The sequence below is a fragment of the Oryctolagus cuniculus genome, chromosome X (assembly GCF_051225735.1).
Source record: "Oryctolagus cuniculus isolate XC-2025 breed Fujian yellow rabbit chromosome X, ASM5122573v1, whole genome shotgun sequence".
NCBI lineage: Eukaryota > Metazoa > Chordata > Mammalia > Lagomorpha > Leporidae > Oryctolagus > Oryctolagus cuniculus.
In genome coordinates this window covers 91,536,646-91,680,824 of record NC_142888.1, presented here as the reverse complement: position 1 = coordinate 91,680,824, position 144,179 = coordinate 91,536,646, and the positions used below count along the sequence as shown (strand labels likewise).

Sequence of the window (144,179 nt, the reverse complement as noted above, 5' to 3'; positions counted from 1 at the left end):
GTTTTCTAAGAATATTCCCAACAAGTGACATGGAGCAGACCTGTCTCACTTAGATGACAAGAACAGAAGTTTATACTTCATCATCAGGTTTGGGAGTAGGAAAATGCAAAGCATAATGATTTTCAAATCTTATAGTTTACTCTGCTGTACAGAGAAAATAGAAATAAGTAGCTGATGATAAAATGTTCCCATAACTGGTGCATAAAAAGCATATCATTCTATGCAGAGCTTCAATGTTTAATTATCTGAAAGACATATTGCGAACTTGCTTAAGGATCTACTAAGCCACTGGACAGGAGGTGAGTCACAGCAGGCCACCACTGAAATATTCCAAGTACATACACTCAGCAAAAGAGGAAGCTAACTTAGCAAAAAGGGTCCTGGGCTCTCCTTCTGTGAACAGAAACTCAACTTTGGACAAATTTAACATTTTATAACCTTCACGTTTGACTTCTCTTTAAATCATTGTCTGGTTATATAATGTTCCAAGGCAAAAACAGGAATAATAAATATTCACAGAACAGGCTTCATAGGAAATGACTGAGGAGAGGAATCAAATGGGATTTTCCTTTCCAAACCACAGGGAACTAGCAGTATGCCACTTTCTCAAAGGAAGGTTAAGGCCAAGTTCCTAGTCACCCCAGACTTTGCTTAAGAAAGGGGAAAGAGAAGAGGAAGGGAGCAGAGGGGAAAGGAAAACACATGGTTAGAGAGTAATGGTCATCTTGATGTTCCAGCCAGTTCCAGTTTCAAAATTCATACTCTACTAATCCGTCACCCCTTCTAGTTTCATTTGAACATATCATCCTTCATTCATTGCTTGACTTCAAAATTATTGTGTCATAAAAATATCTGTCTGGAACCTTCTGTCAGAAAAGTATTTTCAAATAAAATCTTGACCAAAATGCCTGTAGGTCAGAAGTCATTTCCCCCTACATAACAGTTGAGAAAATAATAGACAGGATTATACCTAAGACTGAGTTAAGCTTAGCCAGCCATTAATTAATAATTAGTATACATGCCACACTTGGGTTATCAATTTTCACAGAATGAGAGAAGAAAATATATCTAATAATGCACATCACTGAAAATATTTTCTTTTTTATTGATAACTTAGAAAACATCTTATCATTTTGGAGTGCTTTGCTTATCACAGCAGGCATTAATTTACAGCTGAATAGAAAGTTATTAAATTAATTTAAGGTTATATGGACTTTGTGATAGTCTATCATTTTTAAAGATAAATTATTCATTTTAACAGCTTTTTTTAAAAAAAGACCAGATAATAACTTTAAATTCTTGAAACATTCAAATCCTTGTAGTCTTTGGTATATCATATATGCAACACTCTGGGGGTGGGAGGGCCGCTAATAAAGGAAAAGCTATTTCCAATGAAAAGATAATGCTCCCTAAATATATAAGCCCAAATATAGGCACTTTTACATATCTAACTACAGTTGTATGTGCTATATCCATATGCATGAACCCCCTACATACATACATACATACACACACACACACACAGGTACAGATGATTTCCTAATACATTTTCAGGCTCAGAGTTCCTAATCATATTCTTTTTTTTATTTGACAGGCAGAGCTAGACAGTGAGAGGGAGAGAGAGAAAGGCCTTCCTTCACTGGTTCACCCCCCAAATGGCCGCTAAGGCCGGCATGCTGCACAGATCTGAAGCCAGGAGCCAGGTGCTTCCTCCTGGTCTCCCGTGCAGGTGCAGGGCCCAAGCACTTGGGCCATCCTCCACTGCCCTCCCAGGCCACAGCAAAGAGCTAGACTGGAAGAGGAGCAACCGGGACTAGAACCCGGTGCTCATATGGGATGCCAGCGCTGCAGGCGGAGGATTAACCAAGTGAGCCACGGCGCCGGCCCCCATAATCATATTCTTTTAATTCAGGAAACGTTTTTTTCAAATGAAATACTTTAATCTCAAATGCTTTCACAAAGTGTGATCTTATTAATAATGAGGCAGACCTTGAATTCAAACAAAAATACAAAGACGTGCTTAAAGAATCATTCAAACCATCCCATGGTAGGGGAAACAATAACACAAATCAACAAATCCGAACATACTCATCTGTCACTTCAACTTAGGCCCAGGCCAGGTTGGAAAGGAGAAAAGTATCTCTCTCCTGCCATAACTTTTTTGCCCTAGGTTTGAGTCCTGTGTGGAGACTCTGTAGCAAGCCTCATACTCCCCTCAGCTCAACCTCAGTGATCCTAGAACAGCCTCTCTTCCTTCTGCCCTCCCAAGGAACTACATCAAAGTAACTCTGACCTCCTAAGCCAGAAACCTTGAAGTAATTTTCATATATCCTTGCCCTCCACTTCAGTCTCTTGCCAAATACTCACAACTCTCCCTCCTAAACCATCCCTCAATCGTGCTTATGGTCCAAGCCACAGGTTATTTCTTAGCTCAGCTGTTGCAATTTCCTCCCTGCTTAAGTTCCCAGATTTTAGACTGAAGCTAACATAAATGCTTTTACACAAAGTTTATTTTTCACTTATAGATGTTATTGTTGTCATTTCCTTTCCTGAGAGTCTGTAATAGCTATATACTGCAATAAGAATCAGTCCTCACTTGCATTCATTCAAAATATCCTCACTCAGAACCACTCTAAACTTCCACGTCACATCCCTTTTCTCTTCCTACTGCCTTACCCACCCCCTGGGTTTTTTCTTGAGCACTTTAACTTATAGCTCCATTTCCCTAGTCATCCCATCTCCTTTGTGGAGTTGTGTTTTGCTAATTTGAGCATATTCTTAAAGCCCATTTCCCTCTTACTTAAGTATGAAACTTTCAATCCTCTTCGCTTCATCCTTTGTCCATATAAGTTAACATATTGCTCAATGCACAGACCCTTTATGTATGATTTTAACGTGCAAGTTAATAAGGCAGAGTGCCCATATTCTCTATTTTGCCCCTTATAGGAGCCAGTACAATAGCTAATATATATTGGTAGCCTTTAAACGTTTTTAATAACTATTTTGTTTTCCATGTTATTTATTTATAATAAATAAAGGAAGGTGGAGAGACAGAGATCTTACATCTGTTGACTTACTGCCCAAATGCCCACAGCAGCCAGGGCTGGACCAGGCTGAAGCCAGGAGCTTAGAACTATATCCAAGTCTCCTAATTGGGTGACAGGAGCCCAAGGGCTTGAGCCATCACCTGCTACCTCCCAAAATGCACATAAGCAGGAAGCTGGAATAGGAAGCAAAGCTGGGATTCGAACCCAAGCACTCCGATATGGAGAGTGAGCATCACAAGCGGCATCTTACCTGCTGCACAAAACACCCACCCCTAAATCTTTTCTTGATCAAAAGCAGTGAGAAAGAAACAGGGAACGAAGCTAGAAGAAAACGAGGAAGCTATAAAAGAGCACAGCTACAAAGTTCTTCAGACTATTATTACAAAAAGTTGGCTTTGAGAGGAAAAATCTTACTTAAGTCCATTTTTGTATTCCTCATCTTTTAACAATTTCTACAAGAATGAGGAATTCCTGTAATACCAGAATAATGAGAAGTATCCATGGTTGCCCACAGCTTAATGATCTATTTCGATTATACAATGCAAGCTTTTTGCATTTTCATCTCAATTTTCAATGATTCTTTGTATAAAAGAGAAAAAAAAGGCAAAAAGCACATTTGCTGTGAAATCACAAGAAATATCATATTACCTTTCAGATTCTTTGGGGATCTAAATTCCAAGCAAGGTATGTTAGGTGTGGCAAAGGCATCCATTGCTCCTACTCAGCATAAGAACACTATGCATTAGTGTGCTCAGAGCCTTCCTGCACACCTAAAATGGATCTCTGGCAGGACCAGGGGCAAAGGAAATCTATTTTGAATCTTTATATATAAGGCTCACTGTCTGGCTGAGTCCAAAACTGTCACTTTGGCTCCTAAAGTCTAACGCTGAAAGCTTACTGAGATAAATATGGACCTTCTCATTCAGGCTGTCAGGAAACGCGTGGATCTATTTTATTTATACCCTTAAAAATGATTTCATTTTGGCTTTCCTTTTATGAAGAAGTTTCATTCTGGGGCTTAATTTTGCTGACAGCATGCTGTTCTCTAACAAGAAAGAAAAGTGGTTCCATATTAAAAATCAGGTATGAATGTACACACAAAATATATTATCCCTGGCATTCCAAAGGCCTGCTCCTAAGTCTCTTTGAGTATGTTAAATCAATTTGCATGAAAGCTACTTACCCAATAACTGCCTTGACAATTTATTTATATCAATATTCAATTCTGGCATTTGTAGCCCAGTAAGTGAATAGTCACTTTTCTACTTGCTGCTTTGAGATTTGGATTCCATTTGCCTATCTTTCTGTTCTTTCTTTTACTTCACATTCAGTCCTATTATCCTTACTAAAGTGGCTCACAGAGACAGATTGAACAAGGGCCCAAGCCTCAATAAATTCTTCAAGCAACAACAACAACAAAAAACACCCAGCACCTCCACAGTGTTGAAATGATCTCTGACAATGATATTAACATATTGTTTATATTTTATCATTCCCTGCTAATGCTACCATTTGCCATGCTGACTTCTCCATAAACAGCAGTATTTCTGCTAGACTTAGAGAGATGTTGGCTACTAAAACATATTTCAAGCTCACACCCTTGTCGTCATCAGTGAGCCAAGAGCAAGACACCTACCAATGGCAGGAGATTTTGGATGTAGGCCCTAGGCACAGCTGAGCACTGCAGTGGAAAAGCAGTAGTGTGGCTCTCTAGAAACAGAACACAGGGATTTGAGCTTGTTTGTTTTGCAAAGGGGCTCAGGTGGCCTGCCTACTCACAAATTCACTGTATCCACAGGTATCCTTTCTTGAGGGTGGGGGAGTGCCTGTTCAAAGAGCAATGGTGCTCTAGCCTTGTGTATCTGGCAAACCACTGTGATGTAAATTCCTCATGCTCCCAATAATAGCTTTTGCTGTTTGGTTATGCTAAATCATATCATGCTGAAATCAGAATGGTTTGTGGTTGACCTTTTACATTTCCTGTTCCTCCAAATTACTTTTCTCTTTGAGAGTTTCTTCCTACCAGGGCATGTCAATCTAAGGTAACTGTTACACACTAATATAATCAACAAGATAAGCACCCTGGTAGACACTGTGGCAAGGCAGATAGGACATGGGCTATGTTCTTTGTTGCCTAGTCATTCACAACATATTTGACATGATAGCATCTATGCCTTATAAACAATTAAGCGGCCGGCGCCGCGGCTCAATAGGCTAATCCTCCACCTAGCGGCGCTGGCACACCGGGTTCTAGTCCCGGTCGGGGCGCCGGATTCTGTCCCGGTTGCCCCTCTTCCAGTCCAGCTCTCTGCTGTGGCCAGGGAGTGCAGTGGAGGATGGCCCAAGTGCTTGGGCCCTGCACCCCATGGGAGACGAGGAGAAGCACCTGGCTCCTGCCTTCGGATCAGCGCCATGCGCCGGTTGCAGCACGCCAGCCACGGCGGCCATTGGAGGGTGAACCAACGGCAAAGGAAGACCTTTCTCTCTGTCTCTCTCTCTCTCACTGTCCACTCTGCCTGTCAAAAAAAATTAAGCATAAGACAGAACCTTTTAAGAAGGATTCAAGAGAACAAGAACTTCCCAAACTTCTTTCTCGCAAAAACAAACTGTGACGGTTTTTTCAGAATCAGCCTACCAATTATGCTGAGAGATCTGCAAAGCCATGATTTCCCAAAGATATGTGTCTTACTCTGTCTTTAGGATCAAGTTCAGCTGTATATACAAGAAAAATCCCAAAATATGTAATTTAAACAAAGTAGAAGTGTAGGTAGTCCAGGTTGTCCAATCAACTGACCCAAGCACCATCTGTTTTCCATCCTCAGTATGTGTTTTCCATCTTCAAGGTCACAGTATAACCTACAATACCTCTAGTTTAGCCATTACATGCAGGTAGCACAGAAGGCCATGCCCTATCCTTCAAGGAGACGCCCACTTACATGTCATAAGCCTGAACTGAGTCACGTGGTTAAATGCAGATTGAGAGGAGACTAGTAATAGTCTTGTTTCTGGGTGCAGCATCACCACAAATGAAATAAAAATTCTGTTACTAAGGAAAAAGGTGAGAAGACTTACTGAAGAGGCTAACTGGAAATCTTGGCAACATTCAGTAATTTGTCAGAGGATCTAGAGTCCCTGTTTAACAGTTACCTTCATGTGGCTGACACTATGGTGCAGTGGGTTAAGCCACTGCCTATAGCACTGGTATCCCATACGGGTACCGGTTCAAGTCCTGGATGCTCTACTTATGATCCAACTCCTTGATAATGTGCCTAGGAAAGCAGCACAAGATGGCCCAAGTAAGAAGTTCCTGGCTTCTGGTTCCTGGATTTGGCCTGGCTCAGCCCAGACAATTGTAGCCATCTGGGGAGTGAACCAGTGGATGGAAGATATCTCCATTTCTCTTTCTCTCTTCTCTCTCTCTTTCTCTAATTCTGCCTTTAAATAAATTAATCTTTTTAAAAAGTCACACTGTATACTATAAATATGTACATTTTTAATGTGTCAGTTAAAATATAAACAAATAAATGAAAAGCTACCCTTTTGTACTAAGTTGCCATCTCTCCAAATTCCTGTTAAATGCAAATATGTCACTCAGAAAGTGGTAAAACAGTAACAATTAAACAAACATATTAAGTGCTCATATGACAACAAATCAGTTTATGACAATTTTTTTCTGTGAAGAATGAGGTCATAAGTAAAGAGAATCAAAAATTCTCTCTTTAGGGAAAGTATCTACGGAACCCCATGAATTCAAGGCACTCCTGTTCAAAAACTGAGGACAGAGAAGGAAACAAAACTAACTTTGCTTACTTCACAATTTTGCAGCATATTGACTTCTTATATATAGGTTGATACAATCGTATGAACTTGCTGTAGTCTATATATCATATCAAAGGTAGTATCTCACAAGTCAAACAATTCCATTTACTATCACCTTTTTTTTTTTTTTTTGACAGGCAGAGTGGGCAGTGAGAGAGAGAGAGACAGAGAGAAAGGTCTTCCTTTTGCCGTTGGTTCACCCTCCAATGGCCACCGCGGCCGGCGCACTGCGCTGATCCGATGGCAGGAGCCAGGTACTTATCCTGGTCTCCCATGGGGTGCAGGGCCCAAGCACTTGGGCCATCCTCCACTGCACTCCCTGGCCACAGCAGAGAGCTGGCCTGGAAGAGGGGCAACCGGGACAGAATCTGGAGCCCCGACCGGGACTAGAACCCGGTGTGCCGGCGCCGCAAGGCGGAGGATTAGCTTAGTGAGCCGCGGCGCAGGCCTATCACCTTTTTCAAGGCATTCATTTGTTTTTCAGTTTTACCAGCAAAGGGAGAAAATGCTGCTAAGGTATTGAGAACTGCATAGAAAAAGGAGAGAGAAAGTTTTTTTTTTTTTTTTTTCAAATAACCACAGCTCTTGCTCTTGAATCAAAATAGAGCACCATTTTGAAGAAAAGCACAGAGACAGGTTTTTCTTTCCAAAAATCTCCATTAGTTTTTGGAGTAAGACCTTTATCAAATTAATGTTATTCATTAAAGAGGTTTTGTTTTGACAGATTCAAATGGACTAGAGAAAGTTCATCTTCTACATTATGGGTAATCAAAATGTGCCCAGCAGAGCAAAGTACATTTCACGACACATGCACAGAGCAGATGTGAGACTCTTAAGGCCAGAAAAAACAAGTTCTATTTTGCTGTCACCCAGGGAAATTTCCCTTTTCTTTCAAGTAGCCAGTAATCCACTTATTTTTTTAAATCTTCATTTTTATTTTTTACCATCCGTGGATCTCATCCGTCATCCCAATGAACACAGCTTTGGAGATACAAAATGCTGTAACCAATTTACAGACCAATCCTAAGACTATAAACCTTTATATTCAGAGAAACTATGATGACTATTTAAGCCACCAGAGAAAAAAATAAAGAAAAAACTATAAACATTTGAAACTTGTTCACAGTCTTCAGGCCAGCCAACACAAGCTGATTCCCTACAGCACATCCATTGTGGACACTCAATAAATATTAACCAACATTCCCCAGTGACCAGGTTTACATTTAGGCATCTTGAGAATGAAGCTCACTTCAAGGACTGAGAAACTGCTTCACAGAATTTTTTTTTTTTTTGGACAGGCAGAATGGACAGTGAGAGAGAGAGACAGAGAGAAAGGTCTTCCTTTGCTGTTGGTTCACCCTCCAATGGCCGCCACACTGTGGCTGGCGCAGCGTGCTGATCCGATACTCAGTCTAAATTTTTTATTCTGAAACCTGTTTTCCCAGTGTCTACATTTTATTAATGAGCTAACCCTTCTCTTTGAGTTTATAAAAAGTAGTACAGAAAGTAGTACAGAAAACACTGAGAAAGACTTTCATTTGAGAGTATTACTGTTATAGTCTCAGATATTTTGATAGTTGAGTAGTAGGGAAAACTGATGTAAGTTTAGCTTTCCCCCGAAGCCCCCAAACCCTTGCCCTTCCAGTTTCCTTTTGGATGATAATAACTGGCCTGCTGGAGCTGAGAAAGAAAATCTCTCATACCTGCAGAAAACTGAAATTTATCTTTCATCAGGTGTTCAAGCATTTCCCTCCAGGTGTCCAATTCTACATGCCAAAGCACATTGTTTTCAAAATAGAGCAATTCAACATCACATAATTTTTCCTACAACATTTCCCTACTTTTCACACCCTATTCCAAAGCACTCGATTGGAGTGCACATTGCTTGGGAAAAAAGGGCCCTGTTTCATTTCACGGAGTGCTGTGTCCAGGAGACCACATTTTTCAGATATAAAAGGTTGAGATGGGTTTCCTTCTATGTCATCTTTGAAAAATGAGCAATCCCACCCTGAGGGTCACATTCCTACCCCACACAGAAGTGGCCCTTGTGTCTTACTATCCAACGAGGAGGATAAGATTTCCATACTAAAAGAGAGAAAAACCATCTCAGCCTTCTTTGTTATAAAAAGCTTAAGATCAATAGACTGACTGTGCTCTCTACTGGTAAAATCAAGAGCTACAGCCAGCATCAAAAATGTATTCGACAAAGGCCTCACAGAACTAGGAATTAAAAATGTGTTTACTGTGCCAGGAAACAGGATATCTTGTCGTCTGAGTTCAAAAATTACAACACAAGATTATAGCCTGAGAGCAGAAGCAAGCGAAGGCGATGGAGCTTCAGGCCCAAACTGAATATGGCTTAATATTTGATATCATTGTCAGTGTTACTCGCTGCTTAATGTGTTCTGGCCATACCATATCTAAATATACCTTAGTCCAGGGGTTTGCAAGTTTTAGTTTCCATCAGAAGCTCCTGGTATGCTGGTTAACAGCATACAGTCTCAACTCCAAAGTCCAGAAATTCTGATTCTGTAGCTTTCGAGTGAAGCTCAGGAATTAGCATTTTATCAATTCTTCCCTGCCCTGGTGATTGTGTTGCAAGCAGTCCAACAAATACATGTTGCATAACATTGATACATTTTCACAAAACACACTGATAAGTATGATCAGAACAATTACTATTATGCCAGCAACACCATCAGAACTCTGCTGAACCTGCTGGGACTGGAGGAAAGCCTCCTGTTCTTATTGGTGTCCTTGTCCTCATACCAGCCATCTCTACCTGTCTTACTGGCTCCTGTTCAGTATCTGAGAGAAAGAGAGCATTTTCAATGAATAATAACAATAATAATGGCTAACATTTATTGCATGCTTACTATTTGCCCAGTACTTTTCTTACATTAACTAATTCAATCATTATAGCAATCTTGAGGATAAAGTAGGAACTATTATTGCTCTCATTTTACAAATAAAGAAATGGAGACATTCCCAAGGTCACACACCCTAGTAAGTGGCAGAGCCAAGATATGAAGGCAGGCAGTCTGGCTCCAAAACACATGCACTTAACCACTAGGCTATATTATCTGTACTTCAAAGGGAATATATTTTGTTTTTTTTCTTGGTGACTATATAATTTTTATTTCACTCACTGCATTATAAAATTATTGTGAGAAGTGAAAATGATTTAAAAGTTATAGCCCTTTACCAGTGGCTTCTTTGATCAAGTTCAGTTTCCCTGAATAGTGTGATCACAGTAAGACTCACTGTAATGCTTTTATAATGGCCTCTGTGTTCCCAGCTAATTCATTGCCTCACTTTAGAGATTTAGAAGCTGAGGCATTAAGTAAGCAACTTTTCCAAGGTTAACAACGAGTCCATGGCAGCAGAATACTAAAACCTCTGCTCATCCTCCAAGCTGCCCCAGCACCCCAATCCCTGGGTTTCTACTCAACTCCTTTATATACTGGCTTTGATTTGAGGAGGATAATATCCACAGCCTGTGAGTTTCCATGTATAGGGATATAAAAGAACAGAGTGTTATGCAAACTTGGCATAGCTTTTGGAAACCATGCTAGCACCCAAAAGACAACACACACAGTTGAAGACATCAGTCTAGACAAGAGAGGTGTCTTCTTTAAAGCTGTCATAATAAATATAACTGAACTTTGTCTGGCATTTAGTTATATCAGGTCTTCAACTGTAGACCTGTAAGTTCTTCCCTGTCTAAAAACTTCCCTTTGAACATCACTGTTTGCTTCACTCATAAAATACTTTTAAAACAACCTGGACCCACAGTATTTTCTCATGCCCTCTACCTAACAATCCATAAGCCCAGAGCATTTGCAAGTCTTTCTAGGTGCAAATGTGAAAGAAAAAGGATTCCAGTAGCTAGCTAAATGTGAGGAGCAGACATCATAGCACAGCAGGTTAAGCAGTTACCTGCAATGCCAGCATCCCATGTGAGGGCTGTTTGGAGTCCTGACTGCTCCACGTCTGGTCCAGCTCCCTGATAATGTGCCTGGGAAGTTAGCAGATGGTAACCCAAGTACTTGGCTCCCTGCCACCCATGTGAGAGACCTGGCCTGACCCATCTCTGACCATTTGCAGCCAACTGGGAGAGTAAACCAAGAGATTAAAAAATCCTCTCTCTGCTCCTCCTTCTCTCTGTAACTCTGCCTTTCAAATAAAAAAAATTTTTAAATAAGATAAAATGTTTGTGAATAACTGTAAGTTAGTCAAGGTTTATCAGTGCCCCAGAGTAATTCGTATATGAGGGGGCTACATTTACATCCTGAGGCATTGTGTCAAATTCCAGAATATACAACTCCATTTTCCCAATAATCAGCATGAACAGTGATAGTGTACAGTTACCCAAATCCATGAAGCAACGGTAACAGCAGGGATTATGCCCAGACTGATTTCCCAAACCATTAGGAATTGGTAATAGGGCATGCTCTGTGATATTCCCCACATCTAAAATGCTAAAATGGCTTTTGCTTCTCCTCTTGCTTCAACAAAGTCTCCATGCAAAAGACCTTCCAGACCATGTGTGAGTTGAATAGTTTTTAAAAAGATTTATTTATTTATTTATTTGAAAGGCAGAGTTACAGAGAGGCAGAGGCAGAGGCAGAGAGAGAGACAGAGAGAGGTCTTCTACCCACTGGTTCACTTACCAGATGGCCACAATGGCTGAAGCTGCATCAATCCAAAGGTGGGAGCCAGGAGCTTCCTCCGGGTCTCTCACACAGGTACAGGGGCCCAAGGACTTGGGCCATCTTCTATTGCTTTCTCACACCATAGCAGAGAGCTGGATTTTGAATCAAAAAAAAAAAAAGAGAGAGAGAGAGAGATTTACCACGCCTAACCTGGGAGTGTCACCTTTGGCACACCAAACAGAGCTCTCAGGCCACACCCATCTCAAGCCCTAAGGCTCCATCAAAAACAGATAGTCCACTTAATCTAGAGTCATAGTATAACAAGAAAAAGCACCACAGTGAAGAAACCAAATATCTCCAATATGCCAAATAACAAACGCAAAAACCGAGGTAATAAAAACAAGGAAGTCACCATGACGCCCTCAAATGAAAAAGACACCCCAATTCAAGATTATGAAGATGATGACATAGAAGAAATGCAAGAAGCAGATCTCAAAAAATTGATAAGAACATTAAGAAGTTCTCAAAAACAAATTCTGGAACTACACAAATCCTTAATGGACAAGATAGAAAATCTCTCTCGTGAAAATGAAATATTAAGGAGGAATCAAAATGAAACGAAACAACTAGTACAACAGGAAACTGTGATAGTGACTGAAGTGAAGAATTCAATAGATCAAATGAAAAACACAATAGAGAGCCTTACAAACAGAATGGGTGAAGCAGAAGAGAGAATATCGGACTTAGAAGACAGAGAACAGGAAAGGATACAGTCAGACCAAAGAAAAGAAGAGGAAATTAGAAATCTGAAACATATTGTCGGGAATCTTCAGGATACTATTAAAAAACCCAACATTCGGGTTCTAGGAGTTCCTGAAGGCATGGAGAGGGAGAAAGGATTAGAAGGCCTTTTTAGTGAGATATTAGCAGAAAATTTCCCAGGTTTGGAGAAGGACGGAGAAATCCTAGTACAGGAAGCCCACAGAACCCCTAATAAACATGACCAAAAGAGATCCTCACCACGACACGTTGTAATTAAACTCTCCACAGTGAAACATAAAGAAAAGATCCTAAAATGTGCAAGAGAGAAACGTCAGATTACTCTCAGAGGATCTCCAATCAGACTCACAGCTGACTTCTCATCAGAAACTCTAAAAGCTAGGAGGGAATGGCGAGATATAGCCCAGGTACTAAGAGAGAACAACTGCCAGCCCAGAATATTATATCCTGCAAAGCTATCATTTGTGAATGAAGGTGAAATAAAGACTTTTCATTGCAAACAGAAATTGAAAAAATTTGTTGCCACTCGTCCAGCCCTGCAAAAGATGCTTAAAGATGTGTTACACACAGAAACACAGAAACACGGTCATCAATATGAAAGAAGGTAAAGGAAGGAAACCAAGGAAGGAAAGCTCACAGCAAAAGATCACAGGGAATTCAAAGCATATATTAGAACTTATCTTTGGCAAATGGCAGGGCAAAGTTACCACTTATCATTAGTCACTTTGAACGTGAATGGCCTGAACTGTCCAGTTAAAAGACACCGATTGGCTGATTGGGTTAAGGAACAAAACCCATCTATTTGCTGCTTACAAGAAACACATCTTTCCAACAAAGATCCATACAGACTGAAAGTGAAAGGCTGGAAAAAGATATACCATGCCAACAGAAATGAAAAAAGAGCGGGCGTAGCCATCTTAATATCGGACAACATAAACTTTACCACCAAAACTGTTAAGAGAGACAAAGAGGGACACTATATCATGATTAAGGGATCAATTCAACAGGAAGATATAACAATTATCAATGTATATGCACCTAACTACAGGGCACCAGTTTATCTAAAAGATTTATTAACGGACTTAAAGGGAGACTTAGACCCCAATACAGTAGTACTGGGGGACTTCAATACTCCACTCTCAGAAATAGACAGATCATCCGGTCAGAAGATCAACAAGGATACAGTAGATTTAAACGACACTATAGCCCAAATGGATCTAACAGATATATACAGAACTTTCAATCCTACAGCTAAAGATTTTACATTCTTCTCAGCAGTACATGGAAGCTTCTCTAGGATTGACCACATACTAGGCCATAAAGCGAGTCTCAGCAAATTCAAAAGAATTAGAATCATACCATGCAGCTTCTCAGACCATAAAGGAATGAAGTTGGAAATTACCAACTCAGGAATCCCTAGAGCATACGCAAACACATGGAGATTGAACAACATGCTCCTGAATGAACAATGGGTCATAGAAGAAATCAAAAGAGAAATCAAAAACTTTCTGGAAGTAAATGAGGATAACAGCACAACATACCAAAACTTATGGGACACAGCAAAAGCAGTGTTAAGAGGAAAGTTTATATCAATAGGTGCCTACATCAAGAAATTGGAAAGACACCAAATAGATGAGCTTTCAATTCACCTCAAGGATCTAGAAAACCTACAGCAAATCAGACCCAAATCTAGTAGGAGAAGAGAAATAATTAAAATCAGAGAAGAAATCAACAGGATTGAATCAAGAAAAACATTACAAAAAATCAGCCAAACGAAGAGCTGGTTTTTTGAAAAAATAAACAAAATTGACACCCCATTGGCCCAACTAACTAAAAAAAGAAGAGAAAAGACCCAAATCAATAAAATCAGAGATGAAAAAGGAAATGTAACAACAGACACCACAGAAATAAAAAGAATCATCAGAAATTACTACAAGGACTTGTATGCCAGCAAACAGGGAAACCTATCAGAAATGGATAGATTCCTGGACACATGCAACCTGCCTAAATTGAACCAGGAAGACATCGAAAACCTAAACAGACCCATAACTGAGACAGAAATTGAAACAGTAATAAAGGCCCTCCCAACAAAGAAAAGCCCAGGACCAGATGGATTCACTGCTGAATTCTACCAGACGTTTAAAGAAGAACTAACTCCAATTCTTCTCAAACTATTCAGAACAATCGAAGAAGAGGGAGTCCTCCCAAATTCTTTCTATGAAGCCAGCATCACCTTAATTCCTAAGCCGGAAAAAGATGCAGCACTGAAAGAGAATTACAGACCAATATCCCTGATGAACATAGATGCAAAAATCCTCAATAAAATTCTCGCCAATAGAATGCAACAACACATCAGAAAGATCATCCACCCAGACCAAGTGGGATTTATCCCTGGTATGCAGGGATGGTTTAATGTGCGCAAGACAATCAATGTGATACACCACATTAATAGACTGCAGAAGAAAAACCATATGATTATCTCAATAGATGCCGAGAAAGCATTTGATAAAATACAACACCCGTTCATGATGAAAACTCTAAGCAAACTGGGTTTGGAAGGAACATTCCTCAATACAATCAAAGCAATCTATGATAAACCCACAGCCAACATCCTATTGAATGGGGAAAAGTTGGAAGCATTTCCACTGAGATCTGGAACCAGACAGGGATGCCCACTCTCACCACTGCTATTCAATATAGTTCTGGAGGTTCTAGCCAGAGCTATTAGGCAAGAAAAAGAAATTAAAGGGATACAAATTGGGAAGGAAGAGCTCAAACTATCCCTCTTTGCAGATGACATGATTCTTTATTTAGAGGACCCAAAGAACTCTACTAAGAGACTATTGGAACTCATAGAAGAGTTTGGCAAAGTAGCAGGGTATAAAATCAATGCACAAAAATCAACAGCCTTTGTATACACAGACAATGCCATGGCTGAGGAAGAACTTCTAAGATCAATCCCATTCACAATAGCTACAAAAACAATCAAATACCTTGGAATAAACTTAACCAAAGACGTTAAAGATCTCTATGATGAAAATTACAAAACCTTAAAGAAAGAAATAGAAGAGGATACCAAGAAATGGAAAAATCTTCCATGCTCATGGATTGGAAGAATCAATATCATCAAAATGTCCATTCTCCCAAAAGCAATTTACAGATTCAATGCAATACCAATCAAGATACCGAAGACCTTCTTCTCAGATCTGGAAAAAATGGTGCTGAAATTTATATGGAGGCACAAGAGACCTCGAATAGCTAAAGCAATCCTGTACAACAAAAACAAAGCTGGAGGCATCACAATACCAGATTTCAGGACATACTACAGGGCAGTTGTAATCAAAACAGCATGGTACTGGTACAGAAACAGATGGATAGACCAATGGAACAGAATTGAAACACCAGAAATCAACCCAAACATCTACAGCCAACTTATATTTGATCAAGGATCTAAAACTAATTCCTGGAGCAAGGACAGTCTATTCAATAAATGGTGCTGGGAAAATTGGATTTCCACGTGCAGAATCATGAAGCAAGACCCCTACCTTACACCTTACACAAAAATCCACTCCACATGGATTAAAGACCTAAATCTACGACCTGACACCATCAAGTTACTAGAGAACATTGGAGAAACCCTTCAAGATATTGGCACAGGCAAAGAATTTCTGGAAAAGACCCGGGAGGCACAGGCAGTCAAAGCCAAAATCAACTATTGGGATTGCATCAAATTGAGAAGTTTCTGTACTGCAAAAGAAACAGTCAGGAGAGTGAAAAGACAACCGACAGAATGGGAAAAAATATTTGCAAACTATGCAACAAACAAAGGGTTAATAACCAGAATCTACAAAGAGATCAAGAAACTCCACAAAAACAAAACCAACAACCCACTTAAGAGATGGGCCAAGGACCTCAATAGACATTTTTCAAAAGAGGAAATCCAAATAGCCAACAGGCACATGAAAAAATGTTCAAGGTCATTAGCAATCAGGGAAATGCAAATCAAAACCACAATGAGGTTTCACCTCACCCCGGTTAGAATGGCTCACATGCAGAAATCTACCAACAACAGATGCTGGCGAGGATGTGGGGAAAAAGGGACACTAACCCACTGTTGGTGGGAATGCAAACTGGTCAAGCCACTATGGAAGTCAGTCTGGAGATTCCTCAGAAACCTGAAGATAACCCTACCGTTCGACCCAGCCATCCCACTCCTTGGAATTTACCCAAAGGAATTTAAATTGGCAAACAAAAAAGAGGTCTGCACCCTAATGTTTATTGCAGCTCAATTCACAATAGCTAAGACCTGGAACCAACCTAAATGCCCATCAACGATAGACTGGATAAAGAAATTATGGGATATGTACTCTTTAGAATACTATACCGCAGTAAGAAACAACGAAATCCAGTCATTTGCAACAAAATGGAGGAATCTGGAACACATCATGCTGAGTGAAATAAGCCAGTCCCAAAGGGACAAATACCATATGTTCTCCCTGATCGGTGACGACTGACTGAACACCAAGAGGGAAACCTGTTGGAGTGAGGTGGACACTATGGGAAATGGTGGCTTGATCAGCATAGCCCTGACTGTTAATGAACAACTAAATACATTATCCCTCTTAGTAGTTTTTTTTATATGTTCTACTTAATATGACTGGTTTAGATCTGTAATTGATGCACAGTTATTCTTAAGTGTTGAAAATTAACTGAAATGTGATCCCTGTTGAACATGGTGGTGGGAATGGGAGAGGGAAGAGATGTATAATTTGGGACATGCTCAGGCTGACTTGCCCCAAGTGGTGGAGTTGGAAGCATACCAGGGGATTCCAATTCAATCCCATCGAGGTGGCATGTACCAATGCCATCTCACTGTTCCAGGTGATCAGTTTCAGTTCACAGTTGGTCATGGTGAAGGGACTGGGAGTCAAAGGGAGCACATAGACATGTCTAGTACCTGCTAACGCTAACTGATGGAGTAAATAAAGGGGAGAGTGATCCAACATGGGAAGTGAGATACTCAGCAGACTCATAGAATGGCAGATGTCCTAAATAGCACTCTGGCCTCAGAATCAGCCCTAAAGGCATTTGGAGCTGGCTGAAAAGCTCATGAGAGTATTTCAGGCATGGAAAGCCAAGACACTCTGGCAAAAGAACTCTGCGAGTGAGATCCCAGTGGAAAGAACAGGTCATCAAATAAGGAGGTACCTTTCTCTGAAGGGAGGAGAGAACCTCCACTTTGACTATGACCATGTCTAAACAAGATAAGAGTCGGAGAACTCAGAGGGCTTCCATAGCCTTGGAAACTCATGACCGGAGCATAGGGAGATTACTGATGCCATAGACAGGAGTGTCAATTGGTAAAGTCAACAACAGGAGTCACTGTGCACTTACTCCTCATGTAGGATCTCTATCCTTAATGTGCTGTACATTGAGATTTAATGCTATAACGAGTACTCAAACAATATATTTCACTTTGTGTTTCTATGAGGGTGCAAACTGTTGAAATCCTTACTTAATGCATACTAAACTGATCCTCTGTAAAAAAAAAAAAAAAAAAAAAAAAAAAAAAGAAATTATCAATTCCCAACTTGACTCTCACTGGGATTAAACATGACAATAGGTCTGCTCTGATTTCATCATCATTTTAAAAAATCATCTATTATTTTTCACTTTATGTTTCTGTGTGGGAGCAAACTGTTGAAATCCATACTTAATGTATACTAAGCTGATCTTCTGTATATTAAGATAATCGAAAATGAATCTTGATGTGAATGGAAGGGGAGAGGGAGTGGGAAAGGGGAGGGTTGTGGGTGGGAGGGACGGTATGGGGGGAAAGCCATTGTAATCCATAAGTCGTACTTTGGAAATTTATATGCATTAAATAAAAGTTTAAAAAAAAAATAAAAAAAAAAAAAAGAAGTGGAGCAGCTGGGACTTGAACCACACCCATATGAGATGCCAGCACTGCAGGCAGTGGCTTTACCCATTACGCCACAGTGCCGGTCCTGAATAGAAAATTTTACACAAAGGTAAATAAATGAACTGATGGAATGAGGCACCATTTTCTGAATTACTAAATTAGCAAAAATTAAGAAGATTCTCCATGTTGGCAAGGTTATGTAAAGAAAGGCACTTGGATATATTAGTAGAATATAATTAGTGCAATTATTTTGAGAGAAATTTGGCAATATCAATCAAAATTAAAACTACACATACACTTTAGGAACCAAACCTATATGCTTGTAATACATGTAAAAGATAATTCAAAAAAGTATGCATTGCATTGATTGGGATAGAAAAAAACTGGGAAAAAACTAAATGATTCAGCAACAGAACATAGTTAAATAAATTCTGTTTCATCATTAAGCTGCAACACTACAGAGATCTGCATGACTTGGTGTAGAAAAATCTTCAAGGGATATTGTTAAGCATGGAGAAAAGCAAGCTAAGAAATAGCATGTATAATAAAATAAAAACTAACCAGGTGGGACTTCCGAAATGGCAGAGTGAGCACCTCTGTAAATCCATTCCTCCATAAAAGCAATGAAAATACTAGTAAAATTATAAAAATAAACTTTTTCAGGAATCTGGAAATTAACTAAAGGCCTAAAGCAATCTGAGGAGCAATTATTCAAGAAAAACTGTTGCACCTCTCCGTAAGAACACTTTATGACATATTTAACTTGGCCCACTCCCTTGTCCATCTCCAGAACTCCAGTCACGTTGAAAATCAGCAGACTAAGAACCAGTAGATGCTAAAAATAATAATAATAAAAAACCTACAAAAAAAAAAAAAAAAACAGCAGTCATGCAGCCACAAGAGGGGGCAGATTGGACTTGGAGCTCCTTTAAAAGTCCCATGCACAGAACATTGTCACTCTTTGACTTATGTCGCAGCTCCCTGGGAAAGTCCCATTTATAGAGGGTTTTCATTATTTGATCTCAGTTTGCTCCATGAGATTAAGTTCTATCTGTAGTACAGTCATCAGAAACAATCAGCTGCAACTGTTTAACATCACAGCAGCCTGTTGATTAGACCAGTGTGGGCAAGCAACAGCCTAGCCAAAAACTGAAAAGAAAGATTTAGAGAGAGATGTCCACAGTAGGGTTTAAGGAGCTCTGACATATGTCTAACTAGCCTCTCATTTCTGGCTAACCTTAAGGCTCTGGGCAAGCAGAGCCAATGTTAAGGCAGAGAAATGACAGTACAAATGTATTTTTGATAACTTTTGTCTTATCCTACTTTTTTAAAAGTACAATTGCATAATAAATAATTACAAAATTATGTACATGGACTAATAATGAGTAAACGTGTAATTTCTATGACAATACTAGCACAAAGGAATGAGGAGGGAATGGAGGTACACTGAAGCAAATAGTCTGTATACTATAGAAATTAAGATAGTATTAATCTGGACCAGATTGCTTTTTTTTTTTAAATTATTGCCCATACCAATGTTCACAGGGCTGTTCCTTTTTTTTAAGGATTTATTTATTTATTTATTTGAAAGTCAGAGTTACACACACACACACAGAGAGAGAGAGAGAGAGAGAGAGAGGTGTCTTCCATCTGATGGTTCACTCCCCAGATAGCCGCAATGGCCAATCTGAAGCCAGGAGCCAGGAGCTTCTTCCCGGTCTCCCGCGTGGGTACAGGGGCCCAAGCAGTTGGGCCATCTTCTACTGCTTTCCCAGGCCACAGTGGAGAACTGGATCAGAAGAGAAGCAGCTGGCACTAGAACCGGCGCCCATATGGGATGCCAGCACTTCAGGACAGGGTGTTAACCTGCTGAGCCACAGCACTGGCCCCATGAACTAGGTTGCTTTAAGATGGTAATTGTAATACAATACATAGAGCAACCACTAAGCAAATAAGTTGAAAGACGTGTACTGAAAAACAAACAACAAAGCAATTAGAAAATACCTAATTATCACAAAATAAGGTGGTAATGACAGAATAGAAATACAAATATATATATATATATATATATATATACACACACAAGACATACAGGAAACAGAAAGCAAAATGGCAAAAGCCAGTCCTTCCTCATCAGTAATCACAGTAAATGTAAATGGAGTAAACACTTCAAATAAGACCAAAAGTGACAGAATGGATAAAATCAAACATAGCTCAACTATATATTGTCAGCAAGAGACATACTTTATATTAAAAGACTCAAATAAATTGAAAATCAAAGAATGGAGAAAATACACAAATAGTATACACAACAAGATATGCAAACTAACCAAAAAAAAAAGATTGAAGTAGTTATATTAATAGTGGAAAAAATAAACTTTAAGACAAAAACTCTCATTAGAGTCAGAGGTGCATTTTATAATAATAGGTTCAACTCAGTAAGAATAGTTAGTTTTTAACAAATATGCACCTAACAAAGGAGCCTTAGAATACACAAGATTAAAACTGACATAACTGAAGAGAGAAGGAGACAATGCAACAATAATGGCTGGATACTTTAATATCCCACATTCAATTATGGGCAGAAAAGCTAGACAGAAGATCAACAAGGACATAGAAAAACATGAATGATGCTCTCTACCAAATTAATCCAACAAAAACTGATAGAACACCCTACCTAACAGCAGTTGAATGCACATTTTTAAGTGTACATAGAAAATTGTCTAGGATAGACTTATGATAGGCCACCAAACAAGTATTAATAAATTTAAAAGGAGTGAAATTATATGAAATCTACTCTGTGACCAAAATGGTGTTAAATTAGAAATAAACAAAAAAAGAGAAAATCTATAAGCATTTAGAGATGGAACAACATATTTCTAAAAACCTTATAGGTAAAAGAAATTTCAAGGGAAACTAGAAAGTACTTTTAGATTAAAATATAAACACAAATGAAAATTTATAGCAAAAGTATTACTTAAAGGGAAGTTGGTACTTTTAATTACTTAAAAAAAGAAATATTTTCAATCAATAATCTCAACTTCTAGCTTAAGATACTAGAAAATGAAGGGCAAATTAAACACAATGCAAACAGAAGAAGGATATAACAAAGATTAATTGTAACTAACTGCCTCAGAGAATAGAAAAACAATAAATGAAATCAATAAAACCAAATTTGGTTCTTTGAAAAAATCCACAGAATGTATAAAACTTTAACTAGACTAACCAAGAAAGAAAGAAAGACTCAAGGTACTAAAATCATGAAAGAAAGGACACCACTACCCACTTCAGAAATATAAAAGAATTATAAGGGAATATTATAGACAAGTATGAGTCACCAAATTAGATAACCCACATGAAATAAACAAATTACTAGAATGACACAAACTACCAAAACTGACTCAGAAAGAAATAGAAAATCTGTATAGGCTACTAACAAGAGATTGAATTAGAAATCAATAAACTTTACACATAGAAAAACTCGGGTTCAGAAGGAGTTACTAGCTAATTCTATAAAACATTTTAAGAAGAATTAATAGCGATCCTTTGCAAACTCTTCCAAAATTTAGGATGAGAGAGAACATTTCACAACTCATTCTATGAAGCCAGTATTACCCTAATACCAAAGTCAGACACTACAAGAAAACTAATATCCCAAGTGAATATAGGCACAAAAATCCTCAACAAAATACGACAAACCAAATCCAGTAAAATAAAGTTTATATACCATGAACAAGTGAGATTTATCCTAAAGAATGCAAGTTTTGCTCAATATTTGAAATCAATGTAATAACATACCTAAAATTATTAATGAAAATATTTGAAAAAGATAAAAACCACATAAATGTTTTCAGTAGACACTGAATTTTTTTACATAATACAACCCTTTAATGATAAAAACAAAATGAGGCCGGCGCCGCGGCTCACTAGGCTAATCCTCCGCCTAGCGGCGCCGGCACACCGGGTTCTAGTCCCGGTCGGGGCGCCGGATTCTGTCCCGGTTGCCCCTCTTCCAGGCCAGCCCTCTGCTGTGGCCAGGGAGTGCAGTGGAGGATGGCCCAGGTGCTTGGGCCCTGCACCCCATGGGAGACCAGGAAAAGCACCTGGCTCCTGGCTCCTGCCATCGGATCAGCGCGCTGCGCCGGCCGCAGCGCGCCGGCCGCGGCGGCCATTGGAGGGTGAACCAACGGCAAAGGAAGACCTTTCTCTCTGTCTCTCTCTCTCACTGTCCACTCTGCCTGTCAAAATTAAAAAAAAAAAAAATGAAACAAATTAAGAAGAAAATTTCCTCAACCAGATAAAAGGGCATTTCTGAAAAATCCACAGCTAACATCATACCTAATTGTAAAGACTGAAAGTTTTCCCCTCATATCAGGAACAATTCAAAATTATGTGTTCTCACTACTTTTATGCAACATGATACTGGAGGTTCTATCCAGGAGAATTAGGTAAGAAAAAGAAATAAAAGTCATTCAGACTGGAAAGGTAGAAGTACAACTACCCTATTTGAATATGTCATCATCTTGTATATAGAAAATTCTAAGGAATCCACAAAAGAAAACAAAAAACTGTGAGAAACACATCAAGGCCACAGGATATAAGATCAATGCACAAAAATCAAACTGTATTCCTTACATAAGCAATGAACCATTCAAAAATCAAATTAAGAATATAATTTAATTTATAGTAGCATCAACAGAATAAAATAACTAGGAGTGATTTTAGCAAAGATCAATATTAGCACATTTGCAAGAACTTAAGAAAGATATACATAAGTGGAGAGGCACTCTGCTTACTGGGTTGGAAGACAATATTGTTAAGATGGTAATTCTCCCCAAATGGATGTGTACCTTGAACACAATCACTGACAAAATTTCAGCACAATTTCTTTTTCAAATATTGTCAATGAGATCTCTAAGTTTGTGTGGAAATGCAAGGTATTTAAAATAGCTAAAACAATCATAAAATAAAAAGTTGAAGGATGCTCATTCTTTTCCCAACTACAAAAGTTACCACAAAGGTACAATTATCAAGATAATGTGGTACTGGCCTAAGAACATATATAATGATCAATGTAACAGAATTGAGAGTTCAGAAATAAATCCTAATACTTAAGGTCAATTAATTTTTAAAAGTTATTCATAAAGAAAGGGAGGGGGAGAGCGAGAGAGCACACTCCCATCTTCCGGTTCACTACACACCCGCAACAGCCAGAACTGAGCCAGGCTGAAGTCAGGAGCTGGGAACTCAAACCAGGTCTCTCACATGGATAGCAGGGATGCAACTGCTTGAACATAACCCGCTTCCTCCCACAGTCTGCATTGGCAGGAAGCTAGAATCAGCAGTCAGAGACAGGAATTAAACCCAGGCACTCCAATATGAGAAACAGGTATCTTAAACACTAGGCCAGTAGCTAGCGCTGTGGCGCAGCAGTTGAACGCCCTGGCCTTAAGTGCCAGCATCCCATATGGGCGCCAGTTCAAGACCACCCGGCTGCTCTACTTCTGATCCAGCTCTCTGCTATGGCCTGGGAAAGCAGTAGAAGATGGCCCAAGTCCTTAGGCCCCTGCACCTGTGTGAGAGACCCAGAGGAGGCTCCTGGCTCCTGCCTTCAGATCAGTGCAGCTCCAGCCGTTGCAGCCAATTGGGGAGTGAACCAGCTGATGGAAGACCTCTCTCTCTTGCCCGCCTCTCCTCTCTCTGTGTAACTCTGACTTTCAAATAAATAAATAAATCTTAAAAAAAAGTTTTTACAAAAAACACACTAGGCCAGATGCCCACCCATCAGTTTTTTTACAAAGGTTTGAAAACAACTCATTAGGGAAAAGAATGTTCAACAAATGATGCTGGGACAACTGATATACACATACATTTTTCATAGACTTGAATGTAAGAGTGAAAAACAATGAAACTTCTAGAAAAAAACATAGGAAGACACATATCAGACCTTAGATTAGGTTAAGATTTCTTAGCTACAACACCAAAAGCCTACAAAAGAAAAATAAATGGTAAATTAGAATTTATTGAAATTCAGAACTTTTGAATTTCAAAAAAACATTACTAAGAGAACAAAAAGAAAAGCAACAGACTGGGACAAAATATTTGCAAACACACATACAGTAAAGGACTTGTATCCAAGATATACAACTCTTAAAATTTTATAATAAGAAGACAAATAACCCGTTTTTAAAAGTGGACAAAAGTTATGAGCAGATTTTTCAGCAAAGAAGATAAATGAATGGCTAATAAGTGTATGAATAAAATGTTTCACACCATCAGTCATTAGGGAAATACAAATTAAAACCACAATGAGAAATAATTTTGTCCCAGTAGAATGGATATATGACAAAAAATGCTATTGAGAATGGGCAGAACTCTGGCCTCAGAATCAGCCCTTCAGGCATTTGGATCTGGCTGAAGATCCCAGGAGAGTATTTTAGGCATGAAAAGCCAAGACACTCTGGAAAACAAACAAACAACAACCTAAATGAAAGATCTCTGCGAGTGAGATCCCAGTGGAAAGAACAGGTCATCAAAGAAGGAGGTACCTTTCTCTGAAGGGAGGAGAGAACTTCCACTTTGACTATGACCCTGTCTGAATAAGATCGAAGTCGGTGAACTCAAAAGGCTTCCATAGCCTTGGCAAATCATGACTAGAGCCTAGGGAGATTACTGACGCCATAAACAAGAGTGTCAAATTGTTAAATCAACAACAGGAGTCACTGTGTACTTACTCCTCATGTGGGATCTGTCCTTAATGTGTTGTCCAATGTGAAGTAATGCTATAACTAGTACTGAAACAGTATTTTACACTCTGTGTTTCTGTGTGGGTGCAAACTGATGAAATCTTTACTTAATATATACTAAATTGATCTTCTGTATATAAAGATAATTGAAAATGAATCTTGATGTGAATGGAATGGGAGAGGGAGCGGGAGATGAGAGGGGTGCGAGTGGGAGGGAAGTTATGGGGGGGGGAAGCCGTTGTAATCCATTAACTGTACTTTGGAAATTTATATTTACTAAATAAAAGTTAAAAAAATAAAAAAAAAGAGAATGGGCAGAAACAGCAATACTCAAAGAATGTTGATAGGAATATAAATATGTACAGCCACTGCAAGCAGTTTAGCAGTTATTCAAAATATTGAACTTTTAGGTAGCTATCCATGCTCAGTGTGGCTTATGCCCCAAAGGCCAAAACGTTAAGGGCTTGGTCCCCCAAAGTCATATGTGGCTTTATAAGTAGAGACCACATTTACACAGACAACAAATATGCTCACTCATGCTCTCTCTCGCTCTCTCTCTGCTTCCTGGTTCACCATGTGGTCATTTTCTGCACACATCCTGCCATTGTCATCCTCCACCCTCCCTAGACAGCCAAACCAGTGGGGCCTACCCATCCTTGAACTGTGAACCTCCAAAACTATCAGCCAAAATAAACTTCCTTCCTTCGTAAGTTCATTCATCTTGGGTACTGAATTATAGTGGCAAAAAAGTAACTAAGAAAAATGAAATGAAAACATACCCAAAGACTTGGAAATGCTCATAGAATTATCCACAACTGCTAAAAACTGGAGACAACCTAAATGTCTATCAACTGGTATAGACAAATGTGGGGTAGCCATAAAATTGAATACTATTTAGCAATAAAATGTAACAGACTACTAACACATGCTACATATGTCATGGATGCATCTCAAAATCATATTGTGGGGGGCCAGTGCTATGGTGTAGCAGGTAAGGCTGCCGCATGCAATGCCGGCATCCCATATGGGTGCCAGTTTGAGCGAGTCCCAGCTGCTCCACTCTACTACGGCCTGGGAGAGAAGTGGAGGATGGCTCAAGTGCTTGGGCCCCTGCACCCATGTGGGGAACCGAGAAGAAGCTCTTGACTCCTGGTTTCAGACTGGCCCAGATCCAGCCATTGTGGCCATCTGGGGAGTGAACCAGTGGATGGAGGACCTCTCTCTTTGCCTCTGCCTCTGCCTCTGCCTCTCTCTGACTCTGCCTTTCAAATAAATAAATAATTCTTTAAAAAAATATATTGTGAAGAAAGCTAAGACAAGCACAAGAGACCACATATTGTACACAATGTATAGGAAATGTCTAGAAAAGAGGTAGAAAATAGATGAATGGTTGCCTAAGGTTGGGGTAGGAACAGGGATTAATGAGAATGAGGGATCTTATTATGGGAGTGGGGGCGGTGAAAATGTTCTAAAATTGATTTATGGGGATGATTGCACCACTCAGTAATGTTACTAAAAATGCTTCAATTGTACACTTGAAATGGGTGGATTTTATATGTAAAATTTCAACAAAGTCCTTTTTAAAATTAGAGCTGACATTTATATAACATTTAGCATGTGCCAGTGTTTTAAATGCTTAGCATACAGCAACTCATTTAATCCTCCTAACAGCCCTCTGAAATAGATGCTATTATTTATCCCCCTTTCATAAATGAGGAAACTGAGGCACAGAGCGATCAGCTAAGTAGCTGCAGAGCACACAGCCAGTAAGTAAAAATGGGATCTGAACCCAGTCAGCCTGGCTGCATGATCTGTGACCTTAGCCATGGCTTCTATTGGTAGAAGAACAGAAACAATATACAGATGTACTCACATGTGGCAATGTGTGGAAGAAATCACAAGGCACTTTAATCAGGGATCCCCTCTGTGGAGTGGGAAATGAGAGAGGGCAAGAGAAGGACCTTTCCACGTATTACTTTATACCTCTTTGAATTCGGAGTCATTTTGTAGATAAGAAACATCTATTTTTAAATCAAGACATTGGTTATCTTTGATTTGTTAGATTATACATTTTTCATTTTCCCTGAACTTTTTTCTATTCTCAGAATTCTTTGGGGTATGTGTTTGAGCCAAGCTCTCAAATAATTACCATGACGTGTGTTTTGCTACATTTCCTCCTGCCAATGTCAGGGGCCCAAGAAGGGTAGGGTGGGGGAGCAGAGGGAGACTTCATGAAAGAAGGGCCTGTGTTCCTTGCTCTGCTTGGGTGAGAATGTGATTGGGCTGGATTCAAGGCTGCACTGAGCTGTGCTGGGCAGTGAACTCTCTGGATCCCCCAGGGGCACGGGGGTTTGGTGGGGGGAAGGCTGCCTGCCTTAGAAACCGCTGCTGTCCTGGAGGGGGATAGATTATCTGCACATGTGTGCACATGTGCACACCAACCCAGTGAGTGAAAGCAGGAGTTTGAATACGTGCCTCCAGGGTGAGAGTGATTCTAACACCAGCATATGTGCATCCGTGCAACGGAGTTTTGCTGTTGTTGATTTTTTATTTTTATTTTACTTATTAAAGATATTTACAAAAGGATATGTTACAAAAACAACTATGTGTTATGGAGTATCTTTACTAATGTAGGAAATATTAAGTTTATAACCTTGAGGAAGCATTAGATTGTATTTAAAAGAAAATGCAAGTGGTTAATGTTTAGACTGCGAGTAAGTCTTCGTGATCATTTCTTTGGTTCAATATGATGGAACAAGGACAAAAAGCCTTGGATCCATGTTGACCTCTCACCTAGATAACAGCAAGCAGGCCCCCGTTTCTCTGCCCTGCCTTGAGCAGCCCCGTCCTGCCTGGACTGCGGGACACAGCACTACCTGAAGAGTCCAGCTGTCAGCCCTCAGGCCCTCCCAGCTCTTCCCAAGCTCTTCCCCCCAGCACAGCAGCTCAGCCCCAGAGCCCAGCCCTAGCCCCAGCCCCTCCCAGCTCACACTGCACTCTCGCAGGGCCTTTAGAAGTAGCCCAGGCTCTACCTCTGTCTCACAGCCCGGCTTTCGCTCAGGCCCCCACGCCTCTCCCGGCCACTTTGTACTAGGAAAACCGCTGGTCTGTGCTAGTCTGTGAGGGAAGGCGCTCCCTCTCGGCCGTGTCCACCTGGGCGTGAGCCCCTCCCAGGCTTTATTCTTCTGAACAAACCTGCTCTGGCTGCGGCTTCATGGTCTGCCTCTTCTTCCCTGACACAATAACCTTGGGGGGGGGGGGGGCAAGGAATAACAATGGGGTGGGTTGGTTGGTTTTTAATATCAATTCATGGTATACTAACCCCATATCAGGGTATAATGTGAAAAAACAGAATACTGTTTCATGAAAGTTTTCTTTTTAAAGATTTCACATTCAACAGACTGATTAAAAGATGCTTCAAGGAGATGATACTTTTTTCTTTGATTTTCTAGCTAAGGGTTAATGTCACATGATCCCTTTTGCTAGTAAGACGCAGCAAAATCAAATGAAGGAAGTGTGGGCTTCAGAGTCAAACTTGAGTTCGAGTCCCAGATCTGCCACTTACCAGCTGTCTGACCTTGGGCAAGATATTTAACCTAATCCTTCAGCTGTTTTTTTGTTCTTGTTTTTCTAAAAAACGGACACAGCTCTACTTCCTAGCACACAGTGGTTGACTGACGCAAATTAGTAAATGTTCAGTATGATTAATAGTTCTCTTTCCTCTCCTCTGGGGGAGAAGAAACTGAGCAGGAAAAAAAAAGTCTTGGTGCACATGAGCTACCTTTCCTAACATGCCGGGTTCCTGCTACAGAAGTACCTGACCTCTCCTGACATGGTGAAAGCGTGTGCATGCCTTCTCTCACCTCAGAATCTCTTACGCTATAGCTACTCTACCTTTCCAGCGACGATTCTGAGCAGTTGTAGCACCTACTCAACACCGTATACACCTATGAGTGGCCTTCAAAGAGTTTGTGGACCATGAAATTATAAGTTTAGGAGCAGAATTTGGTGCAGCACTTAAAGGGACACCCGCGTCCCCTATCACAGTGCCTGAGTTTTGAGTCCCAGCTCCGCTCCTGATTCTAAGTGCTGCTGAGGTGCACCCTGGGAAGCAGCAGATGATCACTCAAGTACTTGAGTTCCTGCCATGCACTCCAGAGACCTGGATGGAGTTCCTGGCTCCTGGCTTCAGCCTGGCTCAGCCTAGTGTGCTTCAGGCCCTTGAGGAGTAAAGCAGCAAATGCAAGCATTCTCTCTGCCTCTATGTCTGTGTGTCTGTGTCTCTGTCTCTCTGGCTTTTAAATAAGTAAATAAACATTTTTAAATAAATGATACATTTACTGTAAACATTTTGAAATCCATGCGTAGATTTTTTTTTTCTTAATACGCATTTTCCACAAACTTTTGGAAGATCCCTTGTATTTGTGAATTGTCTCTGTTCAGGCAAGAGACATGCCAGCTTGATTTGCTTTGAGGATTTTGCTACTGGGCTTATATTTTCCCAGAAAAGGTGGTAAGAAACTTCTGTGGGAATAGAGAAAAGCCTTTCCCAAGTCACCACTGACAAACTGCTATTTCTAATAAAAACTCTGAGGATGTGGTAATGAGAGCGCCACTGTATCAAGTATGACCATCTTACCCAAAGCATCCATGTTCACCTGCACACGGCACTGACCTTGTGCCAAGTCTTCCAGGAGGAATGCTTTTTACCTTTCTTACATGTTCAGAGTGCTAAGGTTTTAGGCGTTAGAGGGGGAGGGGACTACAAGCAAGCTACTGGGACCTGCACACAACTAAACTGCACCACCTTGGCATTAACTCCTCAAAGTAAGGTCAGCATAATCTAAGAACTGAAAGCCAAAAACGAGCCCTTGGGGGCGGCCACACTTGAAGAGGAGGACGAAATTCACAACAGTAAAGTAAAACGAGAAATCAGAAAGAAAGAAAATCGGGCTATGACAAGGTCAACATAGAAGAAAAACCATGTTCAGCAGGGGCATCAAATACAGCACAGAGTTCTAGAAAGAGAAGCAGCAAAAAGTGATTTGACCAGGAGGAAGTTAGCCGTGGTTTCTAAGGTTAAGTGGTTTCTGCCTGGGCAGGTGGTTACTATTACATAAACAGTGGCTTAAAGAGAATAAGATAATTTTAGATCAACATCCTATTTTACACAGAAGGTGTAGGGCGTTATAATTAGACTCACTATTCATTCATTTAGCCCACTGGCAATTACTGTGCTCTTGCAAGTGCCTAACTCTACCAGGCTCCGTGGGGTGAGGGGCACCAAATAGAAAAGCCATAATTAAACCACAACGCTCCTCTCTCGCAATCTGGGGGAAGTTTGAAAGTGCCGATTTAAAAATGAAAGCCTCATTTCTCTGTAGCTGGCTCCTTCTGTATCCTTTTCTGATTATTAACCGTTTGTTTTCCTTTTGTTAACCTAGCAGGACAGCAAGCTTTTTTTTTTTTTTTTTTTTACAAAAATCAAATGTCAAAGTAGCTTATGATGTCGTGAGGCAAAGCAGAAAGAGCGTCTTTCTCTTGTGTTATTTTTTTCCCCTACAAACACAAAAGCCCATACAAAACCGTCCAAAGGAACCAAAGTTTCCTCAGGTAACACACACAAAAACAGCTTACATTGCCTCGCGTCTCATGATTTAACAGGTTTGTTGGCCCCCGTTAACTGGCAATGTATCACCGTGGATTCTGACAGGAGGCGAAAAACCTCAGGTCTCAAAGACTCGTGTGTGAGTTCTGAGGAAAAACAGACGTGGCATTTAGACCTTGTATTAGCTATTCATTTCTGCCAACAATCCATTGGAGTAGGCCACGGAAACATTTTTTAGCAAATATCCCTACAGATCTCTGCTTCTCAAAGTGCCGTTCAAAGCTGCCCTGCAAGTGAGCAACCCAGTGCCTGGAAATCCGACAACCCCCTGGAACCATCTGGAACATCAGGTCCAGGAGGATGGCGCTGGCCTTTCCCAAGTCCGGGGAAGACACTGGCCTCCCGCACTGGAGTACCCGGCTTCCGAGTTCCTGCCACCCACCCGGGAGACCCGGATGGAGTGCCCAGCTTCTTTCACCTGCCCCAGGCCTGGCCATTGCAGGCATTGTGGGGAGCGGAACAGTGAACGGCAGCGGTCTCTGCCTCTCAAATAATTTTGCTTTAAATTTGTTAATGGAGCATAATTTTAAACTTAAAAACGGGTATATTGTGAAGTAAACTATAAAATTCACAAGATGTGTTTTATGAAACAAAACAACAAAACTAAAGAACTTGGTTAGAAAGCTGAGGCCTGCGCCGGGGAGACGCCACATCCTCTCCCCATCACCATGAGGGGCGTGGCTACCGAAAGCTCGGGTCTACGATTGTCCGCAGCGGGAACTGCTTAGGCTCCGCTTCTGTGTCTGCATTCCACTCTCCCTACCCAGACACGCAAACTTTTCTCTTCACCAGTTGTAAGCAGGTGAAACTACAGACCAGGCCTCATCACTGTCAATAATTAATGGCTGGGGCTGGTTGGCATTGCGTCACAGCGGATGAAGCTGCCACCTGTGACGCCATCGTCCCGTGTGAGGTGCACGTTTAACTGCGGCTGCCCCGCTTCCAATGCAGCTCCCTGCTAATGTGCCTGGGGAAGCAAAGGAAGATGGCCCAAATATTTAAGTTTCTGCCACCCATGTGGGAGACCCAGGTGGAGGTTTAGCTCCCGGCTTCTGCCTGCCCTGGACCAGCCCCAGCCTTTGTGGCCTTTTTGGGGAGGGTGAACCAGAAGAGGGCGCTCGCGCTCTCACTCGCTTTCGCTCTGTCTCCTCTCTGCCTTTTAAATAAATAAAAACACAGCACATCGCTGCTTAAAAAAAAAAAAGAATTAAGGTCTCTAATCCATTATGCACATGTGCACATCAGCTATAAGGGACTTTTGTACCTGGCCATCCAAAACAAGTCCACCTGAAGTGTGATGTGTGGTGTTTTTCTCTACTTTATCTCAATATTTACTTTTTCTTTTTTAGTGATTAGGGAAAGCTTTTTTAAAAAACAAAAGAAGGGGCCCACCATTGTAGCACAGTGGGGTAAGCCACCATCTGCCAACGTGGGCATCCCATATGAGTGCAGGTTCCAGACCTGGCTGTTCCAGTCCAGCTCCCTGCTAATGTGTCTGGGAAAGCAGCAGAAGATGGCCCAGGTACTTGGGCTCCTGATACGCATGTGGGAGACCTGGTTGGAGTTCCAGGCTCCTGGCTCCTGGCTTCAGCCTTGGGGAGTGAACCAGCAGATGGGGATTTCTCTCGCATGCTTTAACTCTGCCTTTCAAAGAAAGAAATATTTTTAAAAGACACAGAACACATTGCTGTATGTAAAAAAGGAGTAAGGTCAACATTCCATGTGCACATCAGCTCTAAGGGGCTTTTATACCTGGCCATATAAAACAAGGTCACCTTAAAAATAAACAAATGTACCTGAACTGTGATATGTGGTGGCTTTTCTCTACTTTCCATATTTTAATTTTCTACTACTTTTTTCCTCTTAATGGTTAGGTATTTTTTTTAAAAAAATTGTAGAACATTGTAGAACAGTTTTTTTTTTTAAAGATTTACTTATTTGAAAGAGTAACACAGAGAGAAAAGGAAAGGCAGAGAGAGATAGAGGTCTTCCATCCGCTGGTTCACTCCCCAATTGGCCGCAATGGCCGGAGCTGCGCCTATCCGAAGCCAGGAGCCAAGAGCTTCCTCCGGGTTTCCCACGTGGATGCAGGGGCCTAAGGACTTGGGCCATCCTCCACTGCTTTCCCAGGCTGTAGCAGAGAGCTGGACCAAAGTGGAGCAGCCAGGTCTCGAACCAGCGCCCATATGGGATGCTGGCGTTTCAGTCCAGGGCGTAAACCTGCTGCACCACAGGGTCAGCCCCGTAGCACAGTGTTTTAAGCTGCCACTTGTGACACGGGCATCCCATGAGTACAGGTTCAAGTCCTGGATGTTCCACCTCCAATCCAGCTCCAGCTCCATACTAATGTGTCTGGGAAAGCCCCAAAGGGTGGCCCATGTACTTGGACACCTGCCACCCACATGGGAGACCTGGATGGAGTTCCAGGCTCCTGGCTTCGGCTTGCCCCAGCCCTGGCCGTTACAGCGTTGGGGAATGACTCAGTGGATGGAAGATTATCTGTGTCTCCTTGCCTTTCAAATGAATAAAAAAAAAAAAAACTAAAGAGAACATATGTTTGGAAATTTCTCTAATAGTCCTTTAAATAGTTGCTTTTTCACCATCACTGATCACAATAGGCAAATATCTGATTTATTGCATTCAGAGTCACTGTTTATCAACTCTTTCTTATCACTTTTTATGCCAAAACGAACCACCAAGTGTTCTAATGAAGTATATCATTTTCCTGCAGTAACTCCATTTTAAAACACGCACCCAAAATCTGTTATTCTTACTCAACTAGTTTTTATCCATTTTAACTGCAGTTGACTCCCCCTTACCATCAATTCACAGGCTGTGTGGCAAAGATGAATTATGTCCCATTCATAGAAGTATAGAGAGACCCAAAATCAAAGAAACAATTCTACCATTTAAATCTCAATAATAACTTCTGTGTTATCCCCAAAATACAGGCTACCCCCCTCCCTACAGGTGGTTTTAATGCAAACTGTATAATCAAGTCTGATCTTTAGGCTGAGGCCAAGCATAAGCTTTTTTTATATGGAATGCAATCCTTTCATGGGAATAGCTTTTTATACAGGGACATTATTATTATTATTTTAATTACTCAAGGCCTCAGCTTTATGTTTCCTATCTTAAAACCATATTCCAATTGCCAAGGTGCTATGGGAAATTCAAGTCACAAAATTAGAAAAAAATAAAATTAAAAGAAAAAAAATAACATACTCCAAGTAGAAAAGAGGCTTAGCTTTGTCAGTGGAGAACCAACCCAATATATTTTCTAAAGGTTAATTTAAGCACAACTCTTTTAGAGAAAAACAATATTTATTGTGTGAAAGACATATATGTATTCACCAAAGACACAAACCAAAGCTAAGACTATTAATATGATAAGGAAATACCAGTGAAAGCTAATGAAGATAAGTTCCATTAAATTCCTAAGGAAAGTACAATAATTCCGACACAGTTGAAGTAATAATTAGAACCTTTCAAACAATAGGGAAAATATAAACTGTATAAATGCCTCAATTCAGAGGCAAAGAAATGTTAAATTGTGTGCTGAAACCTGATGCATCACCGAACACTGGTGGTGCCTTGTAGTCTTGGGTCTTTAGACCAGTACCACCACCTGGCAACTCTGACAATGGGTGCCATGTGATTCTCTGCCCATCTGGAGAACAGAGACTAGTAAAGCATGTTAACTTCTTGGTGCAAATGACACAATCAAATCAGATAACCTTGGCTGGGAAGGGGTCAGAGTTCAGAGAGGTCAACTGTCTATCACATTATATCAATAGCAAATTCAGAGGGGTCAAGTTCCATCTACATCAAAACAGCAAACTCACAGTGCCTTTCAAAGGCTCCACACTGAGAAAAATACAAGGAACACAATATTTCATTTACATTTTACTAGCTCTTCCAGTGTTTCGGAGGGATAGAGGGTTTCAATGATCTAATAAGAATGGGACTGTAAGGTGGACTTAGAACATATTGAGCAACTATGTTGATTGACTCGGTCAATTGATGTAGCCTTTCAATCTACTGGTAAGTAGTATCTTCAGCGTTCCATCCAGGCATTCTTATATTTCACAGGGGGGAACCTAAGTGTCCTAAAACATAAAAAAGAAAAAATTAATTTGCTTGTCACCCCAATTCCAAGAACTTTGAAGTACCCTCTCAACTCTGCCCTTGACCAGTAACTGGCACTTCCCTAGTGCTTTGTCTACTTTGCGTCTACCACAGTCCTCATCAGTGGGTGACAGTGTTGCTTTCTTGGTAAAAAGATATTTCTGGAGGATTGTTGTTAGAGCCATAAACTCATCTGGCCTACTTTTGAAGGAAACGTGTGTTTCAATAACTTCAGCATTTGAATGTAAAATCTGTTGGTGGCTGAATTCACCCCTAGGGCACCCCTGTCATTTCAACTGAGCCAGTGACTAGGAACACCTGGGCAGTCTTCATTAGCAGAAACAGACCCGCAACAGTGAGGGCCCAAGTGGTTGGGCTCCTGTCACCCATGTGGAACAGCTGGATTGAGTTCCCGGTTCCGGGCTTTGGCTTCAGCCAGGAGCCACTTGCAGGCATTAAGGGAGCGAACCAGCAGATGTTTGCTCTCTGTGTCTTCTCTGCTTCTCTCTCTGCCTCTCAAATGAAAAAAATTTTTAAATGTAAACCTCGAGGGGCTTTTCTGTTGCGTAAATGGAGAAAGCGTGCACAGACAAGCTGTGGCTGAAGTAATTGCTTTCTGGCCATTCACTGTGTACAGAGACCTGACCTGCCCATGAAGGGCTTCTGAGCACTAAGATCTGAGTATGTTCCGGGACAAGACCTTCTTGGCACAATCAGTCCAGGCATCACACTAACACAGCTGAGGATTAAAGGGAACGCACCTTAAAGTTGGAGAGGAGTAAGCCTCGCAGATATGCTGGTTACACTATCTCATACTGGTTATTTGTGATGGCACGAGAAAGGCAGTAGGCTAGAAAGATTCCTACCAGCTGGAAATAAAACATGAACAAAATTTAAAAATCGTCTCGCTTGCAACTACAAGGGGGGTAAGACATTTCCTAAGGAACAACAGGGGCTTACCTGGAAGCAAGCAACTCCAAATGAAATTCCTGCGACGACTCCCATTTCTGACTCAATAATGGTCATTACCTTTATGAAACAACCCTAATTGGGAGCATTAAAAAAAAAACATTAAGTACAACACAAGCAATCTGTGCTTTTCTTCATATAATAAATACCTGGAGCTTCAGCTACCATTAACCTTTGATAATCATTTTATTGAAATCCATTCTCTTTCACATGCTCTCAATAGGACAAATTGTTATTCCCATCTTTTGGATTATGCATTTACAAGTGGTACTTGCTAGTCATGGGAACCTAAGTCCTGCTTTAATAACACCGTGTGCATTATTGTGAGTAAAAATATAGAGTCAACTCTGTCCTCAAACACTGTCAAATAAAAAGTTCTGAAAGTCTCCTTACTTCATTGTTTACTTTATTTGCATCTCTCTGTGGAGAACAGTCTTCAGTTTTACAGCAACTCTTTGGAAATCCTTTATCTGAGTAGTAATTCGTATCTTCCCAATCCCTATAGTTGGTGACACCACAACAATGCAACTGAAAAATCCAAGAGAAGCATTTATAGTTCATATTACAACTTTGCAGTCAAATATTTACCCCAACATCTCCTTCTGTTGCTCAAAACAATATGTATTTACTCAGTAATCTCTCTCCTCAATTGATTCAAGAGACTAGCCCTTGGTTCTAGCATCAAATGTTGACAGCTTTGGACTGGCCTGCCTTCCCTACTGCAGTTGCTATGAACTGTACTTGCCCTATGACCTAAATGGGGAGAGAAGAGAACAGGTGCACATGAAGAGAATTAGAAGAGAATGTGGATAGTATCAGTTAGGGTCCAACATACTAAGTAGACAACATACACTTGCCAGGCTCTATTCCTTCCTGTGAGGCAAAAGGGAACCACTTACCGTATTTTGGATCCTGTCTACTGCATCACTTCTATAATCTCCTGTAGAGTTGTACTGCTTCAATGCTTTCTCATAATTGTTCTTAAAGCTGTTCTTAATCTACAGAAAGGAAACACAAGGCCAATAACTACATATTCTTTTCTTGGTCAAATAAGAGCTTTTTCCATCTAACCAATGGTTGTGACAGTGACAACATATACAGCAACTAACTTCTGTGGTCCAATTCTGTACTCTAAGAGATACAGTTTAGAGAGGACTACTCAGCAAAACGCCGCTGGGGGAACATGTATTTATCTAAGCGACAACCATATACTGCTCTATTCCATGCCACTCCCCCCATCTTTCTCCTCTTCATACAAATCTGATGTCTATGGAATTTTGAAGCTATAAAACCTTACTTTGGGAAACCTGCACTGGCACTTTGTGAAACATTCTCACTGAGGAGCTGATACTTACTCACTGAATCATTTCCTAACAACCGTAGGTTTACCTGATTCCGAATTCAATATTAAACTTATGATGATTTGGATTAAGTCTAATCAGTCTCTTAAAAATGTATGGCCTAAGTGGAAAAGATTATCAATTTTGTGTTACCAATTTTGTGCTTTAAAATGTTTCCAATTAGTAAGGTTATAAATTGTACTAGTGCCATTTTAATCGGTACTTATATACAGAAATATAAGTAGAAATATATGTAATTATAGGTACCTTTTATTTTCTTCTGGTACTTGTCAGCCTAAAATTTTCTAAATTTTCTTTTATGTTATAAGTGGGCCAGGCTTTTTACAAGAAAGCCATTGTTGTCAGCTATAGGTTTAAAAAAAAAAGGAAGTCTTAAATACAGCTCTAATTTTTAAACTATTATAACTTGTCTAACTCTGCCAACTTAAATTAGTCCATTTTAACCTCTTAGAAAATCAATTTTATCATATTAAGGATCCCTTGATTCAGGTTTACCTCATGTCTGAAAACAAATCCTACGATGGCAGCGACCAATTCGACCAAAAAAATGAGAGTCAGAAACATTGCATACTGTGGGATAAAAAGAAAGTCCGAGTCAGCATAAGTAAGATACAGCACTGCTGCAACAGAAGCCAAAGGCAAGGGGGACAAAACCTCTGCTCTATCAGCTCAGTATGTTTCTATTGAAAAGGGCAGGGAAAGCAATAGTAAAATGTCTATTTTAAAAGTGGAAATTGGCAGCTGAGCTGTTACTTGGAAAGTTTCATAAGGAACAGGAAACATTGTACAGGGCCACGGCCAGTTCCAAGAAACAAAGCCTACAAAATAGGAAAACACGGACTCACCAGTTTCAGCATCCATGCAGAAGCTCGGCAGGTAGCGAAACAACCGAAGGTGCCCAAAAGAATAATGACAGTGCCCGTGCCAATGAGCACAAAGGGGACATTGGTGGCCTTCTCATTTAAAAGTGAAAAATAATTCTCCAGGCTCACCTTGCCCCAAATGCCAACAGCAAGAAGGATAACACCAGTGATCTAGGTGGGAAATCAGAGAATACAGTTACCCAGTGTATAGCCAGCATCTTGGAATCACAAACCAGCAGGCGTTTAAGACACAATAGGTGCAAGAATCGATTTAGTAGTCTGGTGGCCACAGAGCAGTGGGATATGGCAAACAAGAGGGGACAGTGGAGGGGGATGGGAAGGGGATCCGTACACAAGAGTAAGCTCGGCATTTTTATCAAAATTCTTAAAACTCATCGTGTGTGTGTGTGTGTGTGTGTGTGTGAGAGAGAGAGAGAGAGAGAGAGAGAGAGAGAAAGTCATGGATAGCTATTTTGGCCTAGGGATCAAAACTTCCATAACTGTTTTACTCCCGCCTTTCCTGGAAGTGGGGGAGGGAAGCATTTCTTTGCGTTCCAGAAACGTCTTCCATTACCCCCCACCCCCCTCCCCTCGCAATTTAGGGATGAACACAGGATACAAAGGGATAGAACACAAAGGCAAACCTAAGGCTAGATTGGCGGGAGTGGAGCCACATTATACTTACCTGCGAAACACTCCCCTCTTAGGAAGCAGAGAAAAGAAAGACACTATTTTGCAAGGGAGCCCTCAAAGGGGCCGCGCAAACCTTGCCTCTCCAACGGTTCTGGGACACCTCTCGGGTTTTAAGTCCCTTCCTCGCCTCCCGCCTCGAACTCCAACGCCTAGCACATCAGGGTCCGCGCTCAACCTGACGGCTGCTTTCGGCCCGCACCCGAGGCCCCGAGCCCGCGCGGTGCCCAAGCTCCGAGCTGGGGTCCCTGCAGCGCCGGCTGCTCAAATCCCACCCCACCCCCGACCTGAGCTCTCTCCGTTCAGAGTAACACACACCCCCACACCCCCACCCCCCGCCGAAACCCGGGATTGTCCCTGCCTTCCCGGGCAGCGCCGTCTCTCACCCAGAAGATGAACGTGTAGATCAGAAGGACGCTCTTGAAACAAGTAATGACGGGTTTAGTCTGAAGCCTCCGAGACGGGGACGCCATGACTTGCCCGGGACCCTGCACCACCGCACCGGACGATCGGAGCAGAGCGAGCGAGACGCGGAGTTGCCGAGTCTCGCCGGAACCTGCCGAACACTTACGAGCGTCTACAAGTGAGAAGAGCCGGAAACACTGTACAGTTTTCTAAAGGGTAAAGTCCCAGAGGCTGTCCGGAAAGTGGCGACCACTTCCGAGCGCCCCCTGCCGAAGGTTACTGAAAACTATATACAAAGGTTCTAGTGTCGGAAATTTCATAGGTCTTCAAGTGGAGCTTTTCTTCATGCTTTTGTCTTCCAGAGAATCTTTCCCGCCCCCTCCCTCCCCCGCCCTTATAACTTCATCATATTGTTGCTATCACCAGCAGCGCCAGCAGCGCTCTGATTTTCGGCCTCCTTGGCCCCTGGCACCCTAGAAGGAAGGGAAAGAATGAAAAAGAGGTTAGAAGTGACCAAAGAACCTGTTGTGACATGGGGGGACTACCCACAAGAACTAGAGTTCCAAAGAGAAACAAACAAACAAAAAGCACATCGCCAAGCAATACGCAGTCACGAGGGTTTAGATCAAAACTGAAAGGACAAGTGAAATTCACCTGAGTGGTGGAATTAGGCTGATTTCTTTCCCCTTCAATTGAGGGGCATCGTGGCTGAGACAAGCATAACATCACAAAGGGGCCATTTACTGTATTGTCTTTGCAAAAAATCCTAATTTGGGGGAGGAGAGGCAACCCAACTTTTCTGCTTGAGGCCCTGCTTTAAACGTATACCACAGAACCAGAAAACAGGAAAGTTCCATTGACTTGGTCATACAGAGCTTCCTTGTGCTTCAAATATTGACCTAGGACCAGTTCCTATAACATCCTGCTAGGCGTCTGGGGTCCACAGCAACAACTGTTGGAGGATGAATTATTGCACTGCTAGGCTTTACACCAAACTTCTCTCCTAAAATCGGAAAGTCCTAACACACAAGCACGTGAAGAGAATGGGTAAATGATACGTCTATAGACATGATATAAGCCTATGAACGCTGCGGCAAAGTCAACAGGAAACAGAGCAGACATCCAACTTGTAAAGCAGTACATACGCCAGAGCCCGGGGAGATGAGGTGTGAGATGGCTCCGAGCATATGCAAAGCTTTCTCCCTACAGTAAACGACCCCATCTGAGCGATCCTTGTACTAAAACAAGTATCGAGTAACTCCTTGTCATCCAACTAGAAGTTTCCCCCTGAAGCTTAGGTTTGTACCAGCCATATCAAAGAAGGGATTTTCATTATGCACCGACAGCAAAGAAATGTTTCTGTGGCTGAAGAAAAACCAAAATAGTTACAGCAAAAGTCCCATCTTATTTCCAAGAATGTGTTGACTTTCCTCCTCTCTCTTCCTCTGCCACTCACAACACTGCTTTGTTTGAACAACAGTCAGTGCCAAATAAAACCAAAGGCTGACATGGAAATTAATGCTCCTATGGCCACAACACATTGCACCACTGCCACCTATCCTGCTATAACCACTCCCATCCTGACCCCTACCCCCCACCCCTCCACACACCAATCCCAGAAGTTCAATTTAATTCTAACCTAGGCCTAGGTCTGGGTCCAAACCCATACCAAAGGGGCATCTAATCCCATGTAAGGCAGTTGAAGTGCTTCCCAAGTCACAAGATAAATTCATTCTTTAGAGTATTAATAACCAGTACCCTAGTATCAACTATGTACCAACTACTGTTGCTAAGGACTTGATACATGTTAGGTCATGGACACATCACAAAGGCCCTATTGTGAGGTAGACACTACTAGTGGCCTCATTTTACATACAAAAAAACAAGTTCAATGTGGCTAGGGCTAAGCCTGCCCTACTTTCCTTTCCCTCATCAGAAACACGGCCCACTCTGAGAGGAGACATGGCTATCGTAAAAACAGCTGTCTCAGCTCAGAATAATCTGAGCAAAGACTGCTGTTGTGCAGACATTTTGCCTTCAACAAAGGCTCTTCGCAGCCCCACACTTCGGTTTTTTGGTTGTTTTACTTTTGCCTTGACTCCAATAGCCCAATCACCTACGAAGTAACCCTGCCTGTCCCAGAGTGGTGAGGTGGAAAAATCAGCACCTTTTCAGGTTCCATCTCTTAATTGCTCCCTCTTTCTGAGCACAAAACCACATTTCATGTTGAAAATGTAGGAAAATACTTTAAGTATCATTGCTAGTTGTTTTTTATTTAACATTTAGTAGGGATTTGTGTCCCTTCCCTGCTAACTGCCTGTAACCTTCATGATTAGGTTTAAATATCTTTCTTTGGCAGACATCAGGCAAAGGAAATGACATAAACAAGAGCCCACTGTTAAGTCAGACCTCCCTGTGCCAACCCAACCCCTTCAACCAACCATCAACCCTCCCTCCTCAATACCATCTACACATATAAGGGTATACTTTAAACAGTTCATGGAAGATGGTATTAAAAGAGATTTTGGTACCAAAATTTTGAAATCCATTCACACAAGGGGTCTTCAAAAAGTTAATGGAAAATGGTATAACATGAAAAAAAAAAAAACTATGTGTGGATTTCAAGCATTTTTCATGAAATACCATTTTCCATGAACTTTATAAGGACGCCTTGGGTGACTGGATTTCAAAATTTTTGGTACCAAAATAAATTTATCTTTTAATCCCATCGTCCATGAACTGTTTGAAGTATACCCTCATATTTCCTACTACTTTTCCAATATGAATTTTCTGCTCCACACCAGCCAGTAGGATTATTTCCCTAAGACGCAATGTCTGCTTCCTATACCCTCTCCACTCTCCAGCTCATTCAAACTTCCAGCCCCTACGCAACATGCAACTCAACCCCAACTCAATGAGGGCATCCCCCTCTTCCACCCCACTTCTTTCTCTAACATTGGTGCTCAGTCTAACCACACACTCACATTAACCCAGAGCCTTACTCAATTACATTACCTGCTTTGCATTTCTACTTACCTATGTTACATCCTGCCGACTAGATGTTCAGAAACTACTGAAGAGCCAGTTTTGCAGGGCCCCTGCACCCCCTTTTATACTCTCCCCAGTCCCCTAGGACATAATGCTCAATTGATGAGCTCATTTGGTGCCCAGCCAATCCCTGTCAAGTTCATTGCTCTGAGGTCATAATTGATGTCTAGGGGTAACTGCATAGCAGTTATCAAATGATTGGTTTAATTAATTAAAAAACTAAATATCCAAGCTATTTCAGTATCACACTGTCATAAAACAGAAAAATGAAGTTGATCGCTACTTAATGTCTTAAGGACTTCCTTCTCTCTTTCTTAGGAACCAGTAATGACACAATAACCATTCATTCAACTCTTATTCACATAGTAACCTTACCACTTTAGTTTTCTAATCTCTTTTCCAGTATCGCTTCAATTTACCTGTGGCTAAGTACCTATTATGAAATTTAAAAAAACGTCCTTGTCTTCTTAAGATCTCATGTTTTATGTATAGCCACCAGTACCTCATAATTTAATCAGCTATTCATATCTACAGCGTTAGTTTCCTGAATAGAGACATGTTCTTATTCCTACTATCTTTTGTGTTATCCATTATTCCTTCTCTGAAATTCTTTTCTGTGCCTATTTTTCATTTACTCACTTTTCATCTACTCCTATTGCTGATCTTGTCTTCTTCAAAAAAGCTCCTAATCTTTAGTTTTGGAGCAGATAGAAATGAGAAAGATTTTTGAATGGTGTTGGAACTCACAATTTCATGTCTGTTTTCTTGGAAAGTTGTATCTAGTCTATCCTTATTAAGCTTTGATAAGATCTCAGTTAAGTCAGTTTCCCTACCAAATATTTCTGAAAATAGTTCCTTATTGACTGCTGAAGGGCTTCATATTGAAAGCTTTAACCCTGAAAATGGTACTGAACTTTTAAGAGATTCAATATGTATGGCTGTTGTCAGTCTCTGTATGTTTTTGGCTTTTCTTCCCAACCAAACCATATGGAGGATGTTTTATTTAACTTTATACCCCTACAGTGTCTAATAGTGTTTTCCATACATAGTAGATGCTACATAAGTGTGTGGTTTTTTTTTTTTTAGTTACTGTCTTCATACCACTCACCCCAGTGTGTTACAGGAACCTGTCCCTCTCCCCCAACTTGTCCCCTTACTCTTAACACCCTAGTGTCTCCATAGGGTTCCCCTTCGCTTTCTTTACCCTCTCTCTGCCTCCCTGTTGTCTCACTCCTCCCAGATGTAAGTGGCAGTGAGGCTTTACACAGGATCCCCACCCCGACATGAGTCAGGCTCTGTGTTGGGTGCTGGGGATACAAAGAAGACCAAGACAGGGTTCTTGCCCTCTGGACCCTCAGAGTCTACAAGGGTTCAGAGATAAGAACAATGACAATAAGTGGGTAAGTTCTGGAACTGAGGCATGTATAGTGTGCTGTTAAAGGAGAGAAAGGCCCACCTCTGACTGGGCTGGGCGGCGGAAGGCTCCCAGCAGCAAGGATAGATACAGTTTCAACACAGAAGAAAGGATGGCATCCAGGGTAGAGTAACTTTGTGTAAAGGCAGCTGGGCATCCAAGAAATAGAAAGAAGCTCATTATGTCCAGAATGAGGAGGTATGGGGGTGAATATTCAAACTGGGCTGAGGACATCGGTGGGGTTTGCTTGTGAAGAGTATGGGATGTCATGATATGGAGCTTGGACTGTACTTTAGGCCAAGAGGGAGCCAGTGGAGGGGGGCATTAGCAATTAATACAACCATGGGTGAATTCATTACTTTCTTTGCTCATTTTTCTCTCCCTCCCTCTCTCTCTTTCACACACACACACACACACACACACACACAATATTTAATGTATTCACTGTTTCCGTAACACACGCGTTTGGAATAAACTTCTGTATCTGTTCTTTTGGCCCTACTTTACTACACTTTGTTTCCCATCACTCTCCTGAGCCATCTTTACCAGCCAGCCCCTCCCGCTCTGACCTAACAGTGAGCTCTTGTTTATGTCACTTCCTTTGCCTGAGATCAGGCCAAAGGCCTCCTCTTCCCAGGTACTCCCTTCCTCTGGCTTCCTCCTAGAGTCCTAGGTGTCCATCGTAGCTTTTGGTACTTTACTGCTTTATGTTGTTGCACGGATTTCTAATTGTGTTCCCCTTGTCTCCCCTACTAAACATAAACTCTCTTGGAGCTAAGGGGCTAAGCTCCAGGTGGTCTAGGGTCACACATTTCCTGCTCTCCACTGAATCCCCAATGCTGAGCTTACAGGAGATGACCAGTTAAGATTCCCTAATCTGTCTCGTCCATTCCATGAAAACAGAGATTTTTGTCTATTCACTGGTGTCTCTCAAGTATCTAGAGCAATGTGTGGCACATAAAAGCTGTTCAACAAATAATGGCTGAATTATGGACTAGGATGTCGGGGATTTTGTCTGCAGTCTTTACCGCTATGTCCACCATCCTTGACACAGCAGCTGCCTGTTAAGCCATTGAATGGGTGAAGCTGAGATCATGACTTCTGCTTCTTCACGGTTTTGAACACACAGTAGTTAGGTGATACCTATTCATGATTGGTGACTTAGAAGTGAAGCAGATTCAGGCCTGCTACTGAACTTGGTATTATCATAAACACAGGTTTCTCATGACTGAGAAGGGTTACCAATTTGCTTGCACAAAACAGGGAGAAACTCTTTCTACAATAGCTACAAACGTTCTCTTCCCCAACCACTGATGTTTCAAGAGACAGAAACAGGGAGGGGAGGGAGGATGCCAAGAGCTGGTCTGTACTGGCAATCCATCTTGACTTTTCTTTTCTTTTCTTTTTTTTTTTTTTACAGGCAGAGTGGATAGTGAGAGAGAAAGGTCTTCCTTTTGCCGTTGGTTCACCCTCCAATGGCTGCCACAGCTGGTGCGCTGCGGCGCACCCCGCTGATCCAAAGGCAGGAGCCAGGTGCTTCTCCTGGTCTCCCATGGGTGCAGGGCCCAAGCACTTGGGCCATCCTCCACTGCCTGCCCGGGCCACAGCAGAGAGCTGGCCTGGAAGAGGAGCAACCAGGAAAGAATCCGGCGCCCCGGGACTAGAACCCGGTGTGCCGGCGCCTCTAGGTGGAGGATTAGCCTATTGAGCCGCGGTGCTGGCCCATCTTGACCATTGAGGCAAGAAGCACACGGTCCTCTCTGTCAACAACATAATCTTATCAGAAACTGAAGCCTAGAGAAGTCAGGTCATGGGTTCAAGGGCAACAGTGAGGAAAACACTGAGGAAGCACAGGAGAAATCTCCAAGGAACAGCAAAGTCAATTTCACTCTTTCCCTCTCCTTGGGGTTTGTGTAATCCCCTTTCATTCAATCCTGATGTCATGCTGAGTCACAAAAAGAAACACTCCTCAGTGCGACACATCTCTGGAGGCTCTTTAGCCAGGGTCTGTTAGTCATCGCTATACTCATGGGCTTAGGGCCAGTGCCATTCACACTTCTCTCTGTCCTGCAGCAGACGCACGCAGTTCCTCCAATCCCTCTACTCCCTCTTCGCTCTAAAACCCTTCTCTGAGGGAGGAAGAGCTATAGCTTTGGGGATAATATAGCTTTAAGGGAACTTTTGGCTGATGCGGACGTCCTAACATCTGGGCAGTGTTAACAGAATCCCGGAGGCCCAGACGGACCAGGAGCCGCTCGTTCTAGGAATGTTAAAGTAGAAGGGATATTTTTTTTTCCGGCTGATGAGAGGAGCAGAGGAAGGAGAAAAAGGAAGAGAGAGAAAACGAACCACAAAAACATAAAAGAGGTAAGATCTGCAATTACTCCCTTCATGCTACACTGCCCTATTTTGCAGCTATGGAGGGGATAAAGGACCCAGGACTTGGGCAACATGACTCGGGGTGGAAGGGGGAGAAGTTCTTTGATGAAACAGAGTGATATGCTGCTTGTCGTCTGGGCCGTGACCTGGCTGCAGAGGGATAGCTGACTCCAGTGAGTCAAGTTTCCAGGCTGAGATTAGGGAGGATGTGGGCAGAGCAGAGGTCACAGACTCCGAGTATTGTATCTGAAAAAGGCATACCCCTACACCCCTGCCCCACAACAGAGGAACTGGAGTGAGGCTGGGTGTGGGACAGGGGCCATTAGCTACCTAGCTCTGCATTTGCCTGCATCTCTGTTAAGCCCCTTTCTCCTCCTTTTGTTGCCTCTTTCTGCTTTTCTCCAGCTCTTTCCTTTTAGCTCTGTCAGATTATCTTTCTTTTCTAATATCCTTTCCACATCTTTCCACTTTCCTTGCCTCCCTCACTGGCTCTCAACTTCTCTCTCCTGCTTCCTTGCTCTCTAGATAAAATCTGGAGCCAAGTAGCAATGAATCAGAGGGGGAACTTTTTTCCTTTATTTAACTTCACTTGTCCCTTAGGGACTGGCCAGAATCTGCCATCATTTTGTTCCTTCGTTTCTGGGACCACCTCCTGCTCCGAGTGAGGTATCTCATTGATCGCAGGTAGGTGAACGGGTGCTTGCTGAAATCAGTAGCCCTTTTATGCCAATGGGCAGCAAGTTGTAATACTGTACTTTATGAAGTATTTGCCCACCGGGAACCACAAAACTCTCATGCCATTAGAGTGAGGGCAGGGCAGGAAGTGAGAGGGCAATTGGAACCTGCTCACTCTCTCCTCATGGACCTCAGTGGGGGCTCCCTAACCTCGCTGACTTCCTGCTGGCTCAGCAGGGTAAAACTAGAAAGTTAGGCTAGACTTGAATGCCACAAGCCACCACCAAACCACTAAGCCTCAAAGCCCAAAGCTAAGAACAGAATAGAGTTTACTGCCTGGGACACTAGAAAAAGGAAACATCCAGCCCTGTCCAAAATGAAGTTGGTAGTAATAATGTCCAATAATTAGTGATAGCTGGATAGATTGCTTCCTTATGTGCCAGGCAATGATCTATTCTGTAAGGTGTATACTTTTATTATCCCCATTTTATAGATGAAGAAACGGAGGCCCAAAGAAGTTATGGAATTTATCCAAGGTCTGGTTGCTAATGGATGACAAAATTGGATTCACATCCAGATCTGTGTATAACTTCAGAGTTAGGCTCTCAGACCATATACTCTAATACTTTCCCTGATTAGTCGTTAGGGAATACTACTAGAATGTACAGAGCCATGACTGGCAGCTTCCAATTGCCAGATTCCCTCTTGATTCTATGTGACTTTTTATTGGCCTTTTCCTAGTCTTGGTACATCATTGTCTCTCACTGAACCGTGTACCATTTGGTACCCAAATGAACCATGGGATATTTGCATGTGACCCAAGCAGGGTCAGTTGAAGATTGTTTCATGTCCTCCTCCTTCTCCTTTGAAGAAAATGTACTGTAATGGAAAATCTGTATGGGGGCAGGTGATATAACAGGCATTCATTAATTTTCAAATCTCTCTCCTTCCTCACAGATCCCATAATTGTGTTCCCTTTCACTTTTGGAAGGTTACTGATGGCTAACTGCTGAAAATTACTTTCCTTTACCCTGGTACTACCGGCCACATACCTCTTCTTCTCTCCCTAACTCTACCTTTCAAGGATGACTGGTCAATTAACTCGAAGAGGAGCTTTCTCTCTGCTGCTCTTCCTCACTCCAGCAGTGACACCAACGTGGTATGCAGGTAGGTTCCAGCAGCTGCTGTCTTTATTTCCACTGAGCTAGGGCAGAGCCTAGCTCAAGACTTGGAGGGAAGGTATAGGACCGCAATTAGAGAGATTGTTAGATACAGAGATGAGTCATTAATGGACAATGAGGATGGTTAAAGACACATCCTACCAAGAGCTACTGAAAATATGCTACACCAGTACAGAAGTGAGAAAGATAACATGGCCTTTGAGACTCTTATCTTTTGCATCTAGCTTCCTGAAAACCATTTTCAAATATTAACGTCTTCATGAGTCAAATCTTTATTAATGCTAATTCCCTTATGAGTCAAATACTCTTGTGAAGACCCCCCCAAAATAGGCCTTACACCACATATCTTTTTTGAAAAAAGTAAGGGGGACAGGCCATTTATTCAAAGGAAACAAGAATCAGTCAGACTTCCCTTCCCCCCTCCCTCCCTCCTTTCTCTCCCCTCCTCTTCAGATCTTATTTATAACATGAGATTCTCTTAATACTTTTCTGCCAAAGTTGTTAATGGCAATCCAGATGACATTCACTTATTCAGGAATTCCCCAGTTTCTTCTAGCTTGTTCCTCACTTCCGAAGGGATGGAGGTTTCTGGATTCCTGAACGTTTCACCCTTCACCCCTGGAGACATAGGGAACTGAAAAGAACAGCCTCAGTGAGGAGAGGGAGTGGGAGGGGAGCAGGATGAGGGAAGGATAATGAGCTGACATACAGAGGTTTTTTTGATGGGGCCCAGCTGGCATTCCAAGTGCTAAGAATATGCTGTGGCCTGTAGTGTCTGCCCTCACAGGGGCTTTGGGGGGTGGGGGAATGAGACAGACCCAGCCAGTGGGGTTAGGAAAATATCCAGGGATGAGTAAATAACAAACTGCTCCCATCACAGCCACAGTCACTTCAGCTAAAATTTTCCACATGCCCTTAGCTCCTGATGGAGGCCTTTGGCAGTAGTGCTGTTTGTCTGGAACAGCTGCATCAAATATGCAAACTTCATCCCCTGTTTGGCTTAACCTGGCTTTGTAGGGGGTGAAGCACAAGGGCTGACATTGAGATGAAGGAATTCAAGTCAAGCCTTTGGCAGAGCAAACACTGCTTGGGGTTAAAGGAGCCCCAAGTCTCCAGGAGACAAATATGCAGCTGTCCTCCCCAGCCCCTCACTAGCTGCAGTGCAAGCACGGAGGACCAAAATCCTGCCCAAGACCACAGGGCTAAGGGACTGAAGATTAGATGGCGCAAAGCCCAGTGGGAACACCTGTGTGAAACCTCATGCCCTGCGAAGGCCTTTGCCTTTCCCCGGATCGCGGGAGGGAAGCCGGAGCTGTTGGGAGTCCTGAGGACAGGATGGTTTTGTAAAAATTAGGTTCATTTGAGGTCTCACAGGACTGTTTGCAAAGCTCGCACTTCCCACTTTCATGTGAGTCTCCAGGACCACCTCTCCTTCCTGAGGAACTCAGGCTGGGGAGTTCTCTGACCGTCCTGAAAACCGACTCATTCTGCCCTCTTCCAGTGGTAGAAGGCTTACGTGACGCGAGATGTGGAGTCCCATGAGCCTCCTCTACATTGCTAGCTCCGCCGCTGGCCTTGCCTCCACTCATTTGTTCATCTATCCACTCCACAAATATTTACTGAGCACTGTTTATGCATCCAGGATGGTTTCGTTCCCTCCTTTAACCTTGTCCTCAAATGGGAATGGCACAAGGAAAGCAGCCAAGTGTTAATTCAGGGCTAATCAGAGAAAGGATCTGGGAATCATCAGCAGGGGTTAGGAAAAGTTAAGAACGTAAGTAAAGCAGAGTGTGGGAGTACAAGTGTGTGTTGGTGTATCTGTGCAGTTCAGGAAGTCAGACTTGTGTTTGTCATAAGCCAAGCACTAATGTCTTCCATTACCAATTCCACTGCCAGCCATACCTCTGTGAAGGGAAGTGCTTAGAGGGTCTGCACAAGCTATGGAAGATGGAGGAACCCAGAAACAGACCACAGAGTGAACTGATTGATTCAAAGGAACTGAGGCATGCTGCCAAGACCTTCCCCACAAGGGCTGAAGAGGGACAGGCAGACAAAATAATGTGGGGAATGCTCCCTCCTGGTTTCATTCTTATACTCCATCTCAGTATCCCAATATTTGCAAAAAAAAAATACTCCAAGAGAGGTGAGGGGCAGGGGGTGGCGATGACAAGGTTTAACATGGCGAGGTGGCCCAAGCCCGCTTCCAGCACAACACAAACCTGGCCCTGGTCTGGCTCCCTCTACACTTTAGCGGAGACTGTAATTATGTCATTGAGCCCTCTCAGTTTTCCCACATCCCCTGTAATTCTGGAATGATGTAAAATGCTTGGTGGCCTTCGATCCCACACACAGAGTAAAAAAAAAAAAAAATCTGGTTTGCAAGCAAGATTTTGGTCTTTGATCTCTTTTGGACATTGTCAAAAGCTCTCCTCAGGTTCCATGGTTAGTGGGGTGTCTGCTAGTTAGTTTGGTATCCAGGGGTCTGATAGGCCTGGACTGGGATGGTCACTGTGCTACCTACTGGCTGGGAGACCTCTGGCAACTCCCTCTATCCCTCTGAGTCTGCCTTTTCCTGCGTACATTGGACTGTTACTAGTGACTTCCCCACTGAGCTGCTGTGGGGTTGGACATGGAGACCTCGAGTAATGTGCTTAACACAGAGTTGGAACTGAGCGATGTTAGCACTCATTGTTGTGGGTGTTATTGTTATCCAGCCCGGGCCCCCTGACACTCCTGTTTTCTCTCCTGCTAAAAGGCTGTTTGCTGCCTGCTGAACATTGCTTCCCAGGCTGGCTCTGTAACAAGAGGGGGGGGGGGGGCTCTAGGGAATCCCATACATCTGGCCTCCTGTTTACAGGAGCTGTAAGGCTTTGAGGCTAATGCTAAATTTAAACAGCTGACAATAATCCCATGTGCCCTCCCCCTACAAAGAAACCTCCCAGGTGGGCAAAGGGAGATGAGACCTAAGGAGAAATTAACAGAAGCCAGAAGAAACAAAATGGGAAAACAGAATGAAAAAAAAAAAAGAAATAAAGGCAGGGAAAGAGAAAAAAATGAACTCTTCCCTGTGGAATGAGGGCAAACCAACAAGGACATGATTTCATAAGGCAAGCTTTCCATTTGATTCATTCTCTTGTTCACCAAGTTGGACTGGTTTCCCAGCAGCCCCCCTCCCCCCTGCCTGGGCTTGTGGGGAGTGGAGGAACTTCAGCATCTGGGCCTCTGCCCCACCCTTTAGTGCAGGGCCCGTGCCTCCTCTCAGAGAAGAGCAGGCGAACTTGCGGTCTGAGTGTTTACACAGGCCCAAGGGCTCCAGCGCTTAAACCCAGCCCTGTCCTGGAAATGCAGAATTGTCTCCTGCCTCCAGCAAGGCCGCCTGCCCTATTCCTGTGCGTGCATTAGGGCTCAGGGCCGCTGGAAGGAAGGCTTCCGGAAACTCTGCTCCGGAAAGGACCAAGTTGTTTTCCAATTAGTTCCTATTCATGGCCGATTTCCTGCCGTCTGGTGGAACATAGTGTTTAGTCTCCCAGACAGCCGCAGACCTGCCTCCACCAGGGACTGGGCTGTTTGGAGGTAGAGCAGGACTGTTCCACAGCTCAGCAACTGTCTGCTAAAGCTCCTGCTGATGAGAGGAACAGGAAATTTATCCAAAGGACTCTGCCTCCTCTTTTCTTGAAACCAGGACTAAGCGCTCAGGAAACTGTTCCCATTCCCCTTGCCTTTTGAGCCATCCTTCTGTGCTTTGGCATGCCACCTTCCGGCAACAGCAACCGGGTGGCAAAAGGGCCTGTGCCCTGTGAGCTAGGGGCACTGGAGGTCGTTGCTTCCCTCTGAGGACTGTGAGCAAGCCTATCATGAGGGTCAAGACACTGGGACTCTATTTTTTTCCTGCCACCTAGGACAATAGTCCATCCTCCGAGCTTAGGTCATCACTGTCTCACAAAGACTCATGTGTTGCATCAAGGGAATGGGTCTTTTATAGTCCAGATTGATGAATGGTCAAAAGTTCAATGTTTTTTCTTGATTAAAGTCACACAGTGCTACCAGGGAGGCCCCCTGACCATGAGCTTGCCCGCATGCATTGAAGTGCTGAGATCTGCCCACAGTAGTTCTGCTTTACAAGGTAGAATTTTTCCCACTATAAATATCCACCTGACTCCTCACCCATGGAAGAGACAAAAATGGATGGGGTAAGGGGAAGCTAGAAAAGACGGGAGTGAGAAACCAACATGCCACCATGATACTGTCTTCTTCATTCTAGGTTCAGGCTACTATCCAGATGAAAGCTACAATGAAGTATATACTGAAGAGGTCCCATGGGCCCGTGCCCTAGACTACCGAGGTAAGCCTCGCTGCTTCCCAGTGTCAGGAAGGGGCTCTGCTGGCCTAAGGCCTAGGCCCTTCCCTGAAGCATCCTCATCCAGGCTTGGCTCATACATGATAAAACTACAGCACAAAGGAACTAGGGGCTTTGATTTCTAATCATGAACTTGGTTATTGTCTTGCTATGTGACTTCACCTCTCTAGCTTGAAGGTTGCTCACCTATTATTAATTATCAGGTATTGACTGAGTACTTACTCCATGCGTAATCCTGTGCAAGGCAAGCCTGTGAGTGGTACAAAGTCTAAGATAGGGTTTTCTCCCCCACAAAGAGCTTGCATCCTGTTAGAGTGAAGGGGGTTCAAATGAGCACATGCAGGGCAAGCCAGAGTGAAACTGTGTGGTAGCAGTAAATGCAGTAGGGGTTAAATCAGGAAATGGATCATGAAGGATGACATTTAGGCTGGCCCTGGAATGATGGGTGGGACTTTGAGAACTGGAAAGGGGAGGGAATCATTTGGCAAAGCAGAGGTCCAAAGTTATGGGAATAAGAACAAAGTTGGTAAAGGAAGGAACTAAGAAGATACCAGCCTGACTGAAGGAGATGGCATGTGGAGGGTGTAGTAGAAAATAAAGTTGAATATAAATCTAAGTTAGGAAAGCCTCCATATGCCAGGGACCCATCTCAGTAGAGGCAGAAGGACTCTCTGAAAAATGCTGTCTAGTGATTCCTGCATTAGAAAGAAACTTAGGCCAGGTGCTATCTTTATTTAAAAAAAATTTTTTTAAAGATGTATTCATTTATTTGGAAGGCAGAATTAGAGAGGGATATCTTCCATCTGTTGGTTTACTACCAAATGGCTGCAATGGCCAGGGCTGAGCCAGGCCAAAGCCAGGAGCCTGGAACTCAATCCAGGTCTCCCACATGGATGGCAGGGGCCTAAGCACTTGGGCCAGCTTCTGCTGCTTTCCTAGACGCATTAGCAGGGAGATGGATTGGAAGTAGAGCAGCCAGGACTTGAACTGGCTCTTAGGTGGGATGCCAGCATTGCAGGCAGTGACTTAACCTGCCAGGTGTTATCTAATATTCCTGCCATGGATAATTCTCTGCTTCTATGCTTTGAAAGCTACACAGAAGAGTTTAAATGTTGTACTGGGAGCGATAAGGAGCTGTTCTAGGTTTCTGCGCAGGGGAGTGACAGTGAATGGCAATTTGAGATCATTAACCTGTTACAGAAAGAAGGGGTTCAGAAGGAGCAGGGCCTGAGTCAGGACTCTCTAGGAATTAGTTATAGTAATGTTGACTGGAGATGACTGAGAGGCAAAGAAATGCAGAGTAAAGGATGAATCCAAGACATGTTTCCAAGAAAGAGATGATGGGACTTGGTATGGATCAGATGTACCAACAGGCTAAGAAAGAAATGAATGCCTGAAAGCATCCAGTGTGAACACCTGGGAGAACTGTAAGATTCCTCTCAGAAAGAAAACTAGCTTCATATAGATGCCCTACAGGCAGCTGGAAGAGCAAAGTTGGAGCTTTGTGAGTCACCAGCTTAGATCGATGGCCTGCCTGAGGAAGCAGAGGGCCAGGCTTAGGTCAGAGCCTTAGAAGACATCTATAGATAAGAGTAGGAGAAAAGCCAGAAAGTGAGAGTTAGCGATCTGCCATGCTGGAGAAGATCAGGGGAGCATTTATCAGATTACAGAAGCCACAGGAGAAGACTTTTAAGGAAAGTATAGAAAGAATCAGCAATAGCAGAGCTATTAGATATGACCTGACCTAAGTTTCATTCTAATACAAGAATCACTAATCAGCCTTCCTCAGAGTCCTTCTGCCTCTCTTGAGAAGGGTCTGTCCCTAGAACGTGGGGCCTTTAAGAAAAGGGAAAGGATAAGAGATCAGCGGTGTCAAATATGGCAAAGGGATCAAATGGAGGGTAGCGGGAACACTATTTCACAAGAGCTAAACAGTGACCTTTGAAAAAACAGTTTCAACAGAGAAATGATCAGAGCTTTGGGCTCCTCTATGTGCTCTTGTAGCTGCCTTCACTTAACTTCTTCTCACTGCCAAATGCTGCACTTCCACTGCCTCCCTGTCCCAGCACCCACCAACTCCTCAACTTCCTACAATCTGTTTCCTACCCACCCACAAATCTCTGAGCAGAAAGGACCACTCTTGAAGATCACAGTTTTCTCCAAGTGACCAAATCATGTGGCCCTTTCTAGTGTGGCAGTCTCCTGGGTCTCTGCGGCAACCGTGAGCATAGCCCTTTCTTCTAGGCTGCCCCCACTTCCTTGGGCTCCGTGACAAATAGCAGAAACTGAGAGGGGATCGCTCTCTGGTAGTGACAAAAAGAATGAGGCTGGCAGGTGAACTTTGGGCAACCCTGACCGCTGTCCTGGCTTCCTCCAGCTGCAGCTGGACGCTTCCATGTGTAGATATCTAAAATGAGCTCCTTTCCTCTTACCTGAGAAAGGTTCTACCAGCCGACCTTCATACTTCTGAAAATGATACCATGATTCCATTATTGAACTTCAGACTATCTCTATGTTCCCTCCAAGCAGCCCCAGCAACTTTTCCTCATCGCTTTGCACCAGTCACTTACCAAGACTGGCCATTTCTTTATTAATGCATGAGATTAAAACCTTCACCACCTCACACATGGATAATGGCAGTTGCCTTCTAATGGCATTTTCTGCCTCATGATTCTCTACCCTCTAAACCCGGTGGCCCTCAATGACCATTTTTAATTAGAATCTGACATCTATCTTCCAGGCCTGACAACTCCTTACCCCTTCTCCCCACACTAAATCTGTGCTTTATTCAGGTTGCTCTAGTCTGCTCCCAGACTACATGGGTCCAGACTGATCTTTCCCTCACCAATTCATTTGTTCATTTAATATTTATTGAGTACATACTATGTACCTCTTCTGAAATAAATATCTGGCGCCTAGAATGCCCAGTATGTACTGCCTCTTTATTTTTTATTACCCTCAACATAATAGTCATCTGTTTAACAGGAGGAGCCAAGTATGTCACTCCCACAGAGCCATGTAACAGGCAGATGCTGACTGCTGGCACCTTGGGACCAGAGGGCAGGAGTGGATAGTGAGAAGCAACAGATGTAGAAGGTACTCTTGAGGCGTCTGGCAGCCCTGTGGTTAATATTAACCTTCCTTATTGTTATTTTTAAATGAGCATAAAGCCATTTTAGAAAATATAAGCCTCATAGCAGCCTTTGGTCTTGGGGTTTAGTGTCAAAAAAGTCTCTTTGGAACTTAATCTCAGGGTACAAAACAATTTGAGTGAAGTTATTAATATGAGTGGAAGGCTAGGAAAAGTACAACCTGAGGTTCCATCATCCCTTAGAAAGAATCCATGATCTTATAATCAAAAACTCAGCAACTATAGTGCTTAGTAATCTTCTGTAATTTGGACATGGTATCTCCATATGACAGTCATATGTCATAGCCATATGCTGAAACCCCCCACCGCCACTGGAAGCTACTGCTTGTTGTTGCTTGAGAGGGATAAGACAGTAGCTCCAACACAGGCACTGATTTAGGGACTATCATTCATAGGGGTAGGTATTTCACACAGGCAATGCCATTCAATTCCCACTGCAGCTCTATGGAACTGGTTTCATAACCTCCATTTTTACAGATCAGGGAACCAAGCTCAGGGAAGCTGAATTTAAAGAGTCAGAGAGCTTAGAGGTGGCAGAGCAGGAATTTAAACCTAGGCCTAAATCCAAAGCCACATTCATTCTACTTTTTCATTACAAATTTAATTCACTGTTCCAAAGGAAAGATAAAAAGAAAGAGGTAGCCAGGAAAATGCACATCATTATTTTAGAGCAAACTGTTCATGTAGTTTGGTTCCATTTTCACTAATCTTGTACTTTCTGTCATTCCCTTCTCATGACTCTCAAGTTGGAGTCAGAAACCCTTCTCTGAGGTGCCGCTTTGTTAGCCCTAGGCAAACTTGTCTTCTGTCTGGGTTATGTAAAGATAATCTTGGAGAGGGCCCTTTCAACCCTGTTATTACACAAGAGAGCCCTCCCAGCTCTTGGGCCTGGACACACACCTATTATGTGCCAGTATGTGTTTTATAAATGTTATTTCATTTAAATAAACTGCAGGTGGCTATAGAGCAATAGAGAAAGATCTCTGAAACACATTGTTAAATTAATTGAAAATCAATGGTGGGCAGGGGTGGGTGTTTGGCCTAGCAACTAAGATACTTGCATTCCATGTCAAAGTGCCTGGATTTGACACCCAGCTCCACTCCTGATTCCAGCTTGCTGCTAATGCAGACACTGGGAGAAAACAGTGATGGCTAAAGTGGTTGGGTCCCTGCCACCCTGCCACCTGGATTGAGTTCTTAGCTCATAGCCTCAACTTCAGTCAGAGGTAGTTACTGTGGGCATTTAGGGGGTAGATTGGCAGATGGGCACTGTCTATCTCTCTGCCTCTCAGATAAGTAAATAAAAAGTTTTTTAAAGAGCAATGGTGGGGACAGTGAGCATAATATGCTACTCTATGTGTTTAAAAAGGAGGGAAAAATAAGAATCCATACCAGCATTTGCTTTATATGCCTAAAGAAACTTTTTTGAAAAAAGATTTATTTATTTGAAAGTCAGAGCTGAGTTACACAGAGAGAGAGAGAGAGAGAGAGAGAGAATGAATGAATGAATCATCCATTTGCTGGTTCAATCCCCCAAATGGCTACAACACCCAAGGCTGGGCCAGGCTGAAGCCAGGAGCTTCCTTCAGGTCCCCCAAATGGGTGCAGGGGCTCAAGCACTTGGGACATTTTCTGCTGCTTTCCCAGGCCATTAGCAGGGAGCTGGATCAGAGATGGAGTAGCCAGGACAAGAAGCACTCTTAACAGTGCTTCTTTATGAGGGGAAACTAGGTGGGGCTGGGGGTAGGAGGGAGACATTTTACTGTGTAACTTTTTATACTTTGGGATATAAAAAGGTCAATGTTTACTTCAAAATAGTAGTGGATGAAGCTGCTGCTGGCAGATGCTGTGGTTAGAAAGAATGTGGGTTTTGGAGGAGACAAGGCTTCTGTTTAAATTCCAGCTCTGTCCCTTGCATGCTGAGGGACCTTGTGCAAGTTACATCCTCATCTGCTAAACAAGGATAAACACCCACCTATGGCACTGGGCTGCCGGGAGAACCATATGAGATGATGTGTGTGCAAAGGAAAATATACAGCATAGGGCAGGGTACACAGTAGATACTCGAAAAAACCCAGCATACTTCCCAGCAGACATTTTCACCTTGCAGTATGTAACCATATTCTTAGTTTCAGATTCTCCACAGCATTCTTTGCATATAGCTGCCCAGCCAGTTAGCAAACTCTTTCACCTTTCGGTCACCTCTCCTGTATTTCTTCATCTCATCCACATCAAACAGCATGCAAAGCATTGTCACATGCCTCATTTACTTGCACGTACTGTACCCATTTTCCTTGCTCTACCAGTCTGGTGGCCCTACCCAAAAAGAAAATGGGGTCAGTCTGGAATTGCTTGTTCTTGAGGCCGATAAGAGATCATCATCTCTCTACTTGCTCAAAGCCTTACATTTGAATATTCTAGAACATGATGCTATCAATGCTGACAGAGTCACTGGACTCTAGTTCCCAGAGGCCACCTTCTTCCTTCTATGAAAAGTGGGATTGTGTTTTTTGCCTTGCAGCATTCTGTTTTTCTGCCAGGCTTCTCCTGGGCCAGCAAATTGGAATGTATTTATAATAGCTGTGCCTTCTCTTACAGTCTCAGCATTTAGCCTGAGCTTTATATTTCCCTTTACTATTCTTGCTAGCTCTACCCGATGTGTATTTTCCATGACTGAATATGGGAGAGAAACAGAATGGGAGTGACTTGTTGAGGTCCCAGCCTCCTGTGTAAGCTCGTTGTGATAGTTGTTGTAGCCTTATCATCTACAGCTCTGCACCTGTAGTGCTTAGCAGATTTTCTGTCATTTGGAGATGCTGTCTCCAGATGGCAGCTGTGTGTCACTGTCATGGGCTGGAAACTATGCTGGAAGCCCCAAGCACAGTGTTGGCTGAACAGTTTTCTCACTGTCATCTGTCTTCGTTCTCCAGCTGGGCTCAAGCAGGGGCTCTCGCCTTTGTTTGTTCCTTTAGCTCCTGATGTGCTTTTTTCCCCAAAGTCCCCTCTTTCCTTTTTTGTCCCTTAGCATTTGGGAACTGAATCAGCTCATGTAAGACTTTAGCCTTCTCAACCCTAGCAGAACAGATTAGTGCCATGCTGTGTGTATACAGCCTCAGGCAGGTGGCCCTCCCCTTTTTTATTTCTGTCCCTTTAAAATATGAACCCACCAGTCATCTATTTTGTATAGCTAATGAGGCGTCTTTATGATGCCTTGACGATTTAACAGCTCCATAACCTTTTGTGTTCACTGCTGAACTGGAATTGAACTTTCATTCCCACGCAGCCTTCTTTGATGTCACATTAACTGCCTTTCTCTAGTTCATATTTTCGTGTTACTTTATAAAAATTTAAATTTACCTACAGGAAAATTCACTCTTTTTGATGTACAGTTCTGTGACTTTTGACAAATGTATAGAGTGAGGTAACCACTACCATAGTACAAAACAGTTCCATCACCTCAAAAACTTGCCAAGGGCTACCTCTTTGGGATTATCCCCTATCTCTACCCCTGATCCCCTGGCAACTTCTGATCTGTATTCCATCCCTATAGACTTTCTTAAATTTTTATTTATTTGAAAGGGAGGGAGGAAGGCAAGAAGGGATGGGGATGTGCATACCTATCTACTACTTGACTCCTCAAATACCTGCAACAGCCAGCACTGGGTCAGGCTGAAGACAAGAGCAGGGAACTCAATCCAGGTCTCCCACATGAGTGACAGGGACCCATTTATTTGAGCCATCACCTGCTGCCTCCCAGGACACACATCGTCAGGAAGTTGGAATCAGAAATAGAGCCAGTACTCCAACCTAGGCACTCCAATATGGGATGCAGGCATCCCAAATGGGGTCTTAACTGTTGTGCCAAATGCCTGTCTCAGCCATCCCTGTATTTTTGCCTATATATGTCCCTATATATTTGTCATATAAATGGAGTCCTTTTGAGATTTTCACTTCAAAAAACTCATTTGAGCTTTATCCATGTATCAGCACTTCATTCTTTTGTATGAATAAACCATAGTTAGTTTAACCATTCACCCATAGAAAGACATTTGAGTTTTCTCCAGCTTTTGGCAATTATGAATATAACTACTTTAAACATTTGTGCATATAATTCTGTGTGAACACAGATTTCCATTTCACTTGGGTCAATATCTTAATGTTGGATTACAGAGATGTACAGTAATTATACCTTTCTTTATAAGAAGATATGATGTTACTTTTATAAGAAACTACCGAAATATTTTCCAAAGTGACTGCATTTTTGCATTTCCACAAGCAATGTAAGACAGTTCCAGTTTCTTTCCTCCATTTTCATCCAATACTTGGTATTGCCAGGGTTTTATTTCTTTTTAGATGTTTTAGTTTAGACATTCTAGTGGGTATATTAACAGTATCTCATTGTGGTTTAATTTGCACTTCTCTAATGGCTAATGGCACTGAACATCTTTTCATGTGCTTATTTGCCACATCTTTGATGACATGTCTGTTCTTACCCTTTGCCCGTGTTATAACTGGATTGTTGGATTTTTTTTTTTTTTTACTGCTGCATTTTAGAGTTCTTTGTATATTCCAGGTACTAGTCCCTTGTTAGATACGTGACTTGCAAATATTTTCTCAGAGTTTGAGGTTTGTCTTTGATCTCTTAATAATACCGTTTGTAGAGTAACAATTTTTAATTTTGATCAGGTCCAATTTATTGAATTTTCTTTTATGAATTGTGTTTTAGGTGTCATGTCTAAGACCCTTTTCCTAGCCCTAGATCCCAGAGATTTTTCTCCTATGCTTTTTCTAAAAGTACTATAATTTACCTCTTTACATTTAAGTGTGTGATCCAGTTAAAGTTCATTTTTTTAATCAGCTGTGAGACTTAGGTCAAGGTTTTTTTTACTTTTTGCATATGGATGCCCAATTGCTCGAACACCATTTGTTTGAAAGGCTATCTTTTGCATCTTTATCATTTCTGCATACTTATGTGGGTCATTTCTGGGCTATTCTGTTCCATTGATTTATGTGTCTGTCTTTTCACCAACACCACAGTATCTTGATTACCGTACTTCTTGTTTACTTTTCTTCTGCTACAGTCCCTCGATGGTGTTATACATTAAATATTCAGGATGGAGAAGCGACGTGCTACTCACCACGGGGAGGAAATTATCACAGCAGCCTGGGCACGCGTTGTGAGCTCTCCTGTGACCGGGGCTTTCGACTGATAGGACAGAGGTCGGTGCAATGCTTGCCAAGTCGCCGTTGGTCTGGAACTGCCTACTGCAGGCGTAAGTTGTACATGTATGTGTGTGTGTGTGTGTGTGTGTGTGTACCCATGCATAGGCTGACATGTGTAAGCTGGCTTGTATAGGTGAGGGAAGCCACATAGCCATACACAGACGGTATATACCTGGAGGTGTTAATATGTCCTCCCAAGTACAAATTGGAAATTTTCCATGGGTTCCAAGAGGCTCTTTCCTCCTCCAAACACTCAATCAGTAACCCAAGCAATGTGGACATTTAAGTAGCAACTAGCCCTTCTGACTCAGGTAGCCCAGGAGCATATGCAGGGGCTAAGGTTTGGGCCTGAGGCCTGATGGGGATTTGAGCCTTCTTCTGGAGCTCCCAAGGATGTATGGTGTCTAACTCTTTTCTACATGTGGCCAACTGCTGTACTTCCTGGCTTTTAGCCTTAGAAGACCTTGCCAGTAAAGCTATGAAACATCTGCTGTTCTTTTTCTTCTCAAAGTCAAGAAGAATCCCTGAGGCTAGAATGTGGGGATCCTAATGCATACATATCCCAAACCATGTCCTCCTTCAGCTTCTACATCCCTCCCTCTTATTCAAGTTCTACAGCTTTTCCACTCCCCTTTTAGCAGCTCAGTTTTGTCTGTCCAGATGTCCATCAATGAACACCATTTATAGGACACTTGTGTCCAGGAAGATGTTGTGGAGGAGATGAGAATCCTGACAGAAAGAAGTCAGTTACTACACCCCTCTAGGTGACTGTAATTAGGTTGATTTAGGACTTAGTCCTCATTATTTCCAAAATAAATTTGAATTGTCCTGACAAAATTGAAAAAAATAAGGCTGTATTACAAAAACCAGTTAAAAGAATATATTACAGGTATTTCCAGGTACCTAGAATGAGTTGATTACTACATTTGAGCACTGAATCTAGCTTTGACCTTCCTCATAAGAGACAAAGGAATGAATACTTTGGATCTGTTGTTCACTCTCATACAATACTAAGCAAATTCTTCTAAGGATGCAAATCTTTTTTATTGGTCTTAATTTCAAGAGGGTCTTTTTTTTTGCAGAATTCTTTACAAAAGGGATATTGGAAAACAGAAAAGGCAAAAATCTTCTAATCTAGTTTGAACAAGAAGCAAAATGAACATAGCTTATGTAGAACTTTATGCAAAGCTCTAATAACTGAACTTAGGCAGAATTAGACAATGTAAAACAATATATGGCCTACTGCTGTCAAGTATCAAATATCTCAAAAAAGACTTTGGCAAGCACAGGCTCATAATGAATTTATAGTGGCAATCTTTGGTACTTGTGGTTTCTAAGATACAGTTTCTTCTTTTGTCAACCACTACCATGCTTGGCCCTCCAGGTACTGGTCTGACTTGTACTGCCACCCAGACAGAGGGCAGGCCCGCTTCGTCATATAAGGGAGTTTCAGCTGAGGAGTGTCTGTGCCAGTGCCAAAATTATATTCAAAGGAGAGTTCTGAATTGCTCAAGGGCATCTAGCATTGGAGGAACAAGAAATGGAAACTAATAGCTGCTGAGGCCCTAAATGAACCTATAAATTAATAGGCATTCTCTTAATCTGCACAATTCTATGAGGTATTCACATGTCATGTATGAAAACACTGAGCCTCAGTAAGAGGTGAGTCTGGGATATGAACTTGAGTCTGATTCTGATGTCTACACATTTTGATAAGCAATTCACTTCTGTCAGGCCATCTCACCACAGAAGGTGCTGATGTACTTTATAGTATGAAGAGAAAGAGAAAATTAGGGGACGGGGGAGGCAGTTAGGCACAAAAATGTGAGGGCAGTTTGGGAATAGTTTCTCTATTTTCTGCTGTTTTTGATATGGTTGTCCCCATACTAGATTCCCAGGCATTGCCTCCAGGTAGTCCCACAGGCCACTGAGCTTGCCACTTGGTTCTCTCTTAGAAATAAGATGCCACACATTGCCATTCATCACTAGTGGCACCTACACCTGCACAAATGGGGTGCTTCTTGACTCCCGCTGTGACTACAGCTGTTCCAGTGGCTACCACCTGGAAGGTGACCGCAGCCGAATCTGCATGGAAGATGGGCGCTGGAGTGGAGGCCAGCCTGTATGTGTAGGTAAATGCTAGATGCTCCCTGTTGTCCTGCTGCAAAGAGTCATGCTAGCATTAGAGCCCCTAAAAGATATGGAATTCCCACTACAGAAGCCATTCCTATTTGTCAGGAAGGTGGCACCCTGGGTGAATGCTTAATGAAATGGTTTTCCCCACCCCCACCCCTGGCCCTTGCCCCCAGTTCGGGTTTCCTTCCCATTTCCTTGAGTACCTTTTGTTTGTAACCTCTTCAGTGGTGTATATATAGCTTGGATGGGTTCTCTCCAGCGAAGGCAGCGAAACAATGAGTCAGCACTTGATTTTTGACCTCCACAGACATAGATCCCCCCAAGATTCGCTGTCCCCATTCACGTGAGAAGATGGCAGAGCCGGAGAAACTGACTGCTCGAGTATACTGGGACCCACCTTTGGTGAAAGATTCTGCTGATGGTACCATCACCAGGTGAGCTTGGGTTACACATGTCCCCTATGCTTCCCAGCAGCTTCTCCACTCCTTCAGGCTGCTCACACTGAAGCGGCACAGGCAGAGGCAGAGGCTACAGTGGTGATGTGCCTCCGATCTCAATTTTAAGAGTCTCTTTCCTCACTAGCTCTTTCACCCTGTCCCATGCAGGGTAACACTTCGGGGCCCTGAACCTGGCTCTCACTTTCCTGAAGGAGAGCATGTGATTCGTTACACTGCCTATGACCAAGCCTACAACCGGGCCAGCTGCAAGTTCATTGTGAAAGTACAAGGTCAGAAAGAATTCTTCCCACATTGTTCCTTGTTCCTGTTCTACCCTGACCTTCTACAAGTCCCACCACAATCTTTTCCTCTCTATGCCTTAAACAGACATACTTCATTTACCCCTGGAGAGGGAAAAGACAAGTTCAGCCAACAGGCTCATTCAGGAAGCCTACATTATATGCACACATACATGTTTTAGAAACCTTGACTCCCCAAAAATACCTCCTCATGCTCCTAAAACTAGATAAAATTCACAAAGAAACTCTGTTTCTTCTCTTGACTTTTAAAATGATCAAATCCAATCAAGCTTCATTCTCAAGGCATTCACCATTCACTGCTGCTGAAATTGGTGTTGGCTGTCTGATTCTTACTCTTTGCTTTGTGTTGTGCTGTTTTGTTTTGCTTTTCTCATTGTAAAATGATTCATGCTTATTGTTGAACATTTAAAAAATAAAGAAATATATAAAGGGGAGAAACCTATTACCCCATCTAGAGAACCAATTGCAAGGTGGTCACCTGTACACAGGGTGTCCATTAAGTCTGGAAATAGATGGCCATATTTTCTTTTACGGATTGATTGTCTTGTGATGTGGCAACATGTCCATTCGTCTGCACGTCCAGATTTTGTGAACTTTTTGTCTGTATTTCATAGTTAATTCCTTTAGAAAGGAAAATTCTAGCTCCTGGCTATTAGAAACATAGAGGGGCTGGTGCTGTGGTGCAGCACATTAAGCCGTGGCCTGCAGCACCAGTATCCCATATGGGCACTGGTTTGTTCCCAGCTGCTTCACCTCCGATTCAGCTCCCTGCTAATGGCCGGGAAAGCAGCAGAAAATGGCTCAAGTGCTTGGGCCCCTGCTACTCATGTGGGAGACCAGGATGAAGCTCCTGGCTTCAGCCTGGCCCTGCCCCAGTTGTTGTAGCCATTTGGGGGATTGAACCAGCAGATGGAAGATCAATCTCTCTCTCTGTGTCTCTCTATCTCTCCTTTCTCTAACTCTACCTTTCAAATAAATAAATAAATCTTTAAAAAAATAAGAAACATAGGAAAGCCATTAACTTTGATCATCCTGCCTCCTGGTCTAGAAAGCCCAGTTAGGGCCCCTTTTATCCCTTCCTTCCTTCCTAAAAAGTGATACAATAACCCACCCCTCGAATTCCTCCCTGACAGTGAGACGATGCCCAATTCTGAAACCACCACAGCATGGCTACCTCAGCTGCACCTCCGCAGGGGACAACTATGGTGCCACCTGTGAATACCACTGTGATGGTGGTTATGAGCGCCAGGGCACTCCATCCCGAGTCTGCCAGTCCAGTCGCCAGTGGTCAGGATCACCGCCTATCTGTACTCGTGAGTGAAGGCAGGGAATGGAGAGAGTAGATATATGCTTACGATGGGGGAGTGGTGCTTTTGAGGGCCCCCTCTAGGATCATGGGTCCAATGGCAATGTGTTTGATATAAAACTGGAGGGTTCTGAGATGTGTCTGTTTTTAGGGCCAAGGTTCTCTCCCCAGCATGCATTACACCAAGAAGAAGGGTTTAAAATCCCTAAGTGTTCTTTCAGAATGTCCCTCCCAGGGAATGGAGAAACCATGTGAAAGACTGGAACTCTGAGGATGTTCAGTCATCCAAGCTGGGGTGCAGCAGAAGGGCAGCCATACTCTGACTGGCCACCTGCTTCTGCCTTAGCCATGAAAATTAATGTCAACGTCAACTCAGCTGCTGGCCTGCTGGATCAGTTCTATGAGAAACGGCGACTCCTCATCATCTCAGCTCCTGACCCCTCCAATCGATATTATAAAATGCAAATCGCCATGCTTCAGGTGAGACCGCTCCCCTAATGAGAGCTTATGCCTTTACCCCATCACCTTTTCCAAATCAAAGAGTTGCTTAGAATAAATAAACTTTTTTAAAAGAGAGTTGTTGCCACAGCACAAACCCTACTTTTTCACATTTTGTGGGTAATATTTGATCAGCTTAGCATTTAGCACATTGGTTTTTAAATATTTTTAAAATTAAAAAAAATTGATTTATCTGAAAGACAGAGAAAGATAGAGACAGAAATACAGAGGGAGCTCCCATCCATTGGTTCACTCCTCAAACGCCTATAATGGCCAGGGCTGGGCTGAAGTGAAACCTGGAACCAGAAACTCCCAAATGAGTGGAGGGAACTTCGTTACTTGAGCCATTACCCCTACCTCTCAAGGTCTTCATGGGTAGGAAGCTGGAGTCAGGAGTCAGAGCTGGGCATTGAACCCAGGCATTCTGATGTGGGATACAAACATCCTAACTGGTGCTTTGAAAAAAAAAAAAAGATTTTATTTATTTGAAGCAAAATGACAGGGAAGGAGGGGGAGGGAGGGAGGGAGAGAGAGAGAGAGAGAGATCGATCCTACATCCACTAGTTTATTCCCCAAGTGCCTGCAACAGCCAGAGCAGGGCCAGGCTGAAGCCAGGAACCCAGAACTCCATCACATTCTCCCACAAGGGGAGCAGGGACCCAAGCACTTGGGCCGCCATTTGCTGCCTTCCTAGGCTCACCAGCAGGAAGCTGGATCAGAAGTAGAGCAGCTGCGACTCAAACCAGCACCCCAATATGGAATGCGGGTGTCCCAAGCAGTGGCTTACACTGCTGCTTCACAATGTCAGCTCCCCCTATTTGGTCTCTTAGCCACTAGGCTAAATGTTCACCCCTTTGTACATTGTTAAACACTGTTACATTTGTACTGAAATGGCAATGATAGCATTGGAATGGTAGCTGTGACTTGCAGGGAGCTGGGTGAAGGATGGGAGAAGAGTGTGGCAAAGCATTCTGGAGAGACTTGGAAGACAGCTTAATCAAATGCAAATGCTGGGAGTTAGCTATATGTTTTCGAGGAATAATAGCACTAACATTTATATGTTTACTGCTTCGCATATACTCATCGAATTCTCACAACAACCCTTATGAGGTAGGTACTATTATGATACCTAGTTAATAGGTAAGCAAACTGAGGCACAGAGAGACTATTTGCTCAAGGTCACTAGCTAGTGAGTGGTAGAGCTGGGATCAAACCCAGGCAGTCTGTCTGCAGGACCTGTGCTCTTTAACCACAATAGTTGAAGAGAAGGGAAAGTATTGTGACACCTCAATGTAAAATGAAGGAGTTGCATGACAATGGCTAACATACTAAAAGATACCTCGCCAAAGCCACTAGTGGGAGAGGGAGATAAGACTGAACAGATATCATTGTGGGGACTTATACAAAGAATATACTGGGTTGCAGAAGAGAATTTAGGGTGTGCTGCCAAGACTAAGAGAAGCAGCTCTGAGGAGCCTCAAACAAGGGAAGAGAAGAAGCCAATTAGGAGGTTCATTTTTTATGAGTGTTTACTGTAAATTTCATCTTTTTAAAAAGTTTATTTATGGGGCCAGCACAGTGGCACAATGGGTTAATGCCCTGGCCTGAAGCGCCGGCATCCCATATGGGTGCCGGTTTGAGACCCAGCTGCTCCACTTCCAGTCCAGATCCCTAATGTGGCCTGGGAAAGCAGTAGAAGATGGCCCAGGTGCTTGGGCCCCTGCACCCACGTGGGAGACCCAGAGGAAGCTCCTGGCTCCTGGCTTTGTATCGGCGTAGCTCCGGCCACTAGGGCCAATTGGGGAGTGAACCATCGGATGGAAGACCTCTCTCTCTCTCTCTCTCCACCTCTCCTCTCTCTGTGTAATTCTGACTTGCAAATAAACAAATACATCTTTTTTAAAAAAAAAAAGTTTATTTATTTGAGAGGCATAGAGAGACAAAGAGCTACAATCCATTGGTTCTCTTCCCAAATGCCCACAATGGCTGAGGCTGGTCCAAGCAGACCACCAATACAATCCACAGCTCCCACATGGGTGATGGGATCCCAAATACTGGAGCCATTACTGCTGCCTCCCAGGATCTGCATCAGCAGGAAGCTGGAGTCAGGTGCCAGAGCCAATAATCCAACCCAAACCCTCTGATGTGGGACACTGATGTCTTAACTACTATACAAACACCCACTCCTACTTAGGGGGTTTGGAAGGTTGAATCTGAGAAGTTGCCAAGGTGACACTTGAAGGCCCATGATGGAACCAGTTTTACTGAAAGGATGAACCTGCAGGTCTAGACCAAAGAGGATCTCAACCCTCTAGGGATCCAAAACAGGCAGAGAAAGGCAAACAGCTCAGTTGGAACAGGACATAAGAACAGGTACCTGCTAGTGGCAGGATTAGAGGAGCCCAAAGATGAAACGGGCATGGGGTACCAGGGAGTGTTAAATGCCTCCTTAAACCTCAGTGTGTAATAGGCAACCTTTCAGGACAAGGCAAGACAAAGAGCCAACATAGAGTTCCAGGGTGTGCTGCCAGGGTGAGGATGGCAACAAGGGGTAATGAAAAGAACACTGGGCTATTTATTTTGGACAAATCCTAGAGACTGAGAGAGGGCCCTGGCAATATAGCCTGGTGGTAAGCACATACATTTTGGCAGGTAGAATCAGTCCTCAGTTCAGTTCTTATTTTCCTGCAAATCTGAGCAAGTTACTTTTCTCCTCTTTAGAATGGTACCACCTGGCTTGTTAGGAGCATGTTATGAGGATTTTTCCCAAGTGTTAGAAATGTGTGCCCAATAAACAAGTACCATGGGGTAGGTGTTTAGCGTAATGGTCAAGACACAGGTGAGGATGCCTGTGTCCTACATCTGAGTACCTGGGTTCAACACTTGCCTCTGCCTCCTGAATCCAGCTTCTTCTAACATAGATCCTGGGAGGCAGTACTGATGGTTCAAGTAATTGGGTTCCTGCCGCCCATGTGGGAGACCTGGACCGAGTTCCCAACTCCTGGCTGTTGCCAGCATCTGAGGAGTGAATTATAGATAAGTTCTCTCTCTGTCTCTCAAACAAATATTTTTACAAAACAATAGCAACAATTATATTACAAGAGCCATTTATTAAAAGGCAATGCAGTTCAAACCCTATGCAAAGTTAAGCAATGATTATGTTTCTGCAATTGAGTCATTTTACTTCTCTTTTCTACCCTACATCATGTCACCAATTCCATCCACTTTGGTAGAACAAAGAAAACACTTTGGGAATAAGTACTTTAGGAGTGACAAAGGAAAATGATTGTTGTGGACCCCAAGGGCTTTCAGGGGAAGCCCCTCCTTTCCTTCACTGTCTCATGTGGTCCCAGGAGGAATCAGCCAAGTAGCCTACAATTTGAAAGCAAAGGCCTGTTACACAAAATGTTCTCTCCCCTCCCAGCAATCCACCTGTGGACTGGACTTGAGGCACGTGACCATCATCGAGCTGGTGGGGCAGCCACCTCAGGAGGTGGGGCGCATCCGGGAGCAACAGCTGTCAGCCAACATCATCGAGGAGCTCAGGTCCAGGCTGGGATGGGAGGCTGCAGGCAGGGGTGGGTAGAAACCCTAGGTGGGATGCTGGCAACAGGGTGGTGTGGGAGAATTGGCAGACAAAACTCTCTTGGGTGCACTTGTGTTTGAACCTTTATGGATGCATTAGGTAAGACCAGTGTGTTTTTTAATTCTGGAATCAAATGGAAGCTTAAAATATAGATTACTAGGCCCCACCCCAGACCATCTCAGGAATATGTTTTTATAAAGGCACCTTTATAAAAACTGACCCTGAGGCAAAGCTAGGACTGAGGCAGACCTCAACTTGACTCAGATAAGTCTCTGATCCTGTTGCCTCATGGCCTCATCTCTTTGCCTTCAGTATCCAAAGGAGCAAAAGCCATCTCTAGGCACTGAAACCTAACATACATACCAGCATCTGAGAAAGGAGAAGGCCATGTAAGGGACAGGGGGTAGTTGAGTTGAGTTTTCTCATTATCTATCCCTTATCACCCTTCTAATGCTTCCACAAATACTTATGGCCAATACAGAGATCACTGCTCTCTGTTCTAGAAACATTACTTGCCTATAGAAGGATCCAGTCTCAGTGGGGGCAGAAAGACTCAGTTCATGTTAGGGGAGAGACTAGGAAACCATCAGAGTTAGGAGCCTGCAGACTTGCAGGTACAGAAGAAGTTAGCCAAGGGGTAGTTCTCAACCCCAGGGCTGCCATGCATGATGTGCATACACTTCACAGGGCCTGTGCTAGGTATCCCTGGAGTCACTCCACACAGCCTATGGAGCCATGCACAGTAGACCCGCTTACAAGGGCCTGCAACCAGTGCACAGCCTGGTAATCACACGGCTGCCCCAGTTGGGATGAGGTGGCTTAGCAGAGCTTAATGCATGAGGACAGCAAGACTAGAGGCTGAGTGGAAGAAAGCAACAGGGCTTGTGAGACAGGTAATGGAGGATATGGAGACAGGAGTGGGGTGGGAGAGGAATCAGCCCATCGATGGAGCTGGGAGAGGCCACAGAGTAATGGAGACAGTGGGATGGATACCTAGCTAAGGTCTCACATCTTCCTGGATGTTCTCTCTAGGCAATTTCAGCACCTCACTCGTTCCTACTTCAACATGGTGTTGATTGACAAGCAGGGTATGGACAGGGAACGCTACATGGAACCTGTCACCCCTGAGGAAATCTTCACATTCATTGATGACTACCTGCTGAGCAACCAGGAGCTGACCCAGCGCCGGGAGCAAAGGGATGTGTGCGAGTGAACTTGAGCCAGGGCATGGTGGAGCTGAAGGGACAAGCTTCCCTGGTTAACTAAGATGGGGGCCTAATGAAATGAGGACATGGTTGTTTCTCACAGTTCTAGGGATAGGACTCTGAGGTGGCTGAGGTTCATCGATCCTGCAACATTTCCAGGCACCCTTTTCAGGGTTGTGTAATAGTTTCCCTAAGTAAGTCTCTGCTTCAGGTAGCAATAGAGGAGCATAAGAAGCTAGGTAGGGACTAAGGACAGGCCCTGAGAAGTGGATTGAAGTAGAAGATGTTTCTTTTTTAACCTGGGTCTCTTCCCAGCTCTCCAAAGTCTTTGACATAGTAAATCCTAAATTCATTCACTGTTTTAAATGGGTCTTCTACTCGAAGGTGACAGCAGAGGGCAGCACCATCTCAACAGACAAGGAAGACACTTTAGGCAAGTGTAGCTGGATTTTCCTCACAGCAACAGAATAACTACATCATGGCTTGGGGAGCAGGCAGCTACAAAACATTCTTGAACTTGCTTGTCATTTCCTTTTCTAGGGCATTGGGCTAAAAATGTTCTATGAACCATTGACTCGGGATGCTCTCTGCTGGCCCCTCCAGCTGCTCATGGACAAGAACCTCTTCTTACTGAGATTTCTAATTCCCACAGCAAAAGGCTGACGATGCTATCCCTTCCTCAGAGGAGCCCCCACCTTCTGTGATATAGGAAATCTCAAAAGCACTACTGCAGGTAGTAGGGAAAGTAAGAGAAAACACAGACTCAGCCTTGTGTACTGACTTCATAAGATATCCACTTAATATTTTTATTTATTTAAGAAGAGCTGGAGGGAGAGAGGGAAAGAGAAAGAGAGAAAGAATAAGAGCTCTCTTCCACTAGTTCACACCCCAAATGCCTGCAGCAGCTGAGGATGGGCCAGGCCAAAGTAGGTGCTGGGAACTCAATCCAGGTCTCCCATGTGGGTGGTTGAACACAGGCACTCCTATATGGGACACAGGTGTCTTAACAGCTAAGCTAAACACCCACCCCAGATAACCACTTTTAAGAGATGAGCACAGAACAGGTGAGAGTTGCAGCAGCACAAAGTCAAACCCTGTGAACCAGGAATGAAAAGGAATTTGAGGTAGGGCCTTGTCAAAACACACATGCCTACCCTGACTTGCAGTCCCACCCCTTGCCACTGAGCAGTGTAGTTTATATACTCATGGGACCCAGAGTCATAGATAAGACTCAGAAGCCTTTCTCCTTTAGCTTTATGCAGGGAGTCATCAGTAGAAAACTAGAGGGGGGATCTCACATTGTGGCACAGCGGGTTAAGCCACCTCCTGCAACACTGGCATCCCATATTGGAGTACTGCTTTGAATCCTAGCTCCTCTACTTCCAATCCAGCTCCCTGATATTGTAGCTGGGAAAGCAGCAGAAGATGGCCCAAGTTATTGGGACCCTTCACCCACATCACAGACTTGGATGAAACTCCTGGCTCCTGGATCTGGCCTTGGGCCAGCTCTGGCAGTTACAGCCACTTAGGGAGAGGACCAGCAGATAGAAGCTCACTTTCACTCTCTTCCCTTTTCTCTCTCTCTCACTCTGCCTGTCATATAAATAAATAAATCTTAAAAAAAAAGAAAACTAAAGGTAAGAAGCAGGCAGGTTGTTTAGGTACGTAGAGATAAGAATGCTGGAGCACTCACTGTGTACCAGGTATCATTCTTCATACTGCATTGATTAAAGTCTGTTATTAGCCCTTTACAGAGGAGGGAACTGAAGCTCAGAAAAGTTAGGCAGTTTGCCCAAGATTGGACTGCTAGTAAGTGGCAGGGCCAGGATTTCAACACTGGCAGCCTGGCTCCAGAGCAGTGTTCTCAGCCATGATGCCATCCTGCCTCTATTTCTTTTCCTACTTTCCATTTAAAGACAGATAAAAGGAGAAAGAGTCCATCTTCCCTAATCCTACTCAGATGTAAGGCTTAGAGTGGGCCCCAGAGGAATGGGGGAAATGCAAGGCTCTCAACCCAAAGAAATTGGCTCTTGAAAACAGAGTGGTTAGGCTGTCACCTGCGATACTGGCATCCCACATGGATACCAGTTCAATTCGTGGCTGCTCTGTTTCTGATCCAGCTCCCTGCCAACATGCCTGGGAAAGCAGTGAAAGATGGCCCAACTTCTTGGGCCCCTGAACCCACATGGGAGACCCAAATGAAACTCCTGGCTTCGGCCTCATCTGGCCCTGGCTACTGTAGCCAGTTGGGGAGTGAGCCAGAAGATGGAAGATCTCTATCAATCCCTTTAGCTTTGTAACTCTGCCTTTCAAATAAATAAATAAATCTTTTTTAAAAAGGAGCAGAAACAAAATAAAAAACAATAAAAGCAAAGTGGTGGGACATAAATCACGAGCCTAGAACATACGGGTTCAGCCATGAGTCAGAGAATAGCCATTTCCTCTGGGGTTTTAGTGAGAGTCTCATTTTTACAATGCAAAATAAAAAGGCAGTTGCTGAGTGGAATGTAACGAGGAAATACAGGAGCTATGAGAGGCAGGAAGCAAGTTAGAGGCAGAAGGCAAAAAGAAATGAGTTCCTGTGGGAAATCTATGGTCAGACAAGGTCTGTGGTCCCAAAGGCAATGACTGCACATTGCACTGGGCAAGATGAATGTCCTTCCTTGTCCTTATCATTTAACACTTCCAGTGACAAGCCAGGACATGCTAAGCAGGTCAAAGGACCGAACAGTAACTCAGAGGAGGCCCACTACCTCCTGAACAGAGTTCCCACCTGGGCCCGACTCTTGCCTATCCAAAGACATTTCAAAAGATTTGTGGGAAATGAGAATACAAGACCATTTTGTTGCAAAAAAACAACTTTAAAATCTAGGAAAGTTTTTTTCTAATACACTTTTCATGAAGGTTTTGGAGACTGCTTGTATGCTGGGATTTCAAATTTTTTGCACCAGAATAAACTCATTTTTAAATTCCATTTTTCCATGGGTGTTTAATTTTTTTTTATTTGAGAGGCAGAGAGATATATAGAGCTAGAGCTCCCATGGTTGGTTCCCCAAATGCCTGCACCCAATTACTTGAGCCATCTGCTGCATGCCAACATCTGCATTAACAGGAAGCTGTTACCAGGAGCCGCAGCAAGGCATCGAACCAGGGCATTCCATCATGGGATGCAGGTTTCTTAGCCATTAGGCTGAGTGCCTGGCCCCTCCATGAACTTGTGAAGTCTTCTTTGTAATTGCTCCTCTAGCTTAAAAGAATTGTAGAGCTTTTGTTTCATTTTGAGCAGTCAAGGCAAGTCAGTGTTACTTTCTTCAGGTGAAGTTTCACTCTAACTTCTTTTGTAGTCTTGTAGACTATGACTGAAGAGACCCCAACTCCATTAAGTAGGGGAAAGAGACAGTAGCAGAATCAGGGCCACAGCCAAACCCAAACGGGCTAGCCTGCTCTCAACCCTTTACTCCCGCTCCCCTTTCTCTGTTCTCACTTCTCCCCCACCCAGTCCTCACTCTATTCTTTTCTCTCCTCCCTTCCCTCCTTTTCCCTCTCTCTCTCTCCTCCACGGCCCGCCCCTGCCCCTGCTACCTCGAACACAAACACCCAAGATATAAAGTTACTAAGCTGGCTATGTAATGTCCAAAGCATTCTGATTGTTGTGCTTTGTAAATTAAACTTATTTCCTTAAGATATTTTGGAAGAGATGAGTCATCCCTTCCTTTGATTTTTCACCCTTAACACACATGTCATTCTCACAGGAGGTGGCATGGCATGATAGGGTCTGACCTTGATTCAAATCCCGACTCTGTTACGTGACAGTGAAGATTTCCTATTTCACAACGTGCTTGGAGAAATTAAAGAAGATCTACATACAGCCTTGTACACACAAGGCATTCAATATGTAGTAATACCCTTTTGCATAAGAGGCCAAGAATTGCTTGGGTTCTACCTACAAACCAGGGCTTTATTTCTGGTATGGGTTACTCTGCATCTGTGTTACTTCTCTCTCAAAACTAAATAATGGAAGTAGGTGTGAAGGAAAAAGTCATCACCTGCAAAAAACACTGAAGGATCCAAAAAGAATCACTTACAGCATGGAATATCTTCCCTCACTTCCTGCGTGAACCTCCCTCCCCTTCCTCCAGCACAGGGGTGTCTATGAAGCTACAGGAAGAGTTCCCTGTAGGACTCTCTCCCCTGAAGGAGAGCAAAGCAATGCCACTTTTCAGATGGGTTCTCGTTGCTCTCCTTAGATACCAAACACAAAGGGTAAGGGGATCAGAGCTCAGTGGAAATATGAGGCAGCAATCTGGGGAAAGGTCAATTTTCTTCAAAGTAGCACAGGAGGGTTAGGGAAAGGGCATTTTTCACTCTGGTGCTTACCCTTCAAGCCATGTGAAAAACCAACAGCAGTAAGTCAGGACATCAGAGACAAAAGCATCTATAGAACTACCAAATGCAAACATTTGATAAGTGAGAAAGCTTTATTGAAGCACACATACATGTCAGGGGGTGGGAAACAAAGGAGCAAGTTACAGCCCAGGATCCCAAGTTATGCCTTCCATTACAATATCACCCCACACCAAACAAATCATTCCTTCATTCAGTTCCCACATACAACAGAAACCCCTGGAGCCACCCTCACTCCTGTAGCCTTTTCAGAGAGTCAGCTAGCTGTAGACTGAATGGAAAGGGATTCTTTTCTGGTACAGACTCCTCCCACACACAACTTACTGCAGATATACTCCTAAGAACCAAAAGGTCAGGTTGGGACAGTGAAGACCAAAAAATGAAACAGCTCACCAGACCCTTCTTGGAAAAGCCTCAACACACCCATACATGGCGGTCAAGTTTAGGAAACAGCAACATTGAGAAGGGAAACCACTTCAGGTAAGAAGTCTGCAGAAAGGAGAGAATTCTCTGTCTACATTCTCTTGGAGCACCAACAGTCCCCAGCCTGGAGAACGTTTAGACAGTATTTGACTCTTCAGGCAGACACAGTGGTAGGTAGACCATGTTTTGTGAGTCAAACACCCAGACACAAACATGAAGAAGGCTGTGTTACATGAGAGAGAAGATGTCTCCAACAACTGCTGCTGCATCAGTGTTAAAAAGTGCTAAGAATTTGGTATGGGCTGTGACACTCTCAGGTCACTGGAGTCCTCTGGGATCATCTAGAAGCTCTCACTGGGCATGTTCATGACTCAGTCAAAAGGCCATCGACTCATTAAAGTGGTTTTCTAAAGCAGCTCCATTCTAAGGGTTCCCCCCACCCCAGGTCTAGGAAAAGGGGATAGAACTGGAAAGAGCTGGGGAATTTTCTTAGTATTTCAAAGAAAACCATTAGATGCAAACAAGGCAGACACTGCTTAGAAACAGGGGAAAAGTTAAAAGTGGACATTGAGAAATTTGTCAGGGTATAAATGAGTTAAAAGCATATCTTGGAGAGGAAGAAGAAGACCTACTCCCCTGTCTTCCACACTCCCCTGTCTTTAGTAACCCCACTCTGCTTTCTAGAGCCTTGGCCTCAGATCAGGCACAGCTTAACCTACAGAATGATACTAATGCCCAAAGATAGCCAGGACTCCCAGGGCATGTAGGGACAAGGACAGCTAGACAGAAGATTAAAAAGGTTGTTTAAAAAGATTTTTTAAGTTAATTAAACCTCATAAAGATATAAGCAAGAATGGACTCTTGAAAACATACTAGATTATGCACAAATAAAAACTTTTCAAAGAGACCCTTACTCTTGTGCCTGCTTTAAAAAGAGGAGCACATCTACATCACTCTAGCTAGCACAGTGAGATTCGCAAAAACACGTTTCTATACACACACACACACACACACGACACACACACACACATTAAATTATAACTTTTCACTCTTGGTTTCTTCACTTCCTCTGACTTGCCCTGGCCAGGGCTGCACCTGCAGAGGAGGGCAAGGACTCATAAACACAGCTTCTGCTTGGCCATCGAGGAACGGAGCTGCAGAGTCCCTTCCGCCCACGACCCTGGGTACTGGCGCATCTTCTGCCACAGGCTCACTTCTTCCCCAGTCGAGTCCATCCAGTCCACCACTTCCCCATTACTGATCCCTGAGGAGAAACACCAGAGGAGGCTGAACAGGGGCTCCAATCCTCAGCCCACCAGGCAGGATGGGTTACACAGCAAGGCCACCCCATAACAGACAGTGTGCTATGGAGATGGGCTGATGGGGACAGAAGTCTGGGAAGTGCTCCCGGTCGATCCCGCACAGATTGTTGCCCTTGAGAACCCATCAGTGACTCCAGGTTTCTAAAATGGGGCTCCAAATGGTACATAGTCACCAAAGACTTCTTATTCTGGGACTGTGACAGAGCTCTCATGTCTGCCCCTCATGTCAGGGCTCCTACCCTTCTGTTATTGCAACTTGAGATAACAGAAACACAACAAAGCACAGCCACTGAACACCCTTTTCCCTAGCTGTATGATCCAGGCCAAAAGTTAGCACGGGAGGTGGCCTCATTCCTGTTCTTTTGTGCATTCATTCACTCAGCAAACATTTCTTGAGCATCTACTCTATGCCAGGTACTCTTCTCAGCTCTGGAGACGCCATGGTTAAGAAAGCAGAAGAAAAAAGCCCCTGTCCTCAGGCAGCTTACATTTGACCAGGGAAGACAAAAAACATACGAGCAAACCAGCAAGAGCATTTGAGATACTGTGATTCACAGTATAAAGTAAATAAGCAGGTGACTGGTAGTGCCTGGATTAGGACCCACGGAAGATGGCGTAGCCAGGTGGACTGAGAAGGAGGTATTTGAGATAAGACCTGAAGATGGGAAGGAGCCAGTGTTTGCAGGCAGCAGCAACAATAATCGCAAAGATTCTGAAGTGTGGATGAGCTGGGTAAATTAGGATAGTGGAAAGAAAGTCGCCGTGATTGGAGCCTGATGAGCACACGTTAGAGAGATTTCAGATGACTCAGAAAGAAGGGAGCTTTCAGACAAGATAGGGGCCTGCAGGCCTAGTACAAACTTCAGGTTGTTTTTCACATACAGTAGGAAGCCACTGCAGGGTTTTAAGCAGGGGGCCCAGGCTTACCTGTGTACAAATATAACTCCGGGCACTGTGCGTTAATTGTGTGAGTTGTCAATATACAAGTGGTAGTTAAGGCCATGAGAATGCAGACTGTGGAGAGAGAAATAAAGAGGTCCAAGACCAAGCTCTGAGAGGGACCAAAACATTTAGAGTCTGAATAGAGAATGAGGAACCTATAGAGAAAACTGAGGAGTGAAGTAGTGACTTGAAATCAAAAAGCATAATGTCGTTAGAAGCTAAGTATTTCAAGAAAAGGGGAGTGGTGTGCAGGGTTCAACAGTGCTGCAAATTCCAGGAAGATGAAAATCATATTGTGGCATGACCAACTGCTCTGCAGAGTGGTGGCACAGAAGCCAGATCCCGATGGGTTGAGAACTAAAGGAGAGAGAAGAAAATAGAGGCCATTTGTTTTAAGAAGAGAGGGCAGCAGGGTAGTGAAGGGAGTTTTTTGTTGTGGTGGTGGTTGTTCAGTAAGAGTGGAAATACTAGGGCACACCTGTATTCACCTCTGCCAGAGAAGGAGGATGAAACAGATCACCCAGGACAGATGGAGATTACACAGGTGAGGTCAGTGGGCTGGGGTGGTGGGGTGGTCCAGATACTCGGAGAGAGCTTGGCCTTCATTAGCAAAGACTCGTCCCATTTTAACAAGACATGAGGTGGAAATTACAGGTACAGATACTAAGCAGGCTTGTAGAGTTACAGGTGGGAAGAGTATGGCATTCCTTGCAATCAAGGTCACATTTATCTATACACATAACAGTGTGTAAGTTCAGCCTTCCCCTCGGCCTGGCACATAGTAGGCACTCAGTAAGTGTTTGCTGGATGTTAACTGAAAAGAAAGAAGGTAACTGTTGTCATAGAGGAGTTTTGTGTGTGCAGGAGCACCGAGGGTGGGGGGGAGGAGGGGGGAAAGGGAGGTACTGGGATTGAAATAGGCAAGAGGCCTTTGAAACAAGTGAGGATGGGGGAGAGCTCTCACCAGTGCCAACACCCAGTCTGACCCCTCCCAGGAAGTCATTGCTGGCCAGGGCTTCCCGGTCCCACACAGTCAGTTCCAGGCACATGTGTTGTAGATCTTCCAGCCTCACACCATTGTAGACAAATGTATGGTTGTAGTGGGGATTCAGGGTCTTCTTCACCACGGGAGTTTTACGCTTACTGGCCTTGGTCCTCATGGGCAGGAGGTATCTGGCAGAGGGTGGGGAGTAGTCAGCAGCCTACTCAAAGCCAGAAACATCTGTCTAAAGTCCCCTTTTCCTGACCACAGGCGTAGCCCAGCAAGGTACATCAACACCCAGAACCTAGTACACACAGCCCTCCTCTGAATCTGCTGAAGCAGACGTCCTACTACCTCCACTAGATCATGCACCTGATCCAATTCCTGTTACCTGGAGAGGAAATGAATATATTAGCGAAGTTGCTATCTGTGCTCCACCAAAACTAGGTTTTAAATATGTGGTCCCACTGCTACTTGGTAAGGTTCTCTTTAAATAAAACCAACGGCAGCATCTGTAGGCTCAGCCAAACAAGTGTTGGTAACGAATGTCCATCCTTGGGTGATCTATAATCTGGGGATAGCAAGCATTGCTTAAAAATCACAGGAAACAAAGCCCCGAGTTCCCAAATCCACACAGTCAGGGGCCATGGGTTTTCATCCAGGACTACTTCAGAGCAGGGGTGGGAGAACAGCCAGACTATATCTGAGTACCTTCCTACTCTTTGCATAGCAATGCTACAGCCCAGTCCAACCTGGGCTCAGACCAGTACACAAGTGGTGGTGGAGGTGTTACCATTATGGAATTTCAGGAACAAGGCAAACAAAGCTGGCGCTTGGGAAGACACATAAGGACAGCATCCACAGGGAAGGGTTAAATTGGGTTCCTCCCTTGGCTCTCACGTCCTGGAACTGGTTACTTAGTTTGGCACTGGTCCAGGGACTCACCCCTTGACAAAGCTGTCTGAAGTCCCTCCTGATTTGGCAGCCGTCAGGTTCTTGGCTTCTTTGATCCACACCTGGAGCTCTCCCCCTTCCCCACCTTTACCTGTAAGGGACGTCAGCCATAGCAAGTGAGCTGCTACACTCTGGATTTGTCCTAAGCTCTAGCTATGCAGCACTCCCTTCTCTTGCTCTGTAACAACCTGAGGCAGACTTCACCTGTATCCTCAGTACCTAGCCCAGTACCTGACTGTAAGCCATAGGTGCTCAGTTAATCCCACTACAACAGCAATAAATAGTAACTGCAAATGGGAATGGGCTATGCGCCAGAGACTACCTTAAGCATTTCATTCTCAAAACAACCCTCCGAGATATACACTATTTTTGTCCTCATTTGATAGATGAAGAAACTGAGGCTTAGAGAAATAAAGTTCCTGATACTTGTTGAATGATTAAAAAGGGAACTCCTCCACTTGAGTTCTTGCTCCAGTCCTCACTTCACAGGACTCATCAGGTAGCACCAACTTCGACCCTCACCTCCCATTTGTAAGATTTGTTTCTCAGTCTACATATGTGCTAATCTCACTGGTTCTTTCAAAAAGAAAGAAAGAAAGAAAGAAAGAAAGAAAGGAAGGAAGGAAGGAAGGAAGGAAGGAAGGAAGGAAGGAAGGAAGGAAGGAAGAAAACATCCTTTGAAAAGAATATCTCCCTTCAAGCTTCTCTCTCCTTCAGGTTATTCTTGATGTGTCTGTCTCCTTTCGTTCACCATCAACTACCCTGAAAAAGAAATCCACACTCACTGGCTCTACTGCTTTGCCTGGTTCACTCAGTCTAGTTTCTAGTGAAATCTGGTTGCTGCCTCAACTAATGCACTGAAAATACAGTGCAATGCCAGTGAGGCGAGTCTGCTCAGTCCTCAGCTGGCCTGGCCCATGCCCTCCTTTGCCTTTTTTCCGAAGCTCTCCTGGCATTTCTCTCGCCTGGTGTCCCTCTCTTTCACTGCCACTTCTTTCCCTCTTTATCCTTCACTGTTGCTTTTCCCCATGGTTCTATCACTTCTCTAAATATTCAACACACCCTCCTTGGGGATTTCACTGATGCCCCAAATCTTCTCGATTAGACCTGGCTGAAGATCTGTTTTGGAAGAACTTTGCCTTCCCACGGCTGATGGATCAAGCTAAACTCCTTACCACTGTGGCCAGGCTCTATTCAGTTAAGCCCCTATTCCAGCCCCCTGCCACACATGTGTACCAACACTGCAGTCCACTGAAATAAGGGGTCACTCCCCCACCCTCACATATAACCTCACATTTCCCATGCCTGTTAAAACCTTGGCATGTGCAATCCTGTCTTCTGGAAATACTCCTCTCTCCACATCCTCTTCCTTTTTGCCTATTAAAGTCCTAGTGTCCAGTTTCAACATTACCTTCTCCTAGCGCTCCCAAATGTAACCAGACAGAATTCATGACTCCTGGACCTGTGTCCCTTTAGCACATGACTGTTCTGGTTTAATTCATTCCTCAAAGGAGGTCAAATATCACATCTTCCTCCCGTGCATCACCTACATATCCATAGTCACTAGCACAGTGCCTGGCATGCTGAATTATTCTCCCTCAGCCTTCGGTTTCCTACTCCTCAAACTTGATTTGACCACTCCTGCTAACTGCCCTTCGCAGCCCCAATGTTTCTGTTCTCTTCTGTCCTCATCATAGCCTGCCATAGATGGACTGAGACCATGTCAGGTTAATAGTATTTAGAAAAAAGGAATGTCAACCCTAAGGTGCTCCCTTTTGATTGAAAAGTACAGAAAAGGCTTCCTTAGTAACAGAGTCTTCCCTGACCCAGGGAGCATCCCAATCTGGGCTCTCTACCTGTGCAACCCAGAGCCAGCAGCAGCCTCGCACAGATCCTGTGCAGAAGACTAAGGGCTAAAGCCAGGGCCCCAGAGAAAACTCACTCTTTTTCCGGTCACCTCCAACAGGGAGTTTGGAGGCTGGGATGTATTTCAATGAAACCACCAACTCGCCTTTGTGTGATGGCAAGCCAGTCAGGGACTCAGCACTGACCTGAAACACAGGGAAACCCATCACGTCAAGCCAGGCTGCTCAGGCAGTTGGGATCATTCCCTGAGGGCGTCCTAAACAGTATCCCCCAAGAACAGCTTCTCAGCAAAAGAGGCTCCTAGCTCCTTATGAATACAACCCAGGGTCCTCAGGCCATGGCTGCCACAGGTTTTCAAGGCAGTCTCCAGGAGGAGCCTAGTAGTGGCAACAACCAAGAGCCTTCCGCAATCCCCACTACTATGGCACCGTGGGGACACAGTTAGTAGATTGCAAACACTCAAAGGTCTTCCAGCAAGCTTGCCACACAACTCACAAAGGATTGACACCATGACAAAGAATCTTGCTGCCAGGGTTGTTAGTAATAGCCAGAAAGTGGAAACAGCCTAAATATCAATCAATATAGGAAGTGATTTCAATATCTTCCTATGGCATGTGGCAGGCAGTCATCAATGAGAATGCAGGGAATCTGTCCATGCTGACATGGAAAGATGTCTAAGACATTCTGTTAAGCCAACAAAGCAATGTGCAGAGAAAATATCTCACGTTAAAATATATTCATATTTGTCTATGTGAATATATATATGTAAATAGTAAGTGGTATCATGACCACTTCTATGCAGCACTTACTATGTGCCAAGTATTGTTTTAAGTACATTAAATACATTGTTTTGTTTAATCCTCAAGATACTCCTTATGAGACAGGTATTATTATCCCTGTCTTACAAGCTATGAAACAGAGGAACAGAGACATTAAGTAACTTTCCCAAGATCACACAATTAGTAACTGGAAGATACAGGATTCAAATGCAGGCAGAGTACATGCTTTTAGCCAGAGTATTACACTGCGTAGAAAACCCTAGAAGGATGCAAAGTTAACACTTGTTTCCACTAGGGAGGAGAAAAGACTAGGGATTAAAGGGCTTTCCCTTCTTCCTCTGTAATAACGGCAGCTACAGTGTCTTTTAAAATGAGAATGGCACATATCACTAGTGTTGTTTCTAAAGATAGAAAGTATGTTTGTTGAAACGGCTTGCAAAGATTTGAGGGCTAGATGGAACTCTTACAAGGATTTGAATATGGCACAATTCTCAATTTTACAGTTACTCACATTATGTTTGAGTAGTGTCTGTCTCTACCACCAGAATCTAAGTGCCAGGAGGATAAGAATCAAGTCTATTTTTGTTCATCCTAGTACGTTGAACACGTAGCAAAATATGAGCACACAGTAGACACTCCACAGATATTAACATAATGAGCATAAGAGTAGTTGAATCGGTATCTGGGATGAGCAGTGCGTGGCCCACCATCTTTTGCTTTGAGTGGTAGAATTGCTTCACTCTATTGGGTCTTTCTGGTTTGACTCTGTTCTTTATGATTTGGTATCCAGAGCTTGGGCTGGGGTAGACTAGAGGTGCCCGTTTACATGCCTGTGTTCACTAGGGTCCTGTAACCTTGGTCCTTACTCTGAACACACTGACATTAGACAGGCATAATCCCCATAGGTCTGGGTCAGGTAGCACATCCCCAGACAACACAAAGTTTAGTACAGGGGACAGACGCAGAAGAAGCAAGAGGTGGATGCTACTAAGTGAAAACCAAAGGGAGCAAATGGATTTCTAGAGACAAGTAAGAAAAACCAGAAAGAACAAATGTAGAATGCTTTCAGATAAAATATTTAATATGAGAGTAGAATTTTGTCATTTATGAAAGTCCATGCAATTTATTAATTTCTAGGTTATGAACTTCAGTAGATTTTTTTTAAAAAATGGAGTTTAGCATTAGTTAGACACTGGCATATTTGTTTCAGCAACACATTTCAATTCTGGCTTAAAATTCTTTGCAAAGAATAAATACCCCATTTTAATGCAGATGCTTCTCTTTATGTAAGACATTTTAATTGGCAGTAGCTTGTGACATGTCCAGTACAATCATATCACGAGTAGACCCGAGAGGATGACTTCTATGTCAGATGCTTGAAAAATTCTAGGTTCTAATAATTGCTTTCCTGCTCTTATTAGTATTTAAAGGGGACAAATTTGCCATTGTCATTATTTTTGGAGGGCAACAGCTATCAAATTATGAGTTATGCATTTCTTTTGACTCAGCAATTCCACCACCAGGAATCCCTCTGACAGTTATAGAAGCTCAAGATATACTAGAGCATGGTTTTAAGAGAAAGTAAACATGTGAACAATTAAATGCCCATTAGTGATGGAGTGGTAAGTAAGTTAGCATCCAGGGACATGGCAGAAGGCTATGAGAAAAGAAAATGATAGATCTGTAAGCAGTGGCCTAAGGATGCCCATGATAAATTGCAAAATTACCATAATCAAGAGAAACAATGAGGTTCACGTGAGCCCATTTGTGCAAAAGTGTGTTTGTGTGTGTGTGTGTGTGTGTATAATGTGTAGATGTATATCTGTGCTGCTTGATACAAGATTTCTAGAATGATATCCAACCAGCTGTTTACAATGGTTATTTCTGGGGAATGAAATCTACTTCCTCTTTTAAAAAACACTTTCTATTGGTTTAGTTCTGAACCACATGCATGTATGTCCTCTAATGCTTAATTTTCTTAACATTGCAAAAAGTTCAAATGTTCAAAAGGGGCATATAAAGCAGCCGAAAGCCCCCTTCTGTTTTAGTCTCCCTCCCTAGAGGCAGCCATCAATACTAATTTCTTTCATAACTTTCCAAAAATATTCTATGCATCATGGATTATCTTAAACATTTAAGATGCTAATATAAAACAATTTTAAAGAGGAACTTTGTCATTGCATAGTTCTGATGATCAAGAAGTTGCTGAGTCCTGTTTTAGCAATTTCAACTTAACCAGGATTGTTGAACGCTCCCTATGTGCCATGCTCTGACTGGTACTTTGTATATAATCCTGAAAAAGAGGCACATTATTGTTTTATTGTTTGTCCATCTTTAAACAAGAAGCTGAGGCTCCTAGAGCTTTGGGTGACTTTCCTAAGCTACTTCATGAGTTAGGTGACTCACCTAGCGGACAAGGGCCAGAACCAGGATTCAGTGCAGGCCTGCACTCAGATGCCAGGCACGGTCATGCCACACTGCTGCACTCTCACCTGAGATGCCATCTCCAGAGTAAATTTCTCTCGCCCGTGTAACGAGGAACACAGCAATGGAGTTTCATGAACTGCTTTACTTCCCACTTCCTCAGCAAGAAAGTTAGCTTGGAAAACAGGCACAGATTAGGATACACCCAGAGGGTTAACTTGGAAAAGAGATGCAAGTTAGGACGTTAGGAAACACTCAGGCTATGAAAGGTTAGGAGGCAAAGCTTGACACACATATTAAAGACTTTTCAATGCAAACCAAGGCTTCACACTTTGCCCGGCTTATGCGGAAGAGAGCATTCACGCTTAACACACCAAGTGCCTCTAAAATTGATGTCAAACTCAGAAGTGCCAGCAGGGTGCGCTAGAACTCCACATAAGACTACATACAAAGCTGCTAACAACACTGACCAGCAGAGGTCGCTGCAGATAATTCTACCTCTGATCGCCCTGCGGAAGGAATTGTTAAAAAGCTGACTACCTTTCCGTGTAAAGGGAGGCAATGATCCAGTCTCTTATCGAGCTTCCAGGAATCCATCTGGACCTCTGCCTCTCCAAGGAAAGTGTTTCTGCCAAAACGACCGTGATGCCAAACCGAGAACTGCAAAGTCCTCTGGGCCAGGAGAGACTCTGGGATCTCATACTGTGAAGGGAAAAGTGGAAGCCGGGGATGATTAGTTAGTGGCAATTCACAGAAATGCTGATTCCAAATCCTAACCAACCCAGAGTTCTAAGCACTTTGACTCTCCTCACTCAAAGCTTCAGTGAACCTCATTTTGCAGAAACTTACCATGAGAGGACCTAGAAATTTAATTATTTTTTTCCTTAAGTAAGTGATAAAACACTGGGACATCCCAAAAGAACTGCCAAGGAGACTCTGTATCCCACATGACTTTTTAAGAAGAGACTTTTGGCCACGTGACTGTCCAGCTTCACAAGGATATTTGAGAGATCACCTTCGTTCTTCTCGGGGAGGTCAGGATGTGATCAGGTGCCCAGACCAATCCTCAGACACAGACGCGATCTGCTGCAAGCCATGTCAACTGGCCAGGGTGCAGAGGAATAGCTACAGCTCAGGGGCAAGACAGAGTGAGTTCTCCTGCCCTCGGCGTCTCCATACTTACCCGGAGGAGTTCATCATAGAGTGGATTGACGGTGTCCCGCTTGATGCTGGTTTTCCTTTTGCCTTGGCGGGACTTGTCAGGCAGAAGGTAAGTCTTCACATATCTAGAAACCAAAGAAGGCACTGAGTCATTCGCTGTCCTGTCTCCAGCCCATTCTTCACTTCCCTTTGCTTTCCCTAAAAATGTACCATGATGAAATGCCATGTCAAAAGTGCCGCATCAAGCCCTCTGAGACATGCCATTCTTGCTGTTTCCCAATCCTGGCTCCCCTCCTGCATCACACCTCCCTGTGCGCCCAGGAAGTGATAAGCTTGCTCCAGAGCATCCAGACAGATGCCAGGGTCTGGTCTCGTCCCAGAGCCCCGGTCAGGCTCCGGAAGCACTCACGGGTTAGAGCGCTTCTTGGCTTCATCAGCAAAGGCCAGCTGGTGGCACTCCTTCACATGGATGACCAGAGTCTGTGTGTGTTGCTCATACTTCAGGGAAAAGGCAATCTTGCCAGTCACAAAGACGTTCCCGAAATCACCAGCTTCACTATAGATGCTCATCATGCTGCCGATCGTACTCTGAAGAGAAAGCACCCACAAACATCCGGGCATTGCTTGCATCTTCCCTCAGCAGAAAGCCAGAGTCACTGAACAAAACAAACACTTGGGAAACCCCTGCACTGAGCCAGCACTGCCAACAGTCCTTGACCCAAAGGATAAGACAGAGCCAGCAAGACACTCACAATTGCCCGGGTTCATAAATCAACTCACAGCTCATCAAGACTCTTAGCTTCTCATTTCCCCCTGTTTGTACACATTTTATTGTTCATTTTCACCTACCGCAGAAGGTGGGCAAGGAGGAGAGGTAAGGTGCAGCTAAGTCCATTGTTGCTATATTTTCTATCAGAGGCCTCCAAAAAATTTGTGGAAAAATGAAATGAAAAGGTAACGCAAATTTTCCATGTACCTTTTGGAGCCCCCCTTTGATGCTAGAATGTTGGCAAGAAGGGGTTAGTTACTAGTTAAGACAATGTATCTTTCTTATCTGTACATTTCTTTAGTCACCTGATCTCTATCAAGACCTACAGCAAAAAGAGATTGGGCTATAACTGGGGGTAGGGTGGAGAGAAAACACCACCAGTGGTGCAGAGGCACTTTCCTCACTGGTAATGATCAGTATGTGAGCCTGACTAATGTCCTAAGTATGCAGATTGATACCTAGGGGAAACAGAGTCAGGAACAAGGGAAGAAAATGTCCCTTTAACTTCATGAGCTTCCCTGGTGTTATTGACCTCCACCCTACCTGGATGCTAATTAACTCTGCCAGAGCTAGTGGTACTCAGTTCCCTTTAATAGGAGAATTTGAAGCTGGCTATGATGAAGAAACCTGATCTTGCTCATGTCATGGCCAGGGTCCCTCTAAAGTGGAGAAATTATTCTTACTGTCCACAAATCCACAAAGCTGCAATGACAACTGTCGCTAGCCCCAGTTACCTAATGTAACAATCTCGAGGACAGTGGCCTAGGAAGTTACTTCGATATACACTGAGCACTGAGGTTTCTAAAGTGAGAGTAGAAGAAGCAAATGCCTCTGGCTTACCTGAGAAGGGTGACTGGCATGCTGTCCCCAAGTATTGAGTCTGCTCTAGAGAGGCGCTTCTTTGCTTCCTCTTGCCTCGCCATGTCTATAATCACAGAACTAAAGAAACTTACCATGGAGGAGCCACTTTGCATGCTGCTCCGGGCTAGTTTCTGGCGATGCAACTTCACCAGGTGGTCGATGTCTTCCTCTTCTTCTTCTTCCTCTTCCTGGAATAATATAGATTCAGAATCAATAAAAACTGTTAAAAAGTTCAAAGACTAATGGCTCTCCTCTAGTGGGAAACATAATTATTGCAAAGCTCTGAGGTGTCACGTGTACATGTATGCACATATCCTTTTTATATATCTCTCCATTTCCAGCTTCTCAGCTCTGTTCCAACCATCTTTCTCATATCTCAAAAGAATAAAACAGGGGTGGGCATTTGGTGCAGTGGTTAACATGCCACTTGACACCCACATCCCATGTCATAGTGCCTAGTTCAAATCCCAGCTTCTCGGCTTCCAATCCACTTTCTTGCTAACACACACCCTGGAAGGCAGAAAATGATGGCTCAAGTACTTGCATCCCTGCCACCCACATGGGAGAACCAGACTGAGTTCCAGGCTCCTGGCTTCAGTCTGGCCCAGCTCAGGTTGTTGTGTGTATTTGGGGAGTGAACTGGTGGGCAGAAGGTCTCTGTCTGTCTGTCTGCCTTTCAAATAAATAAAAGTAAATAAATAAAAGTTTTTAATGGAATTAAAAAGACAAATTTATTTTTGGTGCAAAGTTTTGAAATCCACGCTTACACGGGGTATTGAGAAAGTTCACAGATGGGGTCAGCGCTGTGACACAGTAGGCTAAGCCTCCACTTGTGATGCCAGCATCCCATATGGGCACCAGTTTGTATCCCAGCTGCTCCTCTTCTGATCCAGCTCTCTGTTTATGGTCTGGGAAAGCAGTGGAGGATGGCCCAAGTGCTTGGGCCCCTGCACTCACATGAGAGACCTGGAAGATGCTCCTGGCTCCTGGCTTTGGATCAGCCATTGTGGCCATTTGGAGAGTGAACCAGCAGATGGAGGACCTTTCTGTGTCTCTCTCTCTCTCTGTCTGTAATTCTACCTCTCAAATAAATAAAAATTTATAAAAAAGAAAGCTCATAGAAATTGTACATTGTGAAAAGTAGATTTCAAAAATTTTTGCACCAAAACAAACCTATCTTTTAATCCCACTTTCTATGAACTTCTTGAAGTACTTTCATATATCCAGCAATGTATTAGGATGTAAATGGGACAGCAACAATAGTTCCCCCCTTTAAGCAAATAAGGAACTGAATTTTCCTTACAAGTTTGGGGGAATTAAGATTAATGGTGCCTTTTTCTAAAGAGTTAAACAAGTTGATTGAAAGTATCTATATTATTGTAGGAAGAGGAAGAAGAAAAAGAGGAAGACATTATCTAGATAAGTTAAATTTCGTACAGTGACCAAGTGAAATGCAAGGGCACTTACCAAATCCATACTAAGGCCTGGGACAGATTTGCTTCTGTCTCCTAAGGAGCCACTTTCATTCCCCACATCTTCTGGGCGAAGATCTATCACAGATTTAGTGTATTCTGAGTGGAAGACCAAAAACTCAAATCAAAAGAGAAACTACTCTTCTTCACACCAAAATAACAACAAGGGTACTCAAAACTTTTGCCCCAAAGGGACATGAAGGGAAAGCAGCTACCTGAAGGCCTGAGGATTTTTCTGGTGTTCTTCTTGAATATCATTTCACTCTCATCAACAGATAGCACATTTTGACCCCCAGGCTGAGTTTCCTAGGAAGCAATAAGGGCAAGGAAATGGAAAAGGACAATTGGGCAGACAGTGAGGCAGATAGAAGGAGTGAGTAAGGAAGGATAGCCTTAGGAAGAATTGGGCTCAGTCTTTTGCTAAACCATGACAAACTTAAAGATTAAATGCCTGGAAGCAGCACAAAACTTATTTTCTCACATTTCAACCAAAACCTTAGAAAATGTTTCCAAGTGCATCTGAACTGAAATTTGTTTATTTGAACTTCCTGACTTAAATTCTGCCCGAGAAAAGAGAGAAAGGGAGGCCAGTGCTATAGTGTTGTAGGCTAAGCCTCTGCCTGCAGTGCCAATATCCCATGTGGGCACCAGTTCAAGTCCAAGCTGCTCCTCTTCCAATCCAGCTGTCTGCTGTGGCCTGGGAAAGCAGTAGAAGATGGCCCAAGTCCTTGGGCCCTGCACCCGCGTGGGAGACCTGGAAGAAGCTCCTGGCTCCTGGCTTCAGATCAGCCGTTGTGGCCATTTGGGAAGTAAACCAGAAGATGGGAGACCTTTCTCTCTGTCTCTCCCTCTCTGTCTGTAACTCTACCTCTCAAATAAATAAATAAAAAATCTTAAAAAAAAAGAAAAGAGAGAAGGGGGGGAGGGAAAGGAGTGAAGGAAAGAGGCATGCAAGCAGGCAGGCCAGTAACCTGAGGCTTACCTTTTCTACTTGAGATCTGGGGGAAGACATCTTCTTCCATTCTGGAAAGAGGCCAGATTTATCCAGAGAGTCGGTCCTGGAGATAGATTGAGAAGTTATAACTAAGTTACACCTTCTCCTTCCCCTTCTACCCGGGGCCCAAAATTCTATGGAGGGAGAGCACTGGCTTGGGGTCAAATCCAGAAGGTCCACTTCACTTCTAATTTCCTTGAAAAAAAAAAAAAACGCAAAAGATCAAATAGGCAATTTTTCTCAAACACAAACATTCATGCCCACAAATGCTAAAGAATCAGCTGCTGCTGGGGCTATGCAGCCTGGAATCATGTTAAAATTTTTTTGAATTTATTAAACAGATGGAGATCTCCCATCTGCTGATTCATTCATCACAACAGCCAAGGCTGGAGCAGGCCGAAGTGAGGGACCAGGAACTCAATTTGACTCCTGTGTGGATGGCAGGGACCCACTGACTTGAGCCACCACTGCTGCCACCCAGAGTATACATTAGCAGGAACCTGGAGTAAGCATCTGGTGCAGGAAATCAAACCCAGGCACTTTTTTGAGAGATGTGAGCATCTTAGCCACTGCACCAGAGCCCTGCTCCAGACTGGGGAAATTAACCTACTCCAGGAAGCTGTGTCCAGAGCTAAATCAGTAGAAGTGTTGCTGAAACACGTCTGGTGAGATCAGAGAAAATACTTACTTCATTTGGTTTCCTGAGGACAGAAAGCTGGAGCACAGAAGCAAAGGAACCGTGCATCCTGAGGCTAGAGAACAAAGTGGGAACTCTGGGGTTGAACAGAGGTGGGGGAAATCAAAGAATCTCACCTGGAGGTGCTATCCGAGTCAGCTGTGTAGCTATCCAGGCTCTCACTCTCAGCCTCCAGTGCACTCTTCCCACTTTTCGCCTTTGGCACTTCAAGCGGCACACTGAAATAAAAACCAAGAACCAATGCTTGAGGAAGCAGGTCTCCTGCCTCTACTCTGGGCTCCTTCTAGCCCAGTCACAATGTGAGCCCAAGTGATCTTTCTAAAATAAAGCTGAGTACACGTTTACAACTCTCCAGTAGCTCCTCACTGCTACTGAGATTGAGTTCAAATTCCTTCGCATGATAGTCCTTACGGTTCGTCCCTGTTCACCTCTCCAGCCCCATCCTTGACACTCCATTCCTCCTCACACTTTATATTGCACAAAGATAAGTTCTTTTGACTCCCTGAATATCCCCAAGCTCTCCCTTTCCCTGTTTTCCCTGCATGGGATATTCTTGTCACAATGATCGTCCTTCTTCACCTCCCTAATTGTTTTGTCTTCAACTCTTTTGTTATATGTTGATTCCTCCCATTTCTCTGAGCACACTCTCACCCCAACTCTAGATGAGTAACCTTCCTATGTGGCTCCTGCAGCACCCAGATTTCTCGGTACCAGTAATTACATATGTAATTATTAGACTATGTCGTTTATACAAATAATTTGTTCAGTAATTTAAACAAATAATCTATTTAATGTCTTTCTTCTCCATTAGACTAAACCCTAAGATATCAGTGACCACACATTATGTTCAGGGCTATGTTCCCAATCCATAGAAGAGAGACTAGTGTAGAGTAGGTATTCAAAGATTTTATGGCCTGATTCCTGATTTAATATCCTCAGTACGGGGCTGGTGTTCTTTTGTGGGGTGGGGGTTAAGCTGTCACCTGTGACACCAGCATCCCTCTTCTGATCTGGCACCCTGCTAATATGCCCTGGAAAGCAGTAGAAGATGGTCCAACTACTTGGGACCCTGCACCCATGTCAGGGACCTGGATGGAATTCCAGACTCCTGGCTTTGGTGTGGCCCAGCCCCAGTCATTACAGACATTTGGGAGATGAACCAACAGATCTCAATATTTCTCTCTCTCTCTGTGTGTGTGTGTGTCCCTCTCTCTGTAACTCTGCCTTTCAAATAAATAAATACATCTTTAAAAAATGAATAATAAACAAATACCCTCAGTGGGGCTTAGGTTTATCCACGGATTAGCAGTATGTCATAAAGATAGCATTCAGAAGACCAGAATCTTTTGCATCTTAATAACATCAGTGAGGATGGACCCTGAGCATTCAAAGCAGCAGTCCTCATCTCTAAAGGGAAGGACGCAGTTCCTGGGCCCCTTACCCCAAAGAATTAATGAGAGCAGCAGGGAGAGAGAAAAAAAATTCTCCCTCAAGTATCTCAAGTAACTTTCCTTGACTCCCAGGACACCACACTCTCCTGGTTTCCTCCTCCAACTTCACTGGCAGCCCCTTTTCAGTCTCCCTTTGCTGCTCTCACCTGCTCTCCCAATCTGCTAATCTTTGGACTATGTCCAGGTTTCTCCCTTGGGCTGTTGCTCTTCTCTATATAGAATTCTCCCTAAATGATCTCAGCTAGTCTCATGGCTTTAAATATCCTCTGTAAACTAGTAACTCATATTTATCTCTTATTCAAACTCCAGCCTTATTTTTCCAATGTTCTACTCAACATCTCCAGTTGGACATCTCAAACACAGAAAAGTCTAAGACCTAAGCCCTAATCCTCCCCCAAACCAGCTTTTCCCTCAATCTTGTCAAATGGCAGCACCCTTTTTATTTCTCAAGCCAACCATCTCAAGGACCATCTTTGGCTTCCCTTTCTCTCCCTCCCTAACCCTCACCTTCCCTCCCTCTCACTCTGTCCCTCCCTCTCCTCTCTTCCTCCCTTCCCCCTTTCTCTTTCTTTAAAATCAAATCTGTCAGCAAATCCTCTTGGCTATCGTCTTTAATGTATATCTGCCATCTAATCAGTTCTCACTGCCTCCATTGCCATTACTCTGATCTAAATCACCATCATCTAGCAACAACTCTTCCTGCTTCTTTCCTTGTTTCTTAGATACAATCTAGTAACAGACAAAATGAGCTTTCAAAATATAACTCAGACCTGAAAATGACCCAATGACACAGCAATTCCACTTTTAGGTATATACTGAAAACATGTGTTTACATAAGAGTTTCAAATGAATGTTCACAGCATTATTTGTAACAGCCAAAAGGTAGAAACAACTCAAATGTCTATCAGTGGATGACTGATAAAATGGGTATATACCTATACAATGGAAAATTATCTATCCATATAAGGGAATGAAGTTCTGATGTGTGCCACAACATGGATGAATCTTTCTTTTTTCATGGATAAATCTTAAAAACAATATGCTAAGTGAAAAAGTCAGTTACGAATGCCACATTTTATCTGACCCCATTGATATGACATGTCCTGAAAAGGCAAATCCACAGAAACTGAAAGAAGATTATGGTGTTGGGGAAATTGGTATTGACTGTTTCATGGGTATGAAATTTCTTTTGAGGGTGAAAATATTTTGGCATTAGATAGTAGTGATGAGTGCATAACATTCGGAGAGCATTAACAGCCACAAAATCGTATACTTTATAATCATATTAAGTGTATAACTGATCATATATATAGGATTAAGTGTCAAAGGATCACATAAATAAGACCAAGTGTCTGGTAATAACAGTAGATAGAATTGAAAAAGAGAAAATGATCCAACATGGGAAGCAGGCCACATAGCAGACTCATAGAATGACAAATACCCTAAATAGCACTCTGACCTCAGAATCAGCCCTTAAAGCATTTGGATCTGGCTGAAAAGCCCAGGAGAGCATTTCAGGCATGGAAAGCCAAGACACTGTGGCAAAAATGTTCTACATGAAGGATCTCTATGAGATCACAGTGGAAAGAAGAGGTTACCAAAGAAGGATGTACTTTTCTCTGAAGGGATGAGAGAACTTCCACTTTGCATATGGCCCTGTCTAAATACCAATGGAGTTTGTGGACTCAAAAGGCTTCCATAGCCTTGGCAGCTCACATCAAGAGCCTTAGGTGGTCACTGACGTCATAAACAAGAGTGTTAATTGTTAAATCAACAACAGGAGTCATTGCACTTACTCCCCATGTTGGACCTCTGTCCTTAATGAGGTGTACTATGAGAATTAACGGTAAAACCTGTCTTCAAATAGTACTTTATACTTTGTGTGTCTCTCTGTGTGCTAACAGTGGAAATCTCTACTTAGTATAGAGTTGGTCTTCTGTATATAAGGTGAATTAAAAATGAATCTTAATGAAAAATGTAATGGTGGAGGGAGCAGCAGGTGGGATGGGAGTGGGGGTGGGAGGGCGGGAATGGGGGGAAGAAACACTATATTCCTAAAAGCTGTACATATGAAATTTTGTATTCATTAAATAAAAACCTTAAAAAGAATGTTAAAAAATCATACACTTTAAATTTTTTAATGATAGTTTTATATTATGTGAATTTTATCTCATTTGTAAAAAAGAAAAAAAAAAAGATCACATTGATCAGAGTTATCTTTCCCAGAGTACAAGACAGTCCTTACAACTGTCAACAAAGTCTTGCATCATCTCCTCCCATGCCCCCCACCCCCGCTCATTCAGTTCCAGATTACTCAAAAGCACCAAGCACACACTCTTTACACGGGCTGCTTTCTCTGCTTACAATGATTTTCCGTTGGATACCCTCAGGGCTTGCTCTCTTATTTGCTTCATGTCTTTTCTCAAATGTCACCTTATTATTAAGAACTGGCCTGGCTATCCTAAAGAAAACAGCGTATGTATACACATGCATTCCTGGCACTCCCTATTCCTTTAGCCTACTTAATTTTCTCCATTACACTTGTCAACATTTGATACTACATGTTCACTGGATTGTTTTCTGTGTCTGCCACTCCCCAAATCTAAGTTCCACAAGCAACAAATCCTTGTATATTCATCAGTGTATGCCAGTGCCTAAAACAGTGCCTGGCACAGAGTTGGCATTCATAGATATTCGTCAAGCAAACCAACAAGTTAATAAATGAACAAAGAATAAGGTAATCAAAATCTATAGTGCCTTAGCCAGTAAAGAATAAACTTTCCAAGTGGTCACATGATGCTGAGACAGTTCGTGAAAATAGACAGCAGCAGTTGAAATCTTAGAGTGCCTAAAGAGGTGAAAAATCAAGTGTTCCCTTGAGAGATGTATTAGCTTTATGGTACAAGACACAGCAAGCAGCTTGATTTCATTTTTTTTACTTTACAGTCATTCTGTTTTCCCCTTTGCTCCAAAGAAAAATAAACCCCAAGTGGAACCATTCCTCTAGAGAGGTGGTTTCACGATGGCCCATGGAGAGTGTTTTATGCTTGTATTTTTTCCTAAAGATTAATACGTGCTGATCCAGGGATGATACAAACAACCCTAGGGCAAAAAAGCAATTATTTGACATCTGTGCAATAAAAAAGAGACTAAGATATGGGAGTTCTGGGTTTTAACTATCTGTATGATCTCAGGTAAATCACTTACCCTGCTTTCTTTTCTCTGAAAATAAAGAAGGTGAATTAGATTATCTCTGAGGCCCCATAATTTTATGGGAAAGATAATTTATGTTCACCCAATCTCTTTTCATGTTTAGGATAAATAAGAGTCCTCTGGGTCCAATGAAACAAGAGGCCACTGACAGCCAGAAGCAGTGCGTTTCAGAAATTACATTTGACTCATGATGTCAGATGTGTTAATCAGGTTCAGCAAATAAAATCCATCCTTATCCACAAAGGAAAAAGGGGGCCTCATCACCTGGAACAGATGAGTCACCCACTCAAAGCTGTGTGCATAAAATCACAGTACATACATTCAATGAAACACCATACAGAGAGCAAAAGTGAAGTAGACCCTTGGTGCTCACACGGAAAGGTGTTCACATTATATTTTCCCCACAATTTGTTTCTTATACTTTGAGTTGTAACTGATAAAAATAAGCTGCATGTGTTTTAGTGCACAACTTGATGAATCTTGACATACGTACACATCCATGAAACCATCACCACAATTAAGTTAATGAACGTATCTATACAGACTAATACTGGTTTTTTAAAATTCGGTTTCTGGGGGCCAGCACTGTGGCACAGTGGGTTAAAGCCCTGACCTGAAGCACCAGCATCCCTTATGGGTGCCAGTTCAAGACCTGGCTGCTCCTCTTCCGATCCAGCTCTCTGCTATGACCTGGGATAGCAGTAGAAGATGGTCTAAGTCCTTGGGCCCCTGCACCCACGTGGGAGACCCAGAAGAAGCTCAGGCTATTACAAATAAAGCTTCCATGAACAGTCAATCTGTCTTTGTACAGACATGTAATTTCACAACTATAGAGTAAATCTCTAGGAACAGAATGGCTACAAGGTAGATGCACACTGAACTTTTCAAGATACTACTGACTTATTTTTCAAAGTGGATGCACCACTGTATATCACCATCAGACGTGTATGAGAATTCTAGTTGTTCTAAATCCTCACCAGCAATTGATGAGGTCAGTCTTTTTCATTTTAGCCATTCTAATGGGAATACAGTAGTATATTATTGGGATTTTTTCATTTGCATTTATCTAATGGTAAGTGAGGTTGAATATCTTTTCATGTGCTTATTTGACATCTGCATATTGTCTTCAGTGAAACATGCTAAAATCTTTTTACCCATTTTCTATGGGATTATCCATATCATTGAGGTGTTTTTAAAGTTTTATTTTTATAGTCTTTAAAGTAGTCTTTAAAGTCAAATATAGCTGAGTGTGGGGAAGAAGGAAATTGTTTCAAGTTTGAAGTGAGAAGTCTGTCCAGAAGAACTCATCCATATTACTTTATAGCAAACAAAAGATATAGACAAACTTCCCACATTTAACATCAGCAAAATCAAATGAAATAGTCTGACTGATATATATATATATGTATATATATATATATATGCAGACACAGAGCGCGGAAAGATGGAAACAACTTGCAAGATGGACAAAGAGGCCGGCGCCGCGGCTCACTAGGCTAATCCTCCGCCTAGCGGCGCCGGCACACCGGGTTCTAGTCCCGGTTGGGGCGCCGGATTCTGTCCCGGTTGCCCCTCTTCCAGGCCAGCCCTCTGCTGTGGCCAGGGAGTGCAGTGGAGGATGGCCCAGGTGCTTGGGCCCTGCACCCCATGGGAGACCAGGAAAAGCACCTGGCTCCTGGCTCCTGCCATCGGATCAGCGCGGTGCGCCGGCCGCGGCAGCCATTGGAGGGTGAACCAACGGCAAAGGAAGACCTTTCTCTCTGTCTCTCTCTCTCACTGTCCACTCTGCCTGTCAAAAAAAAAAAAAAAAAAAAAAAAAAAAAAAAAAAAAAGGACAAAGAACCCATTCTGGAAAAGAATATAACCTTAGAAGTAAGTGGCTTTCTTGTGAATGCTTTATACTACAAGGGAACTTAATAAGAATATAAATTTGATAAATGACAAGACCTTCAACATTAGATGATAAAACAATAAGAGAAAAAAGCAAGACTGAGAACAAAGAAAAAGTTATAACTGAAAAAGATAATTCATTCAAATAATTAAATCAGAAATAGTAAAAAGGAAGGGAGAAAGGGTGAGAAGTGGGGGCAGAGAAAGAAAGAAAATGGCTAAAACCAAACTAGCTACACAGAGGAACAGGTTGTGCTAATCATTGTTAAGTTCAATCATCGTTCTCTTTTTCTATTGCATTAAACAGTAAAAGAAAAGGACAGAAATAGAGGATAAGGAAATCCAATATCCCTGAGGTAGAGAGCTTAACTAATGGGGAAAAAATAATTCACAGATATGATATAGGAAAGTTTTCTAGCAATGAGGAAAGAATTCATCAGGGGTAACCCATATATCAGAAAAAAAAAACCGATACAGAATGATACAGAATGATCACCACTGAATTATATTCTTGTTAAGCTACTAAACTTCAAAGAAAAAGAAAAGGAATTTTTCAGGCAAATTCTCTCTCTCTCTCTCTCTCTCACACACACACACACACACACACACACTCACTCTCACTCAAAATTACCTACAAGAGAGAAAAACAGGAGTCAAACTGGCCTCAGACATATTCACAGTTACACTCAGTGGCAGAGGACAATGGAGCAATGTCTACAACATTCTGAAAGAAAGAAAATGTGACCCAAGAATATAATATGCAGCCAAGATACTGTTCAAGTATAAAAAGGCACTTGGCAGATGTTCCTAAAATGAAAGAATGCAATGCATATTGCAAGCCATTCTTGAAAGAACTTCTCAGTGGTGAAATACACACAACAGAGAAATAAATCTAAGAATTCAGGAGTAGAGAAGCCATGGTACAAGGTCTGGTTGTAAATTTCTAATCCTTTTAAACATGCAACCAAAACTACACAGGTTAAAAAAAAGTTGATCATTTACAGTTATATAACAGAATGTAAATGTTATGAACCTTCATAAAATAAATTTGAGTAGCAAATATTATGAATAGGGAAAAAGGAGTGGGATAAAGTATAAAAAAGCTAACCACTTCCTCTTTCGTAGCACAGTCCACTGATAATGTTTAATACTGATAGTTTAAAAACTGACTAACTGGGGCAGGCATTGTGGCACTCTACCTCTCCCCTCACTCTCACTCTGCCTTTCAAATAAATAAATCTTTAATAAAAAAGATAAACCTTGAAAACATTATGCTAGGTGAAAGAAGCCAATCACAGAGGACCATACATCGCATGTTCTGTTTACATGAAATATCTAGGATAGGCAAATACAAAAATACTTCAAAAAGTCCATGAAATGATGGAATTAAAATATAAGTTTGGGGCCGGCGCTGTGGTGTAGCAGGTTAAGCTGCTGCCTGCAGTGCCAGCATCCCATATGGGCTCCAGTTCGAGTCCCGGCTGTTCCACCTCCAATCCAGCTCTCTGCTGTTGCACAGTCCAGCTGTTGCAGCCAATTGGCAGCTGGTTGCGGCCAACCAGCGGATGGAAGACCTCTCTCTCTCTCTCCTCTCTCTGTGTAACTTTCTCTCTGACTTTCAAATAAATAAAATAAATCTTTAAAAAATAAATAAAAGATGAGTTTATTTTGCTGTAAAAAGTATGAAATGCATTTTCATGAACTTTTTGAAAATAAGTAGATCAGGGGCTGTCACTGTGGCGCAGTGGGGTAAAGCCCTCGCCTGAAGTGCTGGCATCCCATATGGGCGCCGGTTCTGATCCCAGCTGCTCCTCTTCTGATCCAGCTCTCTGCTATGGCCTGGGGTAGCAGAAGATGGCCCAAGTCCTTGGGCCCCTGCACCTGCGTGGGAGACCTGGAAGAAGCTCTTGGCTCTTGGCTTCGGATTGGAGCAACTCCAGCCATTGCGGCCATCTGGGGAGTGAACCAACGGATGGAAGACCTCTCTCTCTTTCTCTCTCTTCCTCTCTCTCTCTCTCTCTCTGCCTCTCCTCTGTGTAACTCTGACTTTCAAATAAATAAAATAAATCTTTAAAAAAAAAAGAAAATAAGTAGATCAGTGATTTCTTAGGGTTGTGAAAGGGTTTGGAGAAAGTGATTGCCAAAAGGTACAGGGTTTCTTTCTAAGGTGATGAAAATGTTCTAAAATTAATACAAGTGGTAAGTATACAACTCTGTGAATACACTAACACTCATTACATTTTATACCACAAATGGATGAACTGTATGGTATGTGAATTACCTCTCAATAAGGCTGTTACCAAAAAATACCCTAAAAATAACTACTCAATTTTTTTATGTTTAGAGGGATGTTAATAACTAGTATCTTTGATAGTAAAGAAACATTTTTCTGAAGATTAGCAATTCTTCCTTTTTATTTCAGTGCTTTGTTAAATTAAAACAAAATTTAACAGAATGATTTTTATTATATTATAAACCAATATACATTTTTTCAGCCTCTCTACCCAGTCATTCTCTGTTTATACACATAGCAGACATCTGAAATGATTTTCATATCATGTGAAACCTGGAACAGTAGAAATTAGAGATTTGTTGCTTTCTTCTTTCTTGTTTCCTATATTGGTCAAAGTTTTAATATTGAGTCTGTGTTCTTTTTCTTTCTCTTCAAATTATTCTTATAAAGAACAAGTATAAGCCAAAATGTTAAAGTTTACACGTGGGTAGTGAGATTTGCAATAACTGTTTCATTCTTATTTACTCCTTTCTGTCCTTTTCAAGTTTTTCCATAATGAACATCTATCATTTTATAAACAGAAGAAAGTAAAAACAATAATAAGAGAATTAAAAGGATGCAGTGGCATTTCTTTAAACAGTCAGCTCTTACCTGGGCTCCTTCTGTTGCTCCTGAATGATCTTTCTTCCTGGCCAGACATCACTCATTTGTGTCTGATGGACAGACTGCTCCACTGTCTCTCTTTTATTCACTTCAACAGAAACAAAAGCATGATGGGGTGGTGGTGATGACAGCAGGGAGGGGAAACAACCCTCATAACATCTCCCCTGAGACACACCACACATGTGTAAAACAATCATTTACATTCCCCTTGAGCCACTGAGCCTATGGAGTTAGGGCACCCCCAGGGATACACTAAGATTCCACACCAGAGGATCCAGCATCACGGTTAAGCCCTGCTGGGAACCATCTCTAGACAGGCCTTGTACCTGTAGGTTTGCGACGCAGGGACATCCTGATTATCTCACTGCCTGTGCGGTAAGCAAAACGATTCACTTTCTGGTCATAAAACCAGTCTCCAGTTGCTTTCTTCAGCTCGCTGGGAAGGTATAAAAGAAAATAGCAAATGCATAAAGAATGGCTCTTGTCATTCTACCAACAAAGGCTGAGGGGAGAAATTCTCATCACAGCTGAGGTCTCATGTCCTATCTCTAGTCAGCCATCCGTGACACTCACATTTCCTTGGTGCACACCTTGCACCTCCAGGTACCATTGCTTTCCTGGATGCGGCAGTCCCGACACACCAGGTGATTACAACCCCGACAAGTGTTGGTCTTGGGAGTCAAACGGCCCAGGCTCTCCTGGCACCGAGCGCAGGTCCTATCACTGTAGTGTTGGCTGCCTCTCTTGGCCCCCTTCCTTTTTATCTCCAGTAACTCATTCTTCAGTCGCCTGCCAAGACCCAAAAGAGAAGCATAAGTGGGTCAGGATCTGCACAGGTTGTCTGGGTAGGGTTTGAGGGGTAAACGGAGTAAGACTATTTGGTTCTGTTAAAGCAACAAACTCAGAGCTCCAACCTGACCCAATGAGGAGTTGTAAGTGTTGTATATACAGGTTCTGAAAGTCAGATGGGTAGCGTAAGGAAAAATCCAACTATCATTGGTGAAAGGCCTGAGGCCCCCATGCTTTTTCTGATACTCTTACCTAATCCTTTTCTCATCTGCTTTTCGGAGCTCCTCATCTCGCTGTAGAACACTGAGGATCAAATCCCTTTCCATCTCAGACAGAAAAGACAGGTCTAGTATCTCTGACATGACTTATTCTGTTTGTTGTTGTTGTTGTTCACTCTTCTTTCTTCAAAGCAACCAGACAGGGAGAGCACCAGAGTTGCCTGAAACGAGAGAACTAATTTCACACAAATGACTTACTCCAGAACAGGCTCACAGCCCTAGAACCTTCCAGTAGACTATAGGCTAAAGAAACAAACTAGAAGTATCAGACGTATTTGCATTCCGACTTCACTTGAATCATACCCTGAAAATGAAAAGGTTTTTATTTTTCAAGAAGAAAAAATCTATTTATGACTCTGGGAAAGGACTGGATCTTTCATTATAAGCATCTTATTCTGGAAAGAGCAAAGAACAATTCAGTCAAACTCCCCCTCCACTAAATGCATCCTCAACCATCCAATTTTTATTTCTTTAAATATGCTCAACTCCTAAGTCTATTAACCTAAATAATCAAGAAGCTGGTCTCTGTAGGAGAAGGGAAAAGCACAGGAGAACTCTTGTCAATTTAGGTCTACTTCTCATTCCTGATCAGCTTCCATGCTCCCAGGATTCAGTCAGCTTTCCACTATACTTCAAAAATTTTCACCACCTACTGCGCCACAAAGTTTTTATTGCACTCACACTACCTCAAGAAAGTCTGCCCCATTTCATAAACATTTGTCAAGCCCCATTAAATGAAAGGTATTGTGCAAAGTTCTTTGAATACAGAGCTTATTAAGACACAGTTCCCAGCACAGTGGGTTAGGCCACCACCTGTGCCACTGACATCACATATGAGCACCAGTTCAAGTCCCGGATGCTCCATTTCTGGTCCAGCAGTCTGTTAATGCCCCTAGGAAAGCATCACAAGATGGCCCAAGTGATTGGGCCCCTGCCACTCACATGGTAGGCCCAGATGGAATTCAAGGCTCCTGACTTTGGCCTGGCCCAGTTCTGACTGTTACAGCCGTTTGGGGAGTAAACTGGAGGATGAAAGATTCATATTCATTCTCTCTCTCTCTCTCTCTCTCTCTGATGCTCTGCATTTTAAATAAATAAACAAAAGATCTTTAAAAATATCTAAGAGGGGCCAGCGTTATTGCTCAGAGGTTAAGCTGCCACCTGCAATGCCAGAAATAGCAGTACATGATGGCTCACAAGCTTGGGCCCCTGCCACCCATTTAGGAGACCTGGATGGGATTCCTGGTTCCTGGCTTCAGCCTTGCCCAATCCTTGCCCAATCCTTGCCATTGTGACCATTTAGGATGTTAACCAATGGATGGAAGATTGATCAATTGATCGATTGATCTCTCTCTCTCCCCTCCCTCTCTCTCTCCCTCTCTCTGTAACTCTTTCAAATAAATACATAAATCTTTAAAAAATAGATATGTCAAATGACGTATTTCATAAAGTATTTATTTTAACATTTGTATAGGCAAAGAGAAAGGCCTAGGAAAAAAACTATTATATACCATTGGTATCTCTTTGGGCAGAATTAGGATGGGGCAATTTTCACTTTTTATTTTATATAGTTCTGATTTGTTTTTACACGTCTTCCTTTTATATTTCAAAAAAATACATTTCGAGGGACACAAGGAGATTATGGCAATCGTCCAAGCAACAAACAACCTAGATTACTACCTGTGCCACTAATCACTTGGATGAGTGATCTTATTTCTGTTCCCTATGGTTTCTCATCCTCAAAATGATCTACCTCACAAAGTCGTCAAGAAAAATAATGTGTGTTAAAGGGCCAATCACAATGTCTGGAACACATGCTTGAATTACAAATACTTTTTGTGTCTGCTAAAATGATAAAGGTGTGAGCCAAGGCAGCAAAACCAAACACAGAATAGGTTTGAAAAGTAAAATTGACATAATGGAGTGACTGAGTGGAGAAGATGAAGAGGTGAAGTCAAAGATGTTTAGCCCTCAAAGGAACAAGAAATAGAAGAGAAGAATTAGCCTTAAGAGCAGGCAAGGGGTCTAATTTTAGCCACATTGAGTTTATGTTGCATGCAGAATAGCCAGATAATTAGGCTCAGGGAGTAGCTGGAAACACAGGGCTGGGCCTCAGGAAGAGAAACTGTATTTGAAGACAGAGATTTGGTAGTCATGGGTGTCAAAGAGACTAGGGTAGACAAAGTGAGAAAGGAAACAGGGATTGTATTCCCCTTCCATGTTCTACCTTGAAACTAAACAACATCCTTTCAGTTTTTTTTTAATTTTGTTTTACTAAATACAAGAAAGACAATAAAGAGCACAAAGAGGATAGCAAAGCATTCCAGGTTCTTAAAACTGCAGTGTGTTCTCAACTTGACTATTTCTTGGTCTTTATTGAACTATAAGAAGGTAATCATGTTTCATAGGTCCTTTATTAGATAATCTTCAGGAAATCTTCTTAGTTCTTATCCTCAAGGAAAATATATAAGGGTCCTGCAAAAAGTTCATGAAAATGCATGTTACTGAAAAAACTATGAATAGATTTCAATTTTTTTTTTATTTTTTGACAGGCAGAGTGGACAGTGAGAGAGAGAGACAGAGAGAAAGGTCTTCCTTTGCCGTTGGTTCACCCTCCAATGGCCACCGTGGCTGGCGCGCTGCGGCCGGCGCACCGCGCTGATCCGATGGCAGGAGCCAGGAGCCAGGAGCCAGGTGCTTTTCCTGGTCTCCCATGGGGTGCAGGGCCCAAGCACCTGGGCCATCCTCCACTGCACTCCCTGGCCACAGCAGAGAGCTGGCCTGGAAGAGGGGCAACCAGGACAGAATCCGGCGCCCCAACCGGGACTAGAACCCGGTGTGCCGGCGCCACTAGGCGGAGGATTAGCCTAGTGAGTCGCAGCGCCGGCCAGATTTCAATATTTTTACCACAAAATAAACTTATCTTTTAACTATTTCCTGTGATCTTTTTGATGTACCCTTGTATACTTGCAACGGAAACAAGGACCTTTTCAATATCATCTCTGGCCCAGCACCTAACACACATTATCTGGCAAATGGTGCCACATATGCTGCCAATATAGATGAACACCATCACTGTCATCACCATTCCAACAGTGCCACATATTACTACACGCTAAATAAGTACTTTGCATATATATAATGATTAACTTAATCCTCCCAACAACACTGAGGGTGAGTGACTATTACTATCCCCATTGTATTGATGAGGATTCAGGAGAGGTTAGCCTAACGTAACGGAAGAAATAGCAACTAAGAGAAGTTGCTGGGAGGGAAGCCTAGGCAATCTGATTCTAGAGCTGGTACTCTACTGACTCTGTCTAGGCAGGATCATGGCTAGGGCAGCTGTAAAATATTAAATAATCAAAGTACTGTGGAAATGAATTCCTAAATGTATAATTATGGATGAAGCACTGGAAAATCAGCAGTTCCTATATAAAAGAGATACAACTAGTTGCCTGGCAGCAAAACACCAAGCAGAGCACAGGCACACAGCAAATGAGACCACCACCAGATTTGTTAGAAAACTGGCTCTTACAGAGAGGCAGCAGAGTCCTGTGATGAGAAAGGCACATTGGCACAATCATAAGACTAAGTAATATCAAAATCCAGGGAACTAAGAATATTTCAGGGAAATGAAGAGTATCATAAGAAAATGGAACTGCTAACATTATACACCTTTCCTTTATTTTTCATTCATGTACATGACCAAGCAGAACTGTACCCTCCTGAAATCTTAAATTCAAGAATCCCCACTTTCCAACCACAACTCAGTCCCACTATACCTGTTCTTCAACTTCATCAAGACCACGGTCTCCTGAGCTTTCCATTTTCTCTTGGTCTACTCACTTCCTGCTGATTTATCTTGTCTTCCTATTCATCCTGGACTCCAGATGGCTCAACATTTGAACCATTCTCATTAGTGTCTTTCATATTCACGTGCCCTCATCACTCTGCTACACTGTTCAAGTAAACCCAAACTTGTGCCAATGCTATAGCCTGCCTCATTTGCTCCCATACTCCAATGCTACACAACTCTTGGTCTACAATCTCAACTGGATTCTTGTTGTTACCCATAAATCATGTTACTTGCATTTATTAAGTTCCCTTACATAGTACCTTCAGGTTTTATTTTATTCTTTTAATTTTATTTATTTTTATGTATTTGAAAGGCAGAGCGAGAGCAAGAGTGAGAGTAAGAGATACAGGTCTTCTGTCTGCTGGTTAACTCCCAAAATGTGCGCAACAGCCAGGATTGGACCAGGTCAAAGGCAAGAATCTGGAACTCCATCCAGGTCTCCCACTTGGGTGTCAGGGACGCAAGCAGTTGAGCCATAATCTGCTGCCTCCCAGGTTGCACATTAGCAGAAAGTTGGACTGGAAGCAGAGGCAGGACTCAACCCCATGCACTCCAATATGACATGGACGTCCCAAAGGGTGGCTTAACCCACTGAGCCACAATGTTCATCCCAGGGTTTTATTTTAAGCCTTCAATTATCTCACATTCCCACTTCCTTTCTCTCTAGCCCCATCATCAGACCTCATACTTATAAAAACAATTTCTAAGTATACAAACAATGAATGCTATCAGCTCCCTGCTTCCTCTCTCTCATCACTTAACAATCTGATTCCTTTCAGCCCAGCTATATTCCACTCACACCCTCACCTTCTTCTGCAGGCTACTGCTGTTTCCAACAATAAATCTATTATCAGCCAGCCCACTGAGATAGGATCTTACAGAATCAGTAGTGGGGAGAAGAAAACAGAATATAAACAAAAATTAAAAGGCAAGGATGAAAAGCAAAGTGTAGAAAAAACTGAGACAAAGGAAAAACGAAAGGTAAGATAGTAAAAAGAAGTTTATTTTATATATCAATGAATACAAAACACATATTCAAGCAAAACTCACCCTTTAAAATACAGATGAACAGACTGGATAAAAGAAAAGAATATAGCTATTTTCCATTTACAAGGGACACATATAAAACATAAATTCAAGAAAAGATTGAATATAAAAAAGATGGAAAAAGATATACCATGTAAATGCTATCCAAAAGAAAGTTGAGGTAGTTATATTAATATCTAAAACATTAAGATAATAAAAGCATTATAAAGGATAGAGAAAATCACTACATAGAGATAATAAACCTGTTTTCACTAATAAAACACCCCCTATATAAATGAAGGTTAACTGTAACTAAATAGAAAAATTAGGCCAGCGCCGCGGCTCACTAGGCTAATCCTCCGCCTAGCGGCGCCAGCACACCGGGTTCTAGTCCCGGTCGGGGCACCGGATTCTGTCCTGGTTGCCCCTCTTCCAGGCCAGCTCTCTGCTGTGGCCAGGGAGTGCAGTGGAGGATGGCCCAAGTCCTTGGGCCCCGCACCCCATGGGAGACCAGGATAAGTACCTGGCTCCTGCCATCGGATCAGCGTGGTGCACCGGCCACAGCGCGCTGGCCACGGCGGCCATTGGAGGGTGAACCAACGGCAAAGGAAGACCTTTCTCTCTGTCTCTCTCTCTCTCTCTCACTGTCCACTCCGCCTGTCAAAAAATAAAAAAATAAAAAATAAATAAAAATAAATAAATAGAAAAATTAAAAAATCAACCATTAAAATGAGAGGTAAATATCTCTTTAAATTACTGTTGCAATTAATAATTCAAGCAGATAAAACACTAGTAAAGTTTGGGGCTGTCGCTATGGCACAGTGGGTTAATCCTCTGCGTGCAGCTCCGGCATCCCATGAGTGCCGGTTCTAGTCCTGGCTGCTCCTCTTCCCATCCAGCTCTCTGCTATGGCCTGAGAAAGCAGTGGAAGATGGCCCAAGCACTTGGGCTCCTACACCTTTGTGGGAGACCTGTAAGAAGCTCCTGGTTCCTGACTCCTGGCTTTGGATTGGCTCAGCTCTGGCCATTGCACACATTTGGGAAGTGAACCAGCAGATGGAAGGCTGTCTCTCCCTCTCATTATCTGTAACTCTACCTCTCAAATAAATACATAAATAAAATCTTCAAAAAAAAGATTTTGCTGTGTTAAATTTGTTGAGCACACTGGTATCCCTCTCTCTGCCAAATGTGCAGTCTACATATAAATGTGAAGATAATAATACTTGTGTTCAAACTAGAAATTTCTCCCAAATATGATCTCCTTGAGGGCAGGTACTATAACTGAACCTCATACCCCCTGGAGCTTAGCACAATGTCTGACACACAGGATGAGTTTGATAAATGCTTAGTGAATGCCTTCACCCAGAAATCTACTTGTGTTTATATGTTTAAACTTATGCCCACAGAGGGGCTGGTGTTGTGGCCTAGTGGGTAAAGCCCCTGCCTATGACACTGCCATCCCACATGGGCATCAGTTGAAGTCCCAGCTGCTCCACTTCCAATCTAGTTCCCTGCTAATGGCCTGGGGAAAACAGCCCAAGGACTTGGGCCCCTGCAGTTCATGTGGGAGAACTGGATGAGATGAAGCTCCTGGTTTTGGCCTGACTCAGTCCTGGCTGTTGTGGCTACTTGGGGAGTGAGCCAGTGGATGGAAGACCTGTCTTTCCCTCTCTCTTGAACTTTTTCGAATAAAATAAACAAACATTTAAACTTATGGTCACAGAAACTGACGAGTGGTAACAGAACTGAGAGAAAAATGTTTCCCTGAGGCAGTATGTGTGATGTGGTTAAAAGCTTGGACTGTGGAGACAAACTGCTTGAATCTGAATCTCAATTTACCTTTACTGTGTTACCTTGAGCAAGCTACTAAACCTCTCAGTGTCTCAATTTTCTCATTTGTAAAATGAAGGTAATAATTATACCTACCTTTAGAGTTTATTTTATAAAGATTAAATGAGTCTTTTAAATATGTAAAGGACTTAAAGTAATGCAAATATAGATAATGCTCTCCAAGTGTTTGCTATTTTAACTTTGGAAATGTGTATTCAAGCTTTCAGACTTCACTGTGGTCTCAGAAAATGACATTCATTTTCTTTTATGGAATATAGATGAATTGTGAGTTAAACTGTGTCTAGACACCATTTAAAATGTGAAGGGCAGGACTATGCTGACAACCTGATACATGACAGAAGAATTTCTGCAAAACTGACCCATGTTCAGGGTTAAAAGGCAGAAAAGTATTAAATTATTCTTCTAATCTTATAGGTAGTAATTATGTGATGCATTTGCAAAGAATTCTAATGATTTACTAGTCACATCTCACCAAAGTGATATGACAAAAGTATTTTACTGCTTGGGCTAAGGACAATAGACAATGTCAGTAAAACTTATACCTCACTGAATATGAAAAAGTAAACCAGTCTCTCAAAGGATATATAAAAGTTCAACCAAAAAAATCCTGAATCAAACTCCTCTTATTAAGCAAATGGTACTATGTTTTTCACAGAAACTGATCAGTAATGTAATAGCTACACTGCTGCATGCAGAATTCTGTATACTTTTGAACATACATATTTAGAATTGATTTAGGTATATCAAAGAATGTGGTAGTATTTACATTCTTTTCTTTTTTTTTTTTTTTTGACAGGCAGAGTGGACAGTGAGAGAGAGAGACAGAGAGAGAAAGGTCTTCCTTTTGCCGTTGGTTCACCCTCCAATGGCCGCCGCTGCAGCCGGCGCACCGCGCTGATCCTGGCAGGAGCCAGGAGCCAGGTGCTTTTCCTGGTCTCCCATGGGGTGCAGGGCCCAAGCACCTGGGCCATCCTCCACTGCACTCCCTGGCCATAGCAGAGAGCTGGCCTGGAAGAGGGGCAACCAGGACAGAATCCGGCGCCCCAACCGGGACTAGAACCCGGTGTGCCGGCGCCGCAAGGTGGAGGATTAGCCTATTGAGCCACGGCGCCGGCTCAGTATTTACATTCTTGAAACATGAGAATTGAAATTGGACTACAAATTATAATTGATCGCAATAATCAGAGATGATAAATGTCAGTGGACATGGGGCCAGCACTGTGGCATAGCAGGTAAAGCCATTGCCTACAATGCCAACATCCCATATAGGCACTGGTTCAAGTCCCAGCTGCTTCAGCTCCCTGCTAATGTGCCTGAGAAGGCAGAAGAAGATGGCCCAAGTCCTTGGGACCCTGCCACCCACGTAGGAGACCCAGATGAAGCTCCTGGTTCCTGGTTTTGGACCAGCCCAGGTTCCAGCCATTGTGGCCATTTGGGGGAGTGAACCAGCAGATGGAAGATTCTCTGTCTTTCCTTCTCTCGCTCTGTGAACTCTGCCTTTCAAATAAATAAATCTTTTTTAAAAAAGAGGACAACATATAGAATAACAAAGAATGAATCTCTACCCTTCCTGAAACAAAAACAAAAACAGACAAAATATATGAAACAGTCGTTTGAAGACACTGAACATCGGGGAATAAAGAGCTATGATCTCTGAGAGATGAGAGACAAATGAGGTAAGCCCTTTGATTTTCCCAGCTTACTGTTTGAGAGTTTCCAGGCCATGGCACAAAAAGGAAGAATCTAGGCAGAGCCAGGTGAGCTGAGGAGACAGAGCTGAGAGTCTGGGCAAACTCTGGTGCCTGGAGTTCAGAGGGCAGAGAACCTGAGAGAGCTTCCAGAGACCTACAGACGATCTCCATTAAGTATCAGTGAATGACACATCAGTGCATGCTAAACCTGTGAGAAAACTACTATAGGCCAAAGAAAGAACCACCTGAAAGAATGAAAAAGAACACTGCCTGTCACTCACACAGGGCCAGGAATAGTGCCTATCCTCAATAGCCAAATCGCAAAACCTCATGATTCACAGGGTACTCTAGCTACAGTACTCAGAAGGTCTTTGCCTCAGTAGTGGGAAATAATTAGCCCTTGACTGCTCATTGTTGTGGTACTATCTAACAAACTTAAACAGCAAAGTCTGAAAGGATAAATCTGTTTCCAAGTAACTTACATGCATCATAATAAGAGATGAAGAATATTTACAGCATTACAAAAATATGCAACACCAACAAGGTAAAGTTCATAATGTCTGGTACCCCCACCCAAAGTTGCTACGTATCAATAAGAGCAGGAATTTATGATCCAAAATAAAGAGAAAAATCAGTTTAAAATGACCCAAGAACTGACATAAATGTTAGAATTAACATTCATTAAAACAGTTATTGTAACTGCATTCCAAATGTTCACAAACTTAATGGAGACACGAGGATGTAAACTAGTACAACCATGATGGAAGACAGTATGGAGATTCCTCAAAAAATCTGAAAATAGATCTACTATATGACCCAGCTATCCCTCCCACTCCTGGGAATTTACCCAAAGAAAAGAAATCAGCATATAAATTATGTTGTACCCCCATGTTTATAGCAGCCCAACTCATAATGGCTAAGATATAGAATCAACCCAGATGTCCACCAACTGATGACTAGATAAACTGTGATATATACACACAATGGAATATTATTCATCCATAAAAAAGAATGAAATCCTGTCTTTTGCAACAAAATAGATGCAACTGGAGACTATTGTGTTTAGTGAAATAAGCCAGACCCCAAAAGACAAATATCATACGTTTTCCCTGATTTGTGGTAACTATTATATAGAGTAAAAAATGCAATGTATAAGAGTTAAACTGATATCCTATGAATTGATTATTGTTTATAGCTGTTGTCTATACTCTTTAGGAACAGTGGCTTTTCTATGTACTACTTGTTGAATTATTTATTTAGTGGAGGGTTAAGCTTCTGATTATAAAGTAAACTGAAAGTATGTCATTGTAAAAATTAAAAGAAAAATAAGAAAAGAAAGAGGGGGGTGGGAGAGAGGGAAGGAGGGGGGATGGGAGAGAGGGAGGGAGGGTGGGGGGGTGGGAAGTATCATTATGCTCTTAAAACTTAAAACATATGAAATACATGAAATTTGTTCCTTTTATATAAATAAAAAGCAAAACCAAAGACAAAAAAACTAGAGATAAAATTACAATGTCTAATATGAAAAATACACTGGATGGAATTAATAGTAGATTAGACATTAGAATAAAAAAAGATTAGTGAGTTTGCAGGATATAGCAAAAGAAACTATCCAAAATGAATTCCAAAAAGAAAAAAATGATGAAAATAATTAAAACAAAGAACATAGAATTAATGAGCTGCAGGACAACTTCAAGCTCAAGCTGCAGTGGTGGATCAGAGAGGAGTCAGTCATCAAATAAAGTAGAAACCCTTAAAAATTGTTTAAAGAAATAATAGCCTAAATGTGACAAATACTACAAACTCTCAGATCCAAAAAGCTCAATGAGCATCAAATACAAGAACCATAAAGAAAAAAACATCATATGGCACACTATAATCAATTGCTTAAAAGCAGAAATGAGAATACCTTAAAAGCAAACAGAGAAGGAGGCAAGAAGAGGTTACATATAGATGAATAAGAATAATGATGAATTTATCATTTGATGCAATGCAAGTGTGAAGACAGTAAACAACATCTCTAAAATACTGAAAACAAAAAAAGAAATACTGATATAATAGAATTCTACACCCAAGGAAACATCTTTCAAAAACAGAGGTAAAATAGTTTTTCAGACATGCAAAAATTGAAAGAATTAATCACAAGCAGACCTACCTACTCTATAAAAAATGGTAAAAGTCCTTCAGGCAGAAGGAAAATAACACCACATAGAGATATGGGTTAACAAAAACAATGAAGAGCACATGTAATGTTAACTATATGGTTAACATAAATGGTAAAGATACTTTTTCCTTATTATTTAAATATCTGTAAAATAATTATTTCAAGAAAAATAATAACAATATACTGTGAGGTTCAGCATATGTAGAACAAAGTGAGTGTGATATTTGCATGAAGATAGACAAATACATAATAGAACAGAATAGAGAATGTAACAATAAATCCTTATTTTTATAGTCATGGCAGGGAGTTCATTGGAGAAAGCAACACAAGTAGTGATGGAAAAACTAGATATTGTAAAAATGAAAAGGTTTCTGATATGACACTTCAAACACGATCCAGATTTGATAAATTAGACTTCATTAACATTTGAAACTTCTGTTCTTTTAAAGACAATAATAAAATAAAAGGGCCATATAATGGAAGAAATATTTGCAAATAGTTTGTTTCACAAGGGAAAACAAATTTTGGGGGCTGGTGCTGTGGCATAGCGGGTTAAGCTCCTGCCTGCAGTGCCAGCATCCCATACGGGTGCCTGTTTGAGACCCAGCTGATCCACTTCTGATCCAGCTCTCTGATTTGGCCTGGGAAAGCAGTAGAAGATGGCCTGAGTCCTTGGGCCCCTGAACCCACATGGGAGACCTGGAAGAAGCTCCTGGCTCCTGGCTCCAGATCGGCACAGCTCCAGCCATTGCAGCCAATTGGGGAATGAACCAGCAGATGGAAGACCTACCTCCCCCCGCCGCCCTCTCTCTGCCTCTCCTTTTCTCTGTGTGCAACTCTAACTTTCAAATAAATAAATAACTCTTTTAAAAAAAGAAAACATTTTAAATGGGCGAAATATATTAACAAACATATCACCAAAGAACTTATACAAATAGCAAATAACCACATGAAAAAAAGTTCATCAGCATTAATCATTAGGGAAATGCAGACTAAAACCACAATGAGATATCACTTTACACTTATCAGAATAGCTAAAATTAAAAATGTGCCAAATGTTGACCAGGCACTGAAACAACTGGAACTCTCATAAACTATAGTGGGAATGTAAAATGGTGCAACCGCACTAGAAAATGGCTTAGTAGCTTCAAAAGTTAAACATACCTTTCCTATATGACTCAGCCTTTCCACCTCTACATATTTGCCCAAGAAAAGCAAAAGCATATGCCCATGCAAAGAATTGCATGTGAATGTTAACAAAAGCATTATTTGTAGTAGGCAAGACCTATAAAAAAATCCAAATGTTCGTTAACATGTGAACTGATAAATCGTGGTATATCCACAAATGGAATACCACTCCACAATGGAAAGGAATGAATACATAGCAACATGGATGGATTTTAAAGTAATTATGCTGACTGAAATAAGCCAGGTAAAAAAGAACATACATTGCATGATTTGACTTGTATAAAACTCTAGGAAATGCAAATCAATCTATAGTATCAGAAAATAGACAGTGGTTACCAGAAGATAGGGGAGGGGAAAGAGTACAGAGAAGGGGGGCCAGCGCGGTAGCACACTAGGTTAATCCTCTGCCTACAGCGCCGGCATCCCATGTGGGCACCAGGTTCTAGTCCCGGCTGCTCCTCTTCCAGTCCAGCTCTCTGCTGTGGCCCGGGAGGGTGGTGGAGGATGGCCCAAGTGTTTGGGCCCCTAAACTGGCATGGGAGACCAGGAGGAGGCACCTGGCTCCTGGCTTTGGATCAGCGCAGCTCCGGCCGTAGCGGCCATTTGGGGAGTGAACCAATGGAAGGAAGACCTTTCCCTCTGTCTGTATCTCTACCTGTCAAATAAATAAATAAAAATCTTTTTTTAAAAAAGAGTACAGAGAAGGGAAAGAAGGAAGGATTATAACACGGTACATGAAAACTGTTGAGGTGTCTTAGTACTTTAGTACTACTAAAACAAAATATCATAGACTGGGTAGCTGATAAAGAACAGAGATTTGACTTATGACTCTAGAGACCAGGAACCACAAGACTTAGGGGCCACATCTAGAGAGAAGCTTCTTGCTGTGTCATCCCAATATAGAGTAAGAGCGAGAGAGCCTATTTTGTTTTTATAACAAACCCACTCCCAACACCTCCCATTAGGCCTGAAGTCCTAACACTGTCATATTGAGGATTAAGTTTCAAACACATGAACTTTAGCAGATACATTTAAACCATAGCAGGAAGTAATGGACATGTTTACTATCTTGATTTTGGCAATGATTTCATGCATATATACAGATGTCAACATTTATTAAATTGTACATTTGAAATACATATATTTTATTATGTAACAATTTTATCTCAACAAAATTGTTTGGTAAAATTTTATGTTTAAAGGCAAGTAAACTTTCTACTTGTAATCATAAATTTTATAATTCCAGAATACTAAGAAGGCACTAGAAAACTTTAACTCAATTGAAACAGTAAAATATTTTATGTCATGAATTTTTTAAATAGACAACAAGCAATACAAAGTAAATTTGAAATGTTTCCATTATTATACAATTTTGTTGCCTAAAAGATACGTTTTACCATCCAATTCCTCCAAGTGAAAAATTTTACACAGCATTGTGCAACTGTTAAAAATGTAAAAAAAAAAAAAAAAAAAAAAAAGCAATGTGGTATAGCATGGTGTAGCAGGTAAAGCTACGTTCTGTGGTGCCAGCATCCCATATGAGCACTGATTTGAGTCCCAGATGCTCCACCTCCTACCCAGCTCCCTGCTAATGCACCTGAGAAAGCAGCAGAGGATGGCTCAAGTCCTTGGGACCCTGCACCCACATGGGAGACCCGGAACAAGCCCCTGGCTCCTGGCTTCTGATCAGCCCAGCTCCAGACCCTGTGGCCATTTGGAGAGTGAACCAGTGATGGAAGATCTCTCTCCCCCTCTCCCTCTACCCCTGTAACTCTGCCTTTCTAATAAATAAATAAAACTTTTAAAAAATGTATAAAACTAACAAACAATATGCTCAGAGCAGGAAAGATGAAACACCAACAAAATGTTTGCTAATTGATACCTGGAACTATCCTGAGTATGATTATTTAATAAATGCATCTAACAATGCACATCCTTCAGCTATTTGAGATATATCATTAAAATCAAGTATAAAAATAAACTAGAATTAAATCTTAAGTAACTTGATCAGCTCTTGTCCTGATGGTTGATGTACAATGTAATACTTTATCCATTTTAGTATTTTTTTTGCTCTAGTACCATTGGTTGAACTCTGTAATTAACACACAATTATTCTTAGGTGTTTAAATTTTAACTGAAAAGTGATCCCTGTTAGGAATTTGGAAAACATTATGCTGAGTGAAATAAGCCAATCCCAAAGGGACAAATACCACTTGTTCTCCTTGATAGGTGACAACTAACTGAGCACCAAAAAGGAAACCTGTTAAAGTGAATGAACACTATGAGAAACGGTGACTTGATCAGCTCTCACCCTGACTGTTGATGAGCAACTTGATATGTTATCCCTCTTAGTATTTTGTTTGTTTGTTTGTTAATACTTTTGGTTGAATACTGTAATCAATACACAATTCTTCTTAAGTGCTGAAACTTAACTGAAAAGTGATCGCTGTTAAATATAAGAGTGGGAATAAGAGAGGGAAGAGATGTGCAATTCGGGACATGCTCAAGCTGACTTACCTCAAACGATAGAGTTAGAAACATACCAGGGGATTCCAATTCAATCCCATGAAGGTGGCATGTACCAATGCCATCTCACTAGTCCCAGTGATCAATTTCTGTTCACAATTGATCATAATGATAGGACTAAGAACCAAAGGGATCACATAAACAAGAATAGTGTCTGCAAATACTAGCTGATAGAATAAAAAAGGGAGAGAAAGATCCAACATGGGAAGTGAGATACACAGCAGACCCATAGAATGGCAGATGTCCTATTTAGCACTCTGACCTCAGAATCAGCCTTTAAGGTATGCGGATCCGGCTGAAAAGCCCATGAGAGTATTTCAGGCGTGGAAAGCCAAGACACTCTGGAAAAAAACAAAAAAAAAAAAAAACACACACACACACACACAACAACAACAAAACCTAAATGAAAGATCTCTGCGAGTGAGATCCCAGTGGAAAGAACGGGTCATCAAAGAAGGAGGTACCTTTCTCTGAAGGGAGGAGAGAACTTCCACTTTGACCATCGCCTTGTCTAAATATGATCAGAGTCAGTGAACTCAGGGGGCTTCCATAGCCTTGGCAGCTCATGACAAGAGCCTAGGGTGATTACTGATGCCATAAACAAGAGTGTCAATTTGTTAAGTCAACAACAGGAGTCACTGTGCACTTACTCCTCATGTAGGATCTTTGTCCTTAGTGTGCTGTACATTGAGATTTAATGCTATAACTAGTACTCAAACAGTATTTTTCACTTTATGTTTCTGTGTGGCAGCAAACTGTTGAAATCTTTACTTAATGTATGCTAAACTGATCTTCTGTATACAAAGAGAATCGAAAATGAATCTTGATGTGAATGGAAGGGGAGAGGTTGTGGGAAAGGGGAGGGTGGGAGGGACGTTATGGGGGGGAAGCCATTGTAATCCATAAGCTGTACTTTGGAAATTTATATTCATTAAATAAAAGTTAAAAAAAATCTTAAGTAACTGTAGCACAAATCACAATTTTATTTAAGTGAAACACACTTAACATCACAGCTCTTATCAAAATGAGAGCAAAGATTACTGCCCCATCAATAAATACTAAAATTAATTTTAATAGTGTTCATTTCCTCTCATCCTTTCTAATCTCTATTTTTCGTGAATAGTTTCAAATATATTATAGTGATAACCATATAGCTTATAAATAAATATGCATATTGCAAAGGCGATCAAATTTTGGGTGATAGGGTAAGTGATCAAAAAAGTTGGGAAACCCTTTGCTTAAAGGAGTGTCAAGGGAAACTGTTCTTACAAAGTGCTGTATGTTTTCATGATTGTTCTTGCATAAAGAAATGACATGTTAATTAGGAAGGAATAAATCCTTCTGATGATTGTAAAGCAGTTCCCCTGAGATATGAGTAGTACAGCACAATGAATAAGGATTCATGCTGTCATAAGGCACATTCCAAAGTGGACTGTAGTATCTATTTGTGACTAAGACAATGACACTATCTGAAGCACTGTCAGAATTAATACCTATTATGTGTGTGGGTTTCCAAAACACAAGTGAAAAAACATAGCTCTAAAGGATAGCAAAATCCAGCAGCCACCCCATGGCACGGGGAGAAGGAGGACTTCAGCTATTTGATAACTTAAAGGTAAAAGAGAGTTAGTTTTAGAACATGAAAAAATGAGACCAAGTCCAGGTTATGCAGTGAGTCTGCAGAATTTAAAGAAAAAATAAACCTCCACATAGGAAAGGAAGCTTCCCAGGAGGCAGGGCCTCCTGAAACCCTCTTGTCTGGATCCAGCCATCTATGCACAAAGGCAGTAGACGATAACATCTTATTGGTAACATCTGAGTGAGCATGCAATATTGCTTACAGTCAATAAAATGTTTGCACTGTAATGCTGTGTTGGTTATTGCATCAATTTTCCTTTTCAATTTTAGGGTGCTCTTCCTAGAAAACTAGAAATATGTTTATTAAAATGTTATCTTAGATATCTAGTCCACGCTACTAAAACAGTCTCAATATAAGCTCAAATTGCAAAGCTGCTAAGTCTGCCTTCTCAGAAGTTGCATAGTTCCTTTTGGATACAAACCGCTATAATCGCCCCCCACACACATACCCAGGCCCATCGGGCTCCTGGATAAAGTAATAAAAATGTATCTGGCCCCCAAGTTTCCTCTTGAGATCTCACTCGCTGTCGTGGTAGTTATCTTTGAATGCTTGCATGGTTTCAGGACTTCAAAATCCTACCTCTTTCCCTGGCCTGGAGCTCTAAATTCTGCACTATTTACAGAATTCTCCACTAGTTACAACAGTCTACTATGTGCTAAGTGCTGTGTTAGCTATTTAAGGATAAAATAAAACACAGTCCATGCCCACAAAGAGCTCACAATCTAGTGAAGGAGATACTTAAGTAGTTAATCATAAAAGAACATGGCAAGCAAAGAAATACACATACAGATTATTATGAAACTACCAAGGAGAAGCATCTAATCCAGCTTGGAGAAAGGGAACCAGAAAGAGGATATCCAGCAGTAGTACGTGAACTGATTACAGATTAGTGTATATCAGTTAGTTAACCAGGAGAAAGAGCACTTTCCAGGCAGAGTGCACAGCATTTACAAAAAGCAGGAGGCATAAAGCAACATGCTATGAGCAAGCAGTGCAGTGATGCTGAGAGAGAAGCTAAGGCAGGATGTGGAAGAGGCAGGCGGGGATTACATGATGTAGTGCAGGCAGTAGCTTGCTATGCCATACTCAGAAACATGGCTAGTTAGCTTGTGACAAAAGGAACCAGCAAAAAGTTTGAGGTAAGGCAAGGACTTGTTAGAGTATTCTGATAGTTAAACACAATATAGACTTGATGAGGCTGTGGCATAAATCCAGGGGGAAGATGACAAGAGCTAAAAGGCAAGGTCAGGAGATGCAGAGGAACACAGTGAAGACGTAACTTTAAGGTAAAATCTTCAGGACCTGTGAATGTTCTACTCATGTAACACAGGAACAGCCTCTTCTATTAGGACATGGAGTTCTGATGCACCAGATTTCTAATTAAAGACAGAATAGCATAGAATAGTATTTAAAACTGGATCTGGGGTCAGGTTTCGCGGATTCAAAATGCAGCTTCATTACTTTTTAGCTGTATGAACTTGGGGCAGTTTTTGAATCTCAGTTCTCCATCTGCAAAAACAAACGGTGATTAACAATCGGATTTCTTGCCTAGGGCTACGAGGATTCAACTACGCAGCATGAGTAAAAGGCAGAGCATAGTGCCTGGCCTAGAGGAAGAACTCAATATTGGTAGATATTTAATTTTCATAATTATTAACCATATGCTTTGGAAAAATATATGAGCATATGGCTGTTTTGACATCTTTCTATGAAATTTGAGAAATCTAATCAGTATTCTTGCCCAGATGGAAAGTCGCTGCACTTCTCCACATGGAGGTAGGCTGACAAGCATAAATATTAAGTCAATGTTAGTAATTAGATATGATCGGTTTAAAAGATATTTATTTATACACTGTTCCAGACAGGATTTAAAGTGACTTACAAAGATACATAAAACATAACAGAAGAGCATAATTTAAAAAAAAATAGGATCAAAAAGACAAAAAACAAGAATGGAGACAAAGTGGAGGAGTCAGAATCAAAGCTCCCAAACCAAAGGGCAACTGGGGTTTCTCAGTGGTGAGCTGGGGTCTTAACCCCCATGAGCCCATCCATGAAGCATGTCTGTTGCTCACTGGGTCTATTCTCAAAATCTTTAGGGTAGCAAAGCTGTAATTTATTTTTTCTAACAATAATAAATTTGTAAGTAACTCCCGATTTTACAAGCTTCTGATTTGTGTTTTGCACTAAGCTTATGGTACTCTACAATCTTCTTCAACAAAAGTGGGGTTTATATGTGCTGAGGCATTTTGCAGATTTAGCTCCATTTAAAATACCCACAAACGAATAAAAGTGAAAGTGAAGTGAAGATGATGATGATAGCTAACCCTTCTATAATGCTTACTACGGAGTCAGCACTTTTCTAAGCACTTTTTACATATGATAGTTATTTGCTCTTCACAATCATACTATAAAGAAGTACCATATTATGTCCACTTTCTAAAGGAGAAAAGTAAGGCAGAGATTGAGCAAATAAGTTGCCCAAGATCACACACCCTCTAACTGAGTCTAATTTTGGAACCCAGGCAGCCTAGCTCCGGACTCTGAGCTTATTCATTATGCTATACTATCTCTTCATATTCTAGCAATCTTGCCCTATATGGAAATATTTAGAAAAAGGTACATCTTAACCTCAGGAACTTGAGATGGGTTGTTTGTTTTAACACTCAGCTAAGAACAGGTCAATGTTTGAGAGTCCTTTTTTCGGTTTATTTTCCTAGTCTCCGACCTTCTTCTCTTCACACAAGAAAGGACCCATTCTCCTCATCCTTTGGACATCTCGTTCCAAAGGACTGCAGAAGCATAACGGCAAAAAGTAAAGGGGAGTGACTGGGCTCTTGGACTCACTGTGGAGACAACTTCTTCTAGATGGAATCCTCATGATTACCTTTGAATTCCATAAAAATTGATAAATGGTTTAAACAAATTCCCACTTAAAACAATATATATTTCTCCAAAATAAGTACCAGAAAGGAGCTGGATATCTTAACACATACACGGGCAGTTTAAAAAGTTAATGGAAAATATCAGTTAAGAAAAAACTATGCACAGATTTCAAAAACTTCTGTGCCAAAATAAATATACCTTTTCATCCCACTTTCCATTAACTTTTTTATAAAAAGATTTATTTATTTATTTATTTGAAAGGCAGAGTTACAGACAGAGAGAGGGTTAGACAGAGAGAGAGGGCTTCCATCTGCTGGTTCACTCCCCAAATGGCCACAATGGATCTCCCATGTAGGGGCAGGGGTCCAAGCACTTGGGCCATCTTTCACTGCTTTCCCAGGCCATAAGCAGAGAGCTGGATTGGAGGAGGAGCAGCCGGGACTAGAACCGGCACCCATATGGGATGGCAGCGCTGCAGGCAGAGGCACAGCCTACTGCGCCACTGCACTGGCCCTAAGGGTTTGTCTTTTAAACTTGTTTCTAACTAACAAGATTAATGTGATGGTAGAGGCCGGCGCCGTGGCTCACTAGGCTAATCCTCCACCTTGCAGCGCTGGCACACCGGGTTCTAGTCCCGGTCGGGGTGCCGGATTCTATCCCGGTTGCCCCTCTTCCAGGCCAGCTCTCTGCTGTGGCCCGGGAGTGCAGTGGATCAGCGCGGTGCGCTGGCTGCAGCGCGCAGGCCGGCCGCGGGGCCATTGGAGGGTGAACCAATGGCAAAGGAAGACCATGGTAGAGGCCTTCCCAAGGTCAGAAGGGAAACAAAAAGAAAAGAAAATGGGAGGAACCTGTCCTAGGAAGGAAATGCAGTTGTTATCTGCTTGCCTGTGAAGTTACTATCTGCTTGGGTTCCTGCTTGTTAGCACCAAGCAATGGTGTTAACGCTTTGCTGGACAGAGTAAGTTCAGTATGTGTGTAAGAAAAAAAAAATCATCAGTAACTATGTATAAATGCACAGTATTGTATCAATTCCTGTGGCTGCCATGTAACATTAGACAAACCAATCAAGTGTATGCATGTAGCCATATAAGGGAGACAAAGAAGCTAAAACCATTTTTAAGAAAATACCCCTCTTTGTTCGAGGGTCAGTCTTTTGGATATGAATCCAATTGAGTCTTATGCCAGCATAATCATAATTATAATCATAATCACAATAAAAGATAACTTCCTGTTAAAGGCCTTGATGTCTCGTCTCTGTACACAAATCCCGCTACACCACAACGCCAGTCCCTCCATGAACTTTTTAAAGTTCCCTCATACATTTCTCCTACAGAATGGTTGTTTTGGATATATAAAAATATGGTTTAATTATTTTCATAATTTCACACTTTTTTCCTGCTCTTTACCAATTCCAAGAATCTTAAGGTCAGTAATCACAGAGGCAGATTTCCAGAAATGTGGTACATGGAAGTATAAAATATCACAAAAGTGAGACCAAGTGTCCAAACACTCTACCTGACAACAAAGGAAATACATATATTAAGACAAATCCCATTTGGCTTTCCACCTTTCAAAATCTAAATGAGAATCTTCCTTTTACATTAACCATGCAGGCTACAAGAGTCCCATGAGGTTGATGGATGAAGGATGGCCAGTTTATCTTCTTCTTTGTAAAGGTCCCTTTCCCTAACAGGGCAAAAGCTTAAAAAGATCTAAAATCCACAACTCAAAGAATGGAATGCTTTACAAACATTGGTCTATTATATGCGTAAAACATTTTTCAAAACTCTTCTGAGAGCCAATCTGGTGTTGTTTTTCAATAAGCCTCATTACCACACAGAACACCATTACCTCTCCTAAGTCAACAAGCTTTGATAAAGCACCACCCCCTGCAGAGAAGACCGCTCCTCCTGCCAGGACCACAGATGGTGGGGATTTCTAAACTGAACTCTAGCTAGCATCTGCCTCTTTCTTGCAGCCCACATCACCTAAAAATCACCTATGCAGTCCCCTTAAATGAGAAATCATGATGTATCATGACTAATCTGGCCCAGGTTCACACATAACCGTGATTTCATGCATCTGGTTTCTTTTTAATTTTAGGGAGGCTGTGATCTAGCAATGGCCACAGAAACATTCAACTCAATCAAAAAACCTGTAGTTGAACTTAAATTGAGCTGTTTATGTGGCAGATAACTTCAAAGTGTTATTTAAGGCATAGGAGATGTTAAATGCTATTTTCCTTCAAATAAAATAATAAATATATATCAGTGTATATATATATAAAAGGCAGTATAAATTGAAGATGATATAAATTTAAAATATTAACTTCCTGCAAGCCCCCTTTCCCTAACTGCTTAACCATAATTACTTTACACATTACATCAAATCCCTAGAGCAAAATTAGTACATGTATTATCAACATCTGGTCTACAGCTAGAAGCAGTGTCCTAATATTTTTAAAAAGAATATAAAACATTAAAGCCACTAAAATGTTCAAATTAGATCTGTATTAAGTGTATATTCAACACTGACATAGTTCATGAACGTATTTTAATAAGTTCTAAGGGGAAAGGAGTATGAAATCTCATAATTCACTCAGTATAACTTAACATAAAAGAAAGTACTCAAGCCCAGCATTGTGGCATAGCAGGCTGAGCTGTTCTGTGAGCCACTGGCATCCCATATAGGCACAGGTTTGAGTCCCAGCTGTTCCACTTCTGATCCAGCTCCCTGCTGATGCACCTGGGAAAGAAGTAAAAGATGGTCCAAGTATTTGAGCTCCTGCCACCTACATGGGAGACCTGGACGAAGTTCCTGGCTCCTGGATTCAGCCTGGCCCAGGCCCGGCCATTGTGGCCATTTGGGTAGTAAACCAGTGGATAGAAGATCACTCTCTCTCTGTCTGTCTCTCTGTAACTCTGCCTTTGAAATAAAATAAATATTGTTTTTTTAAAAAAGCAAAGTACTTGGGGCCAGTGCTGTGGCGTAGTGTGTAAAGCCGCCACCTACAGAGTCAGCATCCCATATGGGTGCTGGTTCTAGTCCTGGCTGCTCCATTTCTGATCCAGCTCTCTGCTAGGTCTGGGAAAGTGATAGAAGATGGCCCAAGTCTTTGGGCTCTTGCCCCTGCACCTCTGGCCCAGCCAGAGGAAGCTCCTGGCTCCTGGCTTCAGATCGGCACAGTTCCGGCTGTTGTGGCCATCTGGGGAGTGAACCAGCAGATGGAAGACCTCTCTCTCTCTCTGCCTCTCCTCTCTCTGTGTAACTCTTTCAAAAAAAAATAAAAAAATCTTAAAAAAAAAGCAAAGTACTCAAAACATCTAGAGGGACTTTCCTAGTACCATATAAGTAAATATTTGATCGTGAAAGTATTATTATTTCTAAATAGAATGACATAAGTAGGAATCAGCATATCAATGAAGATGATCTTTTATTTTATAAAAATACATAACATTCCCCACTAGATTGTCAGATGTATGAGAAGAGGATTTTTTTTTTTTTTGCTCATCTCTAAAACTTCAGTGCCTAGAATGCTGCCTGGCCCATAACGTGCATACAATAAATATTTGTTGAATGAATAAGCTGGCATGAAGAATATTATGAATCATATTCAGTCAAGCCCAAGGACTTATCATCCAGGACTTCACCTTTGAGATCACTCATTCACTCCTCCTTTCTGACCACAACTTCCCATCCCTCTAGCCTGTTCACTCAATGATCTCCCCAGCTGCATATCTAGTTTCTGATCTCATGAGCGGTAAGTGGGTTTCCAGTAGAGCCTGCTACTTTCACCTTGTCATTTTCTTTCTGTGTTCACTGCTTTCCTAGACAGTTGGATTGTATTATTTCAACTGGATTCTTCTCAATATCCTCCACAATATGTAATTTAATTGCAAATATCTGATTTAAAATGTAACCCTTCTAAGCCCAACTCTTGCACTTTATACCTGCACGAGGACTTCTGAGATCTACTAGAGAAAAAAAAATCACATTCTGGTAGATTATTATCCATATGAATTCTTGGTCACTAAGCTTACTACAACACTGCCTGGCACTGCAACTATGCTTCCCTGATCCTAGCTTGCTCTCCTGTTCTCCATAACACCTCTTTAAATCTTTTTGAAATACCTCAAATATCCAACCCAAACCTTATCCTATCCAAACCTAGCCTTAGAGGCTGGCCTTACCTCATACACCAGAGAAATAAAAATGACATCAGACAAGTTCCTCCTGCCAAATCTACAAACCCATTTTCATCCATACCTATTCAGGATAACTCTCTTCCTCATCGGGATCCTCTCCCATCTGGCATAAGGACTCTGCCCTATAAGGCCTGTGTTCTGTCAATTATCCTCTCCTTCCTATCAGCTTTTAAAGACACTCACGTCCCTCCTGAATTAAAAAAATATTCCCTGGATTTCAACCCTTCTCTGGATACTACTCTTTCTCTGCTCTTTAGGAACAAACTTATCTAAGGAATTGTCCATATTCACTTCCCTCACTTCATCATCACCCCAATCATTTCTCAATCTACCATAGTGTAGCTTTCTGCCACAATCCCCTTAAATCACTCTAAGGTCACCAAGAACCTCCTAAATCCAATGGGCAGTTCTTGTTCTTTATCTTCCCAGATCTCTCTGAGTCTTTAGCACCACAGACCACTTGTTGATGGACTGATTCCATCTTGAAAAATTTATTCTACTGATATTTAAGTAGATTCCAAATATGTATCAGGAAGATGCTCAATGTCTGAAAAAGCAAAAAAGAAATTAAAGAACACAGCAACAGGAAATGGATTAGTTAATGGTCTATACATGTAATGGAATAGTGTGTTACTGTTACTAATATTGGGGGCCAGCGTTGTGGCATAGTAGACTAAGTCTCCGCCTGCAGCGGCAGCATCCCATATGGTCACTGGTTCTTGTCCCGGCTGCTCCTCTACTGATCTAGCTCCCTGCAAATGTGCCAAGTGCTTGGGCCCTTGCACCAGTATTGGAGACCCAGAAGAAGCTCCTGGCTCTGGCTTCAGATCTGTGTGTGGCCATTTGGGGAGTGAACCAGTAGATGGAAGACCTTTCTCACTCTCCTTCCCTCTGTAACTCTATGTCTCAAAGAAATAAATCTTTTTAAAAATATATAGAAGTAGTTCGGGGCCGGCGCTGTGGCATAGCGGGTAAAGCCACCGCCTGCAGTGCCGGCATCCCATTTGGGCACCAGTTCGAGTCCCAGCAGCTCTATTTCCGATCCAGCTCTCTGCTGTTGCCTGGGAAAGCAGTGGAAGATGTCCCAAGTCCTTGGGCCCCTGCATCCACATGGGAGACCCGGAGGAGGCTCCTGGCTCCTGGTTTCGGATCAGTGCAGCTCCAGCCATTGCGGCCAACTGGGGAGTGGACCAGCAGATGGAAGACCTCTCTCTCTGCCTCTCCATTCTCTGTGTAACTCTGAATTTCAAATAAATAAATAAATCTTTAAAAAAATTATATATAGGGCCAGCACCGCGGCTCACTAGGCTAATCCTCCGCCTTGCAGCGCCGGCATGCCAGGTTCTAGTCCCGGTCGGGGCGCCGGATTCTGTCCCGGTAGCCCCTCTTCCAGGCCAGCTCTCTACTGTGGCCAGGGAGTGCAGTGGAGGATGGCCCAGGTGCTTGGGCCCTGCACCCCATGGGAGACCAGGAGAAGCACCTGGCTCCTACCATCGGATCAGCATGGTGCGCCGGCCGCAGCACGCCGGCCGTGGCAGCCATTGGAGAGTGAACCAACAGCAAAAAGGAAGACCTTTCTCTCTGTCTCTCTCTCTCTCACTGTCCACTCTGCCTGTCAAAAAAAAAAATTAAAAAAATATAGAGAGTGGGGGTTGGTGCTGTGGCACAGCGGTTTAATGTCCTGGCCTGAGGCACCGGCATCCCATATGGGCACAGGTCCGAGACCCGGCTGCCTCACTTCTGATCTGGCTCTCTGCTGTGGCCTTGGAAAGCAGTGGAAGATGGACCAAGTCCTTGGGCCCCTGCACCTGCATGGGAGACCTGGAGGAGGCTCCTGGCTCCTGGCTTCGGATTGGCGCAGCTCTTGCAGTTGCGGCCATCTGGGGAGTGAACCAGCAGATGGAGGATCTCTCTCTCTCTCTCTCTCTCTCTCTCTCTCCCCCTCTCCCTCTCCTTTCTCTGTATAACTTTTTCAAATAAATAAATATTTTTAAAAATATAGAGAGAGGTAGTTCTAGATATACTGGGACTGACAGCTTGCCATAGCATATCAAGTAAACAAAAATACCCTGCAAAACATGATTCCACTTACATTTTTTTACATGTAAGTGTAAACAGATTGGATGGATAGATGGATGGATGGAAATATATAAGCATGGAAAAATGTCTGGAAAGAGATATAAATTTAAGATTGTTACTTCTGGGAAATGAGATAAGCAGAGAACAGAAGACTTATATGTTAATTTTATTGTGACAAGTAATAAACATATAGTTATATTCCTGAACACACCAATATTTCCAAACTAGGTAAAAAAGAAGTTTAAAAGAAATCAAATAGGAATGGTCATAGGGACTTGCAAAAAACTTTTTAGGTTCTCCAGGGCAAAGGGAGGTGGGAGAAAAATGTGGTTAATGGTTTCAAACATGGAAAGAGAGACCTACTCAAAACAAGGTTAGATTAGTATCCAATAGAGACCATGAACAGATCATTCTTAAAGGAAGAGAATTAAATGGCCAATATATATGAGAAAACAATTTTCACGCTTACTGGCAATAAAGATTTTTTATGTTTGCTTATTGAATCAGCCAAATTTTAGAAAAATAACATTCACTTTTTAAGAAGAGGATGTAAGAGATGCTCTCATGCTTTGTTGGTAAAATGTAAACTGGAAAAACCTGTTAGAAAGCAATGTGACAGTCTGATACCTAGAAAATTGCACTTCAGTGGCTGGTGTGGGGCAGCAGGTTAAGCCACCACTTGTGACGTCAGCATCCCATATTTGAGTGCTGGTTTTATTTGAATCCTGATTGCTCTGCTTCCCATCCAGCATCTGGCTAATGTGCCTGAAAAGGCAGTGGAAGATGGCCCAAGTGTCTGGAGCCCTGGCACCTATGTGGCAAACCCAGGTGGAGGTCCTGGCTCCTGCCTGGCCCAGTCCTGGCTATTGTAGCCATTGTGGGGAGTTAACCAGCAGATGGAAAATCTCTCTCTCCCTCCCTCCCTTCCTTCTCCCCCTCTCCCCCCTCCCCCTCCCTCTTCTCTTCTCCCTTTCAAATAAATAAATCTTTTTTAAAAAATAGAAATAGCATAGATACCATGAAATTTCTCCATCTCTGAAAACTGACAGATTCAAGTTTAAGGTAGGTTTAATCACAAATATGAAAGCCACGATAGTCCCTAATTTCAACTACTCTTCTGACAGAACCATCTAACATCCCACTCTCTCATATATCTGTCACAGCCCCCCAGGAAAAATCCTCCAAACTAGAACATTCACACTCTGTTTCTATACATGGGCTGAAGAGAGCTGCTGGAGAGAATGGATACTGAGGTCTGTGACTTGAGGCAGACACAAATTCAAGTTATCCAAGCCTCTTATTATTTTTTTAAAGATTTATTTATTTATTTATTTATTTGAAAGGCAGAGTTACAGAGAAGCAGAGGCAGAGAGAGAGAGAGAGAGAGAGAGAGAGAGAGAGAGAGAGAGAAAGGTCTGCATCTGCTGGTTCACTCCCCAGATGGCAACAACAGCTGGAGCTGTGCCAATTCAAAGCTAGGAGCCAGGAGCCAGGAGCCAGGAGCCAGGAGTTTCTTTCAGGTCTCCCACACAGGTGCAAGGGCCCAAGGACTTGAGCCATCTTCTACTGCTTTCCCAGGCAATAGCACAGAATGGGATAGGAAGTGGAGCAGCCAGGACTCGAATCGGTACCTATATGGGATGCTGGCCCTGCAGGCAGCGGCTTTACCAGCTACGCCACAGTGCTGGCCCTGTCTCTTATTATTTTCTTGGTTCACTTTTCTCCACCTTTATGGAAGTATAGTTGACTGCAATGGTACTTTAAAAAGTTTGTGGTAAATGGAATTAAAAGATAAGGTTATTTTTTGATGCAAAAAAATGGAAGCCATGTATGTTTTTTTTCCAAAATATGCATTTTCCATAGTTTTTAAAAATCCTTCATGTGCATGAATTTCATTTTTTACACCAAAATAAATTTAGCTTTTAATTCTACTTTTCAGTTTTTTTATTTTTTAAAACTTTATTTATTTATTTGAAAGGCAGAGTTACAGAGAGGCAGAGGCAGAGATGGAGTTCTTCCATCTGCTGGTTCATTCCCAAATGGCCGCAACAGCCAGAGCTGAGCAGATCCAAAGTCAGGAGCTGGGAGCTTCTTCGGGGTTTCGTGCATGGGTACAGAAGTCCAAGCACTTGGGCCATCTTCCGCTGCTTTCCCAGGTGCATTAGCAGGGAGCTGGATTGGAAGTACAGCAGCGGGGACTTGAACCAGTGTCCATATAGGATGTTGGCACTGCAGGCGGCAGCTTTACGCACATTACCACAGCACCAGTCCCTTCATGAATTTCTCAAAGTGCACTTGTACATATTTGTGGTTTATAACATGATTCTTTGATATACACCTGCATAATGTGGACAATATTATAAGATCATAAAGAACTTCTCTATCATTTTAAATGCCATTCCGGGCTTTTCCCTGTCTTGTCAGGGGCTACCTCCCTCAAAATCCTGTCCTTCCACAGCTCTTTTCATCTCCATAGCATCAGCAGTCCTGCTCTCTTTGCCTCCTATCTACTGCCCTATCTCTAAGGTCAGTATATTCACCGCCCTCCCTTTCATTCTGGTACCCCAGCTTCTTCATGGATCTTGCACCATCAAGCTTGATGCCATCTACCCACAAATGTGCTCATCTTTCTCCTATATTTAAAACAAAATTGGCCGGCGCCACAGCTCACTAGGCTAATCCTCCACCTGCGGCGCTGGCACCCTGGGTTCTAGTCCCAGTCGGGGCACTGGATTCTGTCCCGGTTGCCCCTCTTCCAGGCCAGCTCTCTGCTGTGGCCCGGGAAGGCAGTGGAGGATGGCCCAGGTCCTTGGGCCCTGCACCCGCATGGGAGACCAGGAGGAAACACCTGGCTCCTGGCTTTGGATCGGCGCAGCCGGCCGCAACACGCTGGCCATGGCGGCCACTTGGGGGGTAAACCAACGGAAAAAGGAAGACCTTTCTCTCTGACTCTCTCTCTCACTGTCCACTCTGCCTGTCAAAAAAAAAAAAGATATGTCTGGGTACAAAAAAATAAAAAAAAACTAACAATTTAATATGGCCCTCCGTACCCTACTGTCTATAAGAAATACTCTCTTTCTCATCATAGACAACTTCTTCAACGTGTGTACTGTTTTCAGTCCTGTTTTCAGTTCCCAACGATTTATGATCTGCCTCCTCTCCTTCTGAACTGATGTCATCATTTACCTCCTAATTGCCAAATCTAATGAACATGTTTTTAAAACGTTTTATAGTGAGTTTATCTGATTACAAGAGGGGTGCACACCATGAACAAAATTATGACATATGACAGACTAGAGAGAAAAAAAAAACCATGGCACTGTATAGCAGGCAATGGGCAAATATCTATAATAAACATATATTCTTATAAATAAATAAGCCAAAAGAAAAATGTACAAAGGATATGAAGGAACAAATCTCAGAAAAAAAAAAACAAAAATAGTCAACACATGAGAAAAGTCACTCAGCCTCACTGGTGATCAGAGAAATGCCAAATTAAATCAGTTTAATACTATTTTTTACTTGTCAGATTGGCAGAAATTGAATAGACTGTCCTCTGCATGGACATGAGGAAAAACTCTGAATGGTGAAAGTGTAAACCTCTTTGGATGTCACTTTGGCCTGGCATATTCACATTTTTTATTTATTTGAAAAGACAGTTACAGAGAGAGAGAGAGAGAGGGAGAGAGAGAGAGAGAGGTCTTCCATGTGCTAGTTCACTCCCCAAATGGTTGCAACGGCTGGAGCTGAGCCGCACCAAAGCCAGGAGCTTCCTCTGGGTCTCCCACATGGGTGCAGAGATCCAAGGTTTTTGGCCATCCTCCACTGCCTTCCCTGGTGCATTAGCAGGGAGCTGGATTGGAAGTGAAGCAGCCAGGACTTGAACTGGTGCCCATATGGGATGTCAGCACTGCAGGCCAGGTTTTTAACCTGCTGCACCATAGTGCCGGCCCGCATATTCAATTTTTTTTTAATGTGCATACCCCTTATCTGGTATTGTTAATTAATGAGAATTGTGTATATTTATAATGTACGATATGATGTTGATTTGTGTATACACTGTAGAAAGACCCAATCAAGGGGGCCGGCGCCGCAGCTCACTTGATTAATCCTCCACCTGCGGCGCCGGCATCCCATATGGGCGCTGGTTCTAGTCCTGGTTGCTCCTCTTCCAGTCCAGCTCTCTGCTGTGGCCCGGGAAGGCAGTGGAGGATGGCCCAAGTGCTTAGGCCCTGCACCCGCATGGGAAACCAGGAAGAAGCACCTGGCTCCTGGCTTCGGATCAGCACAGCGCTGTCTGTAGTGGCCATTTGGGGAGTGAACCAACGGAAGGAAGACCTTTCTCTCTGTCTCTCTTTTTGTCTATAATTCTGTCAAATAAATTTTTTAAAAAGACTCAATCAAGCTAATTAACTTATATGTAACCCTACCAACTTATATCTATATTTGTGGTAAGAATGCTTAAAATCTGTATTTGAGCAATTTTAAAATACACAATACATTTTTATTAACAGTGGTCACCATGCAGTGCAATGGATTGCTAAAAGTTATTACGCCAACCTAACTGAAACTTTGTACTCTTTGATGAACATCTCCCTGACCCAGAAATTCTCCTAGAAAAAAACTATGCCACAGAAATACTTGTGTATATTCAAGTAGATGCTTAAGCATTGTTCCAGGATCTTCATTGCACATGAAATCCTAAAGCTAGGAGTTTGGACTTAAATGTCATCTTGTACAGGCATTTTCTGACCATTTTATTTAAACTTTCATCCTCATCGCTTCTCGGCCTTTTGGCTAAAATCAAGTGTAAGCTTTCATCCTCTTCCCTACCTTACTAGATTTTTCTAGCTTATTGTCTATTGTCCCTACCCTGTGCTCACCCTCGCCCCCAACACAACATAAACTCTGTATGGACAGAGATTGCTGTCTTTTGTACTCACCAGTAGACCCTAGGACCCAGACCTGAGACTGGCACGTCATAGGTATACTCATATCTGTTAAATAAATAAATAAACTGACAGTCCCAAAGTATGAATTGGCACTCTTTTGTGCTCTCCTGGAGCTTAAACTAAGCCTATCCACTTTGTAGCCCTACTGGTGTAAGGCTGCCCCAGTGCCAGTTTTTGCAGAGGTTTCTGTCTGCTGAGTTTTGCTTTGAGATTACATTTCTGATAACAACTTTGCCCTTTAGAAATACATTCTCTCTCTCCCTCCTTCTCTCTCTCTCTCTCTCTCTCTCTCTCTCTCTCTCCCCCTTTGGATGGAAGCTTCTGAGGTTTAGAAGGGGAACTGCAAAGATGCTGTGCTTCTTAGTGGTAGGAAGGGGGCTGCACTGGGAAGGAGTGTGGACTGTCAGATGCCTTGAGGCCTCTTGGGTATTTGGCAAGCTCAGTCAGAGGCTGGAGAAAGTTGCTGTGCAACAGGGAAGTGAACAGCTCAGAAGAATAAAAGATGCCACCAATTAGGCATCTGGCCTCATGTCACCCTTAGCCTTTTAGGTGTGAGGTAGTTATTGGCTTGTGAAATTTATGGAAGAGCCGTATGTGAGCACTGCTTTGATACCAGGAGGATTGTGCAGTATTAGAAAACTAGTATATGACATAAAACAAAAAAATGTCATTCCACTTCAATGTGTTTTGAAATGTTCAGAAAGAAATAAAAGGCGAGAATCCATTTAAAGGCAGACTTGGAAGGACCTGGGCCCTTGTTAAGGTAGTAGATATTGGGGCCAGCACTGTGGTATAGCAGGTTAAGCACACCCGCCTGCAGCACAGGCATCCCATATGGGCTCCAATTTAAGTCCTGAATGTTCCACTTCCAATACAGCTCCCTGCTGATGGCCTGGGAAAGCAGTAGAGGATGGCCCAAGTGCTTGGGCCCTTGCACCCACATGGAGGACCCAGAGAAAGCTCCTGGTTCCAGATGGGCCCAGCTCCAGCCATTGTGGCCATTTGGGGAGTGAACCAACGATGGAAGACCTCTTTCTCTCTCTCTCTCTCTCTGTAACTCTGCCTTTCGGGTAAATAAATAAATCTTTTTTTAAAAGTACGAGATTCTTACCATTTAGTGTACATTCATTGTTTTAAAAACTCAAGTTTGTATTTAAAAAATGTCTCAGTCTCTTCTAAATTTATCTCCTCAACTGTGAACATCAGAGTGACTTACGGCTCAGTGTGGACTTTTCTCCACCTAGAATCTTCCTAGAGGCTCTCATCCAGCCCCATGGCTTTAAATTTCATCTGTCTAGATACTCATCACTCCCAAATTTATGTCTTTGATCTATGCCTTTCTTCTAAGCCACAGCTTCATATATTCAGGGACATTTCACATTTCTACTTGTCTATCAAATAGACATCTCAAATATAACATGGTCAAAACGAGATTTCTGACTACTCTCGCATGCCTCAGGTTTTTCCTCAACCTCCCCTGTCTCAGTAAAATGATGTCATCGGCCATTCAGTTGCTCAGACCAAAAACAAGGGTCACCCTTGTTTTCTCCCTTTTACTCCTCACACTCAATTTATCAGGAAGTCCTGCTGATCGGATCTGGAAACTGTATCACATTCTGTGCTTCCATTCCACCATCACCAGACCTCAGCCCCTGAAAGGCATGACTACCTCCATTTCCAGAATGAATGTTTGTTAGTCTTTTATGTTTAAGACAAAGGGAACTCCAAGATCCAGAGCTTGCTCTTAGAGAGGTTACAACCTTCCAGGTGGAAAAACAGGCAAGAGTGATGGTAAGGGCTTTACTGAGGTGTAACAAGAAGTGCTTTAGGACACAGGATAACTAGTAATTCCTCTTGACAAAAGTAAAGTGCACGTAAGGCTGTTCCAAAGGAGGCGACTTTAGAGTTAAATGTTGACAGATGACTAAGAATTAACAGGTAGGGGTGGCAAGTTGGCTTTTCAGGAAAAAAAAAGGGGGGGAGACAATTTGAGCAAAGTCCCAGAGGTGGGATCAGAGAGGAGATTTTTATTTTCTCCCCCTCTCCCAGCCTACATATTCCATCCATCCTATAACAAAAAGCACACCATCACCCTCAGGCTCTCTGGCCTGGCTGTTGGGAAATCCTTATCACTTACCATGTCCTCAATTCTCTCTTTTTGCCAGTAGGGAAGAAGTAGTCTGGCACATACCCCTGGATTCCAGGGTTACTCTCTGCTAATTTCAGGACAACTGCCCTGAGCTAACAGCCCAGGAGGTTTCTTTCATCCGGGTACATTCCAGGAGTGGGGTGCTTATAGTGGCAACGTGGCAGCTGGCCCCATGTTGGAAATGAAGTGGGTAAGATATCAGTGAGGAAAGTGGTCCAGATTCTATGCAGTGTATCTAAGGTGAAATCAAGGATCCAAACTTATGTCTCAGCTTGGGAGGGAAGTTCTTCATAAGTTAGTGCTCATGTACAAGCTATTTAGTGTTCCTAACATCTGAGATAATAGATATGGTGTGATAGGATAGAAACACAAGCTCTGACCCCCTCAGTTGGGTGATTTGGGCCAAGGCGCTTACCCTCTCAGAGTCTTCTTTTCATCCTAACATGGTTATACGTGTAGTGCGTGCTGCACAGAGTTATCATGAGGACTGTATGAGACAATTACACAAAGAACTTATCACAGTGCCTAGCTCAGCAGACTCTTAATAGCCACTATTAGTAGCAGTCATTAAAGGGAAAAGCTCAGAGAGCATCAAGCAGAATGTCTCATTCACTCACACACCACTCACCCCAGAACAGGGCTTCAAAGCTCCACTTCACTGCTCTGACCTAGAGAGAGATACCTGAAATTCTGTCACCTCTCAAAAACAAAACAAAAGTCACCCAAGCCAAGTTCATGGGCTTTTTCTACTAGGATCTCCAGCTGATGATTAAAAAACCAAACAGAAAACCAGAACACCATCAGGGCCACAACTCTGCATTAAACCACTGTTCCCTCCACAGTAGGGTAAACATTTTAGGTCATTAACCTCTTGATATTAATGGATTTATGAGAGGTGGGAGTAGGGAGGTGAAAGAGCAGAAAAAATCCAGTTAAAAACAGGAGGTCCTAAATGTACTGAAGACTAATTTCTGCCACACATGTCCAAGGTCTCCGAGGTCAGCCCTGCCTAAAGCATTATTCGAGAATGCTAAGGTCCTCTAGCCCTGAAAAAGCAAGGGTTTGGGGAAACTGGTTGGTTCATAAAAACACCACTTTTTCAAGCCACTAAAATTCTAACCCAATGATTTCAAACCCGAAAACCCCATCCCATCCAATGTTGAGGGCTAAAGGAACACTTTTTCTTGTCCCTTTACAAACCAACACAGAAGACACAAGCATCCTGCGCCTCTTCTGAGCGCTCTGGGGACCCTGCTGCAGGAGTAAACTCCCATGGCCTGCTTGAAGGGCCACAAAGAAAGCAGCCCAGCCTCAAGTGCAGGGGGAGCCCACTGAGGCAGCACTCTGGGCCAACCGGCCTCACTGTGGCAGGCAGGCCAAGGCAGCCAACGCCGCCAGGTCCGAGGTGAAGGGACAGCGCGAGAGGAACCGACGGAAACGTGACGGGCCGCCGCGGAGGGTGCGTCCCTGCTAGGAGCCCAGCCCCACCCCCGCCCCCAGGGCCAGCTCTCTGGAGGAACCTGGGCTCCGGCTGGCGGGAAAAGCTGGGGACTCCGCAAGAGGGGTGACAGAGAGGGAACAGTGCCCAGATGGCCACAGTCCGCGTTAACGACGCGTGGGCCATGGAACGGGCCAGAAGAAGCCCGGGAGAAAGAAAAGTGGCAGGGAGGGACCGCCCCAAGCAGACGGCGTCCAGGCGTAGGGGTGCGGTCCAGAGAGGCAGGCAGAGGAAAGGGGACTGACCGTCAGCGAGACAGCAGTAAAGACCTGGAGAGCTAAAAGGGGTAGGGAAGGGCGCAGGTGCTCGAAAAGGGGGTGGGAGCGCTTTAGCAGTGAAAAGGGGATGGGACCAAAAAGAGTCCCAGAGCGAGAGCAAGAGGGCGGGCAGCCGCTAGCTGCGGCCCTACCTGTCACCAGCAACAGGTGCCGCGAGAAGACTAGACGTCCCAGGACCAGAGTCAGGGAGGGGTCTCCGGCTCCGAGAAGATCTCAAGCCCACTCTGCGGCCGGCCCTTCTCACTCTCCGGCAGGCGGAAAAAGCTGCAACTTTCCCTGGAGCGGGGAGGAGCTGGACTCTTAAAGGGGCCGCACAGCGCTTGAGCTCCTTAGTAGGGGTCGCCCAATCCAAAGGCGAGCTGCGGCAGCCAAAACCTTAACGCACTGAAGGGATGTCCTCCCAGGTTAGAAAAGAGAATTTGGGGACTGAGGATAGGGATCTAAGAGTATATGTATCCCGCCAACACACACCCCGTGTCCCCAGCGCCGTTCACTTCCATCTGTGGTCACTCTCTTTAGATGGTAAAAATCACCTACTTCTGTTCAGCTGAGCCAAAAGTTGTCAAGCTGTCACGTACTTGCAAGAAGAAGTCTAAACTATGTGATTTGGGAAGATAACATATGACACTGTTCTGATCCTTTGACTTTTTACTTTTTATAGAAAACAGTGTTTACCCACAACAGAAGTGTTTTGAGCAGAGGACACAGACTTAACTCACACCTGCACACTCAAAGAACACAACCAGTTAAAATATCGACTCACTGGTAATCAAAGAGTAAATTATAACAATAATGAGAATCTTTAGCAAAGAGGTTTTTATTTTTTTCAATAACACTTAAGGATGACAAAGTGTCCACCAAACAAGTTCTCTCATAATTGCTGGTAGGAGTGTATGTTGTTTAAAAATCTTTTAGAGGGGCCGGTGCCGAGGCTCACTTGGTTAATCCTCCGCCTATGGCGCCGGCATCCCATCTGGGCACCGGTTCTAGTCCCAGTCGCTCCTCTTCCAGTCCAGCTCTCTGCTGTAGCCCAAGAGGGCAGGGGAGGATGGCCCAAGTGCTTTGGCCCCTGCACCCGCAAGGGAGACCAGGAGGAAGCATCTGGCTCCTGGCTTCAGATCGGCGCAGCTCCAGCCGTAGCGGCCATTTCGGGGGTGAACCAATGGAAAGAAGACCTTTCTCTCTGTCTCTCTCTCTCTAACTAACTCCATATGTCAAATAAAATAATAATAATAATAATAATAATAAAATCTTTTAGAAACCATGTGAACAATCTATATCAATAGATTCTGAAATGTTTATATCTGTTTAAGAATTGCAGATGCCCCCTTGCCCTCCTCCCTCCCTTCTTCATATCAGCCATTAAACTTGCTGAAGTCTCTCTCAATTGTCATCAGCAATTAAACATGCTCTTTACTATCTTAAAAAACGTATCCTGCCAGGACTGGTGCTGTGGCATAGCAGGTAAAACTGCCGCCTGCCACGCTGGCATCCCATATGGATGCTGGGTGGAGTTCCAGCTGCTCCGCTTCCAATCCAGCTCCCTGTTAGTGCGCCTGGAAAAAGCACAAGATGACTCCAGTACTTGGGGCTCTGCCACTCACATGGAAGACCCAGAAGAAGCTCCTGGCTCTCAGGCTTTGGCCTGGGCCAGTCCCATCACAGTAATCTAGGGAATGAACCAGCAGATGGAAGATCTCCCTTCCTCTCTGTAACTCTGACTTTCAAATAAGTAAATAAATCTTTTTTAAAAAATGCGTCCTGCCTACTCATGACATTCCTTCCAGCTCCTCTGGATGGGCAAATTCATTGAAAATGCACCTTACAAGTACATTTGCCATTTTCAAGCCCTTCTCATTCATTTCTGAACCCTCAGCAATCTGGCTTCCTTCTCCACTGAAATTGTGCTCACCAAAATACCCAACCAGTGCCCTCCATGTCAATAAATCCCTCAAATAAATACATGGGATATTGTCAGTCCTTATCATCCTTGACGTCTCCCCTACATTTAGCAGCGTTAACAATTTTCTCCTCCTAGAAATTCTTCTGGAGGAGACATTGCTCTCTTGCTTTTCCTCCCACTCCTTTGCCCTCTCTTCGGTCTCCTTTATAAGTTTACTCTTTCACTGACACTAAAACATGCACATTCTTAGGCCTAGGATACATATACTGTCTCCCCAAATGACCTCTTTCACTCCCGTGGTTTTGCCACCTATATATGGCCACGAATGTAATTCAAGAATTCTACTCAGACCACTTCACTGAACTCTGTTTTCTTGATATTTCCACTGGAATGTCTTTCAAATGCAACACATACAAAGCTGCACCTTCCCCAGTGTTTCCTAGATCAGTAAACAACAACAGGCCACTCAAAGCAGAAACATGGCACCTAGCAAGTACATGGCATACAGTAGGCCCTCAGTAACATCTGTATAATGAATGAATGTGTACTAAGGAAAAAGAGATGTACAAAGATTTTTTGTTCAACTATGTTAACTCTGGTATTACTTAGAATAATAAAATACTAGGGAGGAGGGGCCAGTGCTGCGGCATAGTGGTTAAAGCCACTGCCTGCAGTGCCTGGGCATTTCATATGGGCTCTGGTTCGTGTCCCAGCTGCTCCTCTTCTGATCCAGCTTTCTGCTATGGCCTGGGAAAGCAGTGGAAGATGGCGCAGGTCCTTGGGCCCCTACACCCACCTGGGAGACCCAGAAGAAGCTCCTGGCTCCTGGCTTTGGATTGGCGCAGCTCCTGACATTGTGGCCATCTGGGGAGTGAACCAGCAAATGGAAGACTTCTCTCTCTCTCTGCCTCTGCCTCTGCCTCTCTGTAACTGTGCCTTTCAAATAAATAAATAAATCTTTTTTAAAAAAAAAAGAGCGTATGAATTAAAATGGAGGAGAAAAATTAATCCTCTTTAAAAAAATACTAGGGGGAAAATGGCTCAATGGTTAAGCAAATTATAGTATATTCATACAATGAAATATTATATAGCCTACTGATATTTACACATAGTTTATAATGACAGGGAATGTTTTGCCATAATATTAACTGAAAGTAGGATACAACATTCAATATAGAATGATAATAACAACATGTGAAAATGGGATATGCATAGAAAAAACATTAAAAGGAAAGATGTCTCTAGATAGTGGAACTAAATGAATTTTGTTTTCTTCCTGCTTTTCTGTATTTTTCAGCTTTCTTACAATGAGTATATATGGCTTTGTTAATATAAAAATATTTTTGAAGGTCTTTCAAAGGGAAAAAATCAGTTTAATCCTAGCAGACAAAACAGTAAAAACTTCAGCTCCCAGGCTCTTAAGTCTGGAGAACCCAGAGTTTTTTCCATTCTTTAACCTTTCATATCTCTCCTCTACCCTGAAATGTGAAGAAGTCACTTCAAAAAGGAAATCCTTTTCTTCTATCGAGCTTTTCCAACTCAGCCCTGCCCCAGGGACCATCACTCATTTCCGGACTTTGAATGTGTTCTAGCCCCCCAAATCTAACCTATGAGAAGTCACACCAAGCTCTGTTCTCCTTCTTCTTTGCAGGTAGTTCTGGGCAAGAGCTGGAAATGCCTTCAGCCAGAAATAACATCAGGAAACATTTGGTCCAACCCCCTTCTTCCTGGGGCAAAATGGTAAGCGTTCACTTCTTTCCTTATGTACAGCTGCTCCCTCTCCAAGGCCCACCCCATTGAAGAGGATATGAGGGCCTGACCCCTCCTCTCTAAGAAAGGCTCACTGACCCAGCTGCAAATATAGAGGCAGACCAACATAAACAATGAAACCAGGCAGAGTGAGCCAATGGCGTGATAGCACATATCCTATGCTTTGCAAACTCTGATCCATTTCTGTTGATCCCACTTGCTTGCCACAAGGGTTTTGTGCTGAAATTCTTATACAAAATATTGTGAAAGGTCCAATGCAAGCAATATCCTGTACATAAATGTAAATAGGAACTTACGGATTATCATCCTATGTATAGTGAATAATCTACTGTCCCATACTGAATGACTAGATTCAATGAGTTGTTCAACTTGGCCACATTCAAAGAATTCTGACTAGTGCAAACTTAAAAACATGGGAATTTTCATCAGCACCAGTGACAGGATGCCTCAGGATTGGGTAATTACTCTTTAAAAAGTGTGAGGGGCCGGCGCCGTGGCTCACTTGGTTAATCTGCAGTGCCTATGGCACTGGCATCCCATATGGGCGCCAGTTATAGTCCTGGTTGCTCCTCTTCCAGTCCAGCTCTCTGCTGTGGCCTGGGAAGGCAGTGGAGGATGGACCAAGTGCTTGGGCTCCTGCACCCGCATGGGAGACCAGGAAGAAGCACCTGGCTCCTGGCTTCGGATCGGCACACTGCTAGCCATAGCGGCCATTTGGGGAGTGAACCAGCGGAAGGAAGACCTTTCTCTCTGTTTCTCTCTCACTGTCTATATTTCTACTTGTCAAATAAAAAAAAGTATGAAGTATTACAAAACTACATAGGCATGTATATGATAATATAACAACCAGGATATTCCCACTACCCAGTTTAGTAAGGACATCAAAACAATTGAAGCCCTCTGCATACTCCTCCATCACAAGGTTTGTACAATCTTAATTTGTTCTTGATCACTTCCATGTATGTCTATTTACATTTACTACATAGTGTCTGTCTCTAAATAATATGTAGTATCTTATGTAAATATTGTCACTCTGTACCTTCTGCAGTTTGCTTTCCTCACTCAACATTATGCTAATGAGAGCTAGCCTTATTGGTAGATACAACTTTTTTTTTTTTTTGACAGGCAGAGTGGACAGTGAGAGAGAGAGACAGAGAGAAAGGTCTTCCTTTGCTGTTGGTTCACCCTCCAATGGCCGCCGTGGCCAGCGTGCTGCGGCCGGCACACCACGTTGATCCGATGGCAGGAGCCAGGTACTTATCCTGGTCTCCCATGGGGCACAGGGCCCAAGGACTTGGGCCATCCTCCACTGCACTCCCTGGCCACAGCAGAGAGCTGGCCTGGAAGAGGGGCAACCGGGACAGAATCTGGCACCCCGACCGGGACTAGAACCCGGTGTGCCGGCGCCGCAAGGCGGAGGACTAGCCGAGTGAGCCGCGGATACAACTTTAATTCATTCATTTTCATTTCAGTAGAGCATTCTAGGGCATAAAGATATTGCAATTTATCTATCTGTTCCCCTATTGATCAGGTACTTTTTAACTGCCAAAGTTTTCATTCTAATTTCCAACACACTCCCTCTTTATCTCATGTTGAGTAACAGTTTACTGAGAAAGCAAATTGAATGCACAAATTATCTACAGTGAGTATAGCATATAAAAAGTAGATTGAGGGGCCAGTGCTGTGGCACAGTAGGTTAATCCTCCATCTGCAGTGCCGGTATCCAGCTCCTCCACTTCCTATCCAGCTCTCTGCCATGGCCTGAGAAAGCGGTAGAAGATGGCTCAAGTCCTAGGGCCCCTGCACCCTCTTGGGAGACCCAGAAGAAGCTCCTGGCTCCTGGCTTCAGATTGGCCTAACTCTGGCTGTTGTGGCCATTTGGGGAGTGAACCAGTGTATGGAAGAACTTTCTCTCTGTCTCTCTCTATATATATAACTCTACCTCTCAAATAAATAAGTAAAAATCTTTAAAAAATTTTAAAAAGTAAACTGAGTCACTCGTTCTATTTAAACTTTCCCCTTTTTCCAAGGATACCAATCATATTGGATTAGGGTCACCCTAATGACTTCATCTTAACTAAGTACATCTGCAATGACCCTATTTCCAACTTATGACACACTCTGAGGTACTGAGGACTAGGACTCCAACATATGAATTCTGCAGTATGCAATTCAACTCATAGGGGTTAGAACTTCAGAGGTTTTGTAAATCATGTTAAAGAATTTGGACTTTATCTAGAAGCTCATTATAGGCATTCACAGAATCCAACTCTGTTATTTTTGGTGACATCACTCAAACCAGTCTTCATCCTTTTTATGGCTGAATAATATTCCACTATACAGATACACCACATTTTGTTTTATCCATTCACAAGTTGATAGATGCTTATTGTTGTCTCCACATTTTGAACTATTATGAATAGTGCTGCCATAAACATTCATGTACAAGGTTTTTGTGAACATCTGTTTTTAAAATGCTTGTGTATGGCACAAGTGCTGTGATGCAGCAGGTTAAAATCCCAGCCTGTTTGCCGGCGCCATGGCTCACTAGGCTAATCCTCCACCTGTGGCGCCCACACACCGGGTTCTAGTCCCAGTCAGGGTGCTGGATTCTGTCCCGGTTGCACCTCTTCCAGTCCAGCTCTCTGCTGTGGCCTGGGAGTGCAGAAGAGGATGGCCCAAGTCCTTGGGCTCTGCACCCACATGGGAGACCAGGAGAAACCTGGCTCCTGGCTTTGGATCGGCGCAGCGCGCTGGCCGCAGCGCACCTCTGGAGCGGCCACTGTGGGGTGAACCAACAGAAAAGGAGAACCTTTCTCTCTGTCTCTGTCTCTCTCTCTCTCTGTCCACTCTGCCTGTCAAAAAAAAAAAAAAAAAACCTCCCAGCCTGTAGCGCTGCGATCACATACGAGTGCCGGTTCGAGTCCTGGCTACTCCACTTCCAATCCAGCTCTCTGCCGGTGGTCTGGGAAAGCAGAAGATGGCCCAAGTCCTGGGGCCCCTGCACCCACATAGGAAACCCAGAAGAAGCTCCTGGCTCCTGGCTCCTGGCTCCTGGCTTCAGCTCAGCTCAGCTCCGGCTGTTGCAGCCAACTGGGAAGTGAACCAGTGGATGGAAGACCTCTCTCTCTCTCTCTCTCTGTAAATCTGTCTTTCAAATAAATAAATAAATAAAATAAATCTAAAAAAATGCTTGTGTATATACCTAGGAGTAGAATTGTTGAATCATATGGTAAATATAATTTAATCTTCTAAGGAACTGCCAGACTATTTTCCAAAGTGACTGCCCCATTTTACATTCCTGCCAGCAAAGCAATTTCTCCACATCCTTGATAATGCTTGTTATTATCAGTCTTTCTGATTATAGACATTCTAGTAAGTGAAAAGTGATTATCTCATTGTGGTTGTGATTTGCACTTCTCTAACAACTAATAATATTGAGCATCTTTTTATGTGCTTTTTACCCATTTGTATATGAATGATCTTCAAAAAGTTCATGAAAATGCATATTATGGAAAAAACTATACATGGATTTAAAAAATTTTTACACCGTAATAAAGTTACCTTTTAATTCCACCTTTTTAAAAAAACATTTATTTATTTTTATTTGAAAGCCAGAGTTACAGAGAGAGAGAGAGAGAGAGAGAGGCAGGCAGGCAGGCAGGCAGGAAGATCTTCCATCACCTGGTTCACTCCCCCAAATGGCTACAATGACCGGAGCTGGGCCAGGCCAAAGCCAGGAGCCAGGAGCTTCTTCTAGATCTCCCACATGGGTGCAGGGGCCCAAGCACTTCGGCCACCTTCTGCTGATTTCCCAGGCCATCAGCAGGAAGCTGCACTGGAACAGGAACAGCTAGGACAAAAACCGGACCCATATGGGATGCCAGTGTCACAGGCAGCAGGCAGCTTTACCCACTATGCCACAATCCCAGATGCTATTTTACCTTTCGAGTTAACTCCACATCTTCTTTGAAGAAATGCCTATTCAAATCTTTTGTCCATTTTAACAGAGTTGTCTTTTTAGTATTGAGTTACAAGAGGTTTTTTTGTTTGTTTGTTTGTTTTTTGACGGGCAGATTTAGACAGTGAGAGAGAGAGAGAGAGACAGAGAGAAAGGTCTTCCTTCCTTTGGTTCACCCCCTAAATGGCCACTACGGCCGCGGACTGCGCCGATCTGAAGCCAGGAGCCAGGTGCTTCTTCCTGGTCTCCCATGCGGGTTCAGGGCCCAAGCACTTGGGCCATCCTCCACCACCCTCCCAGGCCACAGCAGAGAGCTGGACTAGAAGAGGAGTAACTGGGACAGAATCCGGAGCCCCAACCGGGACTAGAACCTGGGGTGCCGGCACCACAGGCAGAGGATTAGCCAAGAGTTCTTTGTATGTTCTACATACACTTTTGAAAAGAGAGATGGGTGTAGGAGAAAAGGAAAAGCACATTCTTAACAGGAGAAATGTCTTTTTTTAAGGTTTATTTATTTATTTGAAAGTCAGAGTTACACAGAGAGAGAAGGAAAATCAGAGAGACAGGTCTTCCATTCACTGGTTCACTCCCCCAATTGGCCACATGGCTGGGGCTGTGCCAATCCAAAGCCAGGATCCAGGAGCTTCTTCCAGGTCCCCCATGCAGATGCAGGGGCCCAAGGACCTGGGTCATCTTCCACTGCTTTCCCAGGCCATAGCAGAGAGCTGGATTGGAAGTAGAGCAGCTGGGACTCGAACTAGCACCCATATGGGATTCCAGCATTGCCGGCAGCAGCTTTATCTGCTATGCCACAGTGCCAGCCTCAACAGGAGAAATGTCATAAAGCTGATTGCAGACATAAACAGCAGGTCTTGCTATTTGATTCAAGAGAGGGCATGTCATAGTAAAGTATACTGAATTGTATTGAAATGGGTCCTTTGTGTTTCTGGCCAACACTAAGCAGGGTTTGTTCTTTGGAGGTTGGTAAATAGAGGTGAAAACTTTTCTTTGAAGATTTATTTATTTATTTGAAAGGCAGAAGAGAGAGAGGGAGAGACAAAGAGGAAGAGAAAGAAAGTTTCCTACTGCTGGTTCAGTCCCCTAAATGACTGCAATAGCCAATGCTGGACCAGGCCAAAGCCAGGAGCCAGTAACTTTACCCAGGTTTTCTATATGGGTGGCAGGAACCCAAACACTTGGGCCATTTGCCACTGCCTTCCCAGGCACATTAGCAAGAAGCTGGATCAGAAGCAGAGTAGCCAGGACTTCAAGATTTATTTATTTATTTAATTGAAAGTTGGAGTTACAGAGAGAGGGATCTTCCACTCTCTGGTTCACTCCCCTAGATAGCTTCAATGGCCAGGACTGGGTCAGGCTGAAGCCAGGAGCCAGCAGCTTCATCTGGGTCTCCCATGTGAATGGCAGGAGCCCCAAAACTTTAGCCATCTTTTGGTGCTTTTCCCAGGCCATTAGCAGGGAGTTGGATCAGAAATGGAGCAATGGAACACAAACTGGTACCCATATGGGATATTGGGGTCAAAGGCAGTGGCTTTACCTGCTACACCACAAAACTAGCCTCAGAAACCAGACTTAAACTGGCACTCCAATATGGGATTCCTCTGTCACAAACAGCAGCTTAGCTCATTGGAAGACCTCTCTCTTTCTTTCTCTCTCTCTCTCTCTCTCTCTCTCTCTCTCTTTCTGCCTCTCATTCTCTCTCTTTCAAATAAATAAAATAAATAAAATAAATCTTTAAAAAATTATTCTGAGTGGTCATTCATTTTAATGAAAGCATCTATCAGAGAAAAAATGAGTATTTGCTAAGATATGAAAGGAAAAGACAGATCTTTGTTGCAAAATAAAATGAACACTTTTAGACTTATTTTCCTTTGATCCTATAGCAATGTTTTATGCACTTGTGTATTGTTAAAGTCTCCTTGGTTTCTGTAACATCATGGTCTAGTTCTTCTTTATTAATCTTGTCAGATCCCACTTTTTCTGCCCACACCTTAACATG

The 144,179-nt window shown here is 42.7% G+C and overlaps 3 protein-coding genes across 8 annotated transcripts; 1 reads left to right on the top strand and 2 right to left on the bottom strand.

The window, feature by feature from the left end:
- Positions 1 to 33,943: 33,943 nt before the first annotated feature.
- TSPAN6 (tetraspanin 6) lies at positions 33,944 to 39,234 on the bottom strand. Of its 2 annotated transcripts, XM_002720393.6 has the most exons (8): positions 39,036 to 39,234; positions 37,942 to 38,130; positions 37,592 to 37,666; positions 36,635 to 36,733; positions 36,129 to 36,263; positions 35,727 to 35,810; positions 35,528 to 35,635; positions 33,944 to 34,747 (listed from the first exon to the last, which is right to left on the bottom strand). In XM_002720393.6, the coding sequence occupies exons 1-7, from the start codon at positions 39,120 to 39,122 to the stop codon at positions 35,567 to 35,569; spliced, it is 738 nt and encodes a 245-aa protein (XP_002720439.1). In that variant the 5' UTR covers positions 39,123 to 39,234; the 3' UTR covers positions 33,944 to 34,747; positions 35,528 to 35,566. The 2 variants fall into 2 exon arrangements, with proteins under 2 accessions (XP_002720439.1, XP_017205451.1); XM_017349962.4 differs by lacking the exon at positions 37,942 to 38,130.
- A 153-nt stretch (positions 39,235 to 39,387) lies between these two features.
- SYTL4 (synaptotagmin like 4) lies at positions 39,388 to 134,806 on the bottom strand. Of its 4 annotated transcripts, none has more exons than XM_002720353.6 (17): positions 134,660 to 134,806; positions 100,512 to 100,698; positions 100,044 to 100,259; positions 99,797 to 99,906; positions 99,459 to 99,558; positions 90,137 to 90,238; positions 89,312 to 89,387; positions 88,545 to 88,635; positions 88,325 to 88,428; positions 86,950 to 87,045; positions 85,637 to 85,815; positions 85,250 to 85,352; positions 84,607 to 84,768; positions 80,940 to 81,048; positions 78,989 to 79,088; positions 78,026 to 78,234; positions 74,430 to 76,061 (listed from the first exon to the last, which is right to left on the bottom strand). In XM_002720353.6, exons 2-17 carry the CDS (start codon positions 100,619 to 100,621, stop codon positions 75,913 to 75,915), a joined length of 2,016 nt encoding a protein of 671 aa, XP_002720399.1. In that variant the 5' UTR covers positions 100,622 to 100,698; positions 134,660 to 134,806; the 3' UTR covers positions 74,430 to 75,912. The 4 variants fall into 4 exon arrangements, with proteins under 4 accessions (XP_089180659.1, XP_002720399.1, XP_069922454.1 ...); XM_070066353.2 differs by having other exon boundaries at positions 100,512 to 100,712; positions 134,660 to 134,794; XM_089324533.1 differs by lacking the exons at positions 74,430 to 76,061; positions 78,026 to 78,234; positions 78,989 to 79,088; positions 80,940 to 81,048 and adding an exon at positions 39,388 to 39,527.
- SRPX2 (sushi repeat containing protein X-linked 2) lies at positions 45,469 to 73,664 on the top strand. Of its 2 annotated transcripts, none has more exons than XM_008273146.5 (12): positions 45,469 to 45,883; positions 46,496 to 46,579; positions 47,528 to 47,737; positions 52,013 to 52,093; positions 60,341 to 60,532; positions 62,438 to 62,614; positions 62,926 to 63,052; positions 63,224 to 63,345; positions 64,509 to 64,688; positions 65,028 to 65,161; positions 68,604 to 68,725; positions 69,798 to 73,664. In XM_008273146.5, exons 3-12 carry the CDS (start codon positions 47,656 to 47,658, stop codon positions 69,976 to 69,978), a joined length of 1,398 nt encoding a protein of 465 aa, XP_008271368.1. In that variant the 5' UTR covers positions 45,469 to 45,883; positions 46,496 to 46,579; positions 47,528 to 47,655; the 3' UTR covers positions 69,979 to 73,664. The 2 variants fall into 2 exon arrangements, with proteins under 2 accessions (XP_008271368.1, XP_002720435.1); XM_002720389.6 differs by having other exon boundaries at positions 45,528 to 45,883; positions 47,655 to 47,737.
- Positions 134,807 to 144,179: the final 9,373 nt, after the last annotated feature.

Coding starts and splice junctions, on each gene's coding strand:
- SRPX2 (XM_008273146.5), top strand. CDS start 47,656: ATGACTGGTCAATTAACTCGAAGAGGAGCTTTCTCTCTGCTGCTCTTC. Junction 62,615..62,925: donor AGGCCAGCCTGTATGTGTAG/GTAAATGCTAGA, acceptor TGACCTCCACAG/ACATAGATCCCCCCAAGATT. Junction 68,726..69,797: donor AACATCATCGAGGAGCTCAG/GTCCAGGCTGGG, acceptor TGTTCTCTCTAG/GCAATTTCAGCACCTCACTC.
- SYTL4 (XM_002720353.6), bottom strand. CDS start 100,621: ATGTCAGAGATACTAGACCTGTCTTTTCTGTCTGAGATGGAAAGGGAT. Junction 99,559..99,796: donor CCTGCGTCGCAAACCTACAG/GTACAAGGCCTG, acceptor TTTCTGTTGAAG/TGAATAAAAGAGAGACAGTG. Junction 81,049..84,606: donor GCCTCCCTTTACACGGAAAG/GTAGTCAGCTTT, acceptor CCTGTGTTTCAG/GTCAGTGCTGAGTCCCTGAC.
- TSPAN6 (XM_002720393.6), bottom strand. CDS start 39,122: ATGGCGTCCCCGTCTCGGAGGCTTCAGACTAAACCCGTCATTACTTGT. Junction 37,667..37,941: donor CTGCATGGATGCTGAAACTG/GTGAGTCCGTGT, acceptor TTTATCCCACAG/TATGCAATGTTTCTGACTCT. Junction 35,811..36,128: donor CAAATAAAGTAAACAATGAA/GTAAGGAGACTT, acceptor GCTCCCAATTAG/GGTTGTTTCATAAAGGTAAT.